Source organism: Callorhinus ursinus, unplaced genomic scaffold (assembly GCF_003265705.2).
Source record: "Callorhinus ursinus isolate GAN/ISIS: 27379988/994484 unplaced genomic scaffold, GSC_fseal_2.0 scaffold34, whole genome shotgun sequence".
Taxonomy (NCBI): domain Eukaryota; kingdom Metazoa; phylum Chordata; class Mammalia; order Carnivora; family Otariidae; genus Callorhinus; species Callorhinus ursinus.
This window is the reverse complement of record NW_027397096.1, coordinates 13963677-14103155: the sequence shown is the minus strand read 5'-3', so window position 1 is coordinate 14103155 and position 139479 is coordinate 13963677. Positions and strand designations below refer to the sequence as shown.

Here is a 139479-nt window from a genome sequence, read left to right as displayed (position 1 = left end):
TTTGAATAGCAAGGAGTTAAACCAATGTATCCTTGAAGAGGGACTATATACCATGTAGGCTCAGCAGGGAGCCTGCTTCTCCCTGTCCCTCTGCTGCTCCCCCTGCTTGTTCTCTCTCTCTCATATAAATAAATAAAATCTTTAAAAATAAATAAATAAAATTTAAAAAAAATTTTTTAAAGAAAAGAAAAGAAAAGAAGCACCCAGCAAAGAAGCAGGTGGCAGTGTAAAGCAATGAGCTCCCCAACCCAGGGGTTTTAAGCAGGGACTTGGTGGCCATCTCTCAAGGATGAGGAAGAGCGGTGTTTTTCCAGCTTTGATGTAAATAGGTATGCCCTGGTGATCTTGTGAAAAATGCAGATTCTGAATTGGCAAGTCTGGGATAGGGCTTGGGACTCTGTATTTCTAAACAGCTCCCAGAAGATTACAATGCTACTGATCCTTGGACCACACTTTGAATATACAGGATGCAGTGGGAAATCCTACAACAGGTAAAAAGTTCAACTAGGTTATTAGTTTCCAAACCTGCCTGCATGTCAGACTCACCCTGGAGGTTTATTAGAAATAAGGCTTCTTGGGGCGCCTGGGTGGCTCAGGCGTTAAGCGTCTGCCTTCGGCTTGGGTCCTGATCCCAGGGTCCTGGGATCGAGCCCCGCATCGGGAAGCCTGCTTCTCCCTCTCTCTCTCCCTCTGCTTGTGTTCCCTCTCTCGCTGTGTCTCTCTCTGTCAAATAAATAAATAAAATCTTTACCAAAAAAAAAAAAAAAAAGAAAAGAAATAAGGCTTCTTTAGCTTCAATGACAGAGATTCAAATTCTGTAGATCAGGAGCCAGGCCTGGACATGTGTATTTTTAACAAGCTTCCCACTAATTCAGACAGTGGTTGGGAACCACTGAACCAGAAGCTTCCTAAATGTATTTCAAACTCTAAGCTTCCTTTTCTCAAGAATCTGACAAACATCAATCAGGATGGGACAAAGCCAGGTTGACAGTTTTTCTCCCACTGTATTTACATGGTAAACAGCACAAGGTCAAAACATTTCCCTGTTTTAGGAGTCTACATTTACACTCACTCCTTTTCCTAGGAACTTGGCATTTTCCATCCTTTTGCAGAATGACTTCCACTGTGCTCCCAAAATAGCTACATTATTGATTTCTTGAGCTCCATCAACCCATGGTGCCACAACATAATTATGTTAAAAAAAGGAACTTCCACCATGGGTTTCTTGGAGAATTTTTCCAAAGACAAAAATAGGAAGGAAATCTAGGCCCTGTGTGACACATTGAAAATATCCCATACACCCCCAGATTGAAAGTGAGGGGGTGGAAAACCATTTACCATGCTGATGGACACCAAAAGAAAGCTGGGGTGGCAATCCTTATATCAGACAAATTAGATTTTAAAACAAAGACTGTAATAAGAGATGAAGAAGGACACTATATCCTACTTAAAGGGTCTATCCAACAAGAAGATCTAACAATTGTAAATATCTATGCCCCTAACGTGGGAGCAGCCAATTGTATAAGGCAATTAATAACAAAAGCAAAGAAACACATTGACAACAATACAATAATAGTGGGGGACTTTAACACCCCCCTAACTGAAATGGACAGATCATCTAAGCAAAAGATCAACAAGGAAATAAAGACTTTAAATGAAACACTGGACCAAATGGACTTCACAGACATATTCAGAACATTCCATCCCAAAGCAACAGAATACACATTCTTCTCTAGTGCCCATGGAACATTCTCCAGAATTGATCACATCCTAGGTCACAAATCAGGTCTCAACCGGTACCAAAAGATTGGGATTATTCCCTGCATATTTTCAGACCACAATGCTTTGAAACTAGAACTCAATCACCAGAGGAAAGTCAGAAAGAACTCAAATACATGGAGGCTAAAGAGCATCCTACTAAAGAATGAATGGGTCAACCAGGAAATTAAAGAAGAATTTAAAAAATTCATGGAAACCAATGAAAATGAAAACACAACTGTTCAAAATCTTTGGGATACAGCAAAGGCAGTCCTGAGAGGAAAGTATCTAGCAATACAAGCCTTTCTCAAGAAACAAGAAAGGTCTCAAATACACAACCTAACCCTACACCTAAAGGAGCTGGAGAAAGAACAGCAAATAAAGCCTAAACCCAGCAGGAGAAGAGAAATCATAAAGATCAGAGCAGAAATCAATGAAATAGAAACCAAAAAAACAGTAGAACAGATCAACGAAACTAGGAGCTGGTTCTTTGAAAGAATTAACAAGATTGATAAACCCCTGGCCAGACTTATCAAAAAGAAAAGAGAAATGACCCAAATCAACAAAATCACGAATGAAAGAGGAGAGATCACAACCAACACCAAAGAAATACAAACAATTATAAGAACATATTATGAGCAACTCTATGCCAGCAAATTAGATAACCTGGAAGAAATGGGTGCATTCCTAGAGATGTATCAACTACCAAAATTGAACCAAGAAGAAATAGAAAACCTGAACAGACCTATAACCACTAAGGAAATTGAAGCAGTCATCAAAAATCTCCCAACAAACAAAAGCCCAGGGCCAGATGGCTTCCCAGGGGAATTCTATCAGACATTTAAAGAAGAATACCTATTCTCCTGAAACTGTTCCAAAAAATAGAAATGGAAGGAAAACTTCCAAACTCATTTTATGAGACCACCATTACCTTGATCCCCAAACCAGACAAAGACCCCATCAAAAAGGAGAATTACAGACCAATATCCTTGATGAACATGGATGCAAAAATTCTCACCAAAATACTAGTCAATAGGATCCAACAGTACATTAAAAGGATTATTCACCATGACCAAGTGGGATCTATCCCTGGGCTGCAAGGCTGGTTCAACATCCGCAAATCAATCAACGTGATACAATACATTAACAAAAGAAAGAACAAGAATCATATGATCCTCTCCATAGATGCAGAAAAAGCATTTGACAAAGTACAGCATCCTTTCTTGATCAAAACTCTTCAGAGTAGAGGGATAGATGGCTTTCATAAAAGCCATCTATGAAAAACCTACAGCCAATATCATTCTCAATGGGGAAAAGCTGAGAGCTTTTCCCCTAAGGTCAGGAACGTGGCAGGGATGTCCACTCTCACCACTGCTATTCAACATAGTATTAGAAGTCCTAGCCACAGCAATCAGACAACAAAAAGAAATCGAAGGCATCCAAATCGGCAAAGAGGAAGTCAAACTCTCACTCTTTGCAGATGGTATGATACTGTATGTGGAAAACCCAAAAGACTCCACCCCAAAACTGCTAGAACTCATACAGGAATTCAGTCAAGTAGCAGGATAGAAAATCAATGCACAGAAATCAGTGGCATTCCTATACACCAACAACAAGACAGAAGAGAGAGAAATCAAGGAGTCGATCCCATTTACAATTGCACCCAAAACCATAAGATACCTAGGAATAAATTTAACCAAAGAGGCAAAGGATCTGTACTCAGAAAACTATAAAATACTCATGAAAGAAATTGAAGAAGACACAAAGAAATGGAAAAACGTTCCATGCTCATGGATTGGGAGAATCAACATTGTGAAGATGTCAATGCTACCTAGAGCAATCTACACATTCAATGCAATCCCCATCAAAATACCATCCACTTTTTTCAAAGAAATGGAACAAATAATCCTAAAATTTGTATGGAACCAGAAGAGACCCCGAATAGCCAGAGGAATACTGAAAAAGAAAAGCAAAGCTGGCGGCATCACAATTCCGGACTTCCAGCTCTATTACAAAGCTGTCATCATCAAGACAGTATGGTACTGGCACAAAAACAGACACATAGATCAGTGGAACAGAATAGAGAGCCCAGAAATGGACCCTCAACTCTATGGTCAACTCATCTTTGACAAAGCAGGAAAGAATGTCCACTGGAAAAAAGACAGTCTCTTCAACAAATGGTGTTGGGAAAATTGGACAGCCACATGCAGAAGAATGAAACTGGACCATTTCCTTACACCACACACAAAAATAGACTCCAAATGGTTGAAAGACCTAAATGTGAGACAGGAGTCCATCAAAATCCTAAAGGAGAACACAGGCAGCAACCTCTTCGACCTCAGCCGCAGCAACTTCTTCCTAGAAACATCGCCAAAGGCAAGGGAAGCCAGGGCAAAAATGAACTATTGGGATTTCATCAAGATAAAAAGCTTTTGCACGGCAAAAGAAACAGTCCACAAAACCAAAAGACAACCGACAGAGTGGGAGAAAATATTTGCAAATGACATATCAGATAAAGGGCTAGTATCCAAAATCTATAAAGAACTTATCAAACTCAACACCCAAAGAACAAATAATCCAATCAAGAAATGGGCAGAAGACATGAACAGACATTTTTCCAAAGAAGACATCCAAATGGCCAACAGACACATGAAAAAGTGCTCAACATCACTCGGCATCAGGGAAATCCAAATCAAAACCTCAATGAGATACCACCTCACACCCGTCAGAATGGCTAAAATTAACAAGTCAGGAAACGACAGATGTTGTTGGGGATGTGGAGAAAGGGGAACCCTCCTACACTGCTGGTGGGAATGCAAGCTGGTGAAACCACTCTGGAAAACAGTATGGAGGTTCCTCAAACAGTTGAAAATAGAGCTACCATACGATCCAGCAATTGCACTACTGGGTATTTACCACAAAGATACAAATATAGGGATCCGAAGGGGTACGTGCACCCCAATGTTTATAGCAGCAATGTCCACAATAGCCAAACTGTGGAAAGAGCCAAGATGTCCATCGACAGAAGAATGGCTAAAGAAGATGTGGTATATATACACAATGGAATATTATGCAGCCATCAAAAGGAATGAGATCTTGCCATTTGCAATGACGTGGATGGAACTGGAGGGTGTTAGGCTGAGTGAAATAAGTCAATCAGAGAAAGACATGTATCATATGACCTTACTGATAGGAGGAATTCTTAATCTCAGGAAACAAACTGAGGGTTGCTGGAGTGGTGGGGGGTGGGAGGGATGGGGTGGCTGGGTGATAGACATTGGGGAGGGTATGTGCTATGGTGAGCACTGTGAATTGTACAAGACTGATGAATCACGGATCTGTACTTCTGAAACAAATAATGCAATATATGTTAAGAAAAAAAAAGAAGAAGAAGATAGCAGGAGGGGAAGAATGAAGGGGAGTAAGTCGGAGGGGGAGATGAACCATGAGAGATGATGGACCCTGAAAAACAAACTGAGGGTTCTAGAGGGGAGGGGAGTGGGGGGATGGGTTAGCCTGGTGATGGGTATTAAAGAGGGCATGTTCTGCATGGAGCACTGGGTGTTACGCACAAACAATGAATCATGGAACACTACATCAAAAACTAATGATGTAATGTATGGTGATTAACATAACAATAAAAAATTATTAAAAAAAATATCCCATAAACATGAATAATCCAAATGGGGCTTTTTAGAGCCATGTTCTCTTGCTCCAGATGCAGCTATGAGCCAAGAGTTGCAGAGCCCTAATCTGAGGCTATAGATTTTTATTTTGTAGATTTAATAAATTCCAAGAGGACAGAATCACAGACAGTGATTCCTGTTTTTCTTACCTGCTCATCATCAGTATCCTCTCTTGTGACAGAGTCACATACGGAAGGGTTCATGGAGATGGCAAAGACCTGGTCCTAGGCCTTGGGGCTGGAGAGAGAGGCTAGACATCATTCCCTACACGGCAGGGGATCAGAGAAGGGCCAGTGAATTGGTAGGATGCAAAATCCATGGGCTACAGGGGATAGCCTGGAAAGACGCAAGCAGTAGGGAAGGCCTGTAAGATTGGCCCTGGCAGGTGCCTTGGCAGGTGGGCACAGGCCTGGAGGAAGAAAATAGGCATGTAGAGGGCTGTTTCTGGGTGATCTGCCCAGTCTCCTCAGTCAGGTTTATGTGTCTCTCCAGTGTCCCCCCAACACACAGGGTGTTCTCACTGTAGGCCCCTCTGTCTGACACTTTCCTTCTACTCCTCTACTTCCCTACTTGAGCCCACTTCCCTTCGTACCTCCCTCCAACATCACCTTGCTCAGGGTAGCCTCCATCCTCGTCTATGCCACATGCCTTCAGAGCATATGTTCCCTTATTTTCTGCCATATTCTCACAGTTGTAGTTACACAAGTAAAAGTGTGATTTTAAAAAAAATTACTCCCAACTCTAAGTTCCATGAAGGCAGAAATCATGTCGATTTTGAGTCCCAAGACATCCCCAGAACTTAAGAGCCCAGCACAGGGTAGGCACTTGTTCAATAAATGAACAATTATCTTTTTATAAGTCTTTCTGCTCCACTAACCAATGAGCTTTCTAAGAGGAAGAACCCAGACTTAATTTATCTTTGTATCCTCAGGTAATCCAAACAATTGCTCAATGCATACTTATTTGGATTATACTGAACAGAATTAAATGATCAGGAGTAGCAGTGCCCCAGGGAGTGGGCTAGAGTTCAGAGGGGGATATTCCAGGGTTTGGACAGGAGAGGTTAACAGGCCATCAGCTCAGGGTCTGTTAGCACTGCAGGCTGGTTTTAAGATGTGAGGCTAGGAAACCCTGCAAGGCTGCTTTCTGGGGGACGGGTATCACCACCACCAGACCCACAGGGACTTCTGAGAGGAAGGAGTGGCTAGCCTGGGTCGCTGGGTTCAAGAGCAGAAATCCTGTCTGGGCCAGCTGCTGCCCTTAGGCCGTGAACATCCGAAGCTCCCAAAAAGGGAAAACCAAGAGCTGGCTCCTCGGGGGACAGGGTGGTCCTCATGGTTCCCATCACCTCTCTCTTTCTCATCAGACAGCAAGCAGGTCACAGAGGGGTCCCACAGTCACCAAGACAGACAGGAAGTCCAACAGCAGAAGCCAAACAATTTTTTTTTTTTTTTTGCTATTTCCTTCTTTCACCTTGGTGACATGCAACCCGGCATTGAGGACATGGGATTTAAGCGGGTTCCTTTCTTGGTTTCAGCTTCGGACCCTGCTTGGGACTATAACTGGAGATTCCGAAGACGCCGAGGGACCACGGAATGAGATGCCTCAAGAATAAGCTCACGCTGCCATGGCTGCTCACCCCCATGGCTCAGAGTGCCTCTTGATAACCATCTCTCACATGTGAATTGTGCTTCATGTGTCTGCACACGTGATCGCAGGTGGCCCTGGCAGCACCCCATGATACAAGCTGGTGCTATCACTCCCTTTTGCTAGCAGAGGAAGCCGAGGCTCAGAGACCAAGTGACCAAGTGACAGCTACTGAGCAGGGTTGTTAGGACCCAGTGAGACCTTCTGACTCACTCCAAGCTCACTCTCTGTGACTCCAAGCTGGCTGGACGCTTCTCCAGGGGAGCAGGTGTGGCCCAGAGAACACAGAGCACAGGCGAAATGTGTCTCTTTTAGCTGGATGTTAAGTAAATTTAAAATTTTTATATAAAAACAAACACAGATAACTTCTGGAGTAGGACACGAAAGCACAACTCTTTAAAGTGAAAACGCAAGATATCAAACATCTAGTTAATAATAATGTAACAATGGGGCGCCTGGGTGGCTCAGTCGGTTAAGCGGCTGCCTTCGGCTCAGGTCATGATCCTGGAGTCCCGGGATCGAGTCCCACATCGGGCTCCCTGCTCAGCGGGGAGTCTGCTTCTCCCTCTGACCCTCTTCCCGCTCGTGCTCTCTATCTCTCATTCTCTCTCTCTCAAATAAATAAATAAAATCTTTAAAAAAAGAAAAAATAATAATAATAATGTAACAATGTTGATTGATTAATTGTGACAAATGCACCACAGTGACATGTTAATCATACTGGAAACTGGGTGTGGATATGTGGAACTTTGTACTGTCTTTGCAGTAATACCGTAAATCCAAAAGTTTTCTGAAATAAAAGTTCTATTAGAAATGTGAGATTAAAGGAATTGTAGGATCTCAGGTTCTGCCAGGGGTACCTGCTCCCAGTCCTATTTTGTTAGAGGTACACAGAGGTGATGTTTGAAAAGCATCGCCCCATGCCCAATTGTTCGCAGAGTAGAAGGACATTCTACAGCGTCCTAAAGAGTCTGGATTTCTTAAGAGAAGAACAAAAAGGCAGAACAGTAAGGATTCTCTCACAGCCCTCCCCGGGCCTCTGTCCCTTTACTAGCACAGCGAGAAGAATGACAGGCAAATAACCACTGAGCCCACCGCAGGTTCCCACCAGAGTGGAAGGGATTCTATTATAGATTTGGCTTAGGCACCTCACCCTATTCTAGCCTCTACAACACTCTTCCAGAGCACGTTATCCTTGCACACCCCCAAATCATCCAGGTGGAGCCCCAGCAAGAAGTAGTGAGAACTCATCCCCTTACAGTAAGTGTGAGAAGTACACACCTTGGACCCAGCAGGCACCACCTGCGAGTGGTGGGCTAGTCAGCAGGGGAGCAGGGTGCCTTCTCAAGGATGTCCATTCAGGACTCCAGCCTCCATCCATCACAGCGACCTATAAATGCAACTTTACAAGACTAGGGGCACATGGGTCCTGCTGCTTCTGAAAGATTCTTCAGCCATCTGGGAAATAGGCATTGAAGTTCCATCTTAAGGTTGTGAAAGGGACTCAAGCTGTTGTTTTCCCTCAACTATAAAAGGACCAAGACTCAGATGTTCCTTATGATCACTTGGCTCTATTTCTGTGCATCTTAGGATGGGCAGTGGAGCTCTAAGTTGGGGAAAATGAAGGAGAGAAGAGAAAAATCCAGAAATAATTTCCTCTAGCTACACCTTAAAGAGTCACAGTATTTTAATCAGGCTAGGAAATGGTTTCCAGAAACAGCTTTAGAACTGATAGTCAAGAACTTGAACTTGAATGACTAACTTAAGCCAAGGGTTACACCATGTCATCATCTTTATAATCAAAACAAATATTATTGATTGCCCAATATAATTTAGAGCTCTTAAGATATTGAGAATCTAGTTCTGGCAACAGAAAAATGCATAAAGAGATAGTAACTAGGAAAGGCGAAGGGGAGAGAAAGAGCCAATGGGCAGTGCTCTCAGGAGCTTGGCAGATAGGGAAGACTTCATAGAGAAGACAGGGCTTGAGCTAAACATGGGGCTTGGACAAGAAGAGAGAGAACAAGTGAGGCATGGAGGATGGCAGAAGGAAAGGCATAGGAGCAGGAATGTGCATAGCCTATTGGAGAAAAGGAGTAGGTGAGTTTGGCTGGAACGGAGAGCTTGGGTAAAGGGTTGATGTGTGATGGGCTAGGAGAGATAGGAGGAGAGGCAGGATAGAAACTTCGTTAAAACTGGAGACCTTGTCCTTTGGGTAGTGGGAGTTCTGTGGTGAAATCCCCAGCGTAGAAGAGGGCTGGGGTGGAGAGAAGTGGTGGCAGGGAGACCAGTGAGGTGTGACACTGCAGCAAAGCTGAGGTCATTCAGAGCAGAACCGGAATGTGAGGAAGGCAAAGAAATGACAGATGCAAGAGCTTTACAAAGGACAAATGGATAGGAGTTGATGACTGAGATGTGAGACAGAAGGAAGAAAGAGAGAAAGAAAAGAAGAAGGAGGAGGGGAAGAATAAAAGCATCCAGGAGGACTCTCCGGTTTCCAACTGCGGTCACTGAGAGAATGATCACCTTCCCAGCAGAATTTTTCTTCCCCTTTCTCAACAAGATTCTTCTCATTCTTTTATTTCTGTTGTCCCTTAGAACTAAAGAAAACCCCATCCCAGCTGGTCCTGAAAGTGAATAACATGGGATTCTGGTGCCCTGTTTGTGCAAAGAGAACCTGAGGATAGGTGACTTGTACAGGATTGTACAAGGGGGCAGAAGCAGATGGGTACCTACTGGATCTGATGACAGAATCTGAAACTTTAGAGCCTAAGGGAAGCACCATGGTTATTTAGTGGATCCACTTCTCTTTTCAGAGAAGGAAACTGAGGCCTGCAAATGAAGAGTGACTTCCCCAAGGTCACACAGCCAAGGAGAAGCAAGCTAAGACTAGAAGCTGGCTTGCTGAGTCTTACTCCAGCGCTCCCTGCTTTTTCGCTTGTTGCTTAGTGTTTCGTGTGTGTGTGTGTGTGTGTGTGTGTGTGTGTGTGTGTGTGTGTGTGCATGTGCACACACATGCTTGCTTGAGCTCCAGGGGTCGTTTATTGGAGTGATATTTTCTCTGTGGATTTACCATAAAGCATACCTCATCAGACTCCTCACAAAATAACGATAATAATTTAAGGTTGCTTTCGTTGAAAATCCTGAGTTTATTTGTGATGTGTATGATAGTTAGCTTATCTCCCCATCTCTACCCCAACAATCTGGATTTATTTGAGGTCAAATTGTCTTGGCTGAACAGATCTGATGCCTTTTTCATTTGAAACAAACTTACCAAATTTCATCATTTGTAAACTTAGAAGAGAGAGGATTGAGAGTAAGAGAATTAAAAAAAAAAAAACAAAAATGGGACAGACATAAGGCCAGGTGCTCAATGAATATCCAAGAGGACAGAGAGTGAGAGGAAGGAAGGAGAGACAGAACTCTGGTGGGAAATGGGAGAATGGCCTTGACTGAAAAAAAGGATTTTCATTTAATGAAGAGAAAGAAGGGACAACATTCTTCCCACTCCACCAAGATTCCCAGAGAGGCCCTGAACAAGACCCAGACCTTCAGTTCCCAGCATGCTGTGGCTAGTTGGAAAAACTCATTGATACTAAGTTTGCCACTCAGAACTCTTAGGTTATGCCAATCTCAGAAACCACCAAACATCCAATGAATCCCCCACTACAAAATACTTAGAAAAGACAATGGAGTTTCTTCTTGTCTCCTAAGGGAGGCACACAAATTATCCCAGACATTTTTATCTTCCACAAATCCCTCCTTGCTCTGAAAGGGGCTGCCTGGCAATGTGCCATCATCCCTCCCAAGGGCCTGTGCTGCCTAGAGACAGCATTCAGAGAAGACTAGTCATTTCCACCCCACTCCAGAAGCCAGGGTGGCTTAAGCCAGAGCACCTGGGTTCCTCCTTCTCTGAGATAGAACAAATGGACGAGGCACAGACAGGGTAAACACTGGCATATGGAGGGGCACCTGGGTGAGTCAGTCAGTTAAGGGTTCAACTCTTGATTTCAACTCAGGTCATGAACTCAGGGTTGTGAGACAGAGCCCTGTGTGTCGGGCTCCATGTTCAGTGAGGAGTCTACTTAAAATTCTCTCTCTCCCTCTCCTTCTGCCCCTCCTCTCTGCATGCTCTCTCTCTCTAAAATGAATGAACAAATTTAAAAAACAAAAAAACAAAAAAAATTGGCATACGGAGCCATGCTGGGGACAAGAAGTCTATTTGTTTGGTGTTCTGGGAAACAACAAAAGGAAATGCATTTTAGCCAGGAAAGAAAAAAATAAGCTGTCCAGCTCTGAATGACAGCCAAACCACTGGGAGATGGGTGCAAACAGACAGCTGAGGAAGGGACTGGCTAAGCTTCCAAGGAAGATGGCACCCAAAATGGTGGGGATATGGGGAGACCATGGGACAGGGTGAGAGCCACGATCACCTCATAGAAAGAGAGTGGCCACTTTGTCACTGACCATGAGTGTCCCTTTGATCAGCCAAAGGTTTTGTGTGCAGCATTCAGAATTCTAATTCTGGAAGGTGATAAAGGAGAGCAAACCATGTCTGAAGTCAGATGGACTCTACTCTATCTTCATCGGGTACTCCCAGCAGCTGCTGCTCTATTACTAAAATATCTTGGAATCTCTATGCTTATAAATGAGAATCTGTTGGCCTTTTTAGCTTTCTACTGGACTTTCTGTCCTCCTGTCTCCATTTCTCAGGCCAGTTTGCCATTCCCTAATAGGGAGACATCTAACTGTGCTAAACAGATTTAACTAGATTGAGATAAGTCCATGAAAACATGTCATCACATGCCAGCAAAGTTCTGAAGACACAACTTAGCCATAGGACAGTTATATGTCCACTGTGACTGCCTCCAGGTATACTTCATGCCAAGAACAAAGGAAGGACCATAGAGGTCTGGAGCTGACACTGCCCCATCCTTGCCCATTACAAAAAAAGGTTAGGTCTAGGACATATCACATCTTGTCATGAGATGATCAAGACCTAGGAACAGTCAGACCTGCCTTTTGCTGTTACCCTGACTCCAGCAGTTCACTGTATATTGCACCTAGGAAAGTGGTGTTATCCCATAGGTCTTCTAGAAGAAATGTCCATCTCGAAATCAATCAAAACCAACTAGGTCAAGGTTCATCTAAAGACACGGCTTTGTTAACCCATAAAGCATGAAACGCAGAAGCGAGAGCCTTGAGAAACACGCTCCAAAGTTTAGGGAATGGTCAGACAAAGAAAAACAATGCTTGGCTGAGGAACAGAAATGTCTTTCAAAGAAAACAAGAAGAGCCTGATGTCCCTCACTCATGTTTTCTGGACAGCTGCCTTTTTCTGAGATGCCCAGCTCATTTTTCTGGGCAAATCACAAGAAAAGCAGCTTTTAACTACATTCCAGCAGCTGGAGAAAAAGAATATCACTTTTTGGAAGGTAAACCCAGGGGTTTGATGTTTGGTTGTTGAATTTCTGACAGTCTCCCAGAGTATTTTCAACCCAAGGTAAAATTTCATAAAGAGGTTATGTTTTAAATTGTCTTTCTGTAAAGTACATTTGGATGAAATTTCATTTTCTCTGAACTTTCCTTTTTCTTTCCTGTGTGGATCTAATGAACTTGAAATTTCAAACTCATTGAGGTAGGGGTGGTATATAATATTATATTTGGGCTTTAAATCAATACATTTCCAGATATTGGTGTTTCTTAATGGGCCACCCTAGAGAAGGCATGAAGTCATAGAATCCTAATAATTATCTAAACCAACTATCAATTTTGTAACTAGAGAATGTGACATACCAGAAGGTGAATGACTCACCCAGAGCCATATAATGACAGAAGCAGGGACTTAATCTACCACTCTGGCAACAAGTCCAGAGTTCTCACTTCTGGTGGCCAAAAAGGGGACACTATTTTGAAATTTTGACAAAAAATAAAGTCAGCATTTTTTTAATTAAATTTTTAAATTTAATTTAATTCCTTAAATCCAAAAGACAAATCTATCTGCTTCTACAGAGAAGGGGGAAAGGTAAGGGAGGGATCAAAAGACAGTGAATAAATGAATGGGGAAGAGAGCCATTCAGTTGTTCCTAATTTTAACAGCTATTCAGATCCCACAAAGAGCTCAGAGTTTGGAGTTTTGCCTTCCATGACTGCAGCAGGACCATGTATTTAACCTTGAAAATGGGAAGAAGAGGTTCTGCTTTATTCAGTCAGTGATATTGCATCAACCAATCCCTGCAGTTTCCTTGTGCATCAGCCTGGAGTCACAAGGTGTTTCCTGCTGAACCTGAGTGTCTCCTCCTAGCCACATCAGCCCCTCAAAATCTTTCCTTCTGGGCCTTTCCCAGAAATAAGTTCTTGGTGGAAGCTATAAAACATCAGCTCCTCCAAACAGATCAACTCCGTGGCTGCTACCAGAGGCCAAGGCACTTGGCAGGTAAGACTCATTAACTTTAATCTTTCCTGATTTCTGCAAAGTTGATGATGAAATTTCCTAAAGCCTTCTCAGAAAGCTTGGTACTGCATTTGGACTTGTCTTCACTGGGTATTTTCTGATGCCAGATTTGGCTGCCACCATGGCAGTTCATCCTTATTTGGTATAAGGGAGAATGTGATTAAATCCACTGTGGGGCAAGCCAGCTTTTCTGAGTCTGAAAACAGTCATAGAAAAATAAACTTTTAGGTCTGGAAGGTACCATAGACCTCTCACCCACCCTCTTTAGAAACTGAAGCCTAAGAGATAACACAGAGAGTTGGGGATAAACAGTAACAGAATGATGCTCCATATGGTATTCTTGAGACTAATGTGATATCCTGTGACATTCTAAACTAGAGTGAAAATTTTGCAGTGTTTTAAGGGTTCCCTAAGTCCGGGCTCTCAGATCTTTATCTTGTTTCCAGCATTGCATGCCTGCTATTTCCAGCATATATGAACATCTAGTTATCCCCGAATGTCTAGTCCCAGGTGTCTTCAATACCCTTGTGGACACCCGAATCTCAATCAGACATATGAATGCAGCAATATTAGTTGGGCTTCACTTTGGGAGAATGGAGTGGTTGAATTATACTGTGTTTTATGTGATTGGGTGTCCCAAACCCTGTGGCTGAGGTGGGGGATTATTTCTTCTAAAGAGATCTTGATAAGAATTTTTCCTCACTATTTTCCTCTCAATCCTGGAGCTGCTCAAGGGGTGGTGCTGGTGTTTGTTGGTTTTCCTACTGGCTCATCCCACCACCCTCAACAGAGCTCTTGTCACTCATGGAAAAGAATCCCACTGATTCCTTCCCTTCTCAGTCTTTCCTGCAGCCCTTCTTGGTGACTTCTCAGCAAGTCTGAAAGCCTTTCTCTGGAAGGCCTTGGTACTCAGGGTGTGGTCTGCAGATCAGCAGCATCAGCATCACCTGGGATCCTGTTGGAAGTACAGGCTCTCAGGCCCCTTCTATGACCTTCTGAGCTAGAATTTGCATTTAATAAGGTCTCCAGGTGATTAGTAGGCACATTAAGATGTGGACTAAGGGACCATCACCACCTTCACCCTCTGCACCCTCCAGATGCTGAACTTCTTCTCTGTCCCCGGAGTTTCATTCATTCAGCATTTCCCAACACCTATTATGTACCAAGAGCAGGCTTGGGCATGGGAAAAAACAGAAGTAAATAAGACATAGCCCTTGAGGAGCTCATGGTCTAATAGGGGAGACAGACATGAAAACAGTGATACGTGATAGGCGTGGAGTACGATGGGAGGACAGGAAGATGAATGACCTACCCTTGCCTGGAGAAATCTGCTACACTTCACAGGGAAGGTGGCATCCAGCCTGACTGTTGAAGAATGAATAGTTCATTGGGCAGAGAGGGCTCTTCATAAGACAGTGTGAGTAGAGGCAAGGAATTGTGGACCAACCTGCCATTCGAGAGGCAGAGGCTGTGACTCTGTTTCCAGCTAATGCTTCATGTCACAGGGAAGGCTCCAGGCTTCCAAAGGACTTGGGAAACGATTTCTTCACTGAGCCTGATGATAAGAATGTGGATAAATATCCAAGCAGCACAGAAGCCTCTTGTTGGCCTCTTACACTCTGAAGCCCCATGTCCTCCACCCTCTGCCCTGCTTGGCTCTGGATGCAGACAGTGTCCCTCCAGGCATCCAAAGATCCTCCAGGATCTTTTAGCACACCTTTTTTTCCAGTGCAGTGGCATGAACTTGCGTTTGCCTGGCTCTGCTTTCTGTCCTACATCCTTCTTTCATGCGCACCAGGGAAGTTGGCCAAGACATGGAAAATAATTTGACTTTGGTCTTGAGGTCCCTTCTCTACTTCCCAGTGAGGGGAGTATAAAGGGGGTTCCAGGGAAAGGAGAAGAGAAATGAGCATCCAAGTTGTTTTTCCTGTTCAGATTTCTCAACTGTCATGTCTTCAGCTATGATATTTGTCTTCCTCAGTCTATCTCAGATGATGCCCTTTTTCATAGACTAACATTTTACTTTTTGTTTTTAATTTATTACTAGTCATTGAAAGAGTAGTGTAATGAATACTTGTGTGACCATTAAGCCTCTTTAAAAAATCAATGATTTGGTTGTTGCCAGCGGCTAGGGGAAGAGGGAAAAGGGAGTTGGTCTTTAGTGGGTATAGAGTTTTCAGTTTTGCAAGATGAAACAGTTCTAGAGATCTGTTTAAAACAGTGTGAGTATGGGCAGCCCTCTTGGTTCCCCTCCCTCTTGGGGAGCTTTGTACTCTAAACTTTACTATCGTTCAATAAACCTTGCCTTTGCTGCCCACACACACACACACACACAAAAAACCAGTGTGAATATACTTGCCACTACTGTACTGGATGGTTAAAAATGGTTAAGATAGTAAATTTTATGCTATGTGTTTTTACCAGAATTTTTAAAAATATATGATACTTTTTTACTCCAAATCCATCATTTTTGTGTGCCTGAAAGGGCAGATTTCTGCTGGCTCAATGGTCCTCTCGAGTCACAAAGAGGTGGACTACAGTTCTACTTGGGGTCATAGAAGTGTAAAACAGGATCCCACTGAGGGCCAAGCCATTTGAGAACTCCTTTTGGAAAAAAACAAAGGTGCCAAGGAGAATCTTGGCCAGAAAGGTATTTATTCATACCTTGCCTTTTTTCTAGAATTAGCTTACAAAAAGTATATTCAACAAGATAAAAGTTGGTAGGGGAATCATAGAAGGACCGGGAAAGATTGGGGGAGTGTCAGACCAAAATTACCTGGTCTAGATACACAGTGCTCTTCTGGGCTGGCCTAATTCAAGAGGAGAGTATCTGGAGGGTGTCCAGAAGACCACCTGGGTGGTCCCTCAGGCAAAGCTCCAGAACCACAATTTCTCTTAGGGAGCTTCAAGTAGATATGGAGGGGGCAACCAATCTGAGATGTTTTCCCTGGTGTGATTCTGGAGTCTAACCAGTGAATGCACACAGAGGGGAGAACCCCTGTCCACTTGTGAAACCTAAGAGGCCTGTCAGGAGTGTGGTCTAAACACAGAATCATTCCATCTGTATGCCATGGGCTCGTCCCTGGGCTGGAGCTAGAATGTCCTCAAAAGATATTTTGGTTCTAGTCCACCAAACCTCATGAACACTCTAAGCCCTAAAGCCCCTCATCAGCAAACAAAGTTGCATGAATTTTAGTCCGATGACTTAGGTTTAGGGTTAAAGCTCACAATGAAGGGGTTAATCTAAGAGCTAGAATCTCTCCACGTAGCTGGAGACAAGCTATGGGCTCAGGGGAGCCCTGAGCTTTGTCACAACTTCCATTCCTGTGCTCCCATCAAATTGGCTCTTTGAGGAAGGGGGAAGCCCCTGCTGATTTCTGAAGGGAGGAGCTGAGTGTCTGCTTCCCAGTCACACTCCTCTGATGCAAAATACATCCTCAAGGGAAGGACGGAGGGGAACTCCAAAGCCGTGTTCCGGGTTTGGTAATAGCATTTCTCACACCTGTGACCAGACAGGTGTGGGACCTCAGGTCACAGGCTGTCTGGGCAGAATCAGACATCCTGGGTCACTTGGTCTGACTCCCTCACTTGGCAGGTCAGGGGCCCAGAGATGTTAGGTAACCTGCCCAATGTCACAGAGCTAGTTATAGCAAATGCAGAAGTACCACTGAGGACCTCCTGACCCCAAAGCCTGAGTTCTTTCCCTTCCAGCACTGCCTCTTTCCACATCTGCCTGTCCCTGGCATGGGTCTGCACAGATGGTAGATGCTGACTTAGTTACTGTACTTTCCCCTTCTCTGCTCCAGTGTGAGGGCATCTGCTGTCCCCTGGGCCATCTCTGCTTTACCATCCCCTTTCTGTGACTCAGTCCCTCCCATGGGAGCTCGATAAGGCTCACACACGATCCTGGCTCTCGTTTCAGCAATGCGGGCCCTTCTCCACCTCCCAGCCCTTTCAGCTTCCCTGACCTTGCTCCAGGCTGCGGTGTTGGCCACAAATGGTAAGTGTCTCCCTGTATGGGTTTCCTGGGGCTGCTGTAACAAAGGACCCCAGACTGGGTGTTGTAAGACAATGGAAATTTAGGGGCGCCTGGGTGGCTCAGTTGGTTAAGTGGTCGACTCTTGATTTCAGCCCAGGTCATGATCTCGGGGTCCTGGGATCGAGCCCCACATTGGGCTCCACTCTCAATGGGGAGTCCATTTCAGGATTCTCTCTCCCTCTCTCTCTGGCCCTCCCCCTACCTCTGGAATAAATAAATCAATCTTTAAAAAAAAAAAAAAAAGACAACAGAAATTTATTTTCCCACAGTTCGGGAGGTTAGAAGTCCAAAATCAAGGTGTCAGCAGAGTCCTGTTCCTCTGAAGCCTCTAGAGGAGAATCCTTCCTTCCCTCTTCTTAGCTTCTGGTGCTCCAGCAAGTCTTGGTACTCCTTGGCTTATAGCTCTGCCCCTGTCTTAACACACTTCTCTATGTGTATCCCGTATGTCTTCTCCTCTTGCTGTAAGACCACCAGTCACTGGATTTAGAGCCCACCCTAATCCCGTGCCTTCATGACCTCATCTGAATTAATTACATCTGCAAAGACCCTATTTCCAAATAGGGTCACATTCTGAGGCTCTGGCTGGACAGGTATTTTGGGGGGATACCATTTAACCCACCAGACTTTCCTTTTTCAGAGAATGCATCTTGCCCCCCATGTTCCAGACCCCAATACAAGTGAAAACAAGAAGAAATCGTACCTCTACCCTATGCCATCCCCTTCTCTACTTCAGGGCCCTGATCAGCTAAGCCCTTTGATGGATTCCCTTAAGCATCTATCTCACCAAGAACCAGAAAAATCCCCACAGCCCAGTAACCCAAGCTAACCTGAATGGTCACCCACCTTAATCCCATCCCTGGGTATTCTAGTGGACTCCTGAAGAGCAATTTTGACATCTTAGCGAGGCTCAGAGAGTATTCTTCCCATTCTGTGCTTTTTCGCCTTGAGGATTCTTGTGAATGTTTCCTAATCTCGATCTTCTACCTGCTTAGATTTGAGGGGTGGGGGTGACGGCCGAGAAAGAGGGAGACAGAAGCAGAGGGTATCTCGAAGGAATGGTGTCAGATATTCTGCTCCTTGCCCCTCCCCCTCCAAGCACAGACCACCACGACTGCTGTCATCTCTGATGCTGTGAGGCAGGTCAAGATCCAAGTCAACAAGGCCTTCCTGGAATCCCGGACCAGGTACGTGAGATGCACACACCATGTACCTCCCCTCCTGGGCTTCCTGTTAATGACAAGCACATCTGGGCCAGCTCGGACAAGCCAGTGAGCAAAGCAGTTACACAGGCTACCACCACCCCACCTCCTTGGCTTATAGTGTGTGGCAAGTAGGAGTAATAGCCCGTAAATCCTAAAAATCCACAGCCTGTAAATCACCTTGAAGAGAATGTCTGATCTAATCCTGTAAGTACTTCCTTCCACGTGACTGAATGTTTCCTTGGGTCATGCATTCCAGAGTCTTAGAAAGCTTGTGAGTAGAATTTCTCCATTCGTTCAACTAACATTGACTGACTTAAGTCCAGTTCCCTGGAAGCAGAATCTGAGACGTGGATTCATGTGCAGGTGACTTATTAAGAAGTGTCCTCAGGAAAGCTGTGAATGAAGTGAGGGGGCGAGCTGGAGAGGTCAAAGGAAGAAGTTAAGCAAGGATTGGCTCAGTAATCACACAAGAAGGGTGCAGGTGTGAGCCTTCAGCAGCTGTACCCAGGGTGCCTAGGGGTGCAGCACCCCAACCCCATAAAAAGATCCAAGGGTGCTTGGGGACCCCACACGGTACCAGCAGAGTGAGCCACCCTCCAACCACATGTAAGGGCTGGGATCTCCGAAATAAGCGATGCACACTGGATCCTGGCCCTCAGGAAGCCCATCCAGCTAAAGGCAGACAAACAAGAATAACCACTGTGTTGAGAAAAAGCAACCTTATTCCTTCCTCTTGCCGTCCCTTTGTGCTAGAATTGGGGCTTCCTTCCTCCTTGGCCTTTGAATAAACTCGTAAGCAGTCCCGTAACTGTTCTGCTGACTTTTCGATGACAATATGTGCTCTGGTCACTTCTAGTCCCAGGAACAGTGTCCTTTCAGGAATTCAAATGTCAGCTTAAGGAGGCCAAGCCCAGAACTTCTCACCTCCCTTCAGCTCAGAGCTGTGTGAGGCTTATCGTGAGAAAGGGAGCACAGTCTGCTCATCCCTCTTTCCTGGGCTCCCCCCTCTCCCCCAGCACAGGTTTCTGACTCCTTAGGGGTTACGCTGGGAAGGAGAGGAGAGATACCAGAGGACAAGGTCTAATCACCTCACAACTTAGTGCCTTGAGGGAGTCAGAGGCTCTTCGCCACCTCGGGCATTTGTCAGCTCTCTCGGAGATTCTGCTGCCTGCTCCCTGACCCAGAGAAGTTTCTGGCCAGTAGCTTACACCCCCAACCCTCAGCCCAGAAGCATCTGGCTCACTCTCTCACCTCCCCACGCCTCTTGAGTCGGGTCCCTTTTAAGCAGGCTCCAGAAGACGAAAGGCTTTGCCCTGCTGCCTGAGGCTGTGTGGACTTTGCCCAGGGCTGCCCTGTCTGGCTCACTCTCTCTCAGCAGAGAGTCAGCCACCTTTCCTTGAGGCTCTTTGGGAGGCATCACCCACCGGCCATGACTCTAGGACACACAGTCAGGCCCCCTCTTGAGGCCCTTGCTACCCGAATTAAAGCACAGAGGAAGGCCCATGGTGGCAGCAGGGAAGTGCCTGGGACTTCAGCAGCCATCTCCAAAGGAACATTCTCTCTTCCCCCCCTTAACTTCAATCCTTGTATAGCCACAAGGTGGGGATAGGGGAAAAGCCACAAAATCAGGGTTCCTCACCTCCTTTGTGAGTTATGCACAGGGTGACAAGCCCTGCTTTGGGACTTATCCTCCCTGGTTAGTTCTTGGACTCAGGGGCCTCATGGAGACATAAAGAATCACACAGAAACATCTCCTTACATGAATACAAACAATCCAAGGAGTCATGATTTGTGAAAAGGACAATGAAGGAAATACACAGAGCTATGGTTGCTACTCGAGGTCAGGGATCAGGGAAGCCTGATGGAGGATGAGAAGCCACTAGCCAAGTAGAGAGCCAGGGGGATAGCATCCCAGGGTCTGGGAGGGGCAAAGGCAAAGGTGCTGAGGCAGGAAAGAGGCTTAGGGGGCTAAGAAGGCCAATGCTGGTGGAGGTGGTAGGCAAGGAAGAGCACACACAGGTGACATAGAGAGGTGGGTCCTGAGGGCCATAGAGTCAGAAAGCAGATTAGTGGTTGCTGGTGGGGGGGGGGGCGGGGGGAGGGAGCAGGGGAAGAATTGGAAGTGACTGCTTAATGGGTATGGCATCTCCTTTGGGGGTGATAAAGATGTTTTGGAACTAGACAGAGGCCGTGCAGGCGCAACATTAGGAGCACGTGTGCAGTAAGCAGATGAATTCATCCATGTCCTGGGGTTAGCCGATGAAGGGCTTTACCATGCAGAGTGGCATGGTCTGCCTTTCCTTCTGAAAAGGTCACTGTCGCAGCTGTATGAGGAATGGAGAGGGAGAGGGACGGGAGCCCGGTCAGGAGGCTGCTGCAGCCGTCCAGATGGGAGGTGATGGTGGCTAGGGTGAGGGTGCAGGCATGCAGATGGATAGACTTCTTCCCAAACCCTGACTGCTCCCACGGAACACTGAGCAAAGTAGGAGGTAAGTCCCGGGGGCGGGAGGGGGGCGGCGGGTCACCCTTCAGGCAGGAGAGCCACACAGAGCTCAAGGCAGAGGACTGGGGAGGGAGCGCGAAGAACCTTGCGTGGGACCTTCCAGGCGGAGCCCTACAAGGCCCAGCACCCCACCTTGTTTCTGGGGTGGGGGGCCCTTTGGGTCCTGGCTCATGAGGATGGTGGTGCTGATGCTGACACACCTGAGCATTTGCTCTATGCCCGATACAGCTCTGGGTGGTTTACACTTCCTCCTGCCCACAATCCTATGAAGGCTAACTCGCCCAATATGAAATAACGTGTTGTTGAGGTCAAAATGATCAAATAGCATGGTTCAACCTAAGGCTGCTGCCATTATCCTCATGTTATGGATAAGGAAGCTGGGTACAGAGAGGTTGAGTAACTTGCCCAGAGGCGCACAACTAGTATGTGGCAGGCATCACAACAGGAGTCAAAAGAGCCAGGGTTCAAATCTTGTTTCCTGAACTCAAACTCCAGGCCCAGTGCTGGCCGATAGAACTTTCTATGATGATGCAATGTTCTGTATCTGTGCCATCCAATACAGGAGCCACTAACTACACGTGGCCACTGAGCACTTCAAATGTGGCTAGTGCCAGTGAGGAACTGAATTTAACTTAATTTAATTTTAATGAAGTTCCATTTAAATAGCCACACGTGGCTCGCGGTTACCACACTGGACAGGGCAGCACTTTGGGCCACTGGGCCACGCTGTCTCTGCCACAGCATCCAAAAGACAGTCTGGTTTCTTTTCTTAGGTTCTTTTATACTGAGGTTGGGGAGGCTGGTCAGGGGTAGGCCTGCTGACTAGAGCCCCGTCATCACAGTTGTCCTTGCGACTGTCCCGCGTGCTCAGGAAGTCCCTCCGCTGAGACACCACACCCCTCACTCTTGAAATACTTAAGAAGCTGATCCATAGTGACAATTCAGGTATTGAAGCCAGTGAGCTGTCCCCCAAAAGCAGAGCTGTCTTTGGTGAGAATCGGAGCCACTTCCAAAACTTCGGAGTCTTCGAGCCATAGACAGCCTCTCACAGAACGCTTCCTCTCCCACCTGAGGAGACGGCTCAGGGAGGGCGTAGTGGATTCTCACGGACCGGACTTTTCTGACCCCACCTTGCGCTCAGTCACCTCTGTGTTGTCACAAACTTCTTAGGAGCAGGGATTTGGGCTTCTCATTTTACACACAGGAAACTGAGAATAAAAAGGCTGAACATCTTGCCCCCAAAATAGGTCCACAAGCGACAGGATGCTACAGCCCACATCTAAACAAACTCCATGCTACCTCTAGGGCCAGATGCAGTTGAGGATGTTTCCATGGGAAGAACTACAAGCCCATAGGCTTGTTAGTTCTAGAATTCTCAGTCCACACGGTTTGATGAGATGCCGGCTCCATGGCAGGAGTTCCTCAGTTTGAATGAGTACATCCTGGGCTTGGGTGTTTTTAAATTACCCCCATTGATTCTGACCGGGTCAGCACAGCTACAAGCCTCCGATTCTAATTCAGGAAGGGCTCACCCCATCCGTCCGCCCTTTCTCAGTACCAGACACACTCAGAGACACACTGTAGCTTTCTCCTCCCAAAAGAGATTTTCCAGCGGCATCGGGAGGGAAACGAGAAAAGCGCACAGGGAGTGCTTGTCTCCTGCGTGCTGCCCACACCCCCTGTGGCTCCTCCCCAGGCACCCCTTCTACAGGGTTGGAGCTGGAGGGGCCGGGTCATGACTCTCCCCCTGCTCTCCCGTAGGCTGAAGACAGCCATGAGCTCGGAGGAGCCCACCTCTCGGCAGCTCTCCCAGTACCTCAAGCATGCCAAAGGCCGGGCGCGCACAGCCATCCGCAACGGGCAGGTGTGGGAGGCGTCCTTAAAGAGACTGAGGCAGCAAGTGGCCGTGACCAATGCCACAGGTACAGAAAACCCACTGGCCCTCTGATGGCAGGAAGGGGCCATCTCCCTGCAGCAAGGAATAGGAGCCACCAAAAGCTGCATTCCCTATTAGGAGCACCTCCCCGCAGGGGCCCTCCCGCTGTCGCTTCTTAGAGCCACGGACCTGCAAAGCGAGGGGGGGCAGAGGGGACAGCTATGCCAGCTTGGGGTGTGTTTTGCCAAGAAAGGAACGCAGGTCCAGCATGGCCACGTTGCCAGCTCCAAACGAGGGGACATTCATGCTCTTTGTATACTGCCATCTGTAACGTCTCTATCCAGAGGAAGTGCTAAAGTCAATAAACATGGGCTCCCTGTCCCAAACCACAATGCCATCACTACCGCCTATAAAGGAGACATTTAAGCCACACGTATCAGGGGATTTAATGGGATTATGTCACAGGAGATGAGATTTCCATCCTGTTTGGGGTAACGTGGAGCTGAAACAATGAGGTAATGGATTGATCGTGACCTCCTCCAACCCCTCCACCTCCCCTCCCACCCCCACCACCAAATGTCACAGCTCCTGGGGAGGGTCATAGAGGAAGGGGTTTGGTCCCGACCAGAGGAAGAGGCTGCAGGTTCTCCCTGGGGAAACATCAAGTCCAGGAAGATGACTGGCATAGGACATGGGCAAATTCCAGAGTTCCAAAAGAAAGAAACTGGGACAAGGTGGGGAGAAGTAGGGATCACTTTGAGACTCTGAGACTCCAAAGGAGAGGAAGGTTGAATCCCGGCCCCTGCCAACCTTCACAGACGGTCCCCTGCTGAAGCCCCCACAGAACCAGGTTCCCTTGCCTCTCTTCCAGGCAGGCACCAGGATGCATCACAGGCTGCATTAGGAGGTTCGGATGCCTGAAGTCAGCCCCCACTACGTTACTCCTCCTCAGACCACAGTGCCGCTCACTTAAAAATTCCCTAGTCCTTCCCAACATCTTCCTTATTGAGCTTACTGCTTGCTTGGTACTTTAGATGTCAGTGAAGCTTTAGAAGAAAAGCAGTCTTACCAAACTAATTCATACTAACAGGTGCTCAAGCTCCCAGGGACATTTTCATTCTAAAAGAAAGATCTGTTGATTCGAATGACCTGATAAACAAAGAATCATTAACAATTCTGGGGACTTTCACAATTACTATCTGTGTGGCCTCGGGCCAGTCTCTTGAGCCCTGTGGTCTCAGTTTCTTTTCCGTAAAATGGGAATTAAAATTCTACTTCAATGACTTGTCAGGATTGAACAAGAAACCACATGAGAATTGCTTCCCTAGAACATAGACATGTACTCCAAGTAATGGAAGTTCACCTCTGGTTTCGGTGTCCTGCCTCCCCCCAGTGCCCCCAGAATGGAGAAAGAACTCAGCCGCTTTGGCGTCCCTTCTGTTTCAGACCCCAGTCTGGACTTGACTGCACTGTCTAGGGAGGTGGGCTGTGATGCCCCTGTCCCCGCGGTGAAATGTGACAAGGACAGTCCCTACCGAACCATTACAGGAGACTGTAATAACAGGTGAGTGGGCACGGGCAGGTGTGCGGGGCAGCCCCTGCCGATCGCCGCGCCCATCCCACCCGCTCCACCCCGCCCGCCGGCCCTGCCCAACCCCAGCCCAGCCCAGCCAGACCGAAGCCCCCCTGCCTCACCCTCCTGGGCTTGCGGCCCGCCGGAAGCCGTTCTATTGGAACTCTCCCCGAACTTCCCCACCTTCTAACGGGACCAGTGTACCCCAGCGGCAGCGCAGCCCCGCGCCTTCTGGGTGGACGCGGGTCAGAATCCCTGCATGTGAGAGGCGTCTCCTCCGCGCCCCCCTCTCCCGCGGGCGGAGGCTCCCGCTGCTCCCCCCACCGGTCTCCACGGGCTTTGCCGAGGAGCAGAGCCCGCAGCGGCCGGACCGAGGCTGAGCGCGGATCTTGCTCGGTTTCAGGAGGAACCCCGCGCTGGGCGCCGCCAACAGGGCGCTGGCGCGCTGGCTGCCCGCCGAGTACGAGGACGGGCTCTCCCTGCCCTTCGGGTGGACGCCTGGCAGGACGCGGAACGGCTTCCCCCTCCCGCTGGTGAGGGCGGGCCCGGGGTGGGCACGAGCCCCGAGCGGGAGGGGGCGGGAGGGCCGTCACGGGGGAGGGGATGCGACCCCAAACACACGTGGAAAGGCAGGAGAAAGAGGTGGGAGGGCAGAGGGTGCGAGGCGGGGCCGCAGCGGCGGACATGGAGATTTGGACCGGCTCCCCGGCCGTGTTCCCCAAAGTGCCACTAGAGGGCAGCAGAGCCCAGAGTCCGGCCACGCGGGCGTCGCGTACGGCGGCCCACAGGCCAGATACCCTGGGGAGTCCCGGGCAGATGGCCTCCCTGCCCCATCCTGCCAGCGCTTACCCCGCCCCCGCCCCTGGGGTGCATCAGCTGTTGTTTGCCTGGAGGTCCTATCTGTTGGCCTCACCTGAGTTGGCAGCCCCTCCCCAGAGCCCCTCTCCTATTTATTGCCAGACACCCGGCCCCTTGGTGCCGCTTACTTGGGGAAGTCTGTCTTTGTTTTCCCTTTCCGTCGTGGAAAGGGCACTGGCCTTTGCAAGCCATCAAGTCACACAGACCCGTGTTCAGTCCCATCCCTATCCCTTTGTAGCTGCAGGACTGCTGGGAATTGGCCTGGCCTCTCCAGGACTCCCGTCCTCGCCTACAGGATAAGTGTAACGCCACCCACCTCACAAAATTGTCCTGGGGATTAAATGTGCCTGTTATACCCAAGGTACACAATAAGCTGCAGTTGGATCTGACTCCTCAAAGCACTTTTTCCTCCAATCCTTCCTCCCCCTCTCTCTCGGTCTGCAGGCCCGCGAGGTATCCAACCAGATTGCAGACTACATGAATGAGGAGGGTGTTCTGGACGCAAACAGGTCCTTGCTCTTCATGCAGTGGGGTCAAATTGTGGACCATGACCTGGACTTTGCCCCCGACACCGAGCTGGGGAGCAGCGAGTACTCCAAAGCACAGTGTGACAAGTACTGTATCCAGGAAGACAACTGCTTCCCCATCATGGTAGGCCCCCACAGCTGTCCTGACAAGCCTCCCACCTCCCCGGCGGAGCAGATATTCCCAGCTGGTCAGCCAGCCGCTCAGGATAGATCTCGAATGCTGATTTGACGGCTTCCCAAACCCCACACGTCCATTCATTCACCATCCATTTATTCCATAAATAGACATTAATTATCGACTCCATGCCAGGCAGTGCACCAAGCGCTGGGGATTTAAAGGTGAATAAGACACCGTTCCTTTCCTCAAGGACTGAGAGCCTGTGTGGGAAATGGACAAGTAACCACTAATGGCAAAATTGGGGGAGCTCTGGGGAGAGTCGTCTCCGTGCCTGGCCCAGAAGCACTGGCATCACCTGGGGACTTATTGGGAATGTAACATCTCAAGCCTCATCCCAGACATGGGGAAACAAAATCTACATTATACCAGGATCCCCAGGAGATTATTTTTATGCACAGTAAAGTTTGTAGAACACTGCTGTAAGTCACCCTGGGGTCTGGGAAGGCTACTCCCAGAAAGAGGTGCAATTTGATGGATGAATCCGAGTGAGGGCCAGGATTTGTGGGGCTTTCCAGCAGGAAGAGAGAAGAACTTGCCATGGTGCCCCGTTTTCTTCTTATTCATGGGTTTTACAGTTAGAGAGTGACTTATTCATTCAAACAAATCAAGGCTATGTGCTGTGATATAAAGAACATGAGCCGTGGACTGAGGTCAATCTAGATCTAAATCCCATATATTTCCCTTCCAGTTTCTAAGTTCTTAAGCAACTTACTTAATCTTTCTGAGCCCCAATTTTCTCACCTGTAAAATGGGACTGAATTATCTGCCTTACATTCTTTGAGGACCAAAGTGAGATAAGGTATGCATAATGCATAGCACATGTTAGGTCCAAAATAACTAAATGGTAGCTGTTGTTAGTAGTAATTATTAACAGAGTCTTTCCTAGCTCATGTCCTGCTTCCCTGTCCAGGGATCTCAGGAGTCCCTCCCACCAAAAATGTGGAACCTTTGCTATGAAAGACTGAATGATTCCCCTCAGCCTTTTTGCACAGTGGGATGTAATGAACTTCAGGGCATGGTGGCCTAGGATGTACAGCGTCAGCAGGAGGCATCTGGAGTCAGTGTCTGGTCCCAGGGTCCCAGGAGGGCTCCATCAGCATCTTTGCCAGCAGCATCCAGGCCCGCCCTGGGGAGAGGTTGCCAAGTCCCAGCTGTGCCACCTCTGCCTAGTCACCTACCTGCCAATCTCTCCGCAGTTCCCTCCCAATGACCCCAAGGTGAGGACTCAAGGCAAGTGCATGCCTTTCTTCCGAGCTGGATTCGTCTGCCCCACTTCACCTTGCCAGTCCCTGGCTCGAGATCAGATCAACGCCTTGACCTCCTTCCTCGATGCCAGCTTGGTATACGGCCCCGAGCCCAGCCTGGCCAGCCGCCTTCGCAACCTCAGCAGCCCGCTGGGCCTCATGGCTGTAAACCAGGAGGCCTATGACCATGGGCTGGCTCACCTGCCCTTTGACATCAAGAAGCCAAGCCCCTGTGAGTTCATCAACACCACCGCCCGAGTGCCCTGCTTCCTGGCAGGTGAGTCTAGGCTGGGAACAGAGGGACCCAAGGACTGGCAGCAGAGGGAGACCAAAAAAGCTTCAGGAGTCTACTAGGCAGCTTCCAGGGAGGCTTTGCCACTGCCTTTCCTCTTTTGCCTTCTGGAAAAAATGCACACAAAACCCCACTGCCTCTGGCACTGGTCCAGGACTGGCAGAAGGGCCCCAATGAATACAAAATCTAAGAACATGTGTTCACTGTAACAACAACAAAAAAACTTCAGTCCAGAGAAGCACAAATAAGAAAATCCACAAAACCCCACCATTCACAGATAGTCATTGTTAACATTTTTAATGCCCATCTTTCTAGGTTTAAAAAAAAAAAGATATATTCTATACTGTTTTACATAATAAGGGTTATACTATCAGTTAAGTTCTATAACCTGGTGTCTTCACTTAATATATCGCATCATTAATCATTCTTCTACAACATGATTTTTACTGGCTGCCTGGTGTTCCATGACATATATTGTAATTTATTTTATCAACCCTACTTGGAAGCATTTAAATAATTTCTAGATTTTCTGTGATTTATTGCTGTTTTTTTTTTTTTTGGGAATAAACATCCTTTTTGATGAAACTTTGCACTCATTTTTAATAATTTTATTTTTTTAATTTTTTATTTATTTTTATGTTTTTAAAAGATTTTATTTATTTGAGAGAGACAGAGAGAGCACAAGCAGGGGAAAGGGACAGAGGGAGAAGCAGACTCCCCACTGAGCAGGGAGCCCAGTGCAGGGCTCGATCCCAGAACCCTGGGATCATGACCTGAGCTGAAGGCAGACGCTTAACCGACTGAGCCACCCAGGTGCCCCTCATTTTTAATAATTTTATTAAGATAACTTGCTAGAGGAGGAAGTTCTAGATTAAGAGGAATGCCTATTTTTAAGGCTTTTTATACACTCAGCACAAAGCCCTCACTCCATACAACCTATGCATAACCAAAGCCTCCCAATTTTGTTCATTCTGGGGGCCCTTGCCCTCCTGATCTGCCATCAGGCCCTCTGCCTTGAGCTTCTGGAGACCTCTCCTCTTCCAAAAATCCACTCTGCAGGACAAACCCCCTGCCCACCCAGACATGACAGAAAGCCAGTCCATAGGCCCAGATCTCTTGGGTAGATCTCTTGGATTCCATGTTCACACATATCTCACATCAGTCCAGATTCAAAACTGAACCCTTTCCTGTTTTCCACAAAAATACCTGCTAAGACCAAGCATTTGTAAATTTAACAGACTTTTCCTGAAGATCAGAGGACACAAAATGTCCTCTTGTGAAACACCTGCTCTTCTGCCAGTTAACTAACCCCCCCATCCTGTTCCTCCCTTCTTTCCTTTCTCCCAACGGCCCCCATCTCTAGATTCTTCTCCTGTATTGCACGGAAAAATTTTACCCTACCCACATTCCTGCCCTCAAATGTGCATTCCTAAAACTTTCGATCCGCACAAAAAGCCCCTGGTAATTTGTACTGCCCCATTTTAGAGGGCAGTTGGGATTGTAATTAGCAAAATTTTACTTTTTAATGTCATCTGTAGTTTTTAGCACAATTTTGTGCGGTCAGCCTTATTATCTCCATTCTCCCAGAGACTGAGGATTAGAAGTGCCCCATAACTTGTCCAAAGTGACTCAGCTGAAAATCGTGTGTGTGGAGCTAAGAGTCAAACCTATGAATCCCCACCCCGAATCCCTTTCCACTTAACTTCCCTTAGGTTAACTGGAAGGAGGGGCTTAGGGGAAGGTCCTTTGGGGGCACTATCATCTATTTCTTTGTGCAGGTTACTGGGTTCTGGGGCCGCTCCGGGGGAACCAACCTTCCTGTCTTCTGGGCTTTCAGGAGATTCCCGAGCCTCGGAGCAGATTTTGCTGGCCACTTCCCACACCCTCTTTCTCCGAGAGCACAACCGGCTGGCCAAAGAGCTAAAGAGACTCAACCCTCAGTGGGATGGAGAGAAGCTCTACCAGGAAGCCCGGAAGATCCTGGGAGCCTTTGTGCAGGTGCGGAAGCCCAGGAGCACTGCCTCCCACACCCACCCGGCTTCCGCCCCCGGCTCTGCCACCTTCTCTGTTTTCCTGTCTCTCCACTTCCCCTTCTCCCCCTCTGCTGCTTCTTTCCCACTGTCTCATGCTTTTCGCTCTCCCTTTTGTTTCTTTAGCTTCTTTGCCCCAAAATGAATCCCGGATTCAGAGTGTCGGGGAGTCATTTGTATGTTGGTCACTCAGGTGCCATCACGGGGACCAAAGTCTCCATCACTCCTGGGACTGTTACTCAGCAGCTAGTTGGGTTATTTCAGCTGGAGTCTCTTCTTTTTAAGTTCTCCACACCCAAGCCACAGGTCACAGGCGTTGTCCATTGCTATAGTAGATTGGCTGATTGACTAGCTAGAATTAACTGTGCACATAATGAAGCATTTTATTTTGATAAGGTACAGTTTCTTAGGAAGTTGTAAACCAGCAAACAGTGCATACACCCAGCATCCCCCAAGTGCTAATGTTTTGCATGACCACAGTACATCAAAAGCAGGACATTAACATTGACACAAGCCAAAGGTCTTATTCAGATTTCACCAGTTAGAAATTCAAGTGTGTGTGTGTGTGTGTGTGTGTGTGTGTGTGCGCGCGCGCGCGCGCGCGCGCACCAATGCAATTTTATCACATGGGTAGTTTCAAGTAATCACCTCCACAATACTTTAAATTTTTTATTGTTATGTTTATCACCATACATTACATCATTAGTTTTTGATGTAGTGTTCCATGATTCATTGTTTGTGCATAACACCCAGTGCTCCACGCAGAACGTGCCCTCTTTAATACCCATCACCAAGCTAACCCATCCCCCCACCCCCCTCCCCTCTAGAACCCTCAGTTTGTCTTTCAGAGTCCATCATCTCTCATGGTTCATCTCCCCCTCCGATTTACCCCACTTCATTCTTTCCCTCCTGCTATCTTCTTCTTCTTCTTCTTCTTCTTTTCTTAACGTATATTGCATTATTTGTTTCAGAGGTACAGATCTGTGATTCAACAGTCTTGCGCAATTCACAGCGCTCACCATAGCACATACCCTCCCCAATGTCTATCACCCAGCCACCCCATCCCTCCCACCCCCCCACCGCTCCAGCAACCCTCCGTTTGTTTCCTGAGATTAAGAATTCCTCATATCAGTGAGGTCATATGACACATGTCTTTCTCTGATTGACTTATTTCGCTCAGCGTAATACCCTCCAGTTCCATCCACGTCGTTGCAAATGGCAAGATCTCATTCCTTTTGATGGCTGCATAATATTCCATTGTGTGTGTGTGTGTGTGTGTATATATATATATATATATACCACATATTCTTTATCCATTCATCTGTCGATGGACATCTTGGCTCTTTCCACAGTTTGGCTATTGTGGACATTGCTGCTATAAACATTGGGGTGCACGTACCCCTTCAGATCCCTACATTTGTATCTTTGTAATCACCTCCACAATAAAGATACTTCACTCTACCATCACCACAAGACTCCCTCCTGCTACCCTCTGAGAGCCACACCCACCCGCCCCCTTCCAGGTCCCTATCCCCTGGCAATCACCAATCTGCTCTCCATCTGTATAGTTATGTTATTTCGTGAATGTTACATAGATGAAACCATGCAGTATGTATCCTTTTGAGATTGGCTCTTTACATTCAGCATAATTGCCCCGAGGTCCATCCCGGCTGCTGCAGGTGTAAAGCCCCTTCCTTTTTGTTGCTGAGTAGTATTCCATGGTTGACTTAACCATTCACCCCCATTGAAGGATATCTGAATCGTTTCCAGTTTGGGGCTATTATGAATGAAGCTGCTGTGGACATTCATGTATACATTTCTACACAAAAGTAAGTTGTTCTTTCTGTGGGATATATGCCTACAAGTGCAATTGCCGGGTCATATCGAGAGTCCATTTTTAGTTTTAAAAAGGAACTGCCAATCTTTTCCAGCGTAGCTGTGCCATTTTATATTCCCGCCAGCAGTGTATGAATGATCCAGTGTCTCAGCAGCCCGGTCTTTATTTGCTGTCATCATTGTTTTTTACTTTACCCTTTCTGATAGGTATGTGGGGACATTTCATTGTGGTTTTAATTTGCATTTCTCTAATGGCTAGTCCTGTTGAACATCTTTTCCTGTGCTTATTTGCCATCCATATATCCTCTTCGGTAAAATACCTGTTCATATATTTTGCCCATTTACTGTTAAGTTTTGAGGGTTCTTTATATATTCTAGATACAAATCCTCCATCAGCTATGTGACTTGTAAGTATTTTCTCCCAATCTCTCATTCTCTTAATAGGATCTATTGCAGGGTAAGAGTTTTTAATGGTGATGAGATCCAATTAATCCTTTTATTTTTCTTTTTGGTGTTCATTTATAGATAATGTGTCATTTCTCTTTGGCAGTATTTAAGATTTTTGTGTTTATTTTTCAAAAATCTAATTATAATTCATCTTGGAGTAGACTTGTTTGGGTTTATTCTGTTTGGTAGTCTTTCACGGGCTGTGCTTTGGGTGTCAAGTCTCAGAACTCTTTCTCTAGTCCTAGATTTCAAAGATTTTTCTCTGGTTTTTCCTAGAGGCTTTATAGTTTTATGTTTTCCACTTAGGTCCATGATCCATTGGGGGTTAATTTTTGTATAAAGTGTGAGGTGTAGAGTGAGGCTCATTTTCTTTGGCCTATGGATGTCCAATTGCTCCAGCACCATTTTTTGAAAAGACTATCCCTCCTCTATTGAATTGTTTTTGCTCCTTTATCAAAAAGTGTTTGGGCATTTTTATGTGAATTTATTTCTGAATTATCTATTCTGTTCCATTAATCTATGTGTCTCTTCCTATACCAGCACCACAGTGTTTACTGTGGCTATCCAATAGGACTTACCATGGGGAGCCACGATTCTTCCTACTTTATCCTTTTTCCAAACTGTTCTGACTCTTCTAGGTCTGTCCCTTTCCTATATATTTTAAAATAAGCTTATCTACATCTACAAACAAACAAACAAACAAAAACCAAACCTTCCTGAGATTTTGATAGGAATTGCATTAAAATTTAAGGAGAACTGACATCTTTACAACGTTGAGTTTTCCAATCTATAAATTCAGTATGTCTAAGTGTTCAGGTTTCCTTTGTGCTAACTTAGCATCTGGTAATTTTTATCATACAGATCCTGTACCTGCTTTGTTAGATTTATACCTGAATATTTCATTTTCTTTGGAGGAGTCATAAATGGTATTACATTTTTTTTTTTTACTTAGCTTCCACTTGTTCTTTATCAGTGCATAAAAATATAATTGATTTTTGTATATTGATCCCATATCCTGGCCTTGCTGAACTCAGACAGTTCTGGGAGTTCTTCTCTGGATTCCTTAGGATTTTCCACACAGAGAATCATGTCATCTGCAAATAAAGACAGTTGTATCTGTCCTGTTGTAATCTGTATGTTTTTAAAAATTTCTTTCTCTTGCCCTGTTTCAATGGCTATAATTTCCAGTACTGTGTTGAATAAAAGTGATGAGAACAGACATCCTCATCTTCCCAATCTTAGAGGGAAAGCATTCAGTCTTTTACCATTAAGTATAATGTTGTTTGTAAATCTTCTGCGGATGCTATTTATGAGGTTGTGGAAGTTCCAGTCAGTTCCTAGTGTATGGAGAGTTTTTATCATGAATAGATGTTGAATTCTGTAAAATGGTCTTTCTTCATTAATGCGACTTTTCTTTTTCTCTTTCTTTTTTAACTTATTTATTTGACAGAGAGAGAGAGCACAAGCAGGGGGGAGCAGCAGGCAGAGGGAGAAGCAGGCTCCCTGCTCAGCAGGGAGCCCGATGTGGGGTTAGATCTCAGGACCCTGAGGTCATGACCTGAGCCAAAGGCAGATGCTTAACTGACTGAGCCACCCAGGTGCCCCTGACTTTTTTCTTTAGCCTATTCTGCTTGCTTTGGGTTTATTTTGCTCTTCCCTCTGGTTTCTTCCAGAACTTGGAAAATGCCATGCCCCTTCCTTCTGGCCTCCATGTTTTCAGATGAGAAGCTCTCCGTTATTCACAGTGGTGTTCATTTATAGATAATGTGTCATTTCTCTTTGGTGATATTTGAGACTTTTGTGTTTAGTTTTTAGCAATTTAATTATAATGCATCTTGGAGTAGATTTCTTTGGTTTGTTATGTTTGGTATTCATTCAGCCTCTTGTATCTGTAAGTGTATGTCTTTCATCAGTTTTGGGAAGTTTCCAGGCATTATTTCTTCCAATACTTTTTCAGCCGCATCCCTTTCTCCTCGATTTCTGGGATTCCATTAATATGAATGTTAGATCTTTTGTTATTGTCCCACAGAGCCCCGAGGTTCTGGTTTGTTTGAGGTGTTTGTTTGTTTTGTTTATTTTCTTTTTTTTTTTTCCAGGTATAAGGAACTTTATTCTATCATCCCAAACCAGAAATAATTTCTCTTCTCTGATTCCAAGCACTTTCATTCCTCTCCTTGCAATACTTTTATCAGGGAAGGTTCACCTATGACACTCAAGGTGAAAAAAGGACAATCAGGAATTCACCAACTTAAAGTGTAGGTATTTCAGGCAAAGACAAGTACAACGGAACTGGGGCAAGAAAGAGCAATTCCAAGAAATACATTTTTCCTAAGAGCTAGAGCACCATACAAGAAAACCATAACAGGAAATGACAGGGAAAACAATTTAGTAGGAACCAGACGAAGTGCTTTAAACCATCTGTTTTTAAATAGTAGCCTTCAAAGGCAAGTTCTTTATCCTTAAAACACAGCTATTTAAGACAGGATACAATTACAAGAACTTGAACTTTCACTGAGCTTAAATGCAATGCGACAGATAGCCTTTCACATATTTTTTAAAATTCTTTTTTCTTAGGGATTTGGAGGGACTATTTTCCAACTATAAATATTTTTAAAGTAGTATCTGGCAGTTTCCTAACCAATTGAGTATATTGTTCTACAATAAACCACCTCACATCTTTCAACAAGAAAAAAAGCCACTAAGTTTCAATAAAGACATCACCCAATGAATTAGGACACAAAGTGTGCTTTAAATATTTTTGGGGGGGAAAGGACACCACACTTCTACTCAATTAAGAGAAATATTTTTAGTCTTGAGGTCTTTTATTTTCTTTACATTTATCATGCCATGAATTCATAGGGAATGGGTTCCAGCAGTTCAGGCTCCTTTCCGTTAGTTCTCACGAAGTGGGCTGCTCTGGGTGGGGCCGGCTGGCGCTTCAGTTGAACCCAAGTACCTTTCTCTTTGGCTTCCTTCTTTTTCTGAGCATTTTCCCTCACACGCTTCAGGAAGCTGTCTCGGCTCTTTGAGTGTTTAATATGCTCAATGCGTACATTAATTCTCTTGGCAAGAATCTTGCCCTTAACTTGTTTGTTTACAACAATGCCAGCAGCATGCTGAGTAACGTTGTAGACTCTTCCAGTTTTGCCATGGTAACATTTGTGGGGCATTCCTTTTTGAACAGTGCCCATTCCCTTGATGTCCACAATGTCACCTTTCTTATAGATTCGCATGTATGTGGCCAACGGAACAACTCCATGTTTTCTAAAAGGTCTAGAGAACATATAGCGGGTACCGCTCCTCTTTCCCTTTGTGTTGGTCATTTTGGCAAATTACTGGAAGATGGCGGTTCTGGCCGAAAGGCTGTTTTGTTTATTTTCTCTCTGTTGTTTAGGGTGAGTAAATTCTATTGATCTGTCTTCCATTCTACCCTGTCATCTCTACACTCCTGCTGGGTCTTCCTAACAAGTTTTTAATTTTAGTTTGTGTTTTTCAGTTCTATCATTTCAGTGTTTCTTTTTTATAAATTCTATTTCCTTGCTGAGATGGTCTTTTTTTGTTGTTGTTTTAAGGTAACAGAATTGGTTGTTGAAGCATTTTTATGAAACTGCTTTAAAATGTTTATCAGATAACCTCAGCATCTGATTCATGTATTTACTGGCATCGGTTGATTGTCTTTTCTCACAAACTGTGGCTTTCCTGGTTCTTGGTGTTATGAGTGATTTTCAATTATATCCGAGACATTTTACTTATTATGTTAGGAGACTCATGATCCTATAGAAGTCTATTTGGGTTCAACATGTAGGTCTGGCATACTTTTGTGGGCTTTGTTTCCAATGACAGTTTAGTTTCCCAAGCCCTTGCAATGCTATTCTGGTCTGCTTCACTCTTCTGGTACCTCTAGGGTTCCCACTCGGTGCCTACTGATGCTGTCTGCCGAAGGCACTTTCCTGGCTGCCTTCTGTTGTAGGACATCATCCAAAGAATGAAAAGTATCTACCTAAAGATGATCTGAATTAAGGTTTTATATTAGTTTGCTTGGGCTGCCACAATAAAATATCATACACTGGGTGGCTTAAACAACAGAAATTTATTTTCTCCAGTTTATTTATTTTCTCCAGTTTATTTTCTTCCAGTTCTGGAGGCTGGAAGTCCAAGACCAAGGTTTCAACAGGTTTGGTTTCTCCTGAGGCCTCTCTCCTTGGTGTGCAGACGGCTGCCTTCCCTCTGTATCCTCACATGGCCTTCCCTCTGTGTGTGTACCTCCCGGGTGTCTCTCTCTCTCTTCTTATAAGGACACCAGTCCTATTGGATGAGGGCCCCACCCTTATGACCTCATTTAACCTCAGTTATCTCTTTATAGGCCCTATGTCCAAATACAGTCACATTAGGGGTTAGGGCTTCAACATATACCTTAGCAAGGGGACACAATTCCATCCATACAAGGCTTACTGGACTCCAAGAAAAAGAAATCCACTCAGGCTAGTTCAGACATTTAGTATTGGTTCAATCCTATACCTATGTCAAATGGAAGCTGATAAAGGTTTCTCCTGGAACCCCAGGGCAGGGAGTGTAGTTGGGCCTAAGCAAGGTTAGAGCCAGAGACTGGAAACCATCTGGAGTCTCACCCTGCCTCTCTTTCTCCATGCCTTTCTCTACTTCTCTATTGTTCTCCACTCTCTCTCTCTCTCTGTCTCTCTCCTTCTCTCTGTCTCTGTCTTCAGATGGGTTTTCCTGCTTTTCTGCACATGGTAGCAAATGATCCCCCATATGGCCCCACTTGTGCCTTCAGATCAAGCGCCATCAGAAACAGTCCAGGACAGCTGCATCCAAAATCTAAATTCCTGAGAGTGAGAATCTGACTAACCAGCTTGGTCTGGTGCCACAGCTGGGCCAGTCCACTATGATCAGAGGCAAGTTTCTGTCTCTTGCCACCTCACAGAGTCTGAGAAGCAGACTGCCTGCTCCAGGGATGAAATCCCCATGGCCTTTGCTGCTGAACAAATTGGAAGCAACCTAAAAATAAAACAGTAAGAGAGGGATCCATGAATGCAATAGAATATTATGCACATTTAATTACATAATAATTGTGAGCTAGGTAGAAACATGAGAAACTTGAAGTGAAAAAGCAGAATTACAAAAGTATGTATTCTCTAGGAGTACAAGTGTGTAAAAATATGTATTGTATAGACAAAGATTAGAAAAAAGAAAAAATTCATATAGTTATTGCAATACGTGGTATCACGATTTTCTCTTTTTTCAAAATTTTCTCTATGTGTGTTAGCTCATTGCTTTGAGTAAAACAAACCCCCAAATTGCTCTCTCCATGGTGCACCATTTGTCTCAGAATTGGAGATGAGGTGAACTTACCCTGTGAGCCATTCCTGTGGTTCATCATTCCTTTTGCCCTGGCCCTATGGGGAAAAGTTGAATGTTGTGACATCATTATGTTCAAGTGACACACAAGGATTGTCACTTCAGCTTCAAGGCCATAGACCTGTAGTGGAGATGACATAGAGAGTACATGCCTAGCGCCGATTCGAAGGACTGATCGGTAAGGCCCATGTTGAAGCATATGATGAGCGACCAGCAGAAAGAATGTCATGATCAATTAGCAACTGTCTGCCATGGTCACAGGAAGGGAAGTGGGCCATGTACGCTATCCATTTGCCCTCCTAGATTTTGGGCCACTCATCCCTCTTGACTGCAGCTTCCTCCAACCTCACTCTGCAGAGGTCTCAGTGTTCTCCCACCCTTGGCTCATGACATGTTTCTCCCCGCAGATTATCACCTTTAGGGACTACCTACCCATTGTGCTCGGTGATGAGATGCAGAAGTGGATCCCTCCATACCAAGGCTACAACAAATCTGCCGACCCCCGAATTTCTAATGTCTTCACCTTTGCCTTCCGCTTTGGCCACTTGGAGGTCCCCTCCACTGTGTCCCGCCTAGACGAGAACTATCAGCCATGGGGTCCAGAGGCAGAGCTCCCCCTGCACACCCTCTTCTTCAACACCTGGAGGATAGTCAAAGACGGTATGTCCTTTTAGGGAGGCCCTGTCACCTGGCGGTCTCACGCTGCAGCCTGCTTCTAGGGAAGCCTGGCTTAGAAGTCAGACTCCAGGAACTTCCTTCCTGTGTGACCTTGGGCAAGTGAATTCACCTCACTGAGCCTCAGTTTCCTCATTTGTAAAACAGGGACAACAATGGTACCTATCCCACTAGGATATACAAAAAAGTAAGTGGCATGTATGTGGAGAGAACCCTACAATGGTTTCTGACACACAGGAGGTGGTCAATAAATATGAGTTGTTATTCTTTCTCTCGTCCTCTGGCCTCCAAGCCACCTAGGTTTTCCCTGCCTCAGGCTTCTCTGACCCCTGCAGAAAAAATTCATGAGTTTGGTAAATAAATTGCTCTTTTCTGCTCTCCTCTAGGGCTTTCCACCTCCATTAGGAGTCAAAGGTTGGGCCCAGCTCCCCTTTATCCTGGGCCGGGCTGCGTTGAAACTGGCTTTACCTAAGTCCTGACAAGTCAGGGTCATTCTTTGTAGCCTCCTGCTACCTCTCCCCATGCGTCAGAGTTCCTCAGGGGAACCTGTGGAAGGAGGAGCCGACTCTCTGAGCCAAAGCTCAAAAAACTCCTGAAGCTTATATTCCTGTCATCATCCCAGGAATGCCCCATTCCCCACCCCCATCCCCACCCCCGGCCCGCAGTCAGAGATGCCCTCAGCCCCAGCACACCCTGCAAGCTGCACCTCGCTCTTCTCTCCCGGCTGCCAGCCTGAGAGGTTCAGTTGGCCCTACTTTTTACCTGAGAGGAAACATCTGGTGGAGGGAGGGGCTAGCAGTGGAAGATGGCCTCACCCTACGCCCGTCCCCAGGATGGCCTCTGGGTCTCCCTTGCAGGTGGAATTGACCCTCTGGTCAGGGGCCTGCTGGCCAAGAAGTCCAAGCTGCTGAATCAGAATAAAATGATGACCAGAGAACTGCGCAACAAGCTTTTCCAGCCCACTCACAAGATCCACGGCTTTGACCTGGCTGCCATCAACATACAGCGCTGTCGGGACCATGGGATGCCTGGTGAGTGGGCCTGGGGTCCTGCCTGGCCCAGGGAACTTCTCGTTACTTTCTGAGGTTCCTGGGGGCTCTCTGCTATAACCCTGGGGATCTGACCAACTCTAAAACAGAAAGCAGAGATGCCAGTTTAAAACTTCATTTTGTTCGTCTGTGAAATGGAATCTTCTATTCTCCCTAATGCAGAGATAAGAAAACATGTCTAGTACCATTTTGGAGCACCTCAAATGAACAAGAGGACAACAGCCGACTTGTCAAACTGGTTTAAAAGCCCAGAAAAACGTTAAGAAATGAGAATAGAGAGAAACCAATGACTTTTGGACCTTTCTTTGGACCCATGAAAGGCAATTTAATGTAGGAATGAAGAGCTAGACGGCCCGGGTTCAAATCCCAGCCGTGCCATTTCTAGTGACATGACCTTAGGCAAGTTATACTTATCATCTCTGTTCTTCAGCTGACATATTTGTACAGTGCCTAGAATAGTGCCTGGACCCATAGTAAGCACCATATGACCTGCTAGCCCTCTCAAGCCTGAAGTACAAGTATAAAACAATGGAGCCTGGCCCACCCCGCCCCAGAGGCTATGAGGCCAGACTTTCTGGGGCCGATGGAGCTGGAGCAGGTATGTCCCCAAGGCGGGTCGTGGGTGAGAAGCCCCTGGGATGAGACAGCTTCAGCCCCTCTGCCCTAGGGTACAACTCCTGGAGAGGCTTCTGTGACCTCTCACAGCCCCAGACCCTGAAGGAGCTGAATGCTGTGCTAAAGAACAAGAGGCTGGCTGAGAAGTTACTGGATCTCTACGGGACCCCTGACAACATCGACATCTGGGTTGGGGGTGTCGCTGAGCCCCTGGTAGAGAGAGGCCGGGTGGGGTCTCTCTTGGCCTGCCTCCTGGGGAAGCAGTTCCGGCAGATTCGTGATGGAGACAGGCAAGTGAGATCTTGTGAGGAGGGCAGGGGAGAGCAGACCCTTCTCTGTGGGGGTCCCAAAGTCCTGTGTGAGGACTAGTCCAGACCTCCATGTGTTCCCAGCCACCTCCTGCCTTCCCCTTCGTCACAGTGGGGCGGGAGGGGCCGCCGGCGGGGCTGTGTGGGCAGACCCTGCTTCTGTCTCTGCAGATTCTGGTGGGAGAACCCCGGAGTCTTCACTGAGAAGCAGCGGGACTCTCTACAGAAAATGTCTGTCTCGCGCCTCGTCTGTGACAACACCCACATCACCAAGGTCCCACGGGACCCATTCCAGGCCAACAGCTACCCCCAAGGCTTTGTGGATTGCTCAGCAATTGACAGTCTAGACCTTTCACCTTGGGCCTCAGTGGAGAATTAGGGGCCCAGACTTCCCGGCCTCCCACACTGTGCAGTAGCGCTCCCTTTGGTCCTTGATGCCATTTCAAGCAAGCTCAGTGGCCCAGTCCCTTAGAGCTCCACACCCCATCCCGGCCCTACTTTCAGCCGGGTTTCTCTACACTCGCCGGACGCACACCTCGCTCAAGCCCAAGGCCAGCAGCTCAGCCTGCCCAGCTCCCCCACTGGCGTCCCGCTGCTCCCACGCCATCCCCTCTGTCTGCGGGATGTCACCCATCCTCTCCCGGCAACAGGTCTCGTCTGAGGCCGTGGTCGTTGTGCTCTGATCTTTCCACCTCTCCTTTCAAACTAGATTGTAAGGTCCTCAAGCCAGAGACGTCAGTCCGCTTCTGAGTGTCCCCCGTGCCACCCGGCATGAGGCTCAGCCCCCAACAAGGGCTCAATAAACACCTGATGATTGACTGAAGACGGTGGCAATGATACTATTCCCTTCTAGAAGGCAGACCTTGGAACCACTGCCAAATAACTAGATGTCTACCGTGCAGTCTGTCTTACCACTAAGATGTTGTGTGCACGGGTCTGTGGGACGAGAAGGTATGGTGTGGTGAGATTTCAGTTCTCAGAGAAAAAGAGGCGGCCAGGGGCTCCTGGGGAAAGAAACAATGGCCACAGAGGCAAGGGAGAAGGTTTGGGCTGCTGTCAAGGGATCAAGCAGGGAGGACGTCTGAGCCTGGATTCCCCTACACCAAGAGTTGATTTCCCTTCCAGAGACCCTTCTGGGAACAACCCTCTTCTTCGAGGCCTTGGAACCTGTGAGACCTCTGAAGGGGCATCTCCAGAATATTCCTTGCACTGCTACCTAATATATACTGTGTTCTTTTAAAATGACCCTCCGGGTAAGGTCAGCCTAGCCGGCACCTCCAGGTCCCCTGATTGGTGCAGTGGGGGTGGGAGGCACTTAGCCAGCCTGTGGGAAGAGCCTAGGAGCCTGAAGACCTGGGCGGTCATCCTAGCTCTGGCGCCTAGGTCTTCGAGCCTCAGATGAGTCTCGTCACCTCTCTGGCTACCCTGTCATCATCAGTGAAATGGAGAGTACTTATCCCGTTATGGGAGAGGTCTTAATGTGGCCTGGGGCTCCCGTGGGTCCATGAGCCTCGGCATCCTGCACACCTTCAGGTTCCCAGCTGGGGGCGGAGGGGGAAAGGGAACAAGGTGGGCAGGGAGGAATCTACCGGTCTCAGATATAGGGGTCAAGCTCCAGGCAAGATTATTTGGGAAATAGCCTCCTTCCCTTCCCTCAGCTCTGGCCCTGTCCTGGGCCCAGCCATCTGTTGTCCCTGCTCTCGGAAACTGGCTGCACGAAGCCAGGACTGAGAAGGAGTCTGCTGTCTCGAGGGCCTCCAACCCATCGCACCAGGCTGCAGGGATGCACGATCCAGAGGCGCCCCGTCAGCTGGGAAGGGCCTACTTTCCCATCACACCTCTATTCTTTCTCTCCTGCAGGACAGCGTTGTGTCCCCTCCACCCCCAGCACCTGACACGGGCCTGACACAGACTGAGCCCGCAACAGATGTTCGCCAGAGCAGTGGATGAGCGTAAGGGCTCGGTGACCACAGATTCTGTCCTCCGGGGTGGTGTGGGTGGAAGGCGAGTCAGGATGGTCTGCTCGGTGTGACCTGGCCCGGAGGCTTCTAAGAACTGCCTGCTTGGTATGTGTGCATCAAAGAATGACTCCCGGAGACCCTCACCACCATTTCCGAGGCACGGACCACACTGGTTCAAATTCAGAAGCCAGAGCAAGCCTCATGCCAAGGCTCCAGTCCCATAGCAGACATGGACAGAGCGAAGATCCCCATCGGTGGTGCTTTATTATCATAGATGTCAGGTACAAACACATGGCACAAAAGGGCCAATGGGCCCCACTTCCTCTCCAGGTGGGCTCCTGGGAACAAGCAAGAGAACAGCATAAGGAAGCAAAAGGGGTGCCACTGACCGAGCCCTGCTCCCCTGAGCCCACAACTCAACCACCACACACAGCCTAACTGCTCATGCTCGTTCCCCCCGGGGGTCACTGGGTCACCTCTGCCAACCTGGACACTGTCACTTATAAGCTCCCTGGGGGCAGACATGGTGTAAATGGAGCCTCTAAGGAGCCACGACAGCTTTTATTTGCGAAGAAGAAAACTCAAGGTATTCTCGATAAAAGGGAGGTTGAGTCATTTGTTCAAGGTCGCACGGCTGGAGAGCTGAAGAGTCAGGATTTGAACCCACCCACCTGGCTCCGGACTTGTGCTCCTCACCCATGCACTCTACGATCTTCCGTATACTTACTACTCACATAGGCAGCAAACACAGACACATACGCACGCACACAAAACACCTCCCATGGTCACAGAACACTCACACATAGGAAATGCAATTTGTATACGGTGCGCGCGCACGCGCGCACACACACACACACACACACACACACACACACACACACACGAATGAATGTCTAGTCACTCATTCTCTCAGCCAGAACAGGGATGCGCTCACCTAGGGAAGGGGCCCCCACGGGCCAGCCCAGGGACTGTCACCTCACCACCATACCCCCTTACCCAGCCTCTAGTCACTGTCCCTCCAGGAGGTCAGGTCCAGTGCGGGGAGTGTGCTACAACTGACAAAGTCCCGAGGGAATGTGTTGGACATGAAGATGTTGTTCTTGGACACGATGGTGATGCCCGTGTTGTCACAGATGATGCGGGGCAGGGAGATCCTGGTCAGCGCCTGCTGCTGTTGCCTGCTGAACACGCCCGTGTTCTGCCACCAAAACCTGCGTGGGGACACCCACGGACATTGCACCCAGGCTGTCCTCGGCCGGAAGGGCCTCCGCTGGCTCGAGCCACTCCCTGGATGTAAGAGGTCCACCACAGCCTGGGGGCTTTCACACGCGTGATGCCCTCTGCACAGCATGGAGGAGAGCGCAGCTGCCGGGGTGCCTCCGCTCTGCCCCCACTCCGGTGGCCCCCGGGGCCCCACTCACGCTGCACAGGGAGCTGGGCCCACGCTTACTCACGAAGCCCTGTGCCCTGGCCCGGGGCTGTGTCCGCGGGGGCGCAGAGAACCTTGCGGTGGGTTTATAAGGGGTCCACCCAGAGGAGGACACCTTTCTCTAGTTTTCCCAAGAGCGCAATATGGGCTAGGTAAGAACTGGGCATGACAGGTGTCAGGGACACAGTGACGTCACTCTAGGAGAGCCCTGGGGGCTGTTCAGCAGCAAGCACTCTGACACCGGAGAAGGGGTAGGTAAGAGTTGCGTTTTCTCTGTCTTCCCTCCTTCACAACCAGGGGTCCAGGTCCCTCCTGGCTGCACCACCAACAGGTTCAGAGCACATGAGGGATGACCTCAAGGCCCCGGAAACCCTGGAAATCACGGATCCCTTCCTGCCCCTCACTTCACAGGCAGAAGTGGGAGGGGCGCCCAGAGGTTGGGAAATAGGCCTGCAACCACACAGCGGGCCTGAGCAGCTCGCCACCCCTCACCGGTCACCATCGCGGAGCTTCCTGAACTGGGTCCCAATGAGGCAGGCCAGGAGGGGGCCCACGCGTCCGTAGGGCTCCAGGGGCTCGGCCACGCCGCCCATCCAGATGTCAATGTTGTCGGGTGTGCCATACTGCTGCATCAGCTTCTCCGCCAGGGCCAGGTTCTTCAGCACCGTGCCCAGCTCGCCCACTGTGCTGGGCTGGGGGAGCCCGCAGAAGCGCCTCCAGGCATTGTACCCTGTGGGGGTATGGGGGAGCGGTGGCTGTGGAAGGGTCCCACAAAGCCCACCTCCCCAACACACTGACCCTGGCTGTCTACCGAAGGACATGAGGGAGAGGAGGACACTGAGGGGCTTCTCCCAGGCTATAAGCCCCCAAGGAACCCTGAACTGAGGGGCCAAGACCCTCTCTCTTTCCTTTGCTCTCTCACTGTGAGGCAAATCCTAAACTGCCCTAACTCCTACAGCGTCCAAGAGCAGGAACATCTCACTGTCCCCCTCTGAAGATCTCAGACCCGTGAGGGGTGAGGTGTATCTAGAAGGTTCAGCCACACCAGCTGTCCCATAATGTAGGCACAGACTTTGGGGTTAGGCTGATCTGGGTTCAAATTCAAGCTCGATCACCGACTTGGCTGGAGAAGAACCTAGGCAAGTTCGGAGTCTCTTCAAGCCTCAGTTTGCTCATCTGTAAGACGGAAGTGATAATAATCCTTTCCCCCTCAAAGTTCATGTAAAACAAAGCAATATGAAATGTGATGGAGCCAGGTTTCCAGCCCACTGGGGCAGCTGGGGGCACCCCAGAGGGCAGGGCCCTAGAGTGGGGGCGGGGCACAGCCGAGCTCCTGCAGCCCCTCACCTGGGAGGCCATGGTCCCGGCTGCGCTGCATGTTTAGAGCGGGCAGGTCCAGCCCGATCCTCATGACCTGCTCAAACAACCGCTCCCGGATCTCGTCCACCACGATTTGGTTCTGGCGATTCAGCTTGGCAGGGGTGGCCATGAGGCCCCGCAGGATGGGGTCAATGCCACCTGGGACAAGAGAAACAAGACTTGGGGAAGGATCCGGCTCAGCAGCCAGAGCGCAGGCTGGAGTGAGGGAAAAGTCCCAGGTGCAGTCAGGGGATTGCAGAAGAGGGCTGGGCACAGGCAGCTCCCCGTGCCAAGGTGGCCTCAGTGGGCAGGTCTTCGCTGGGGAATTGAGGTCTCAGGGGGTGACACCATTCAGACTTGCAAGCTGGGGTGCACCCAGCCCCTGGGCTCCTGGGTCACTGAGAGTCATAACACACAGGAAGGAGCCAGCTCCCTGTGAGCCATCTCCAGCCTACCCTTTATTATTATATACAGAAGCAGTCAGGTGAACTGAGGCTGGAAAGTCAGATAAGGTCCCCAAAGGTGGAAGGAAGAGGCTTTCCCCTGCCCCGGCTCCCTGCAGCCACGGCCACCCCCACCGTGTCCTCAGCTGCCAGCCCACTGTCTCCTGGCCGAGGTCCCCTCACCTTCCAGCACTACCCTCCAGGTGGCGAAGAAGACCTTGCTGAGTGGAACGCGGGGGTTGGGCCCCATGGGCTGATACTGGTTATCCAGGCGGAACATGAAAGGTTGGATGAGGGTGTGGCCATAGCGGAAGGCATTGGTGAAGACGTTGGCGATGCGAGGGTCCACCGAGTCATTGTAGGAACGATAGCTCGGCAGGTACTTCCTCATGGCCTGTGGTCCCAGCACCAGGGGCAGGTAGTCCCGATAAGTGATGATCTAAAGAAAAGTCCCGATAAGTGATGATCTAAAGAAAAGTGCTCAGAGTGGCCTCTCCATTCACCCTCTGTGCAGTCTCTGCCTGCTCCTGGCTTGGGGGGCGGGCGGGGGGGGGTCCCTCCATTGTCCATAGCCAGGGAGCTGTCTCCCACTGCGCTGGATTTGGGTCTAACAGAGTGGCACCGAGTGGCAGACACAGAGCTCCAGGGCTTGCCTGCTGTGCGACCTTGGGCCAGTTATGAACCTCTGTGAGCCCCAGTTACTCAAATGTAAATTAAAGATAATTATGCTGCCGTCTGTCTTAAAGGATTAAATAACAAAGGGCTTTGTTCGTCAATAGCTCCTTTGCCCTTGAGTTATTCATGTCTTTTTTTTTTTTTCTCCTAACTTATAAGCTCCTGAGGACAAGGGTTGTATCTCATTTCTCTTGAAATTACTCGGTGTACAGCAAGCACTTGGCTCACGATAGCGTTCAATTTGCATTTGTGGAGGAGGGGAGGCAAAAAGGAAAAGAGCCACCCTGGATGATTTCCCCCAGGGCAAAGAGAAGATTATAGATTCTAGAGTCTGGAATTTTCTGCAAGGCTTAAATGAATCTCACTTAAGTTCTTGGTGCAAAGCCAAAACTTACCCTCCGCACCTGCAACTCTCTCCCCCTCCGGAGTCTAAGATATGAAAAAGGTGTGCACGTGTGTGTGTGTGTGTGTGTGTGTGTGTGTGTGTCTTGGGGAGAGGATGGGGGTGCTGAAGCATCAGAAGCTGGGAGCGAGAACCAGGAACAGTTCCCAGGGATAAACAAGGGTGAGGGATGGGGTGACTATGATAGAGCCAAAAGAAGAGGTGAGTGGGTAAGGGAGCGAGGAGCCACAAGGAGATAAGGAAAGGAAAGGCATTTACCGACCAGCTACTCTGCGCCAGGCACTTCAGACCCACCCCTTTAAGCCTCCCGAAACCATTCCCGATGGACAGGACAGCAGAAAGGGGAGCCAGCCTAGGAAGGAGGGGATGGAAGGCAAGTAACCTTTGTCAGGCACTTAGTATCTGCCAGGTGTTTTCACATATATCATTTAATCTTTACAGCATCATGGATGCACACACTGAGGCTCATGGGGGTTAACCTGCCCCGGGTCACACAGCTAGGATGTGGTAGAGGCATGTTTGGATCCCTAGCCTGCCCGACCCCTGGCATCACCAATGCTCAGAACTGCCCACCTGGACCATGGCTCCCACGATCTTGCGGGCTTCCTGGTAGAGCCTCTCTCCATCCCAGCGGGGGTTCAGGCGTTTGAGCTCTGTGGCCAGCCGGTTGTGCTCCCGCACAAAGAGTGTGTGCATGGAGGTGAGCTCAGGCATCTCACTTGAGCGGGTGTCCCCTTGGGGAAGCAAAAGCTGCTGTCATTCCTAAGATCCCATCAGAAAGGACTAGCTCCACCGAAACTCCCTCCCCAGCCAAGGTCTGAAACCCAGACTTCCTCTCCATCCATCTTTCCACACCGTGCTCAGTTTACACCTCCTCTAGGAGGTCCTCCCTTGATGCCCTGGTCCACCATGCTAACTTCTTCCTCGGTGTAGGGGCACTGCTAGCTGCAGATGCTCATTCAACAGGCATCAGAGCTGACACGTGACTTGCCACATTCTAGTAGCTGAGCCGGGGAGCTCTTTGAAGATGAGGACCATGGCTTGAGCCTTTTTGCATCTGACCCTCCACCCAACTCACACATAGACATATGTAGCTTAACACCATGCCTGCTACAAAGTAGGTGATCCCTACACTGCCTGGTTGACTTACTCTCTCGATGCAGGGAAGGCCAAAAAGGAGCATGTGTGTCGGCGCCCCCTACTTTCCATGCCCATGTCAGACAGCACTCTCTTCCTGCTCAAACTGGATGCAACCTCAGAATCCTTCTCAACACAGGACTCTAGAAAGCCACTACCATCTGATCAGAGTTGCCATCCCCATCCTTACTACATACTAATTTGCAGCCTGCTCAGGCTCCTGAGAGTGGGGGTGAGAGGGGGTCTAGGGCACAGGATGTTTATAGTCCACATCTGAGACTGTAAAAAAAAACAAAAACAAGTGAAATCTCTAATCCCTCTAGTCCTCCCCACCTTTTCTCTGGAAGGGCCAGAGAGTTAGGGCCAGGCCCTTTTAGCAGGACACTGAGTCTAGTCTTTATTAGCTCCTGATGCTTGTGGGAAAGAAATTCTTTGAGAGCAGATTTACTATCCCATGAGCTGCCAGAGGTCACAGTGATCCAGGCCCAGGCCATGCAGCTTGACGCCAGGATGGAGGTGGCCGTAACTGGCTGAGGAGTGCTGCTCTTTCCTCACTAGCCCAGAAAACTATGGGCTCTGGAGTGGACTGGAGCTGACCTTGATTCTCCTCGCCAGGGCCCAGCCAGGGGAGAGATCGCCGGAAGCCGTCAGGAGGAGAGGCTGGGAGGCCAGATGTGAACGGAAGGGCCTCAGGACCACTATTGGATTTACATTAAAAAATAGTGGACGGGTACCTGGCTGCTCAGTTGGTGGGACATGTGACTCTTGATTTGGGGGTTATAAGTTCCAGACCCAGAGTGGGTGTAGAGATTACTTAAAAATAAAATCTTGGGGTGCCTGGGTAGCTCAGTCGGTTGAGTGTCCAACTCTTGATTTCGGCTCAGGTTATAATCTCAGAGTCCTGAGATCAAGCCCAGTATCTGGCTCCATGCTCAGCAGAGTGCTGCTCCCTCTTCTTTTGCCCCTCCCCCTGCTCTCTCTCTCTCTCTCTCTCTCTCTCTCTCAGCCCGTCTCTCAAATAAATAAATCTTCTTTAAAAATTAAATAAAATCTTTTTTAAAAAAATTGGAAAATTTCTGGGTGTGGGCACCGTCACTGCCCCAACCATATCCCCAGGGCTGCCAGGTGTTTAAATTTAAAATCTTGCCCTCTCTTATTACAGGGACTCAAGACGACAGGAGGTGATATTCTGGAGCAGCACCGTCCCATAGAACTTTCTGAATTGATGAAAATGTTCTACATCTGTGCTGCCCTATATGGGAACCACTAGCTTATGAGGCTACCGAACACTTGAAATGTGGCTAGTGCAGCGGAGGAACTGAATTTTAAATTTAATTTAAGTTAATTTGCATTAACTTAAATTTAAATGAAAATTGCCACGTGTGACTAGTGGCTAGCACAGTGGATGATGCAGTTCTAGAGAGTGAGGATGCCACGTTGCTCTCTGTCCCCCTAGTTCCCTGTCTCTGAGGACTCAACTCTCTGCCAGAGTCCAGAGGGAAAAGGGCAGATGGACAGAGGCTCCTCAGCCATCCCTGAGTCTCCTTCTTAGGTTGGCTTTTTGGTTTTTGTTAGTTTTGGTTTGGGGTTTTTTGTTTGTTTGCCTTTCTGGCTCCATCCAACTTGTCACCAAGGCAACTGGATTAATATGAAGATGGTGAGGACAGAGTCTCTCTAAATGCAAACCCACAGGCTGCTCACCAACAGGCCCCCTGTGGCTCCAGCGCACCCACACACCCCCCGCCCCCCGGCACCACCCCAGGTTCCCACTCGGGGCTGACCTGCCAGGAAGCAGGGGATGTTCACCGAGCGGTTGGTGAGGAGGCAGGGGTCGTCATGCAGGGTGTCGAAGGGCAGCAGGGCCCGGCCGTTGTCGCTGAAGCGGGTGTTGACAGCCAGCAACCCCAGCTGATTGGAAGTGTTTCGAAGCTTAGTGGCCAGAGGGTCCTCGCTGCCATAGACCATGCTGGCGTCCACGAAGGAGGTGAGCGCGTTGATCTGATTGCGAATGGTGATGTTGCTGTCTGTGCAGGCTGGCGAGGAGCGGAAGAAGGGGATGCAGTCACGTTGGTTCTTGATGCGGGGGTCATCTGGTGGGATCTGTGACATGCAGACAAGGCCGGTTGGCTCTCCTGTCCACTCCTTACCCCAAGGTCTTGATCCCACCTCCAAAGCAGCCTGGAACCCAGGACCAGAGGGCGAGACCCAGACGCTAAAACGAGGGCTCTTCAGGACTTCTGGCCCCCTTGGCCTGGAGGGAGGCCTCTCAAGGCCCACAGAGGATCACTGCCTGATGTTGCACCAGCAGAGTTCCTCTGAGCTTCGAGCTTTGGGGGTGATGACCAGAACTCTGGAATGGGGGATGTGTGACCCCCTGGAGGAGGGCCAGCCAGTCCTCGCCTAAACTTCATTTCTCTCCCTCCTTTTCCCCACCGTGTCTGCCCCTCCCTCCCTTGTTCTCTGGATGCGGTCTCCAACTCTCAGCCTCCTTTTGCTTTTCCTTTCCTGCGCCCCCCGCCCCCTTCCCTGTACCTTTCCTGTCTTTCACTCTGGCCCCTGCCTTTCTCTCTTCTCTCTCCCTCTCTGCCATTCTCCTTCCTTTCTCTCCTCCTCTCCCTACTGTGCTCCAACCATCCAGTCCCCTCCAGCCCTCCTGCAACCGACAGCCCAGGCTCCGCGCAATGTGCGCCCAGGGGTGGGGGGCGGGAAGGTGGTGGCCCTCTGTGCGGAGGCAAGGGGACGGAGCACCGGGCACCCGCACGCGGAGGTTGGAGCGAGGCGGGAAGTTCCTCGGCCCGGAGGCGGAGGCAAGTGGGTGGGCAGGGCCAGCCTTACTCAGTTGCCGGGGAGGGAACTCTGGGCACAGAGGGAGGTGGCCGCTTCCAGGAAGGATTCCCCGTCTCCCCACCCGGCAGGCAGCGGCGGGGCGGGAAGAAGGGAGCACCTTGAGCGGGAAGCAGGGCGGCTGCTGCAGGCAGCTGGTCTCGCAGTCGACACTAGTGACGAAGGAGACCCGGGCGGCCGGCTCCGGGCTCAGGTCGAGGTCGTGGTCGATCAGCTGCCCCCACTGCATGAAGAGGAGCGAGCGCTCCTGGTCCGGGGTCAGCTGCTCCGTGGGGAAGCGCACGATGGCGTTGGAGACGGCGCGCGCCTGCGGGACACGGAGCGTCAGGGGCCGCCGGGGACCCCGCGCGCCTCCGGGCCGGGCCTCGCTCCCCCCCCCCCCCGCCAGCCCCCACTCCCCACCGCCGGCCGGCGCTCACCAGGGGCACCGGGAAGCCGCCGCGCTTGACCCCGGGCGTCCAGCCGTAGGGCAGCGAGAAGCCGTCCTCGTACTCGGCCGGCAGCCAGCGCGCGAAGGCGCGGTTGGAGGCCCCCAGCGTGGGGCTGCGTCTGCAGGGGGAGGACGCGGCGCTGACGCGAGGGGGCCCCGCCGGGAGTCGCCCGCCAGCCCAGGGGCCGCCCGCAGCCGGCCGCACCTGTTGTTGCAGTGGCCGGTGATGGTGCGGTACTTGTCGTTCTCCGGGCACGTCACCCTCACGTCCTGGTAGGCGCAGCCGCTCGACGTGGACAGCAGATTCAGCTGGGTCGGTGTCAGCACGTCTGGGGCCGGGGGGTGGGGGGCGGGGGGAGAGGGGCGTGGTTGTCGTGTCCCCCCATTTCCTATCCTAAGCTGGGGACGCTTGGTTGGGGCCCCAGTCTGAGGACACGGAGAGCAGACTCCCGTGCCCCTGAGACTTCCCGGGAGAGGAGTGGGGGGTGGGGGGTCACTGGGAGATAACCGAGGTCATTAGTGGAGCAGGAGACCGGGGTTGTAGGGCGGACGGTACCAGTGACATTGAAGGGCCCGGGCCACAAAGGCCGCAGCTTCCCCTCCAGCAGGCTTAGGGCCACGTGCAGATAATCAGCAGCCCTCACGGCTGTCCTGGTGGCTGCCACCGGCTGCTTGAAGTAGGACAGGAGTTCCATGGGGCTGGCCAGGCCACTGTGAAGCCGCCGCTTGATGCTGCTTGGAGAAGGGAGGGGTGAGGCCAGAGGCAGTGGCGGCCGGCACACTCAGCAGAGCCCTAGCCCCAGGTCAGCACGCAGGTCGGGGTAGACAGACCCACAGACAGGAAAAAGGTTCCTCTTTGTAAACAGAGTATGGACCTGGGTGCCCAAAAGAGGCAAGGCCACGGGGAGGGATGGTTTTGAAGGTGTTCTCAAACCCAAAGACACAAAGACTGATAGACAGGGGGCTCCCTCCCCGCCCACGAAGTCCCCACGTCAAGTTCCTTCTCCGAAAGACCTGGGGCAGCCTTGCCCGGAGCTGGGAAGTGCCCAGCACCCCACCTCTCCCGCCGCTCCTTGTAGGCCATGTCCACTAGTCGCTTGGCTTCCTTCATGCAGGTCAGTACCACTGAGGTCTCTATCTCCTCCAGGACAGCTGCCCAGAACAGGGGTCGCAAGGTCAGGAATGGGCCCCAGAGCCAGGGTGGCCTGCACCGAGTCCTTGGGACTCAGAACCAGCCCCAACACACCACCTTTTCCCTTCTTTGTGCACCGTTACCTGGACCGGCCCCCCCAGAGCGCTGGGGCACAGCCAGAAAGGCCAGGAGCCCTGTGAGGGCCAGCAGCAGCTTCATCTCTGCAACAAGACCCCAAGCCCAGCAAGTCTGGAGTGCGCAGTGCGTTTGGGAGGAGAGAGCTCCACCAGCCCTCTCCCCCGACCCCTCACTCCCACCTTCACACTCCAGTCCAACCTCAGTGGGTCCTACCTACCTTCTCAGGGAAGGGGTCCACAGAGCCCCTCTTTTGCTAGCTTCAGCCTCTCAGCCCCCAGGACCTTACCTCCGAAGCTCACCTGGTATTGGCCGCATGGCTCACCTGAATCTAGGCCTTTATGTCCTCCGGGCTCAGGGAGGGGGCGGGGCAGCTGAAACCCCGCCCCTCTCTCCTCCCCCACAGGGGTTGGGGTGCCCAAAAGTTGATCCCTCATATGGGAGAGAGGGACAGGAAAGGAGAGACCAGAGCTGTGCCCAGCCTTTGAACTTAGCATCCCACCCCGGAGCGTCTTAGTTCCGTGTGCCTAGGCCAGTGCTGTCCCCAGGGGGGACAGACAATAACCCTCTCCAAAATTCTGGTTAAACTGAGTCTCTGGGGATCCTTCGAAAGGGATAAAAGTCAGGAACCAACAGCCTAAGGAACTATGGGACATGGAGTGACCCCAGAGAAGGAGGGGAGTTGTAGGGGACACCTGGAGTAATGATCCATCAGCCTCGGTGGGGGGGGGGGCTGTCCCCCACCCCCAACAGTATTCTGGCCCCTGGCAGCCCTCCCCCCCATTCTTGGCAAAAGCTAAAGGGACAGGAAACCTGGCTGGAGACCGTTGGGTTTCATAGGAAAGCCTGGGGGCTACAGGCTCGGACCAAGGTAACTTCCTCTCTCCCTCCCCTCCTCCCCTTTCTTCTGGGCTTTGGGTAGCAGGTTGTCTTCAGCACGCCTGCCATCTGCTGCTGGATTTCAGAAACCGGGAAAGAGCAGAGCTGGATGTGGTTAGTGTCAGTTAGGTGACATAGCCCAGGGCCTCTCTGGGACAAGATCAGAGCAGTTAAGAGGACTGGCGTTAACTTTTAGGATGGATCTGAAATGGAAGAGGGGGAGGTGTCTCCCCTAAAGAACTCTGGCAAAGCCGCTGCCATTCTCAGGCAGGACAGGTACCCTATGACTAATGACTGTGCTTGTCCACCTCCCTGGGCCCTTGTCGGGCTCCCGTGACATTTGGTCTAGCCACGTCTCCCGCTCCAACCACCTTCCTGCCCTCACTCTTGTCTTTTATGCCCAGACCACATCTTGACTGAAGAACAAGGGATGGCAACACATCCAGAACACCTTCCGGGTGTGCCCGCAGATCCTGTCACCGGTGGAGCCCATGAGAGGGGAAGCCATCCTTCCAGGCTTGCTCTCTCAGTGACTTGCTGTGTGAACTTGGACAAGTGGCTCCTTGTGAATCAGGTTCTAGAATTTTATACTTTTGAAAATACTTCTTTAAGGGCACCTGGATGGTTCACTCGGTTAAGTGTCTGCCTTCAGCTCAGGTCATGATCTTGGGGTCCTGGGATCGAGCCCTATGTCAGGCTCCCAGCTCAGCAAGGGGTCTGCTTGTCCCTCTGACCCCACCCCCAGCTTGTGCTCTCTCTCTCTCTCAAATAATTTTTTAAAAAAGAAAATACTTTTTTAATCCTACAAGTAATATACTTCTGTTCATGAAAAGTTAGAGAACACAAGAAAAACTAAAAATAAACCAAAATTACTTATAATCAAGTGAGTTATAGGTAAATTTTTTCTTTCCAGGCTTGTCATTTTTCATACAAATAAGAAGCAGGAAGAAAATAATTTCTCATAAACCCACTACTCATAAATAACCCCATTTAATCATTTAATACCCTATATGTAGATAAAATATGTATTTTAAATGGTGATAAAAAACATACTTCAAATATTGCTTTACAACCTAGTTTTAGTACTTAACAATTTAGCCTGGGTTCTCTCTATGTCAATAAATAGACTTAGTTCGGGCGCCTGGGTGGCTCAGTTGGTTAAGCGACTGCCTTCGGCTCAGGTCATGATCCCAGGGTCCTGGGATTGAGTCCCACATTGGGCTCCCCCTGCTCTGCGGGGAGCCTGCTTCTCCCTCTGCCTCTGCCTGCCACTCCCCCTGCTTGTGCTCTCTCTCTCTCTCTGTCAAATAAATAAATAAAATCTTTAAAAATAAATAAATATATATATCTGCATAATATTTTGCATTAAGTACTAGGAATTATTCACTAATCCCCCTCTTGTTAGTTACTTGGGTTGTTTCCTATTTTCAGTGTTATAAGCAGTACTAGGGTCAACGTCCGTGGGGTTAGATCTCTTGTCACATCTTCAATTATTTCCTTAGGCCTAGAAGTAAAATTGCTGCATATTTAGGTATCAATATTTTTAAAGCTTTAAAAAATTTGTCGGGCACCTGGGTGGCTCAGTCGGTTAAGCATCTGCCTTCAGCTCAGGTCATGATCCTGGAGTCCGGGGATGGAGTCCGGGGATCGAGTCCCACATCGGGCTCCCTGCTCAGCAGGGAGTCTGCTTCTCTCTCTGCCCCTCCCCCCTCTCATGCTTTCTCTCTCTCCCAAATAAATAAATAAAATCTTAAAAAAATAAAAAATAAAAATAAATAAATAAATTGTCAACTATCCAACTTTAATATTTCAGTTAAACATATGTTAAGTATTTATAAAATATTTGGAGAACTATATCTTTTGTAATCCATATAGGACCTACTATTTTTCTAACAGCTTGATTTTATTTTTTTTAAATTTCAGTATAATTAATTTACAGAGTTATAGTAGTTTCAGAGGTACAATAGAGTGACTCAGCAATTCTGTACATTACTCAGTGCCCATCACCATATGTGGACCTTTAATCCCCTTCCCTTACCTAACCCAACCTCCCTCCCACCTCCCCTCTGGTAACTATCAGTTTGTTCTCTGTATTTAAGAGTTTGGGTTTTTGTTTGTCTCTTTTTTTCTTTGTTCATTTGTTTTGTTTGTTCAAGTCCCCATATGAGTGAAATCATTTGTTTTCCTCTGACTTAATCATTGGGATTTTACCCTCTGGGTCCATCAGTGTTGTTGCAAATGGCAAGATTTTATTTTAGGGGGCTGCCTAGTGTTCCATTGTGTATATGTATTTATCCATCTATTGCATATCTTCATTGTCCATTCATTTATTGATGGACACTATGATTGCTTCCATAGTTTGGTTATTGTAAGTAATGTTGCAATAAAACATAGAGGTACATTAAAAAAAATCATCAAATGGCCTTATGAAGATTGCATCTCACCCTCCCATTAACCATGCATGGGAGCACCTGTTTCCCATCGCCCTCATCAACTCTGACAATTAGCATCCTTTTACTCTTTTAGGGGGATTGTCAGGGCTCAAGAGGAAAGAGACATTTAATACAAGCCCCTCGCAGCACAGATGAGAAAGACAGAGTCCAGGGAAGGAAGCGTCTGTGCCAAAGGTAACAGTGTGGCACAGTTCAGAATAATCTGGCTGTTAGGTCTCCTGACTTCCACACCAGCACCCTTTAAAAAATTATTTATTTAAATTCAATTTAGTTATCATACAGTGTATTATTTGTTTCAGGGGTAGTACTTAGTGATTCATCAGTTGCATAGAACACCCAGTGCTCATCAATCACGTGCCCTCCTTCATGTCCATCACCCAGTGATCCCAATCCCCACCCGCCTCCGCTCCAGCAGACCTCAGTTTGTTTCCTAGAGTTCAGCATCTCTTACGGTTCGCCTGCCTCTCACACCAGCACTCTTCACCCAATGGCCTCTGCATACTTATTTGTGACCTTTCTTTCGGGCACTTATTCAACAAGTATTTACTGAGCCCTTGCATGCGCTGCCTGCACTGTGCTGGCCACTGGGTATACCGGGCCGAGCGAAGGCCTTGTCCTCAACGAGCGCACAGGAGAATACAGAGAAGCAAGGTAATGAACGTGAGAGCCTCGTGTAGGGTTCTTTGGGGGCATCAAAGAGCAGCACTTGGACCAACTGGCACCTAGGAAGGTTTTCTTGAGGAGTTGGTGCTTGAGACGATCTTGAAGAATGTTTAGAAGTTGACCAAGGAGGGGCGCCTGGGTGGCTCAGTTGCTAAGCGTCTGCCTTCGGCTCAGGTCATGATCCCAGGATCCTGGGATGGAGTCCCGCATCAGGCTCCCTGCTCCGTGGGGAGTCTGTTTCTCCCTCTGCCTGCAGCTCCCCCAGCTTGTTACTCTCTCTCTCTCTCTCTGTCAAATAAATAAATAAAATCTTAAAAGAAGAAGAAGAAGAAGTTGACCAAGTAGACACACTGAGGAAGAGCATTCGGGGCCCAGAGAACGACTAGCAAAGGCCTTGACACAAGTGGGCTCATTTAGACCGTTCTAGCTTGGGGGCAAAGATGAGGCAGGGTGAGGTTGGCAAGGCAGTTAGGGCCTAGAACCTAACACTTTTGCTGACCTGTTGAGAAGTTCTTGTCCTGAAGGCTCCAGGGAGCCGTAAAGGCTGTGAAGGGCACAGAGGTAAATTCTAGAAAGCTGATTCAGCAGAGTGGAGGGTGCCCCGGGCTGGCAGGCCCAGAGGCTAAAAGCTGGGCAGGAGGCACGGCAGGGATTTGGGGACAGGGGGTGACAGCCCTGCCCTGCTTTCTCACAGGGGGCAATGAGGCAACGAATGTTTGAAAAGCTAAAAGCCTTTTCAAAAAAATGATGTTAAAATGCCGTTCACTCTCTACCCATGTGGAGGTGGGAGAATTCTCAAGAATTCTCAACAATCCCCAAACCACCTGCCTTTGGCTTAGGGTGGGGCTGTGGGCTTGCTGTTAGGTGCAGAGGCTTGAGAGGCTCCGGGACTTTACGAGGTTTCCAACCAATTAATAATGACACAACCGGGATTGCGGCAAGGCTGCCCATGTGGGCTCCCTCACGTAGGCCTTGTTGGTGCGGCCCAGGTGTATGTAAGGCTCAGAGGGCTTCTCGGCATGCAGAGTAACCAGAAGGAGAACAGGTCTGCGGGAGGAGATAGGCCCGACAAGTCTCGACCCATCAGTTACCCGCCCCAGTCGCCATCCTGGGAGTGGCCTCTGGAGGGCGCTGTTGCCACTGCTACGTCCCGAGACTACGGTCCTTTGAGGGAGCCCCCCCCCCGCCGCCCCTCATACGGCCCTCCCGTCTCCCCACTTACCTTCCCCAAACATCGCCACCCTTAGGGTGAAGTCCAACTGCCTGTGGGATAACGGGTCCTCTGCCACTGCTTGCAAAACAGCTTGCTCTTTCTTCCTGCTGTTTGGGCAACGGTTCAGTTGGGATTGCCGCCAGATTTCCTGTGTGTCTGTGGTTGGAGGGAAGGAGGCTTTGGGAGCTTGGGGAGGCAGCGGGGGCCATGACTCCCCAGGGGCATCAATGGCACCTGGCCCAGAGACCCTCTTTCCTTGCTCTTTACATTTTTAAGAATTAGTTTTGAATGACGCAGGTAATGCTTGGATATATTTTGAATAAAATTAAAATAACGCAAATCCTGCGAAGGCTCCCTGTGGATTAGGTTCCGGCACCATGCCAGACTCCAGTCTTGTTCCTCTGCGCCTCACACAAGCTCACCACTGTCATTCTTGTGTTTGTCCTTCCAGACCTTTTACTTTCCATTCATTTCTATGTATGTATCTGTGGGAAACATTCTTCTGCCTTTATTTTTCCATAAATGATATCGCATGGAACATTTTGCTGGGCAATGTACTTTTCTCCCTCAACGACATCTTGCAGACCTATCCCGTGCTACCTAGAAAGCAGTCGACTTTTTTAAACTTTTACGCATATTCTTTAGTTGAGCTATACCTCCATTATGCGACCATTTCTCTCTTGATGGAAGCGGACATTTTCCCATTTTTTCACTACTAAGAACAAGCAGCAAGAGGCCTCTGTACACACGGACGCACAGGCACCTTGTTCTCCAGGGTACAGACCAAGAAGTGAGCCATAGGTTTTGTGCATTTAGAATTTTTAATAAATAGCTATTACCAAACTGTCCTCCAGACTTATCAGAATTCTTAAGAGCAAAGATTGGAATCATACTGTTGGTTCAATTTTTATTTCTTTAATTAATAGCCAGCATCTTTTTATTTGTATTAGCTCTCCTGTAAATTTCCTGTGTTTGGTGGTGTCCATTTTTCTATTGAATTGTCATTCTTTTTATTGATTTGTGAAAGTTACCATATATTCTGAATAATACTAATCTGTCAGCTGTTATACATATTGTTAATATTTTTCCAGTCTGTCATTTTTCATTTATGTTTTTTATAGGGTCTTAATTTTTTTTTTTTAGAGAGGGAGGGGGGAGGGGCAGAGGGAGAGCAGGCTCCACTCCCAATGTGGAGCCCGACACAGGGCTCCATCTCACACCCCTGAGATCATGACCTGAGCCAAAATCAAGAGTTGGACACTTAACTGACTGAGCCACCCAGGCTCCCCCAATATAGGATCTTAATTTTGAAGTGGTCAAATTTATCTGCCTTTTCCTTTATGGATTTTTCTTTTTCAGACTTGTTTATAAAGATCTTCCCATTTTCAAGATCATAAACATATTCTCTTGTATATTCTTCTAATATCTTAATATTTTGATTCTTCACATTTAGTTCACTAAAGCATCTGGAATTTTTGTGTGTGAATAGTGTACATGTACAGTGTAATAGTGAGCTACTTTCATTATTTCCAAATGGATAACCGATTGTCCCAATGCCTTTAGTTGAATAATCTGTTGTTTCTCTACTGAAATGAGATACTACCTTTTCTCACTTACCATAAATGTGTGTTTTTTCTAGAGTATTCTATTCTACCGATCTACTCGTCTATTGATTCCTGTGTCAGTGCCTTAACATTGCAATTACCATAACTTTTAAATATGTTTTGATTTCCATTAAGATAAATTCTCCTTCCTCATTCTTCTTTTTCAAAAGAATCTTCAATATTCTAACATAGTTACTCTTTCTTGTGAATTTTTGAATGTCTAGTTCCATGAGAGATCATATTGAGATTTTTATTGATATTATACTTAATTTACACATAAATCTGGTGACAATTGAAATCTTTTTTTTTTAAAGATTTTATTTATTCATTTGAGACACAGATACAGAGAGAGAGAGAGAGAGAGAGAGCATGAGCCGGGAGAGGGGCAGAGGGAGAGGGAGAAGCAGGCTCCTCGCTGAGCCAGGAGCCTGATGTGGGGCTTGATCCCAGGACCCTGGGATCATCACCTGAGCCAAAGGTAGACGCTTAACAATCTGAGCCACCCAGGCGCCCCAACAATTGACATCTTTAAGACTTTATCATCCGGGGTTGCCTGGGTGGCTCAGTCAGTTAAACATCAGACTCTTGGTTCTGGCTCAGGTCATGATCTCAGGGTTGGGAGATCGAGCCCCATGTAGGTCTCTACGCTCAGCGCAGAGCCAGCTTGAGATTCTCTCTCCCTCTGCCCCTCCTCCACCTGTGCTCACTCTCACGCTTTCTCTCTCATTAAAATAAATAAATAAATAAATAAATCTTTTTTAAAAAGCATCTTGTCGGGGCACCTGGGTGGCTCAGTTGGTTAAGCGACTGCCTCCGGCTCAGGTCATGATCCTGGAGTCCCGGGATCGAGTCCCACATCGGGCTCCCTGCTCGGCAGGGAGTCTGCTTCTCCCTCTGACCCTCTTCCCTCTCATGCTCTCTGTCTCTCATTCTCTCTCTCTCAAAATAAATAAATAAAATCTTTTAAAAAAAAGCATCGTCTTCCTGTTCATGTACATTCATTCATTCAACATATGTTTACGGAGCACCTATGTGTCAGCACTGTTCTGGGTTTACTGGGGATACAGCAATTCCCAAATGACTCTTAGACAGTTTATGTTCTTGAGTAATACAGTATGTCATTTTATTTGTCTACTTTTATATTCTTCATTGAAATGTTGTTTTACCTTTTTGTTAGGTTTGTTCCTAAGTACCTCCTTTTTGAAATAGGTATATTTATTTTGTCATTAAGTTTCTCCACAGAACTTGTAATATCTTGTAAGTATTCTCTCACCTTAGGACAACAATTTTAGTAGGCTCCCTTTAGTTCTCCTTAGAAGGCAGATTCGTAGATCTGAAAAACCTTGGACATTTTTAACCTACCATTCTAGAAAGGTGGCACTCTCTAATGAACAATATTTTTTAAAAAAATTTAAGTCAATATTCAAGTTTTTGTTAGTTTCAAATAATAGTTCCCAAACGTGTTTCAGGTAGTATTGTAAAGGTAAAGACAAGTCAAATTATATGATTAGACAAATGTTTAATGGCTATTCAATTAACCCCCTTTATACCTGTGGTTATTGGTGTTAGGAGTGGGATAAGTGTCCAGGAGACAAAGTTTTACAAAAAACACTAAAAATATGAAGCACTAAATTCAAAGTAAAAGAATTCAACTGCATCTTTACCAATCGGATTAGTTAAAATTTAAAAAGGCTGATAAAGCCAGCACCAGTCAGCATGGGAAAAAATAAGTGCCAATTGGCCCCACGCCATGGGATGGCAATTTGGAAATGTCAGTCAAAATTCAAAATATACATTTGCTCTGACTCAGCAATTCTACTTCCGAGAAGAAATGTATCCTTCAGATGCATTCTTAGGAAAGCATAAAGATACTTGCCCAAGAGTGTTCATATCAGCCTCATTTGCAACAACCAAAAGACTAGAAACAAGCCAAATGTCTATCAAAAAAAAATTTGCCACACTGTGGTACTCGCACATAATGGTGTTTCTTGCAGCCTTTAAAACTAATGAGGGAGGGCGCCTGTGTGGCTCAGTTGGTTAAGTGACTGCTTTTGACTCAGGTCATGATCCAGGAGTCCTGGGATCGAGTCCCGCATCGGGCTCCCTGCTCACTGGGGAGTCCACTTCTCCCTCTGCCTGCCTCTCCCCCTGCTTGTGCTCTCTGTCTCACTTTCTCTCTCTCAAATAAACAAAATAAAATCTTAAAAAAAAAAACTAATGAGGGAGGTTTATATGTAGCAATATAGAAAGATATGTTGCCAAAAGAAAAGAGCTGGTTCCAAAACACATACTACATGATACAATTCATGCAAAACAGACACACATATGAGCCTCGGGCATGTACATACACATTTAAATACCCATGGAAATCGTGGAAGCAGGCACAGAAGCCTATTAACAGTGGTTACCTTTGAGGAATGTAACTGAAGAGGCTTGGAGCGGGTCTGGAGTTTTACTTAAAACCAATGCTCCTCCCCAGTCATCTCTCCCTCCACCTTAACTTCCCAAAATAGCAAATTTTGATTTGTTTTCCATAATCAGGGGTTTTGGATTACTTTTGCTTTGATTTCTTAGTATGAAGTCAAACATACCAAGGATTGAAATGATAGCATCGACACAGGAGACATCCGGGGGTTAAGCGTTCCCCCGGTGGGAGGCTTCAGGACCGGTAATTTGGCTCAGTATAGAATTCAAGTTCAAATTCCTTTCTCTTCAGCACTTGGAAGATACTGCTTCATTATCTTAATGCATCTAAGACTGCGCAGTTAAGTTCTCTGTTACTAGTAGGCCCAGGTCCTGAAATACGCATATCAACCCTTATTTCATTCAAAGCAGAATTAATATGCGCTGCAGGATCCATCGGCCACACCTGACCGTGGAGATGTCACAGAAATGAGACACAAGGGGCGACTGGGTGGCTCAGTTGGTTAAGCGACTGCCTTCGGCTCAGGTCATGATCCTGGAGTCCCAGGATCGAGCCCCACATCGGGCTCCCTGCTCAGCAGGGAGTCTGCTTCTCCCTCTGACACTCCCCCCTCTCGCGTTCTCTCTCTCATTCTCTCTCTCTCAAATAAATAAAATCTTTAAAAAAAAAAAAAAAAAAGAAACAAGACACAAAAGTGAAATTGTTGGAGAGCAGAAAAATGGCAAGAGCTGGTGAGGGGAGCACACACTGAGAGGGGAAAGGGGCGGGGCCAGGCGTCCCCAGCAGAGGATGGGCTGAGGGGAGCTCTCTAGTCGGCCTCCCCCGCCCTCCTAGCCCTCATCGGCTCTGTGCCCAGCCTGTAGTGACAGCAAGGCAGGGAAACAGCCCCTCGAGGCCAGCAGGTCTGTGAAAGGGGACGTTACATGGTGATGCTGGACGCTGGCCAGGTTAGGGGGTGGAAACTATAGCCCCATCCCTCTGCCCTAAGGACTAGACTATTATGACCTAAGGGGACGTTCTTGCTTTGGCAGAAGTACATGGAGATTCCCTAATGAGTAAGGTCCTCGGGGTGAAGACAGAGAAGAAACAGAGTGGGTGAGCCCAAATTATAATCCTGCAGTCTCTCTACTCTAGGCTGTGAGCCTCCCATCATACCCCCCACCCCAAAGCCCTTATCTGTGCCTTGTACACACTCCTCAAACTCAACAAGAGGGGCACAAACTAGTGTGCAGGCTTTCATCCTCCAACCTCTTCCCAGGTCATGACCAAGTGGAATTTAGCCCAGGAAAGTAAGGCTTAACACTGAAAAATCAACAAAATTTGCCATAACTAAGAAAGAAAAACCATACGATCTCCCATCAGATGCGGAAAGATCATTTGACAAAATCAAACACCTATTACTGATTATTTAAAAAAAAACAAAAACCCCAACTTTCTGCAAACAAGGAGTAGAGGAGAACTTCCTCAAGCCTGATAAAGGGTATTTACAAAAAAAAAAAAAAAAGATACGTCATTAACATCATTCTTCATGGTGAAAGACTGAATGTTCCTCCCTAAAACCAGGAACAAGGCAAGTGTGTCCACTCCTGCAAATTCTATTTAGCAGTGTACTGGAGGTTCTATCCAATGTAGTGGGGCAAAAAAAAAAAAAAAATGTGGGACACCTGGGTGGCTCAGTTGGTTAAGCGTCTGCCTTCAGCTCAGGTCATGATCCCAGGGTCCTGGGATCAAGTCCCACTTGGGGCTCCCTGCTCAGCAGGAAGCCTGCTCCCTCTGCCTGTGCTCTCTCTCTCTCTGACAAATAAATAAAATATTTTTTAAAAAAGAAATTAAAGGCATCAAAATTTGAAAGGACAAAGTAAAACTGTCTTTGTTTATATACGGTATGATCACATATGTAGAAAATTCTAAAGAACCTATAAAAAAAAGAACCAAGAAGTGAGTTTGGTGAGGTTGCAGCAGACAAGGCCAAAATATAAAAATCAGTTGTGTTTCTATATACTAACAACAAAGAATCTGAAATTAACATCTTCAATAACAATACCATTTATAATAACATCAAAAATATGAAATGATTAGGGATAAATCAGACAGAAGATGTGCGAGATATACAAACAAAACATTACTGAGAGAAATCGAAGGCCTAAAGAAATGGAGAGATGTACTTTGTTCATAGGTCAGAAGACTCAACGTTGTTCACATTGTCCCAGTTGAATCTGTTTGTTGAGTCTCAATGGTGTCCCGGCCTTAGTAGTTGAGAGTCCCTCGAAGACAGGGTGGGTGAGGCTGCTGGTGAGCGGGAGGGCTTGGGCAAGAGAGGGAGGGGGCACGAAGTGCCACATTTTGGTGGCTCCTCACCTGGGCAGTGATCCTTCTTGTTGCCAACCACCCAGAGGACCACCTGGTCTCTGACCCACGCTGCCCCTCCCAATTTTCTATCTAAAGGCAGACACCCTCACCTTTGCCCCTGGCCCCTGGGGGAGAACGTGCAACAGTCCATCGGACCTGGTTGCTCCCCACCCGGAATCTGGATTCTTCAAGCTGTCGGCAGCACCTGGGTTTCTGCGGCTCGGTCTGCACCGCCTCTAGGCATGGAGCAACGTGCAGGACTCCCATGCACACCCTGCTTTGAAGTTCCTGTTTTCTGTCCTCTCTGGACTCCTGTTGTTCTATTCTACTAAGAGTCCCCCCCTCTTGCTTTCAAGCAGACCTACATGGTTTGCTCGCTTATCCCGCTGGTTTTCCTTAACATCTGTTGTTGCTATGAATTTGGCACAGGAAAGTCAACATGGCAGGATCTGGTCAGCGCACCGCCCTGAAACCGGAGCCTTCTCTTGGGTTTCCCCAACCCCTGGCCAGGTCTCTATCTCCCACCAACTCCAAACACCTGGCCCTGCCACCAGGTAGCTGCCAAACCGTCTTCTTCAGAAAAGAAACTCAAGAGCTGCTTCGTCTTCTTGGTGTTCGTTGGTTTTTCCCCAGTTGCCCTCAGATGTAACTGCTGGGTTCTAAGGTCAAGTCCAAAGCTCAGCATGACCCACCCCTCCAGCTGTCCTTTGCCCCAGATAGAGCCCAGCATGGGTTTTGTGAAAATAGACTTTATTATAATAAAATGTCTTTTTAAACAAATGCCCCCACCATTCCACACCCCTGAAGACCAAGGCGGGGAGGGGGGGTGGTGGAGGTTCAGTCAAACGATCTCCCACCACAGCGAAGGAAACATGCAGAGACACTCAGCCGGCCGCAGGGTTAGGGGGTGGTGAGGGTCAGGGTGGAGAGCTGTCTACCCCACTCGGAACAGGGGATGTATGAAAATAGCTGCACAAATCTGTCGTCTTCCCCAGCCCCCAGACTCCGACAGGGACCAGAGGAAAATGATGCAAAAGAGAAGTTGAATCCGATGAGCAAAATAAGGCAAACCCAACTCCTGCTATCCGCCCACTGGCTCCCAGGTCTTTGGGGGGGTGGGACACGCAGGGGCCAGGAGGCCAGGCTGGCAGGGACGGGTGGAGCACTATGGAGCGGGGTTAGGCCCGCTTTGGCATGGCCTTTCTCTTTCCTGGGCCTGTGCGGTGGAAGCAACATAGACGAGGCTGGGCCGAGGCACTGAGTATATACATATATACAGGGTTCTGCCCCGCCTGCCCCCCAGGGAGGTGGGGCTCCAGGGAATCCAGTGCAAACTCGCCTTCAGGGGAAGGAAGACAGGTCAGGAGGATAGCCAGGGCCATCAAGAGGGGGGAGGGCCAAAGAAGGGCCTAGCGGAGTGTGGCGGGAAACTAGGCTGAGGTGGGTGGCCTAGGAGCCACGCGTCCTGGATGTGACTGAGGTGCTCGGCCGCCTTGACCAAGTTACTTCCTCATTCTGCGGCTCAGTTTCCCCTCCTACATCCAGAGGATGCAGCCTTGAGAACTAGCTCTGACCTTCACCGAGTCTCTGATTCTGGGCTCAGAGACACAGTGTTAACTTGGAAGAACGGGCGTCTGGGGCCTTCCCCACCCAGTGATCTGGGGGCCTCAGGGTGCTGCTTCTGCCTGCAGGATGGGCCACAGCATCACTCTTTCTTCCCAGAGCCCAGTTTCCTCAGGAGCTGCTTTCCCTTGGAGAGGAGACCCCACACCTTCTCGCTCGTGCCCTGTGCCCCCCCCAGTTCAATTGTGGGGAAGTTGCCAAGGCCAGGGGCCCACGGCCAGCCTCTGGGCACTGGGGGCCCTTGTGTTGAGCTGGCCCAGTCCTGGAATATGAGAGAAAAGGCGCGAAGTCAGGGCCTGACCCCCTGCCCCAACCTGACTCTTTCACCCTGCAGCCTTGGGTGCTTGCAGCCCTCCATGTCACAGACCATGGTCAAGAACCAGAGCCCTAGCGCCCCACTCCTGCCCCCACCAACCAGAGCTCAGAGAGGCGAATGTGTGTGATGATGCTGAGGGAGCGCTGAGCTGGGAGTCAGAAGGGACAGATGCAAAGTCCAATTCTGCTTCCAAAACCTGGGCAAGCCCCTCCCCTTCTCTGGGTCATCTCTGTAGGGCACTACTGGGCTGACAGAGCTCCGGAGTCCTTGGACCTGCCCCTTGGGATGGGTGCCCCCATCGCAGCAAAGGAAGAGCAAGCACCAGGACCACTTAGAGGCAGCCTCCCACACCCCCCCCAACCCCCCGGGGAAGGCAGCCTTTGTACCGCCTCACAGACAGAGGAAGCATGCTCATCCAGCCCAGCTGATGCGGTGCCCCAGCCCCTTCAGGGAGTGGAGGCTGTGCCCACTCCATGAGGAAGAGATTGGGACTCTTCCTTAAATGGCCTCTGAGAGGGCTGCAGGGGGCCTGGGCCAGAGGGGCATCACTCAGGCCCCCCAACAAGCTCGGGATAGGGCTGCCCTGTTAGCATTTCTCCCTTGTAAAGCTCCTCCTAGCTCCCCTGGCGACCGTGAGTGGCTCCCCTTGCCCCCGGCCCACCCAGATGGTGTTGTTAGGGGCCTAAAGGACAGAGGTGAGTAAACAGGAGAGCCACCAGGAAGCCTCCCTGTCTCTACTCCCCATTCCCACATCCCTGCCCTGACCTCCTGTGCCTGGCACAGCCCAGTCGGGTCTTGGCCGGCCCCGCCGTGTTCCCCACCCCTGCCCCCCACTCCCTTCTCAAACCCCTCCCCCTACTCGCCACCAGAGCCTGGCAGTCTCCTGGCCAGAGCCAGCCATGGAGCCCAGGCCAGAGGCAGGGGAACCGGGTGCCCAGCCTGGGGCCACCCCACCGCAGGCTCTGATGATGTGGCAAGGGCCTGCCGACAGAGAGGTCTGTCAGCACCTAGAGGCCTAAGCATCTACTGCTAACCAGCCAGGGCTGGTGGCCAACCAGGGAGCCCCGGGTTCTTCCCACTCCTTCCCAGGGCTCCTTCCGTAACATCCCAGGAGGGAGGGGTTGCTGGGGAAACAACTGAAGGGAGTCTCTGGACCCCAGAGATGAACGGTTTGGGGTTATCTACGGATTTTGTTTAAGGCCCCCCCCCTTTAATTCTCTCCAACAGAGAAAACTGAGAATTAGAAGTAAAATCATGCATTTGATGCCCTAACAGGTCATGATGCAGAGAACAAGGGCGGGGAGACTATTATTACTGGTGGCTGTGTCATCCTTCGGTCACCAGTAATAATCACAATATTATGATACCATAGTCATATGGTGTCATAATACACTGATGAATCATGATAGGGATATCACACAATATTCTATAAGCTGCAGAGCTATAGAATATGAGAGGTCCGCTAATATGGGGCATTATATACTAAAATGACATGTATTCCTATAATAGCTGGCATTGCCTGGAGTAAAGGCAAGGGGAGGGGATGATCCTACACCCAGATCTGGCTCGCAGCAAGCTCTCCCTCCCCCATTCCCCGGGAGAAAGAAAAGCCAGGTTGGTTCCAGTATGCAAGACAAAGGAGCGCTATCTGATTATGGTGGTGTAGGGAGCGGTGAGTCACATGAACAGAGGGGGCCAGTCCCCCACTTACATGTTGCTCTCTCTCTATATATATCTATCTCCATCTAGCACTGGACTCGTCTCCTTCTCGTTCTCTGAAGAACAGGGAACAAAGAGAGGAGATGGGTTATGGATAGACTCACATGCTTCCTGCCCAGTCACCAGATCACCCAGCTCACGGGAACTGAAACGCTGCCTAGCTTTTGCCTTTGGAAATACTGCAGATGGGCACGCAGGGTTCCCCACCGGGGCCTGCCCTCCTCGCCCTCTCCCTACCCTGTGAGGCTGGAACGTAGCTGTATCCCACCCACCCCAGGGAGAAGCAGGCTCTAAGAACAAGGCTCTAAGAACAAGGACCGGGGAAGCTAGGCCTTGCTGGGCAACTGGCTTTAAAAGGCCCTGGGGGCAGGGAGACCCAACAGGGTGGGAGGTTCCCTGAAAGCCGGGCTATGACTGGCTAGTGGTGTGGGGGGCCCGGGGGTCCTTTACCACAAGATCTCCTCACCTACATCAGCCCGGGGGTGTGGGCAGCTGGGTCAGAGGGGCCTGGGACCAGGGTCAGAGCCGTCATTCCTCTGCAGAAAGCGGCACATACTGGGAGGGAGCTGGCCCTGGCTGGGCTCTCCCTGGCAGTTCCAGGCTGGGCAGAGTGCTCACACGGTTCACAGCCCAGCTGCTCCCTTCCCATGACACTGTCCTGGTCCCCCCACCCCACCACTCTGGCGGGGTACTCAGCCCCAACTGCTGAGCTGGAAGCCCAGCTCCTCACTGACCTGGCTCTCAGCCTGGCGTGTCCCGGGCTCCCTGTCGCTCGCCTCAGGCCCAGGGCCCTCCAGGAAGTTGGATGGAACCAGGCCCCTCTGTCCATTGAGCTCCCCCTGAGGAGGAGATGCTGGTGAGACTGACACCAGGAAAGAGGCCTCAGCCCCACCCCCGCTTGGCCCTGGAGCCCCTGCGGGAACAGCCTGAGATCAGTATCACTGTCACGGGCAGGGACTCAGCCCATTGCTCTGGGCTTCCTTCGGGAACCCTTGCTCCTCCCCCTCCCTGGCTCTAGGAACGCCCTCCCTGAAAGGGCTGGTGAGGGCGGTATGGCACACCCCCATCCCAATGTTCTCACATAGTAGAAACCATCATCGTCCATGTCCCCGAGCACAGTGATGACGTCCCCTGCCCGGAAGGGCAGCTCCGCCTGTGGAGAGTCCAGGAGGCAGGTGTCAGCCCCGGGGAGGAGCCGTCACCACCCCCCTGGGCTGGGCTCTATCTGTGGGTCCTCACCTCCACGTCCATGTTGGGGGAGCTCTCCTGGGGGTTGTAGTCAAATGCAGCCACCATGGTTCGGGGAGATTTTAGGCTGGCAGAGGAGACGTGCTGGGTGTGGCCTGCAGGGCAAGGAGGAGAGGACTAGGGACTCTCTCTGGACCACCCCCCATGCCATACTGTCCCCACGGGAGGCCTGCTGATCCCCTATTCACCACCTCTCCACTAGCTGCAGCCCCTGGCGGGAGCCCAGACAGCCCACCCAGCCCCACCTCTTTCCCAGTATCCCCAGCACAGGTCCGGTCCCTTACCTGCACAGGGTCTGGCAGGGCTTTCCGCCTCAGCTGTGGAGAGAACGTGCGAGTGAGCCCTGCCCCTCACACAGCCCCTCCTCATCCCAGGCTGGGGCTGGAGCAGGGCAGGCAGGATGCCCAAGTCTCACACAAGGGATGCAGGAGAAAGATGTTCCGGAGCAGAGCCCAGCCCTTTGAGTTTGGTAGTGAGCTAAGACCCAGAAAAGGTAAATGACTTGCTCTAGGCCGCGCAGAATTCAGAGTCAGGTGCGTTTTGGATCAGAGGTCCCGGCAAACCCCTCCCCGTCCCCATTAAAAGGAGTCTCCCCAGTGGAGGGAATGGATGTGGATGAAGGTCTGCCCTAATTCCCTTTAACTGCTCAAAACCTCGCTTGTGTCTCCCCAGAGAGCCGAGCAGGGCCCCCCACTCCCACTCATCCCCACAGGCCCCAAGGGAGAAGGGGGTCTCTCACCCACCTTTCTTGGAGCGGCGGGGCTTGGGGGGAGGCCCAGCTGTGCGGGCTGTAGAGTACACATTCCCTGATCCAGAGAAGCAAGTATATGTAAGAGAGAAACTGAGGCAGGGGAGGGGGGGATAGGGTAGTGACTCTGGAGTCTCCTCTCTGGGCTGTGACTGGGTTCTTGTGCTCAAGTTTCTAAAGGGCATTCCTCTCCCATCCCCAAGCTCCAGCATCTAAACTCCATGGCCCATCCCCTCTGCAGCAGATCCCCGGTCCACGTGGCAAGCCCCATGCCGGGGCCACACTGGCCTCAGTCTCTGCAAGGCCGCTGGCTCTGCTGGACTCTGCATGAATGAGGCTCCCCGGCCACCCCGGACATACAAATTGCTCAGGAGGGGCTCAGTTGGACGCGGAGCGGTGGGAGGTAGGTAAGGGACGGCAGCGAGTCACACCTGAGCCTTCAGTGAGAGCATCCGTGGACAGACAGCCGTGCTGGAGGAGCTGCTGTCTCTCCGTGGGGCTGTCCACGGCCACCTCGACCACCATGTTGCAGGGGATGTAGCCCATGCGGCCACCACCTTCGCCCCGGTAGAAGCCGTCGGCATCCTTGTCCCCAAACACCTGAAGGCAAAAACCAGTTGTCTCAGGAGGCCAGTGCAGCTCGCTCCCTGGGGCCCAGGTCCTGAGCCCCACAGCACCCCACTCAGGTTTGCAGAAGAACGCTCTCCCTTTTGTGGGCAGGGAAACGGGGAACGGGGCAAGAATCTAGAATAAGGATCGGAGGGATGAGAGAAGATGGCCCTTTTCATATGCTCATCACTCGCTGTCTGCACGTCCGGTCCCCCAGCCCACCCCGGACTAGATCTCTGTAACCTCAGAGCAGCGGCAAAAAGCCTTCAACGAATATCTGGAGACTCAGAAGAAATTGTAAAGTTAAGAGCAGCGGTTATTAGCCCGTGCTGAGTGCTGGGCAGCTGACGTCCTCCGTGCGTACCGAACCTCCTCCTCAACCGCCTCTGTGAGGCAGACATGACCCTTATCCCCATTTTACCAATGAGAAAACCGAGGCCCAGAGCAGTCAGTTCATCTACCCAAGGCTGCACAGCCGCAAGGGGCAGAGTCAGGATTCAGCGCCACATCCTTTGGCTCTGGAGGTTGTGTTCTCACCCACGCAGCCTAGGGTGCCTCCAGGACAGGAAAGGAGAGAGGATGCCCCCACCCTCCGCCCCAGTAAGTCAGTCACCTTCAGGATTTGGCCCTCCCGGAAGGGGAGCTCCTCTTCCCCAGCATCAGGGTTGGGCGACATCGACACAGGGTCATAGTCAAACAGAGCCACGAAGACCCTGACAGGCAGGTCCTGGTAAAGCAGCGCTCCTTCCAGGGGGCTCCTCAAAGGGGCTGCAGAGAGAACAGTGACCATAAGCTCTGGCCAAAGGGTCAGGTTAGGAAAGACCCCCTCAGCCCAGCCCCGCTCCCGTCAGGGGCTCACCCAACTCAGTGGCGCACACCCTGGAGGCCTGGGCCCCTCTCCGCGGGGGGCCCCTCCGCCCAGAGCTGTCCTGCCCTCTGGGCTCCCCAGTCTCTGCTGCCTGCAAAGAGAGGGCAACAGACAGCTGAAGTGACCCACCGTCCCACAGTGGGCAGCTCGGCAGGAGCAGACCCCCCGCGGGCGCTCCCCAGCTCTGCCCCGTTAGCATAAGCAGCGCAGCAGAGCAGGGGCCCAACATTCCTCTCCTGGAGCCTTGGCCCAGTCTCAGGGAGACATCAGATACCCCCGTGGCAGAAGGAAGGCGGGAGGGGAGACCCCCCCCCCGGCTCCAGCCACCCTAGCGGATGAGTGCAATAGAGGGGACTAAGGTTAGCTCTTAGAGCTGGCCGAGGAGCGTGGGAGAGGAGAGCCTCTTCTCGGCGTCAGTGTCCCGAAGATGTAACGAGCTAAGTAGAGGAAAGGCCCACAGGCAGGGGGCCGGCTGGCAGCAATTGATGACTAGCGATCACAGAATATTGTACATCCCAGTTCCGATCAGCAGAAGCAGCAAAGCAGTGGAATGCGGGTGGGAGGCGGCAGGGGAGGGAGCCCAGAGGCCCAGCCCCACCTCAGCGGATGGAGGCGGCAGCGTGGAATGGGAGCGGCTGGTGGGCAGCAAAGCAGAGCCACCAGGCGGCAGCAGGCAGGGGGCTGCCGGGGTGGGGCGGGGGGTGGGCACGGACCCGGGAGGGTGGCTCCTTGGCTCTGCCAGTCGCACTGCGGCCTCTCCGCTCTGGCTCCCCCTTCTCCCAGACCGAAAGGCGCGGGTAGGGGTTGGGGCCTGAATTAGCCTTCAGAGGCCCCCTGGACCTTCTTACGGGGGCTGTGCCCCAGGCCTCCCCATCTCCAAGGTAGCAGGAGCTGGTGATGCTGATGCCCCCACTGCCTGCCTCCTGCTCGTCCTCAGAATCATATTCGATGCTGATTTCCAAGCACTTGGGGGAGAGGCAGCTGGCCAGGCTAGATTCTGGGGCTCGGCCCCGGGAGCACCTCCGGGAAGGGGGCGGCCGCCCTCTCCCACCAGCCTCTGGCACACTCTTGGTCCCCTCGCCCACAGTGGGGCTGCCCCTCTCCCGTGAGGGGCTCGGTCGTCCGGGCGCCTGGGGCCCGCCGTTGCTGAGAAGGCGGCTGCAATGTTCACGGGGGTCTGGGGACCGCCTGCGGTTTGGGGGCTTCTCGGGGGAGCCACCTGCTCGCCTCCGGCTGCTTCCACCCACTAGTCCAGGCATGTCTTCCGGGCGGTCCCCAGCCCTGCAGGGCTCTGGAGACAAGGGGCCCGAGCCAGGTCCTCGAGGCTGACCACTGTCACAGCCCAGCCCCAGTGCTGCCGGCTCAGGTGGGCCGGGGTCTCGGGAAGGACAGCCTGCCCCTGGCTTCTCCTCGTCTTCCTCCTCCTCGTCTTCCTCCTCCTCCTCCTCCTCCTCCTCCTCCTCCTCCTCCTCGGGGATGCTAAAAAGCTTCTTGCTGCAGAACTGCTGGAGGGGCAGCTCCAGGATCTGCTCCAAGATCTCCTCGTCGCTGTCAGCCTCACAGAAGGGGTCGGGCTGGGGCTGGGGCTGGGGTGGGGGTGGGGTGGGGGAAGGGCAGCATGGAAGACAGGTCCATGGGACGAGGACAGAGCTGTGACCTTTGTCCTCAAATGAGGGCAGGGGTTGCAGGCAATCCCCCAGCCCTCCCTCAGCTTCCTCCGAGAGGAAAGACCAGAGGGGGGCTGGCCCAAAGTCCCACAATGCGTCCAGGGCGCAGCCGGAGGAGCAATTGGGGAACACACCCAAGGAACAGGCTGCACGGCCGTTGGGGCCCTGAGGGATGGGAGCGACCCGGAGCCCACCGCGCCTGTAACGGCAGCGAGGCCTCCCCCGCCCTCCCTAGAAGCTCCCAGCAGGGATCTCGGATGGCGGGGTTCCAACTGCGGCAGGCGGGCAGGCGGGCGGGAGCAGGAGAAGGGGCAGAAGAGAGCTCTTCACCCTCTCCTCTCCTCCCAGGAGGGCAGAGGCCAATCCTGAGCAACTTCCTATCGACTGCGTGGGACAGGGCCCAGGCCACGCACCTAGAAGGCTGCTGGCACTCGGTGGCGGCTGGAGCGGCTGCTGGCTGGGGGGGTGGTAAGAGGCCCCTGGAACCCGAGGTCTAGGGCCCACCAGCCCCTCCTCCCCCCATTACCTTGGCCCCATTCTCCCTGATGCTGTGGCCAACAACCTGCTTCTGGAAAGAACAAGTCCTGGAACCCAGCTCTTCCTCCTCCTCCTCCTCCTCCTCCTGAATGTCTGAGAGATCTGAGTTGCGCCCATGGTCCACAAGGGAGTTCGCCAGACGGCCCCCGAGCTCGGCTGCATCCTCCCTCTGCAAGAGGTAAGACAAAGGAGGAGACAGACAGGGGGCTCTGCAGGGTCAGCGCCAGCCGGAGTGACGGGGGTCCCTCGGCAGAGGGCGACAGGCTCATGTCCCAGATGGGAGGTGTGCACGGGGCGGGGGACAGGGGGTGTGGGGGGAAGACGGACAGTAGCCAAAACAAACAGAGACAACTGGGAAGACAAAGCAACAGACTCAAAGCACAGACCAGGGCAGGAAATAAATGGAAAGGACCCCCAGATTTGGGCTGGCAGAGGCAGGGAGGCAGGCCCCAATTCTGTGAGATGGCCCAGTGTGTCCCCAACCCCATACCTCAGCCCTGGGCCTCAGCCCAGGCCCTGAGTCTCCTCCGCGGCAGGCCTCAGCCCGGGGCACCTGCTGGGCCAGTGCTCCCTGGGTGCAGCAGGGTGCTGGGAGAGCCTCTTCCTTGGCCAGTGGTGAGGCTGCAGGGTCGGGAGCTCTCTCGCCCACGGTGGGCTCGCTGGCCCTCCCATCCTCTGAGGCACCCAGCACAGCTGCCCCAGCCTCCTCCTGGAATGGCAGGCACTGAGGAAGGGCCCAAGTCCCCGGCCTCTGTCCCAGCCTCCACCTGTTCCCCCTCTCCCCCAGCAGGGTACCTGCAAGCAAGGTGCCGGGGGATCCTCATGGGATCCTTTTGGTGTCTCTCTGGCAGGGGGACCCCCGGGGGGCTCTCGAGTTCCACGGGGGTCAGGGCGCCGGAGAGGAGAGCTGGGGTCTCCAGGCCCGGGGGAGGCCGGAGCAAGGGGTGGTCTGGCCTCGGAGCCTGGCCGTGGTGAGGGGCAGGAGACCGTGGCTGGCAGGCAGGCTGCCACCAGGGCCGGGGGGACAGGAGCTGGAATGGAGTCGGCCGACTCGCCATGGGGTGACATGGTGCGCACGGCCACCTGGCGACACACTTGCAGCAGCTGCAGCTGGGACAGCTCCACCAGCACGCTGCCTGCTGTGGGCGAGGCCACCTCCATGATCTGCAGGGCAGAGGGAACGCAGCTGGGGAAGGGAGGCCGAGAGGGCCACGTGTCAGGACGCGCAGGAAACAGTGGCGGTTAGCATTCTGCCAGGCATCGCGCTGCGGCCTTGGAGTGTCTCGTCTCACTTAACGCCCCCGGCCGCATGGCCCCAGTTGGTGGCGTGCTTTTTTGAATTGCAGTCGTCTGCTGCCAAAGCCCACGCCCTCAACCAATCTGCGGGCTCCATGGGGCCCCCATGCCGGGCGCGGGGCACCTCTGTGCCAGGCTGGGGAGACTCGGCCTCTGAGCACAGCAAGGAGAGACCCCCATCCTGTTCCCGGGGCACGGGGAGGCAGAGGCCCCAGGCCATACCTTCTGCCCATCAGCGTAGATGGCATAGCCTGTGACCCGGACGCCGTTGGAGCTGCCAGCAGCGTCGATTGTTACTGGAAGCCAGCTGATGATCAGGACTCCGGGGGAGGGTCCCAGCTCAATCTGCACGTCCAGGGGGGCATCAGGCGGGCCTGGGAGGAGGAGGGCACAGGACCCAGGGATGCGGGACGCTCACCTCGAGGGAGCAGCCTAGTTCGCGGCTCCCCGGGAACCCCCGCGGCCCGGCCTTCTGGGTGTAGGGGCAGCCCAAGGCCAAGCCTGCGTACCTGCCGGGAGTGTGGTGAACTGCAGGGTGGCGGCCCGCTGCTCCGGCCTCTCCCAGCCTGGTTCCCAGGACTCTCGAGGTGGGAGCTGAGCCTCTACTCGGGCCTGATAGAGGGTACCAGGCCGCAGGTGGCAGAAGGTGGCCCAGTAGGTGCTGGGGCGGGCAGGGGGGCACTCTTCCCCATTGAGGTAGACGGCATGGGCCAAGTTGCTATTGCCGGGCACCCAGGTGATCTCAGCAGACGTGGCCGTCAGTCGACGGACGCGAAGTTGGCTAGGTCCCACCCCGGCTCGGGTACCCACCGCCAAGCAACAACGCAGAGGGTCGGAGCTGCCCTGGCTGGTCAGGGCCTGCACAGAAACACGGACGGGCCCGGTCCGCAGGTCCAGGTTCTCAAGCACAGCCTTGGGGGGCACCCCTGGCCCCAGGGCCTGACGCAGCTCCCCATTCACGCCGATGTGGTAGCCACGTAGCTCCACTCGCTCAGGAGGTGGCTCCCAGGCCAGCACCACACTGTGGGCCAGCTGCCTGAGGACCACCAGACTGCGGGGGTAAGGCACAGCCAGGGGCCCGCCCAGGCCCTCAGGCTGGGGGCTCAGACTGAGCTCGTCCCCTGCAGCCTCGTCCTCCGGTCTGGGCCGGCTGCGGCCCCCGCTGCTCTGGCCCCCGCTGCTGCTGCCGCCCCCACCTCCACTCAGGAAACTGAGTTCAGGGCCCGAGCTGTGGGACAGATCGGCCAGCTCTGGAGGGAGGGAGGTCAGGAGGTCATCGTCGGACACACGCTCTACAAAATTGGAAGGGACCAGGCCCCTTCGGCCATCCATGAGCTCCCCTGGCAGAGGGAGGGCAGGGAAGGGGAAGACAGGGAGGAAGTAGAGAAAAACCAGTCCAATAAATGCATTTTAGCCATGGTTAGTGCATGATCTTAAGCATTTGATTCAAATCAACATCTATCCGTGAGCACTTTTAACAGCAGGGAGTTACTGCTAATATTCACAGGTGTGGTAACAGCACTGTGGTGATAGAGGACAGAGCTTCTTAAATTTTAATGTGCATCTGAATTGCCTGGAGACTTGTTAAAATGCAGATTCTAACTTAGTTAGGTCTGGGTGGGGCTGCAAGTCTGCATTTCTAACAAGCGCCTGGGCTCTGCCAGTGTCACAGAGTGTCCGCGTTCTGAGGAGACGCGCGCCGAAGCATGGCTAGGCAAAATGCCATGGTGGCTACAACTCACTTTTACCTCATTTTTCTTTTTTAACCTACAGACAGAAAAAGCAAATATGACAGAATGTTAACAACTGTTGAGTCGAGGTGGTGAGGATATAGGTGGTTCGCCGTACGATTCTTTCATTTTTCTGTGCGTTCGAAAACTCTCGCACTACAAAGGCCTGAGGAGTGGGGACAGGGGCACCCTTCAACTTCCCTTAGAGGAAAACAAGCCTCCTCAGTGGGAGAGGAAGCACCACATGGTCAGGGTGAGAGAAGGAGTCTCTAGGGACAAAAGACGTAAGTGCCAGAGAAGATTCCCCTCTGGGTTCTAGAAGGGATGAGGACCCACCGCGGGCCGGGGTCTAGGAACAAGACTGGCGGCCAGTCCAGGCAGTGACCAGAGGTCAGTTCTGGTACCTTGTGCAGGTTCTCCTGAACACGGGACAACAGAGGGATGTCCAGAAGGAAGAAACTGGGCACAGAGCATGTCCTGTCACAGCTAATTTGGGAGAAGGGAGAGGGTTCCCAGGGAACAGACAAGCGGGTGGCTACTGTGCCTTATTAGGAGGAAGTGGGAGCAGGGCCCGGGGCTTAAGGAAGGGGTGTGGAGGAGGGAGACGGGTCTGAGCAGCAGGAGGGCCAGCAAGTTTCCCCAGCACCCTCGCTCTCCGCTTACGCCAGGACGGGGAGAAAGTAAGGAAACTTGAAGAAACAAGAGCGACTTCCAGTAACTTCGAAACGATAAGTGCTTGGAGTGGGTCGACTGGTGACCTCCCCAAACCATGTCCACATCCTAATCCCTGGCTCCTGTGGCTGTGGCCTTACTTGGAAAACGCATCTTTGCAGATGTAATTAAGTTCAGGAGCTTGAGATGAGATCGTTCTGGATTGTATGGATGGGTCCTAAATCAAATGACAAGTGGCCTTACAGGAGTGGCACAGAAGCAAGACACTGAGAGAAGAGGCGGCGGCAACGGAACCACAGAGGCAGAGACTAGAGTGACGTGGGCACAAGCCACGGGGCACCTGGAACCACCCGAAGCTGGAAGGGACAGAGGATGGAGTCTCCCAGAGGGCCTCCAGAGGGAGCGTGGCCCTGCCAACTCTTTGATTTCAAACGTTTGGCCTCCAGGGGTGTGAGAGATTGCATTTCCGTTGTTTTAAGCCAGCCAGTCAGTAATTTGGTCGGGCAGCCTGAGGACATCAGTGTGAGCACGACGCTAAGGAATGGGACAGGGAAGGTAGGAGCCTTCCAACCAAGCGCATCTACTGCCCAGAGAGGTTGGCGCTGGAGCCCCCACCAGAGCCAGGTCCACGTTCCCGAAGCTGGAACCGCGGACAGTGGTCCAGGCGGCACCAGACATAGACGAAGCCGTCACGTAGCTAAAGGTCTGACGGGGGGTGGGGGGTATCCTGGGCTCAGTTGTCTCCAGGCCTTTAAGTCTATCCCAGATCAGACAGTTCAAATTCTAATAATTTGTGGTTAGTTACTATTTGTGTTTTGGCTGCCCCCCTCCAAGAAAAGGTGTGGCCTCTGGGGTTTTTTACATTTAAAAAGTCGTTTTTCTGGAAAATATTTAATCCCACTTCTGTTATGCACATCTCTGGGGAGTTTAGCTGTTCACCATCACTCACGGCAGCTACTCAAAGACCAGCCGCCGGGCCCGGGGAAGGCATGCTGAGCGGACTCGAAGACCCAGCCTTCCAAACCCCAAGCTTTGGGCCTTATGGATTCAGACCTGACTTCTTTGCTAAATCTCCATCCGTGGTTATGGTCCTCACCCTGCCCTGCCTGCACCACAAGCCAGTGTCGGCACAGCGTCATTCTCCCAGCCCAGGTACCAGGGCTACCTGGGGAGTCTCCCGAGACCGTTTCTTGGGCAGGCCCTGCCCTGTTGCCTGGTCTCAGTCACGGGGCAGCCGCTCTGTTGCCTGAGCTCCCCACGGACCCTGGAGAGCTGCCCTGAAGCCCACGCCCTGCCCGGGCCCAGACACCTGCTGACTACTTCCTAACCCCCTTTCCCGGGCTCTGGACCCTGATTCCTCCTCCCTGCGCCCGACTGGAGTCCAGCGTCAGATCTCCGCCACGCGCCCGACTCTGATGTCACTAGAGTTAAGCACCGTCCTGCCCTGTCTGGCAGCACAAAAGCAAAGTTAGCCCAGATTCCCTACGACGCCATCCATCATCCGGATGTGGCAGGCCCTGCTCTGCCCTGCTTGGGGCAGATCTGTGGTCAGACCAGCTGCCCCCTTTCCTAGGTCCCTTCCCCACGCGTTGCTTTTTAGCGGAGTCGGAGAAGTTCTAGTGGGCTGAGCCGGCTGGGGGGAGGGTCGGGGGGGGAGGTCTTTGGGAGAGGAACTTAGAGGCAGGGGACGGACAGAACAGCGCCGCCACCTCCCTACCTTCAAAAAAGCCATCCTCATCCATGTCGCCATAGATGTAGATGTACTCGCCGGCGGTGAGAGGAAGCTCCGCTTCTGGGTTCTCATTGGGGCCCTCGAACGGGTTGTAGCTGTTGAAGGAGGTGCGGAGGAGGAAGACGACGGTGACCTACATCCCCTGCCTCCATGCCCCGTCTCCTCTCCCCCACTGTACTAGGCCTTTGTGGACACTTGGTGGTCCACCCTTAGCCAAGGAGAGCGCTCACTGCGCCCGCCCGGCCCAAACAGGCCGAGAGGACATGTCCAACCAGGATCCCCGTACCGCTGCCGCCCCCTCCAGAGGCCTCTGTCTTCTTCACCTGGTCCTTGCCTCCCACACACCCGAAACCCTAGGGAAACGGGGAGCAGGGGCAGGTGCCCACCTATAGCGCGCTAGGAAGACCTGGATCCTGGCTCCTCCCCGGCTGCCCTCGGGTGCCGCTGGGAGCAGGGAGACACTGTCTGCCTCCAGCTCTTCCACCTCACTGGCCGTGTCCACCTGTGGGCAAACAGAAGGGGCCAATGGCAAAGCAGGCAGGTTTCCAGGATGAGTCAGAGGGCCCTGCGCTGCTTTGAGGAGAGAGAGCACCTGCCGGACAAGGCCAGCAGCAATGATCCCCGATGTTTCCTAAATCAGCACCCGAGCCCGCAGGTCCTGGCAGAGCCCCGCTGCCCTAGCAAAGGGGAGTGAGAACAACCTGGATCCCTCCTGAGCCAGGGCCTCTGCTGCACCCGCCCAGTAAGTAAGACCGCTTTCCCCATCGGAGAAGAAGCCAGCCACACCAGTGTGTGGGGGGCGACCAATGGCAGTTTGTCTCCTTAAGGGAAAAATACGGCAAAGCACTCCAACTGGGAAGAGCTGGAGGCAAGGAGGCAGAGACATGAGAAGTCCCTGCAAGGAGGGTCCAGAGCGGGGAGACCCGGCGGCCCCTCCGATCACTGCGCCAAAGCCTGCACCGTCGTTCTAGCCCACAAGGGGGCAGTAGAGGCCGGGGCTGGGTTCTACCGCTTTCCACAACCTTGGACAGCAGGGCTGCTTCCGACCTGCCGTGCCCCCCATTTCTGGGGTTTGGGGTTTGCCCCTCCTAGAGAGGAGAGACAAGGTGATCAAGCACTTGGTAATGAAAATAGCTGCCGCACGTTAAGCATCTATTCTGTGCCCTGCAGTGCTCTTCCTTCTATTTTTTCATGTAATCCTCAGGACAACATTACAAGGCAGGTTTTATTAGCTCCAAAATCCAGACAACGAAACCAAAGCCCAGAAAAGGTCAGAGGCTCGCCTAAGACAGAGCTGGGATGTGAACCCCAGAACCTGCGTCCTTTCCCACACAACCATCTGCTTCTGCTACAGACACTCGCATGAACAGTTTCATTATACGGATCCTGGCGCCAATGCGTCTCCTTCCATCCAGCTGGGGACTCTGGGGCCTCTGTGAGCTCTAGACGGGTGGGACTGGGCAGCCCCAAAGCAGAGCGCTGGAGCCCTGGGGGGCAGGGCAGGCTCCACCTGAGCTCCTTGCCCATCAAGGAATCCACAGGTCCTTCTCTCCCAGGGCCTGGCTCCACTTCCCAACTTGCGACCCCCACATGGCCAGCAGCCACCCAACTCCTGGGGACCCCAGAGGAGGACAGGGCCACCCCCCCATTCCCCAGACCCCTCCCCAGCACTGACCTCGGGCGTGGGGCATGACTTGGGGCTGTTGTGGATGGATTCAGAGCGAGAGGAGTTGGAGAGGGACTCTGCCTTCTTGGCCGTCCTTCGAGGGACCCCGGTAACAGTGGCAGGGGCAGGCTCAGAAGACTTTGGGGTGCAGCGCCCAGGGGAGCCCGGAGGGAGATCAAGGTCTAAAGAGAAGATGGCATGTGGGGTCTGTGGCCTGAGGAGGGACTAGGGAGCAAGGATGGGGCCGCTCGATAGGGGGGTCAGGCCCTCCATAGCCACGGTTCCTTCTCAGAGGAAGACATTTGAGGGAAACTTACTACATAGAGGTGGAGATGATTTACATATATTATTTCACATGATCCTCAGAGCAGCTTGATGAGGTGCACTGAATTTTTCCCGTCTTAGAGCTTAGGAAAACAAAGCCCACAGAGGTTTAGCAGCATGCTCAAAATCATGTGGGCTGGTAAGTGAGAGGGGGCTGGGGCCCCCAGATCTGACTGATGCCTGGCCCAGCTCTTCACAAGCCCATCCTGTCAGCTGCTGGGTCCTAGGGCCCAGCGCTTAGCCATGACCACACAGTCTTGCTGGAGGAGAGGAGCAGTGGCCGAGACGCCTCGCCAGACTCCAGGAGAGCCACTCCTGTGAGCTCATTTCTCCCCCGTCAGAGCCTTGCTCCAGCCAGGCCTGGCTCTAATTTGCTGTGTGACTTTGGGTGAGTTGCTAGCCTTCTCTGACTCAGAACGCTCTGCTCTATACAAAAGCTCCAGGCCTGGGGATTCCAGACTAATGTCACTAGGGTCCACCTTACCTTTGGGGCCGGATCCCCGGCAGGGCTGGGGAGTAGAGCAGCAGCAGGGGGGTGGGGGGTGGTCCCCAAGGGTACTGTAGCCCAGGGCAGAGGTGAGTAGATCCAAGGGGCCGGGGTGCAGGCGGAAGGCCTGGAGCTCCTGTGCCAGGAGGCTGAAGCGCTCTGTTTGGGTGCGGCACTGCTCCTCCAGCTCTCGAACCCGGACCTGGGCCAAGACCTCCCCTAAGCTACCAGGCCCAGCAAAGCTGCCTGGTCCCATCCTGTGCCATGTCCACACAGGAGGAGCCCAGAGCAGGCCTCAGCTCATATCCGCCCAGCCCTAGGCCGGGGCACCAGCCCTCAGCCTTGCTGTCCCACTGCCTTAGTATTGTCTGAGCCGGGGGGGGGGGGGGGGGGGGAGGTACCAGGCCTGTGGGGGGCCCGCCTCCCACTCAGCACACCCTCACACCCCAGGCAGTGGCACTTCCTGCTTCTAGTTGCTTCTAGGCCAAAAGGAATGGCGCCCACTCCCAGCTCCACTTCTGGTCCCTCCTCAGGAGTCTCCTCGGCTCTGCTGCTTGTCACCCTCCCACAGTCAGTGACCCAAATCCCTACCCTCAAGAGAGATCCCACACAGGAACTAGGGACATCTTTGTGGCAGGAAGGAGCCAATGCTCAAAAGAATTTTTTTCTCAGGTTTCAGGAGAGTCCCAACATTTGGGGCCTCTAGTCCCAACATTTGGGGCCTCTCCCCTGGCCAAGATCAAGAGGATCCTGGGTTAGACTGGTGATGAACTTCCTCATGGTCTGAGTGGCTAGGTTTTAGAGGAAGGACGGCCCCATGTCTGCCAGGCACTGCGGCAGGTCTGGGTCGAGGAGGTGGCCCACATGTCCTGCAGGAATCCCAGCCCATCTACACAGTCTTGGGTCTCTGCTACCAGTCACACCCTCCTCTGTTGGACATGAGAGCTGGGGCCACTTGGACCTGAGGAAGGAGACGCAGCTCAGCCAGCCTGGAGAGGCGTAGGGGAGAGGACAGCCCAGGGAGGTGGGGGGTGGGGGCGGGGGGCTGTACCTGCATGGAATCCAGGGTCGACTGTGGCAGGAAAGGAAAGCACAGAGGACAGGTTAGAACTGCTCACCCTGCGGGTCATTGCACAGAGAGGGAGGGAGGGAGAAAGGGCCCAAGTGGACACTACCTGGTCGGCTCCCTGGACTGACTGGGCAGTTCCTAAACGGAAGGATATTTCAGGGTGAAGGGGGCCTCTGGGGGTGGGTGGCAGTGGGGAAGACCGCTGCCACCAGACCCAGGAGCCCCTGCCCAGGGGTGCCCTTGCCTGACAAGTAGGCCAATGGTGGAGGGAATTCCCTAGGCTCTGGAGCATTTAAGGGCCCCTCCTGCAACCCCACACCCCCCACAGCCACAGAGTCCATTCCAGCTCTCTCTGAACTTCCCCGCCTTCCCCCCCCCAGACTGGTGCTGCCACTGGTCACCTGCAGGGACCCTACCTCCAGCAGCTGCACGGCCCCTTCATGTTCCCTCTTGGCTTCTACCTGGGCCTACAGGGAAGAGGAAGCAAAATGTTGGAGGGGAGGGATGAGGGCCAGGGGAGGGGCTAAAGGGGGACAGACAGAGGAGGGGCAGCAGGGGCAAAGGGAGGGAAGAAAGAGGGGAAGGGGGGGAGAAGAGGAAAGGGGAGCTGGGAAGGGGGAGGGGGAGGGTTCTCCTCCCTGCCCCCCCAAATTCCCAGCCCGGAACCATACCTCAGGTCAGAAGGTAACGGTGTCAAGGCGAGGCAAGGCTGACACTGCTTCTCTTTCTGGGACATCCACCCTCTGGGTTTCCCTCCTACCTCTTGGGACGCTCCTTCTCAGCCTCCTGCACCTGCTCCCTGCCTTTTGTCTTTTTTAAATGTTAGGGAGCCGCAGGGCACAGGGCTGGGCCCACTTTACACCCTTCACTCTCTCCCAAGGGTCCCATCTAGTCACACGGATGACTCCGAAACCTCCGTGACCAACTTCCCCATGATTCCAGACCCGCAGATCCAACTGTCTATGGACACGTCCACGTGTATGTTTCACACACACCCCAAACTTAGCCAAAATCGAACTCAGGACTCGGGACTCCCTAACTCTCACACCTGTTGCCCCTTCATCCTTCACCTCCTCAGGGCTGTCCCTCAGGGTAGACTGAAAGGAGCAGAAGCTCTACTAGAATCCTATGGAGCCTTGTCAATTCTCTCTCCAAAATATATTTCAAATCTTCCCCCTTTCCACCTGCCCTGCCTGCACCCTAGCTCAGACGGACATCATCTCCGGCAGGAGCCTCGACACCAGCCCGACCGCCTGCCCCCTCGCCCACTCCCCCAACCCCTCCTCCGTAGGGCTGCTCAAGTGATCTTCTAAAATGACGAATCAGATCATGCTATCTCCCCGCTTGGGACCTTCCAACAGCTCAGAGAACAAAATATCCAAACTCTTCTTTAAGGCCTGACAAGACCTGGCTCTTGCCTAATTCCTGTGCTTGTATTCTAGCCACATTGGTCTGGACCCCACACTCCTTCCTGCCACAGGGCATTTGCACTTAGATTTTCCCACCTGGAGCGCTCCTCAGCGGGCTCCTTCTCACCCTTAAGGTATTAGAGGCCTTCCCTACCGGCCTCTCTAAAGTGGCCCCTGGCCCCATCCCTGTCACGCTGTCATATCACCCTGTTCACGTCCCCCGCTGGGCCCATCAGTGACTAGGGTCGTCTCACTCAAGCATCTGCTTATTTGCTGATTGGTCTAGGACCAGTGCCTAGCACAGAACCTGGTACTCAGCGGGTGCTCAGGAAAAGCTCATTGGGCCAGTGGATGACCCAGGGCTCCGGCGGCCTACCACCCTTCCCTCCCCCGGGCCCCCACCTGCTGCAGCCTCCGGACCTCCTCCTGCTTCTCCTGCAGGCTGAGCCGGGCCTGCTCATGCTCCACCTCCAGCTGCTGCCTCCGCTGGGCCACCTCCCGCATGTGCTAAAACACAAGACCCTGGGTCAAGGCCAGGGCCTCCCCCCCCCCCGCCCACCGTTTCTGTAGCTCTAAGGTGAGTGAGCCTCAGACCCTATGGCTTCCAGATACCCTCTGTTAAAAAGGAAACCGAGGCCAGAGAAGCGCAGGGGTTGGCGGCGCCAGGACTGGACCTCAGACCCCATTGCCCCACATAGGGCACATTCTACCACTTTCTCCTTGTCCCACTTTCTCCTTGTGCCAGGGACCAAGACCCTCCCCCCACGTCCATAGTCTCCTCACCTTCAGCACCTGCTCCAGGCTCTCCAGCTTGCTCTGCAGGCCCTGGCTCTTGCGAAGGGCCGAGTCCCTCTCCTGCGTCACCCCCAGGAGCTGGCCCCTCAGCTCTGCATTCTCCCACTCCACCTGGAGAGGGGGGAGGGGCAGGGAGCTAGGTGTGTCCACCTTGTCCCAGCAGCTTCCTCGCCAGAGAAGCAGTACCCTTCATACTCTAGCCCAGTGCAGGGGGCAGAGAAGACAGCCCCGTGCCCACGGACCAGGGCTCCAGCAGAAGCCCAGGCCCCACAGCACATGCGCAGAGTGGCTACCTGCTCCTTTTCCGTGGCTCTCCCACTGAGCCGAGAGTTCTCCTCCACGAGGCGGGCATTCTCATTCTGGGCTTCTCTCAGCTGCAGTTCCTGAGAAACCAGGGGAGCTCTGGGGAGGGAGCCCAGCACCCACACGCCTCCTCTCCCCACACAGAGGACCTGGCCCTCCCAGACAAGGCCTTCCTCCCCCCCCCCCCCGGACCCTGTGCCAGGCAGGGCAGGAGAGCCCCGAAGGATAGGAGGGGGTGAGAGCAGAGCTGAGAGGGAGCCCACCACCTGGCTGGCCTTGGGGAGGCCCTGGGGAGCTCACCAGCTCCTCACATCGCCTCTGCTTTTTCCGGGCTTCCTGTTCCAGGCTCTGGCATTTCTTTCGCTTCTTGCTGAGCTCTGACTCCTGTGGGGTCAGAACCAAGGGCTCCTCATGTGGGAAGGCAGACCTGGCCACAGCTGGTCGCCTCCAGCCCTTGACCTGGGACTTACCAGCTGCTGCACCCTCTGCTGTCTCTCAGGCTCCCCTAGGAGCGCGGGTGGGTTCTCCACATCCTCCTGGGCCGTGGCCTGGAAATGCCCAGGGATGGGGGCTGGCACCTGAGAATAGGGCCCCCCGGGGCAGCCTGCCCCCCCCACCCGGCCTGTGTGTGGCAGCTTCCCACCCCATCTCACAGTCAGCAAAGCCATCCCTGCCCAAGAGGGGAGGGAGGGGGCCGGCTGCCTGCACACATCTCCAGCTGATGTGGAAGTGCAGAGGCAGCACCCCTGTGTCCTCCAGACATACTGCTTTGAGATCCTGAGACCCATGAGTGCCCTGGGAGATGTGTCCCTTATCCAGGCCAAAGCTTTCCCTTTTTAGCTTCCAACAGCAGCCCTGCTCTGCACTCAATAACCGTCCTGGGTGTCCTTCGCTGACTGGCAGAGAGCTGGGAGACTGCCTGGGCCCCCCCCCCCCGGGATGTGGTGCTCCCAGAGCTGGAATTCTGGATCATCCACGCTGGGGCTTTGCCTAGAGCACTGCAAGCCTGGCCAGAACCTCGTCCTAGCTTCCCCCAAGCCCACCCTGTCGCACTTGAGATTTATCTATGCAAACTCCAGGGGAGGGCAGCTCTTGATGGGAGGTGCATCTCCCTCCCTGGGCCAGGCAGAGGGGCAAAATCTGAGCGAGGAGCACCCCCCGCCCGGAGGCCTTGGTCGCTATGGAGCCCCTTCTGCCACCCCTCTTCCCAGAAGGAGGTGAACCTGGGGCCGCCCAAGTAGAGAGAATGGAGCCAGACCTCTAAGCTCTGGGAGTCCGGGGTAGGGTCCCAAGCTCTCGCGACAGCGGCTGCCTAAGCCCAGCGCCCAGCGAGGGTCGCCCGTACCTGGAGCCGAGGCGGACGCACCGCCACCCCCGGGGGGCCGGGGCCGGGCCTGGCGGACCAAGCGGGCGCTAAAGGGGGCGTCCCCGCGCTGCGGCGGCGGCGGGAGGCGGCGGCGCGGGCTGGGCCCCGGGCGGCTGCCAGGGCAACCGGGGATTTGCGGCCGGGCCGTACCACTGCGGCGCGGCAGGGGCGGCGGGGCGCAGGCCTGCGGAGGGCGGACCCCGAATGGCCGGGGTCGGCGCGGCGCAGGTACGGCCGACCCTCTCCTCCGGGATCGGGGAAGCTCCCGGGCCCTCGGAGAGCGCACCTCACCGGCGGGTCCTCAGGACTCTGAGTGTCGTGTAGGGGGAAGATCCTGGAGCCGCCCCAGCCCCGCCCCCACCCCAGACGCCCCCACGCCTGCCCCTGCGCCGGAGCTCACCTCTCCCGGGGCCCCGGGGGCGGGCGCCCCTACTCTGGCCGGGGCCGTGGGGCCCGGGGGCCGGGGCGGCGCGGGCGGCTCCTGCTGGTTGCGCAGGGCGATCTGCCTCTGCAGCCGCAGCACCTCCCGCTGGGACTCGCGCAGCAGCCGGTCGAAGTCCCGCACGTGGAGCCACTGGGGACCCTCCTGGGGTTGGGGGGACAAGAAGAAGGGGAGTCAGGCGTAGCCCCGGCCCGCCCCACGCCATCCCCGGCAGAGCCCGCCCTTCCCCTTGCTGGAGGAGCTCCGACGCGCGGGAACGTGCAGACCCTCCCCTGCGTACAGGCCTGGTCAGAGGTGCACGCGTATGTGGCCACATGCTTCCGCGAGCCCGTGTGCGGTCACAGTGACTTATTTACTGGGCACTCACGGTGTGCCCGGCACTGTGCTAAGTGCCTTGTGAACATCGCCTCACACAAGTGTGAGGTATGTGTGGATTCATCCAGCCAGACCCGCTGGCATACAGCCCGAAGCCTGGAGAACAGAAATTCCCAGGTCTGGGACTCGTGGCTCCACCCCCTTCAGTTCAGGCTCCTTCTCCCAGCTCCCACCTGGGCCGTTGCCAGGGGAACCTACTCCCCAGCAGCTTCCACCTTCCCGCTTCATTTGCATCTCATCAACATCTCGTCCACATCCCACAAGCCAGGCAGGCGGCCCCCGTGTAGGGCTGATCAGGAAGGGGTGACCAGGGCCTCGCACCTTGCCAGCCAGGGTGAGCCTGGCCTGCAGCTCCCTGCACTCCCGCTGCAAGGCAGCGATCTGCTTGTCCTTAGCCAGCAGGGCGCTGGCTGTCTCACTGAGGTCCCGGGCTCGCTGATGGGCCAGGGCCTTCCGGCACAGCTCCAAGCTGGCCCCAGGTCGCGGCACAGGGGCGCTCACCTGGCCAGAGGAGGGGTAAGGCCAACGATCATCTGAGGGCTGGGGCACTTCTCCCACTCCTCAGCTCCTCTCAACGGAGGGGTAAGGATGAAAACCTGGAAGTTTTGCCTCCTGCTTCCACCCTGTATTGGGGGCTTTAGGGGACCGCTAGCCTCACTTGACTCCATCCCCGCAAATCCTCAGACAGGACTGAGGGGGTTACCTCCACATCCTAGTTCAGGCCCAAAGGATGCTGCTAATTCAGGGCTGCCTCTGTCATGGGTCTTCATCCCTGCCCCCACCAGCTCTGCACCCGGAGATGAGCTCAGCGGGAGGTGGCAGCCAGCACCAGCACGTGGTAATCCAGAAACCTGCTCCCTGCCTGTTCAGGAACTCCCTGCCCAGCTCTGCCCTCCCTCCGGTAATTCCAGAAACCCTTGGCCTCCTAGCCCAGCCGGCATTTGCCCTGCCTAGCCCTTGGCCCCTGGCTTCCTGCTCCCCTGGGAGCTAGGAGTCCACGCCTCCTCAGCCCCACCCCCTCGGACCCGGCCTGGCTCCCCTCTCTCCCTGGTCACCCCGCCTCCATCCGGCAGCCTCCCATCCTCACCACCTTCAGGTTAGTCTCCTGCAGCTTCCGGGCCCTCTCCTCCAGGCGCTTGGCAATGACCGCCAGCTGGGCATTCTTCCGCTTCAGCCTCCGCACCTTCTCCTCTGTCTCAGGGAAGCTGCTCTTCCTCTGACAAGGGGTCAGCCAGAATTGGGGCATGTGGGGACTGCCCCACGGACCCAATCCTAACCATCCAGGACGTGGGTTAGAGCCCTGGGCTCACAGTGGGGTCCTTGGCAACTCAAGATAGGGGTTCACCCTCTCTGGGTCTTGGGGTCATATCACCTCCATGTAGCCCCCACTTGGAGGCATAGTTTATGGGATGAGGAGGACGCTGAGGCAGAGGGCTGGGGTGTCTGAGTCTGCCTTCCCCCAGCTCCAACCAGGACTCGGGACTTGCTTTCCAAGCCTCACCAGCATCTGATTTTCCTCCTTAAGCATGGCACAGCGCTGCTGCAGCTCCCCCAGGGCCCTCAGCAGCTCCGGATTGGGCCTGTCCCCGCAGCCCACGTTCAGCTTGCCCTGGCATGGCAAAGGACAGGGTACAGCACCCCAGGAACACACCCTCCCCAGTCAAAGCCCCCCTTATGGAAGCATCCTGCCCGCCAACGGTCTAGGGAGACATGGAGATGAGAAGGTTCTCCCCCATGTCCCAGGCCTTCCGAGATGAGCATAGGAGGCCAAGAAGGGACCCACGCTGGCCTCCCCGAGTCCTGGGACCCTCTCTGCTAGTCCCCAGTTCTGTCTGTCTCTGCCCATCTCTTCCTGGGAAATGCCAGCCAGAGCTCCCAGCCCCACCCCTCCAGGCTCGTTATGGGCCCTGTGTCCCCTTTCCTTCCCGCAAAGCCCTGGTCCTTCCATCTTCTATAGGAAGCTGCTCACATCTACCCCAAACCTTGTCCTACATGGCTCAGCCCAGTACTGAGCCCCCTCCCCTCAACTCTGATTCCATCATACACCTCCACAACCCCCACCACCCCCACCCCCCGGATCCTCCAGCCCCCAAGGACAGAGACTCTCGGAGGAGGAGACACAGACAGACAGACCATCAGAGAGAGACACACAGAGGGAAGGGGTAGGGGCAGGGCCAGATGTAGCGGACAGGCTGAGAGTCAGAAGGACAGACATACAGCAAAAATGGAGCCCCTGAGATTCCTGCCCAGAGAGGGCATGGCACACAGTCACAGAGAAGGACCCCCAGACAGAGACAGGCCAGGAAAAGAGACACGGGCCGTGGGGTTGCATATCACGCCCAGGCTGGAGGGCATCATGAGAGCCCCCCCAACCCCCACGTAGACCCCAGCTCCCTTACCTTAGGGAGAGCCTCCACCTCCTCATCCTCCAGCCTCGGGCAGCTGGGTCTGGAGCCGGCTGCTTGGTGCCTCAGGCCGGGCAGCCCAGTTTTGGTTCCTTCGGCGTCAATGCCCCCCATAGCCCCAGGGCTCTGGGCTCCCTCAGGCTCAGAGCTCTCCTCGGGCCTCAGCCCTCCACCCTGCAGAGCTTCCGGAGTATCAGCAATGCTTGGGCTCGCACCTCCAGGTTCGTGCCCCTGGCCCGGAGTCCAGCTCTGCCAGGCGGGCAGGGCCCATGGCTCCATGGCTCTGGGGTCCCCCAGCCGTGGGAGGGGTGTCAGTTGCTCCATGATACTGCCAAGAGGCCCCAGGACCCGGGCCGGGGGACATGACCCAGCCAAGCGGAGGGACTGGCGAGGGTCATGCCGGGCCAGACCCTGTCCTCTCTGAGCTCTTGGCTTCACCGAGGCTCCATCCGAGGTTGGCCGTTCTTCCTCACCCACAAAGGAGGCTGCAGGAGTCGGAGCTGCCAGAGCCGAAGCTGGGGGTATGCGAGCTATGTTTGCTCGTGGCTGTGTGTGTGCGCGGGTGTGTGGACGCGCGAGGGTGTCCCCGCGGGGGCAGGGCGGATGGCAGAGGCCACCACCAGTAGCGCCCGGGTGAGGGTCGGCGTGTGTCTCCAGCTCCGTGCGTCCCGAGCAGCGCTGCCTTGTGTGTGTTTGGAGGACCGATGCCCCCACTCGTGTGTGTTGGGGGTAGTGGTTCTGCGTGTCACTGTGCCTGTTTCGTAGTTACCGGTTGTTTCTCTGTGTGTGGGGGTGTCCGTGTTGCAGGGCTGTGGCAGCGTGTGATGCTGTCACTGGTTGTATCCAAGCCGCTCAGCGTCGTGCAGCTGTGTGCAACGGTGTCATTGTATGTCCGTCAGCGTCTGCGAGTCTGGCCATCCATCACGACCCTCAGCCTGGCTGGGGTGTGCAGGAGCTGCTGGGGTGATCCTCAACCGTCCGCTGGGGTCCTTTATCTCCTGCCCCCTCTCTGCTGCTGCTTGCTGCTTTCCCGCTCGCTGGGCGGTCGGCTGGTCCTAAGGAGGCCTGGGTCGGTGGGCCGCTTGCCTCATAGTCTCTGTCCCTGCTGACCTCAGCTCTGGGGACTGCAGGGGTCCCCTACGGTCCGGGAGCCCCGAGATGGTGGGTGCAGAGGAGGGCTGAGACTCGGAATGGGGGGGGGGCGCGAACAGGGGAGAGCCAGCCCTCCCCTCCCCCTCTTCTCCCGCCCACCAATAGGAAGTCGGCTGCTGGTTTCCATGGTGATGGCGCTGGACTGGTGGGCTGGACCAGCAGGCAGGGTCGGGACAGAAGGAAGAGCTGCTTCCTCACGGGATCCCAGCCCAGTGCCCCCGACATGTAGCCTCCCACCCCTCGTCCCCACACGCCCCTGCACCTTCCTTGTACAGAAGCGAGGGGACTGCAGATGGTCCTCCCCACATCGGCCCCAGCCCGAGACCAGTAGAGACAGAGACAGGAGGCGGTAAGACAGAGCCAGCCGTGGAGAAGGATAGGTATAGAAAAGATGGGATTTGAGATGAAACAAAGAGAGAGAGAGAGAGAGAAATCAAAAGAATGAGAACAGGAAGACAGGAACAGGGACAGAGGTAGAAATTGGAATTGCTTTGGCTTCCTCCTGGCAGACTTCGTTCTGGGGGCAACCTGGCCCTCTTGGGCCAGCCGGGGAGACCACATGGCCTGCCTGTTGGGCTGGCTTTGCCCTGAACTGCAAGGAAGTTCATCTTCTGTCTAGCCTCAGGCCTTTGTGCTATGGGAAGATGGCTTTTGGGGACAAGGACATGGGAACTCCCCTACCCACGAGTCGACCTGTATGTGGGGGCAGGGGCCTAGATGGAGTCCCAGAAACAGGGGTGTTGGGAGGGGCCTCGGGGAGGCAGCCCCTGTCCCCTCCGAACCCGGGACTAAGTCCATCTGCACACAAGCCAGTCTCCGCCGAGGTTGGGGGCCCTCGTGTGGCGCCCTGGAGAACAGCAACCGCGGCTCTGCGCCCCAGAGCCCCCGACTGTGGGCTCCACCCAGGCGGAGCGGATGAAACTGCGGGGGCGGGGGGGTACATGGGGAGGGGGTGGTATCCTCACTTCCTTAAAGTAGTATGTACATCAGTATGTGCACCACGACGTGTATGCTGCTGATGTTTATGAGCGGGCACGTAGGCATGCCGTTATTTGCACGCGTGTGTTTAGTACGCATGTATGGAATAGGCATGTATTTATCTCTGTATACACGGGAGGGGGCCGTTGTATTAGTCTACGTATGTACACAGAAACATGCATGCATATATGTGTGCTATTATGTGTTTGTGAGGTTATGACTGTGAGTATAGGGTTATGACATGTATGTCAGTACATGTAGACGCATGCCGTCCTTGGACACTTCGCAATATATGACACACTCTCGTGCAGTCATGTACACATGTGTAATGACAATGACATGATTTTATTTAGATCTATGTATGTAGATATATATGCCACCATGTATCTACTGTATATGGATAACCATGTGGGAATGTGTAGACACATATGTGTGTGGAACCAATGTGCTTATGACGTGACTCCCACCGTGTGTGTATTTGTATGCTCCTCTATGTGTAGCACACCCCGTGTGTGTTTATGGTGTTGCATCTGTGTATACTATTGCATATGTATGTGTCCTGAGGGTGTGTATATCTCTGTCATTGATTGACATGCCAAGCACGTCCCATGCATATGTCGCTGTCCATGTGTGTTGCTGGCAAGGGTGAGGGGGTCCTTGTGTGGAAATGCACATGCATGATGGTGTGTATATATATTGTGTGTTAGTATCTGTGCCCTCGTTTATGTACAAGATGCTTTGTGTGTGTGCCACAGTTACCCAATTCTTAGACTACCAAGGACCCAGGGGACTTCCTTAGATTAGAACTGGAGGTAGGCCACTTTCAGTTTAGGGGTGTGGAAAGTGAGTGGAGGGCAGGGCAGGGCCAGAGCAGGGAACAAAGTCGGAGGGCCCCTCCTAGCCCTGCCGCTCCCTGTCCTGCCCCCTTTCCTAGCTTTGCAGGGAGGTCTCACCGCTCCACCGCCCCCCGCCAACCCGCACCCCATCCCCTCCTTCCTTCCCAGGCCCAGAGCTCTCTTCTGGTCTCACAGGCAGGGCCAAACCCCTATCTCTCAAGAGAGTGAGTGAGTCTCCCTCCCAGCCCCTCTGTGTGCCCACCCCATCCAGGTGCCCGCTAAGCCCATTCAGCGCCCCCAACCCCAACAACAAAGTCTCAGACAAAACAGAAGCAGAGTCCATTCTTTATTAGTGTTGGGACCCCTGGCACTCCCCCCCCCACCCCCGCCATTCCCCTCCATCTACCCTCCTTTCCAGCCTCTTCCTCGTCCTGGCATCTGTGGGCTTGCGGCTGGGCCCCCACGCCGGGGCTGCTCCATGGCGGGGCCAGTCCAGATGGGCAGCCCTGCCAGACCTCTGCGCGGCAGAGAAGCTCACGTGGGCTTTTCCTGGTTGGCCGCAACCAGGAGGGCCAGCGCCATGGGGGACGCTGGAGGCCTTTCAGGGGTCTGGGCTGGGGGGGGGGAGGGGAGGGTACCTGAGGGGCTCACCTGTGGCACACGGTCCCGAGCGTGGAGGACGACGGCGGCGGGCGGCGGCGGCGTGGTCTCCGAAGCCCACAGTACACTCATCCATAAAGTAGGAAACACTACACCCTCCAGTGCTGTTAGTAGTGCTTTCTACTTTATGGGTGACTGCACTGTCTGTCTGTCCGTCTGCGAGGACTCTTCAGGCCGCCCGCTCCTCCTGACTCCTGCTTCGAGAGCCCCCAGCCCTCCCTGTGGCTCCCTAAGACCCTACCACCCGACCCCACGGCCCCCAGAGGGTCTGCTCTGGGCCTTGTGGGCGGTGACTCAGCATGGCGCCAGTCCTTGCCTCCCCTCCCTCCCTCCCCCCACTTCCTCTTTGGTTCCCTCTTCCCTTCCCCCTGCGGCTCCACCCCATCCCCCCACTTCTGGAAACACTCAGGTAGAGACCATAGCTCCTCTGGTTCTGACCCCAGTTCTGACCCCCTCCCCGGGTGACCCCTTCCAGCCACACTATCTGCCCTCCAGAGTCCAACTGAGGCAGCCACAGCTTCCTCCCACCAAGGCCTCTGTCCCCAGCGTCCTCACCAGCCCAGGGCCCTGAGTCCCTCACCACCCAGCAGCTGCCCAGACAGAAGCCCAAGGCTAACACAACAGAGATGGTGGCCATGTTGGGTGGAGGGAGACATTTTAGTGCTCCTCGATGAGCCGGAGTCCCACTTTTCAGCCTCCACCCACCCCCTGCTGTCCTCACCCTGCTCCCTGGCCCTTGTCGCTTGAAACCCAGGACCCCTCCTTTCTTCATCTGGGGCCAGGAGTCATTTCACGTTCCTTGTCTAGCGGGAAGTCGAGGCCCAGGATTTTGATTTCCCGCCACGAAAAGCCGAAAGCCGATAGATCTGAGGGTTATTGCACCTCTTTGCCTAGAGCTTTGCTAGTAAGCCTTGGCACCCAAGCTCTCAAAGTCCCTCCCCAGAGGATCTCCACCCAGGGCCTGCAACCCAAACCCCTCATCACGCCTCGAAGCTAAGAGTTGAGGAGCCCCGGTTGGGGCTGAAGTGAAGGTTCAGAACCTTACCTGGTGCTGCAAGGCCCAGGGGAGCAAGCCTTGTGCTCCAGGCTCCTAAGTGGGGTTCCCTTCAGGGCGGGCAGGGCTTATAACCCCGAGGCCACGTGGGCCAGATCTCAGGGCGCCCAACGGTCTTGGAGCCCGCCCCCACACCGCAGCGGAGATTAGCGCGCCCCTCCCCTCCCTGGGGAGGACAGACTGACAGGAAACCAGCGACGAGGCTGGGTATTGGCGGGAGGGGGGCTGAAGAGACCATCTCACATGCCTTGGGCAGGTGGCTTCCCGGACCCCGGGGCCTGCCCTTCCCCCAGGGCACCAAGTCCAGCGGATGGTTCAAGAGCCTGGGACTGACACAAGGTACTGGGTTAGTGACTCTAGGAGATAAGGTCTCCCTGTCAGGGCCTTCGGTGAGTGCCCAGAACACAGGGTTCCGAATGCAGCACAAGAAAAGGACCTTTTCTCTGAGTCCCAGCCCCCTGACCCTAGCCCAGAAAACTCCGTTCCCTTCGGGACAGCAGTGACATTCAAACCAAGCCATGGCTCCTCTCTAAGTGTTGCCTAGAGAGGCCACAACGGTGCAGATGCGTGAAGGGAGGTCCAGGCCAGCACATCACAATATCCTTCACATAGTCAGAGGCCTCGGCACCCCACAAAGCCGTCCCTCCCCCAGGCCCAGCCTGTGGAAGCCCAGGCCTGTGCCCTCAGCACAGTACGGAGGCCCCATTGGGCCAGGTGGGCCTGCTGGCGCTAGACTGGGTGTTTATGCTTCCTTTGGGGCCTGTAGGGATCGGAGGGCAGGGCAGAGCAGTGATGAGGACGAGGGTCTAGGGCAGGGCATACGTGCCATTGGGCTTGGAGGAGTGGAGGGAAAGAAACTCCAAGGGGAGGTTCTGGCAGCCACCGGATGTGGGCACGGGGCCCGCCCACCTGCATGCCACCCCCGCTTTCCCCATGGGGAAGGCAGGAAGCTGCCCATCCCAGGGCCCCTGGCTGGGGGAGGGGAACAGGGTGTGGGGCTGGGTGGGGGCTGGGTTGGACTAGGTCTAGGCCACACATTTTCCCCAAAGTTCTCTGAGCCTCTCAGTGGGTTTGTTTCTGGAATCAAGAGGAATAGTTTGGGGGGGGGGGCAGGATGGAAGGGTGGCATGCATGGCCAAGAATCACCCAGTGACTCCTTCCCAGAAGGCCGTGGGCCTCTTCTCTGGGTCCCCCATTCAGGGTCAGGCCCACACACACTTCAGGGAACTCTCAGATTCAAGGGCCAAGAGAGGATTGGCATGGACTAGGGGTCAGTGGGGAGGGAGATTGCCATGCATTTTTTTCGTTCGGGAAAGAGGATCCTCAACCTGAGAATTGTGATCCAGCCCAGGCCCCTAAATGGGATGGAGAAAAAGAGAACAGGGCCCTTCACCCACTGGGTCTGAAGAGACAGCAGTGAGGAGGGCAAGATGGCCAGAAACAAGACGGTGCTCCTTTAACAGACCACTGCTGCTCCAGACCCTGGGTGGAGGGGAAATGGCTGCCCTCCACGATAAGAGGATAAGAATATCAAAGTTGTGCAGTGACCTGAGTTCCTGGACCCCCACCCTTCGGGGCCCCTCCTCCTGGAGCATCTTGCCCTCCCACCACCACCCTCGGCCTAAGAGTGCTCTCATAGCTATCACCTCAGAGGTATTTTGTCCCAGCAAACAAGAGGCACCGACTGGGAGCCAGGGGCCTGACTTCAGGGCCCAGCTCTGCTACAGACTGCCACCACACGTGACCTGCAGCAAGTCAGACGCCAGGTTCCTTCCCAGGGACCCCCATGTCCCTCAACAGTCTCCAACCCAGCCCCTCTCCTGTCCTGAGCAAGGTGAAGATGTCCCTGATGTCTGCTCCCCTGCTTTTCTTTCATATAGGTCCTCAATGCCCAAGGCCAAAGACCACCACTGATTTTTGTGTTTGTGGGTTTTGTTTGTTTGTTTGTTTGGTTGGTTGGTTGGTTGGTTGGTTGGTTTAGGAGAGAGACTAAGGTCCAGTGTCTCCACCCCAGAGTTTCTGGAGTCAGGAGGTTTCTGGAGGGGCTGGGGCTTCTGCTGGCTCCCACCCCCAGGCTGGGGTTGAAGAGGATGGAGCAGAAGTGGGGCTCAGTGTCTCTGTACCCCAAACTTCTCCCCGCCACCGGGCCTGGCAATGGCGCCTAGTTCTGATGGGCCTCAAACCAGGAGGAACAGGACAGTGCCAAAGACAAAATCAAGGACAAGGAAGGGGCTTGGTCTGAAATAAGGACACAGAGACAGTAAGAACCCCCCGGGTGAATGGAACAGGAACACTGGGCCGGAAGCCCCACTCCAGGCTGGCACAACCCGTGTGTGTGTCCCGCGTAACTGACCAGCAGGTGCCTGAGGGACGAGCAGCGGGTGCCTACGCAGACACACACACACACAAGGACACACAAGGCCCCAAAGACTCACAGTCTCCTTTCCAGAGAGACACAGCCGACAGGGCCCAGAACCACACAGACATGCTGTGGGTCATGGCTCAGCTCAGGCCTCCAGACACACCTCGAGGAAGACCCCGCCGCACGTCCTGGACACCCCTGCCTCTTTCCCGGAAACACCCGGGAAGGTTCGCTTGGGAATCTGAGGTCAGCCCTTCGAGGGTGACTGGAGGGAGCTGGGGACGGCTTCAGAACACGAGCCCATCTGCGTGAGAGGAGTGGCTCCCTCTCCTGCCCCCAAAGTTGTCTGTTGCCTCAGTTCCCCAGGATGAGAAGTGAGGGCCGGTGGCTGAGAGAGGAGGTGGCTGAGAAAGGATGCCTCTCTTCGTGGAGGAGAGAGGAGTTCAAGTTGACTCCGCAAACTCCGCCCCTTGGCAACAGGTCAGGGCTCCACCAGACACTCACTGGGCAGCCTCGCTCGCCTGGACTCTGCTAGGAAGTGTCCCCCACAGTCCTTTCTAGTTCTGACACTCTTAGTCCCAAGATCATAGTCCTGCTCAGAGGTAGCGAAAGGGGAGGAGGAGGGACCAGGATTAGGAGTAGAGGCAGGGCCTCTGGCATCAGAAAAAAAAGTGGGAACAGCCCTTCACCACGTGAGAGGGCTGAGGCCACTGGGGGCTGGGATCCTGGAGGGCTCCAGGCTCTCAATCCCTCATGTCTACCCCACTCTCACTGAGCCAGGGGACAGCCATCTTTGTGTGCCAGGCTGAGACTGGGGGTCGGTAAAAGTGGGCCTGAGGAGAAAAGGACACAAGACCCGTCTTCAGGGACTCCCACTCTGATAGACAAGACACAGATAGGTACACAGGGTATGAGAGTTTTGGGTGTGGGTGTGAGAGCACTTCGTACCAAAGCAGGCGCAGGGCTTCAGGTCTGATGCGGACTCTTGGCTCCTACTTGAGCAAACGCTGAATCTGAGAGGTAAAGTGGAGCACACGCACGTAAACCTCCACGTGTACCTACATCTTACAGAATTACAGCAACGAGGGCAAATCAGTCCTGGCTGGGGTGGAGGGGCCCACAGGGCTGGACTGACAGATGTTACGGTAGCGACCTCAGGGTCACGGAGGCCCATCAGATAAGGCTTCCTGGAGAAAGCGAGTGTGGATGGAAGAGGGTTTGGGAGGAGAGGGGAGAGGGGAGAAGCTGGCTGGGCAAGGGGGAGAAACAGGGAGAAAATGGCCCTTCAAAGGCTTAACACTTGCAAGGGAGAGCAGGCCCAGAAGGTGGGAGAAAGGGCAAGGCACAAGGCAGCTGCACGGGTCTGGGGCCTTGGCTCGGCAGGCAGGCAGAGATGGCGGCCCAGATAACCCGCCTTGTGAGGAGACAACACAACAGAAGCCACAGGACCTAACCACTCACAAACAGGAAGTCAGAAGGCAGAGCAGGCCCGCCCTCAGGGGAGCAAGGGCTGGGGGGCATGCCTGGCTACAAAGGAGGGAAACTGAGCCCCCAGCATGGCAGAATGGGGCTCAAGACAAGTGGGGTCAAGAGTCCCAAATGCTAGGACCTTTCACCACTCTCCCTGGAAGGGCCGCTAAGGAAGCGGGGTCTGAGAAAAGAAAGTGCCTCAAGAACCCAAGACGGTTCACGTCCCTTGCAGAGGTCAACTCTGCACTGAAGCAGGTCCCCTGACTCATCTCAGAGCCTTGGGGACCACCCGTCGTGCCGAGAGGCCTCCAGACAAGGAGGGTGGGCACGTTCTCCCCTCGCCCTGTCTGCACTGCCCAGGCATCCTGCAGGTTTAAGGCCATGCTCTCCCGCTCTGCTGGGATGAGAGGCAGCTGCAGTGCACCCCGGGAGGCCGGCCCTGCCCTAGGACAGGGTTCGGGCTCAGCTCTCCAGACCACAGTCCTAAAGGCCTTTTAAGCAGCAAGCTCAAGGGGTAGTAACCTGGCCTGAGCCAGGAAGCTGATCTGCAAGCCCAGAGAGAGGCAGAAGGCAGCCTGAGGTCACAATGCAAGTGAATGCCAAGTTCAGGGTTTTGTCCATAGCATCTGGGAAGAGGCAGGATGGGCTGGGTAGGAAAGGGGGTGTGGGTGTGAGGAAGAGAGTCACCCTGACAACTGCTGTGGGAGTGGCCACGAAACCAGATGGCCACTGGGATCTCCCAGGGACACAAGCGGGAAAAGCGCCCTCCCGGCTCTCTCCAGCAGAGGTGCTTGGTTTAACCTGCTGCGTCTGCTCCAGCTTTAACTGCTGTGAATGAACTCTGTTTATTGTATGTGTGTGTCCCAAGAGCTGGGGCCTGGTCCCTGCCTGGAAACCACCATGATCTCTCATCAGCTTAACTCCCTACCGCACCATCAGGACCACCCAACAGAAGGCAAAACCAGGTGGCAGGAGATGAGGGGCCCAGACCCCCCCCTCTGTGGCTGTTTACAGTACGACTTTGGACCATTCACACAATCTGACCCCCAACCTGCAGGCTTTGCCTTTTTCACCTATAAAACTGAGGAGGAGGTTGACCAAGGACCTGGGAAGTTCCCAAGAGCGAGGGGCCCTAGGAACCTTGGAAGAGGAAGCAGAAAAGGTCTGTGTTCCAAGACCTGCCCAGCCCCTGGGTAGCTGACAGATTTCCCCAGCCGGCTCAAGGGCACAGCTCCCGTTCCTCAGAGTAGGCAGGTGGCTAGGAAAGGATCGAGAGCAGAATCCTCCCCTTATTTTGACTGGGAACAAGGGACACAGGCTGGGGGCACTGCTTGGTCTATCTCTCCCCTCCTGCCAGCATTCTGCACCCCCAACAGGATCCCTCACATGCCAGGGACAGCTGGGGAGGCAGAGGGTGAAGGCTGCCCCGTGAACTGCTCTGGGCTCGGTTGCTTCATTCACCCCCCTGTGTTGCACACACCGAGCTGGGGGAAGGGCAACAGCTGAGGCCTCTAGAGAACTTAATAAAACATTCAATCTGAATCTCATTTGATCAGCACGCTGAGCCCATGATGTAAATGATGGTATCCCCGTCTCAGAGATGAAGAACCGGAAACTCACACAGCGTTAAGTTTCACCTTCCTGAAAACCAGCCAACAGTCTGCTTCCCGGTTCTGTCCCCCCTAAGGAACTCAATTCAAAGTGCCCCCGAAAAGAAGCAGACCTCAGAGAGGTTACCCAACAGAGAGGGGAGCTGTGGCCTGCATCTGCTCACGGACCCAGCCGGAAAAGGGGGTTGGAAAGGGCCGTGGGAGGAACTCGGGTGCACCCTGCTCCCCGGGGTTGCGGGCGAGGCAGAGGGCTCCAAGTGGGTAACCAAGAGGTCTGCAGGATCTCTCCAACAGCAAATGCCATCCCGGCCCCCGCCCCCAGCCCCTTCCCTCAGAGCCCATTAGGCAGTCAGATGAGGGAGAGCTGGCCACGAAGTCTGGGGGCCCCCAGCAGCCACAGCAGCAGCTCACAGCCCTGGAGCCGTTAAAAAATGACTCAACCAGAAAGTGCGTTTGAAGCACCGCCTGCCAGGGCCCCAGAGCCAAACCTCAAAAAGACGAAGTGAGAGAGAAGAGCCTGCGGGGCCGGGCCGGGGGGTGGAGGAGGCCCAGCCACGAGCCGGCCTGGCCAAATAAGGGCAAATGCTCCCAGGCTGACCAATGGGGCGCAGGCAGCCACGTCATGGGGCTGCGGCTGGAGGGGCAGGGTGAGAGGCCTGGGGCAAAATGGGAGCTGGGGACGGGGGCAGGGGGCCCAGGCCCTCCACGAAGGGTCCAAGAATGAGTGAGCACCGCGAGGTGTCGAGGCCCTCATCCCCAAAGACCTTGGTCCCGAGGTCAGTAGACCCGCACCCCCGAAAGCCCCACCTACAGGCTGGGGCTCAAGGGGGTGAAGGGAAGACAAGGAGGACTCCCTCACCCCTGCCCCAGTTATGGGCCCTAGATCCCCGTCTGCCACAGCAGAAATCAAGGGAGGCCATAAGGACTGCTGGGCTGACACACCAGTGCAGTTTTGTCTGGCCACTGACCTTGGGCAAGGGATAGAACTGAAACTCAGTTTTCTCATCCATGAAAGGGGACTAGTACCTCACAGATGGTGCCAAGGAGCGGATGAATCATGAAAGTGGCCGGTTTTGAACCTGGTAATTGCCATAGTGACGCAGTAAATTATTAGAAGCCCAGGAACAGCTTCTCCTATTCTTGCCTCCCAATTGCCCTTTGTGAATGAGCCCCTTGCAAGGACACCATGTGGTTCTCAGTCGTGGCCCCTGGTGTCTACAGCAGGGGAGGGGAGATGTGGACGTCAGAGGGGTCCTTCTAATCTGAGTCCAGCCCCTCCTGCTGCAGAAGCCGAAGAGACACTTTGCACAGTCTCAGTCACCGGAGACGCCACGTGCCCACCTTGACCACCTTGGCCAGGCGCCTCTGAGCTCCACACCCTGCCCCCACCTCCCGGCTCCCCTGGGATGCAGGGCAGAAGAAGTGAGTCTATTCAGCTGCCCAGAGAAAGGGCCAGCATCCCAGAGGCCAGCACAGGCTTCTCCAGGACCTGTGTCAGCCCCTTGCCTCAGGCCTTCCCAGCCTTGGCTGGGACCCCCCCTACCCAGGAGGAGAGCTGAGCAATGGCTGCCAGATTCTTCCCCTGGGGGGGGGGGCACTTCTCTGTTCCCAGCACCGATTTGCATTCCCCCCTCTGCCCTCTGCTCCTCAAGCCCTCAGGGACCAGGTGACAGTTAAACCCCTTCCTCAGGCTGGTGGCCCCAGAGCACTCACTTCCTTCCAAGTATTTTCCAGCATGGAGGGAGGGGTTGAAAGGGTGGCAATGGCTGGTGGTAGGGAAGAATAAGGAATCCATTTGGGAGAGACACTGGGGTCCCTCCACCCTGGTGTCTGAAGCTGTTGCTTACCTTCCCTCAAGTTCTCTCTTTGGCACAAGAGCTCAGGGTGGAGGAAGGAGAGTGTGCACAGGCTGGAAGCCGTACATAGGAGCTCTCAAAATGGGCCTGCCAGGCCCCTGGCTTCTTACAGGCCCAGGCCTCCATCTGTGGGATGGACCCCCAAGTCCTCTGTCCATGACCCCGTAATGCCTGCCCTCCACTCTGGGGGTAGCGTTGAGAATAGGAGTGCCAGAGGTCTGCCGGAGAGAGGTTTTCTGTCACATTTCTCAGAGGATCAGGCATCTTGGTGCTAGAAGCCCTGTTTTCTCTGCCCTCAGTTCCTGCTCTCTGGGATCTTAAAGCAAAGAGAAATACAAGCATCTCTAGGCAGAAAGCACCAGGCCGGGTAGTGTAGGACATATAAAGTAGCAGTGACCCCTTTGGGATCAGGTTGACCACTGCCTCTGGTGCTCAGTCTTCTCACCCATAAGGAAGGGGGCGCTGGCCTAAGTCATGACTCTCCCAGCCCTCACATTCTCTGTATGATCTGCTGTCACTCTACAGCCCCAACACTCTGGTGAAGGCCTCTGTGCCCCAAAGGCCCAGGCAGGCAGCCATGTGCTTTCTTCCTCAGTCTACGCCTTACTGGCTCACCCTAGAGCAATTTACCAAGTGTAGCTATCTGTTCTCCTAGCTCAAACGAGACTGGCGGGGGGACAGCCACACATGGGCAGCAGAAGTGACAGGCTCACATGAATCCAAGAGGTAGAAAAACAATCAGTTCCAGAACCACTTCACCACATGATACAAAAATGGAGGTTTCTAACAATGACATTGAGCCAAGTAGAGGTTAAATCACATCTAGAACCTTGTATCCAAATAACAAGGAAGTACATATTTTAAAAAAACAACAACGTATGTCATAAAAAAACAAGAGAACAGAGCGATTAAAATTAAAAGCCATGGTACTTAAAGGAAAATGTGTCCGTTGTGATATATTTCTGTATGATAGATGTATTGGAACATCCATTGTCCAACAATACTACAGGGATGCCATTCTTGCCACACTTACCTAGAACTTACCTAGAGGTGGACAACTTTGGATAAATGTGATTCCGTAGATACACGTAATAGTGTACAACTCTCAGATTGCTTTTACATAAATTAATGTCTTTCTCACAACAATCCCAAGATAGGACTGCTGTGTCTTTAAGTGAACTTTCTATTTGAGGTTAGCATACAAATAGAAAAGTGAGCAAATCGTGAGTGTATAACTCCATAAATCTTCAGAAAGTGAACTAACTTATGTAGCTGGCATCCAGAGCAAGAAACAGACTATAACCTCAGGATCCCCTCATATCTCCTTTTCCACCCCCACCTGTCACGGGTAACCACTATCCTGCTGCCTAAAGCAGTTTTGTCAGCTGCATTTTATAGAGAGGAAACTTTTAGAGCAGCGAAGTGACTGGGAGGCAGGGGCAATGCCCCTAATTAGATACGTCTGTATATTTTCATCACAAGTCTGTGTTCCAGTGGAGTGTGAAGGTATAATTGGGCTGCAAAAGGTGGTGAGTAGGAAAAAACAGAAAAGGTTGGGGAGTACGGGGCACAGGTCAGCAGATACCGAAGAACTGCTAGAGTAGAAAAGAAGACGCTGCCAGGTGGGAACTGGAGGAGGGCTGGACCGGTTTCCAAATGTGCTGCATGGGGATCCTTGAGCAAATCCCAAGGATCACCTCCCTGGACCCTTTCCCCACACTGCCTACCTCTCTTTGGGTAATTGTGACTTGGGGACTAGAGATGTAAGTGGTAGGCATAGGGTGTTCGGGGGACTCAGTGTATAGGGACATGTAACTCTCACTCAGTGATAAACTAACGCCTCATGCTGGTTCTGTGGAATCCTCACAAAGGGAGGAAGCCCACTGCATCTGGGGATAACTATGTTGGAAGGAGTTAGCAGCCCCAGATTGGGTGTGAGCAACGTATTTCTTGACTTCAGGCTCTACTTCTTGATCATGGCCAAGTCACTTTAACTTTGACCCTCAGTCTCTTCACTCCGTAAGGATGTTAACTATGACGTAGGGGTTTTGTGAGGATCAAATAAGATAATGGACATGAAAGCCTTTTTGTCAACTGTAAAATGCCATTTAAATGAAAGGTTTTACTGATAAACATGAAACAGACTTCCAAAGATACTAGTCTGGTCTTCAACATTACCTACCTGTCTCTTACACACGCTCACAGAATCAGGTGTCAGGAGGAGACATGAGGATTGAATGGCAGGTTACAGACAGGCTTGGAGTGAGAAGGTAGTGGCCATGCCCAGAGGAAATGAGGCCAAACCTAAAGAGCCCAGCCTGAGCTTACTCCTCCCCAGCTCATCCCCGTTACTCTTCGGAAACAGCTTCCCTCCAAGACCAGAAACGTTCCGATCCTTGTTCCATCAGCCATCAATCACTGCCGAGGAATGGAGGCTGCATTCAGCAATGAACTGCCATGGAGTGTGTTTTTTAACCCCACGGGCAGTGGTGGCTAAGAAGAAGAGAATGAGGAATAAGCAGACGAGGGGAAGGCAGCTCGGTCACTAGCCTGACTCGCATCTGTCGTTGTGGAACTAGGGAAGAGGAGCCTTGCCTTTCTGAGGTAGAGAAGCTTAAATGACTGAGCAGGAGACCAAGACCCTGGGTAGATGTGGGACCTCCGTGGTCAGAACGGGCCTGAAACTCTGACAGGCACAAGGAGCAGGGCATGGGCCTCAGGGACGTGCCGCGCAGGGCAGCGGCAGCGGAGACCTCCTCGTCCACATCACACCGCTCCCTCACGGGAGCCGTGAAGAACCAGCAGTCCCTCTTTCAGGCTCTTCGGGCTCCCCGCACTGGGTGGACTCTAGCACCCCATGGCCTGTCTGGGCTGCCGAGCAGCACCATAAGCAGCTTCCAGGACCAGAAAAAGCAAGAAAGCAAATCGAGAAGGAGCTTCCAGGCAGAGCCCACTTGGCACTGAGTCTGTGAAATCCGGTCCCGCCGACTGGGCCCCCCTCCCCCACAACCATCGGGCCCGTGTCTTTCGCTTCCTGCGAGGCTAACAGTTAGGGCCTCAGCCCGGCGCGGTGCTGAGGCAGCCCGAGTGTGGTTACTTGCGCACAGCTCCTCTTGCCTCCCCTCCCCACAACTGTTTCCATTCTCACTGAGCGGCCACGTCCGGGTCAGACACGCAGGACAGCAGCTGGGGATTTCCAAGGGACTTTTTGAGAAAAGCCAGTGAAAGTGGGGTGTTGGCTGCATGGCCTAGGCACTCTTGCCGAAACCCACTTCTTCCCTCCAGAACGTAAGGCTGGCCTGCTGGGGCTACTTCCCAAGGATCCTTTCAGATTGAAATTGAACAGAAACCACCACCCCTTGAGCTCTTTCAGTTTGCCGGGCTGAGGAAAGCCTTTAAAAACTCAGCTGAAACTGGGGCTAATGGACTATTCCCTCAGAGCTTGAAGGCATCAACAAAAATGGTTCTGGTTTGAGGAGGATCTGTGAGCGACATGAGCATCCTGGGCCACTCCCAGCTTCCTTCCCATGGGCCTATGAGCTGACAGGACAGGGGTGGGAGGGGGTCACTGGAGAATCAGCATCTCTCCCTCCTTCCCACACACTCCAGGCCACAGGTAACAAGGGACACTGACTCACTAGCAACACCAGGTGGCTAAGAGACACAAAGCCCTAGTACAGACACCTCTGCTGAGTCATGAGCTCATTCTGCAGTGGTGATTCTGAGCATTTCTCCCACTATTTGGTTAAACTGTGCACATACTGTATGTATTATAGAACAGCTAATAAAAAAGAGTAAATGAATTTTACTTTTCATAAAACCTAAGTTCTAGAATTTTCACATTGCTTCGTTTTTATCAATACTAAAGTAAACAAGCAGTGTTATCATTGTTTTACAGATGGAGAACAAGAAACCTAGGAAATCAATATAGGGATATTAATAGGATTCTTTGTGGAGATTTAAGTAAGAAAGAATTTCTGGTAAATTTTTCATTCTAAAACAAATAACTCACCTTGACCAATAACCTGATATCAAAACCCCCTACTAGGCCAGAGGGGGAAAGGAGGAGCCCAACTCCTACAAAGGCATTCACTAACCAGACGATGGCCCAGCAGCCACCTGAGGGTCTCCAGTTAGAGGAAATGCAGCATAATGTGTGTAGGTGGGTGAACGAGGGTCATAGATACCACTGACTGGCCTAAGATAGAGGAAGAGCAGTAAAAAGAAGAAAAAAAAGGGGGGGGGAGAGTATTAAATATGGTCAACAGGCAAAGAATACTGAGAAGCCTCAGGCTTTCTTTCAAAAGACACTTGCTGTGCCAGGTCTAGAGGAAGTCTGCAAGCCCCAGACACCAAGACTACCAGCTTGATGGGCCTGCCTAGACTCAGGACAGCAGACCTTCCAACAAGACCCAAGGAAGCACACTGGAAAGGCTGCAACCCCGGAAGGCTGAAAGATGGGTAACGGGGAGCAGGAGGGCCTCTACTGCTCTGGGAAAGTGCTTACAGGGTTAAGTGAGTTCTTCCTGCGCCCAGGTAGAAAGGAGTCAAGGCATCTGTCATGGGCTTAAGAACTTTCCTAGGGGTTCATGTTTATTTGGCATTTGACCCAGAGTCCTACCCATGGGCAAGGGCACAGACTGGGTCTCCTACCCCCCATTCAATTCAGTCTCTGTTAATGCACCAGCCCAAACCAGCCCAAACCGCCCCACCCCTGCCCCCAGCAGCAGTCCAAAGGTAAAATGGCTCAGGGACACGCTGTGGTCTCTCAATAGTCCGCTGAGTCTCAGAGTTGGAGGGTGGGGAGTATCTTAGGTTCTGTCCATTTAGTTCCGTAACAAAAAATAAGCAGATGCAGGAGGTGGGGAGGAGAGACAATGGCAGCCATGCATCTTGCTAGGTCTTTATAGCCGTGTCTCTGGATTTGTAGGCCACTCCTCGACTTTTCAGCTCTCGCACAATTCCTGCAGAAGGACAAGAAACAGCTCTGTAAGGGAGGAAGATCCCAGAAGTTAAGAAAGGTCTCTCTACTACCACTTTGGTGGGGACGGGAAAGGGAGGGAGGGAGGAAGGTGTTCCTGAGCAAACTGGAGTTCCTACACAGCTCATCTACAGTCCTGCTTGGTTGGCTTGTTACCGCTGAAGATCCAGGCACACATCTGCTAACGACTTGGTAAGAACAAGAAGGAAAAGACTACGTGTCGTAGTCGCTAAAACCAAGGGTTCTGGGGTCAAAATGCCTGGGTTCAAATTCTAGCTCCTCTGGAGTGCAGGTCAGTTACCGTCCCCGAAGGATGACCTTGGGCAAGTTACTGAACCTCTCTATGCCTCAGTTCCCCCAGAGCTGTGAAGACCGGCGTGCGGTCCCACAGAGGACTTCCGGGGAGCTTGGCGCACTTAAGTGAACACCAGCCACTACTACGACGATTATTACCTTGGGGAAGGCGACCGGTGACGGACACTGCATACACACCCGGCTTAAAGTTACCTACGAGAGAAGAGAGACGGCAGTGAGAGTAAGTTAGGCGTAAAGACCAAAGGGAGGTTTAAGCTAAAAATGAAAGGAATGCTGTAACTCCAAGACAAGAACAGTCACTTCTTTGGCTCTGGTGTCAAACGACAGGGCACAGGATACTTTCCTCGTGTTTCCTACAACCCCATCTGTTTCACTCTGCGGCCACTTACCCTCTGATCTAAGGTGCCCCCACGAGACCTGAGGAGCAGCAACAACACAACTCAGCCAGGACAAAGAGAAAGGGAGATACTTACTGACTCGCTGCCACTTGGAGACCCAGCTGTCCTCTGGACTCATCATCGCAATGATTCTGGGAAGGGAAAAGAAACAGAGAGTCAACCTGAGCCTCCCCTACTAGAGAAGAGAGAGATGGAGGAAAATGCCCACTTTACTCTGCTTTCAGCCAGCAAAATAGTTCTGGGAGAGGAAACACAGGAAAAAGCCAAGTATTGAGTCTCTACTAGAAAGCAGGGGAAACGGACTACTAATGCTGAGAAGGGGCTGACCCAAACTTAGTCCCGACAAAGGTTCTTTGCCCGCCAAACACAGGTCAGTTACCATTCCCAAAGGACTAGCTCATCTGGCTCAAAAAACATCCTTAGCCCAGATTCTCTGGGAAACAAGACAGCTTTAAAAGTAGATGGCCAGTGTTACTAATTACAAGCAACACGACCACTAGGGGGCTGGGCCCTAGTGCAAAGGGGGAGGAGGAGGGTGAAGGAAAACCACGGGTCCTCCTACCAGAAGTAAGTTAGACTTGGCCAAGGTCTGCCTCTGATGGGCTGTACAGCCTAACACACGTATGGACATCTCCCTCAGAATTGTGTGGAATGAAACTCAAATACGGAGCTAATACATGCCAAACACCTGGCGCAGGGTAAGTGCTAGCTACATAAGCATTAGCTGTCCTTACTTATATCTTAATAGTTGTTCCCAAGAGAGCTCTGATCCCAGAGCACGGGCAACAGAAAGGCCGCATGAGGGCTAGAAGGCTGCCCCTCAAGCTTGACAGGTCAACGTCAGGAACTTTCAGAAGCGACAGAGGTCATTTCTATCATTCATTCAATCAAATGCTTGCCTGCCTGCCGTGACAGGTCTGTCCCAGACACCAACTTTTGTCAGTAACCACTCCCTCTTCTCTTGGCAACAATCTGGGATTCTTACTTGGGGAGCCTCCCTCCCCATCCAAATCCTACATTCTCAGCCATCTGCTGGGAGTGGAACTGCCCCCACCCTCCCTGGTGGTTAAGCAGGGGAACCCCTGCCCTGGCCTGGCAGACTGACTGGGGGCAGGCATACACACACAGGCTGTTGTCTGGACCAACAGTATGGTCTCTTCTGTTCTTCACAAGCAATCTTTCTAGCCTTACAGTGCCTGTCACCCAACCTTATGATTTAACCTCAACAGAATCCCTACCATTCTCCAGACATCGCCTGGTCTTCCCACCCCATGACTCTGCTCAAGTCATTTCCTTGTTTAGAATGTTTTTTCTAAAATGCTCTCTCAACCGCCTCAAAAATCCTGTACTTCTTTCGTTCAGAGCCTGATTCACATGGTATCTCCTCTGCTTCTAGCTGAGTTCATCTGGCCCTCCTCTGGTCTCCTTTAGCCCTTGATATACCCATTCTCCCAAATCTAATATCCACCAGAATACACAAATAACTCTTAGAACTCAACAACAGAAAGTCAAATAACCCACTTCGAAAGTGGGCAAAGGATTTAAAAACAGACATTTTCCCGAAGAAGATACACAAATGGCCAATAAACACATAAAAAGATGCTTAACATCACTAATCATTAGGGAAAGGTGATCAAAACCAAAACAATGCCACCTCATGTCCAATAGCGTAGCTACTATCAAAACCAAAACAAAACATAAAACAAAAAATAACAAGCGCTGGCAGGGGTGTGGAGAAACTGGAACCCCTGTATACTGCTGGTGGGAACAGAAAACAGTGCCGCCGCTACGAAAAAACAGTATGGCAGTTCCCCTAAATATTAAACAGAATGACTCAGCAATTCCACTTCTGGATATATACCCTGAAGAAGTGAAATCAGGGACTTGATCAGATATTGGTAAACCTGTGTTCATAGCAGCATTATTCCTAACAGCCAAAAGATAGAAGCAACCCAAGAGTCTATCGACAGATGAGTGGATAAATGATTATTCAGCTTAAAAGAAAAATCTGGACGCATGCGACAATATGGATAAACCTTGAAGACATGATGGTAAATTAAATGACCCAGGCACAAAACGACAAATATTGTTTGATTCCACTTATATGAAGCACTTATAGTACACTTCAAATTCATACAGCAAGAGGGGCGCCTGGGTGCCGGGTGGCTCAGTCGGTTAAGCATCTGCCTTTGACTCAGGTCATGATCCCAAGGTCCTAGGATCCAGCCCCATGTTGGGCTCCCTCCTCAGCTTCTCCCTCTCCCTCTGCCACTCCTGCCGCTTGTGCTCTCTTGCTCTCTCTCTGTCAAATAAATAAATAAAATCTTAAACGAAACAAAACAAAAACCACAAGAAATTCATACAGAAAGAAAGTAGAATGGTAGTTGCCAGGGCAGTGGGGAGGGGAAAATAAGATGAAAAGAGTCCTGGAGATGGACTGTAGTGACGGCTGCACAATGTGAATATACTAAATACCACTGATTTCTACACTTAAAAATGGTAAATTTTCAGGGGAGCCTGAGTGGCTCAGTTAAGTGTCTGCCTTTGGCTAAGGTCATGATCCCAGGGTCCTGGGATCGAGCCCCATGTCAGGCTCCCTGCTCAGTGGAGAGTGTGCTTCTCCCTCTCCCTCTGCCCTGCTTGTGCTCTGTCTCTCAAATAAATAAAAATTTTTTTAAAAAGTTAATTTTCTGTCACACATATTTTGCCACAATTTTTTTTAAAACTCTAATATGCAAAACTTTATACTGTGTCTCTTACTAGTAAGTACATCACTGTGTAACTCTTGACATCCCTGACAGCAGCCAACACAGTCGTTTACCATAGATGGGAGTCCCTTTATTCGTCAGCCATTTTGTTACCATGCTAACAAATCAACAAAGGGACTGGAGTATCTGTGCACATGCATGTGTAGGAAGTAAGGTTCCATGGCAACATCTTTTTTGCCCAAGCCTTCATTCTTCCTTAAAGGAAGTCAAAGAAGGAATGGATGGAGGTGGCCTCACCTTGAAGGAAGCTTACTAAGTACTGGGTTTGAGCCCAGTTTGTGTGTAAATCTTTTTAAAAAAAGATTTATTTATTTGAGAGAGAGAAAGAGCGTGCAGGGGAGGGGGGAGAGGGAGAGGGAGAGAATCTCAAGGAGACTTCCTGCTGAGCGTCGAGCCCAACGTGGGGCTCAGTCTCACTACACTGAGATCATGACCTGAACTGAAATCAAGAATTGGACACTTAACTGACTAAGCCACCCAGGCACCTCTGTGTGTAAATCCTTAACTGGCCTAGAGGCCAAAAGACACAGTATCTCCTTAACCCCCAAAGAATACTACCCTCTGGCTCCTACGTTGGGGAAAAAAAACTGAGACCTGGGCACTTATGTTACTCTCATTTCTCCTTCTCCCCACTGGACAATCTCACCAAGGGAAAACTTTTCTTATGGGGTCTCTCAGACATATCTAACAGCATCAGCTTTCAGGTAATAATTTACCATTACTGTACCTTACCTTACCTTCACTTTCAGAAAGGATCTTCATGCATTTAACAAACATTTCTTAGCCCTCTGCCACCTTCCAGGCCCTGTGCCAAACCAGTGTGCACAAGATAAACACAGTCCCTACCGTTAATGAGCTGACAGTCTAATGAAAAACTGTCCAGCAGAAATAAAATAAATAAAAACCACACAAGTCATTTAAAATTTTCTAGTAGCCATGTTTATGAGTAAAGACAAAAGGGTGAAATTAATTTCAATAACATATTCATTTAACTCAGTCTACCCAAAGAATTATCATCTAGGTATAATTAATATTTAAAAAATTAGAATATTTTACATTCTTTTTCCTGTTCTAAATCTTGTCAATCTAGTGTATATTTTATAGTTAGAGTATAACTCTGTTTGGACTAGCCACATTTCAAGTGCTCAATGCCAGGCATGGCCAGTGGCTACTGTACTAGACAGCACAGGACTAGTGTGTCTCAAAATAACCGAGAACAACCAGGATCATGGTCTGCCTCACATTTACTAGGTGGGGTGGGGTGGGAGTAACGGGAAAGTGAATGAAGGAATCTAAAGGGGCTTACCCGTCAAAGGAAGAGCTGGTGCAGTCATATACCATCTCCCGGTTACCCTTCATCTGAAGGTATGCATCACAATTGTCACAACCATCATATTCAAACTGGTCTATAGTCTGGGAGGGGGGACAAAGGGGGGGGGTAGGGGTGAGTGTAAACAAGGCCAAAAGAAAAACTAGCTCTCTCCATACTTCTACCTAGTCAAGTAGAAGGCTCCCCCCCCATGCTGGCTCTGTCTCATCAGGTTCCCCACGCCCCACTCCCACAGCTCCATTCCTAAAGTTCCACCCACCCTCACAGTCCTCCCTCTCTTGTTCCTAACTGCGTTTTACCTAGTCCTCTCCCTGGTCTCCTCGGGGCCAGGCATCCTCTCCGACTACTCCCCCTCAGCTGCAGATCACCACCCTCATCTGACTCCCAGTGGCCTTCAGCTTCAACAGAAGTTCGCTGAACGTCTGTTAAGGATCAGACCTGTGCTAGCTGAGGATTCAAAGGCATGTAAAGACTGCCTGCGTTCCTACAGACTTAAACAATGGCCCCCAGCAGCTTCCCACACCCCTCGCCAAACCCGGGGTCCTGGACCTTAATTTTCTCTTCGCTATCTCCCAGCCCCGTTCCACCTTTTCCCCCATCTGGATTCCCCCATCGCCCCTACAACCAGCCCCCCGAAGGACACCTTGACCAACGAACACAGCAAACAAGCCCGCAGATGCCGCAGGTCCTTCGGCACCGTCTCCAGGGCCATCCTCTCCGACAAAAGAACAGCAAAGGACTGGGCCACAGATTCCTCAGCCGCAGGAAGTAAACAGCGAATTACCCAGAACGCCTTCCACTTCCGGTGTCTAGGACTTCCTCTTCCGGTGTGGGAAGCCGCAGGGCCCAGCCCTCCCCCCCCCCCCCGCCTAAGGAGATGGTTTCTCCCGCCTGGAGGCGGGGCCGGCCGGGAGTCACCTGGGCCGGCGCGCGCACCCGCCACCTGGGCCGGCGCGAGGGCGAGGCCGTGGCGGCCGTTGGGCCTGTGGGCAGGGCCCGTGGGGGAGGGGCGGTGCGGCTGGCGCCTGCGCGAGAACGCGCCGCGGCCGGAGCCGGAAGCCCGGCGGGGCGGGCCGTTTGATGTAGGCGGCTGGCCGCTGGTCGCCGGTCCCCTTAGGAGGATCCCACATGCCAGCCGAGATTCTTTTTTGTCTTGCCGTTTTAAAAGCGCAGGGCCAGAGGGTCCACTGTCTCCCTCTGGGTTATCTCTGCCGAGAGGGAAAGAAATCACGGACAGCCCCTTTCTTCCTGAGAGCAGGATAGGGTTTCCATTTGCCGTCCGCCGGAATGCGGGCTTGTGGGCCGGTGGCGCGTAACAGGCATATTTAATTATTTTTTAAAACTCTTTACGTACTTTCCTTGTTCCAGCTGATTATTTAGGCTTTGTGCAGCGTTTAGCATTTAGACAGTTCCTTTACTTGAGAACATCTGTAGGGGATAGGAGAGTGTGTCTTTTTTTTTTTTTTTTAATTTCACCTTATAGAAAACTAGATGCTCCTTTGCTCTGTGGTTCAAAACTGGGCAACGGACAATGACCAGCCCTACGAAATCTTTCGTGGAGAAGCAGAAGGGAAAATGTGCTTTGTGAGGATGGGAGCAAAGACTGCCCCAGGCTCTGTGGAATTCATACCAACTTAGCACCAGCTCTTGATCCTCACAGTAGTCGCACGAGTAGGCAGAGCACAGTCATTTGTGTTTATCAGAACTGGAGCTCTGGGATATAAATAGTTTCAGGCCCTGCTGTTCTATCCTCCCAACCAGGCCTCCCAACTGACACAGAGCTTCTTCAAGGGGGGGCCTGCTTCTTGTGCCCATGCCATGCTGTGTTCAGATGGGCTCTGTGACTGGGGTTAGAATGTTCTCCAGCACTGGATACTTTCCACCACCAAACATGCTTTCACTCTTATCTCAGGGGAGCCCTGCAACAACTCTGTGAAATAGGCCTATTTTATGGGTGGAAAAAGTGAGGCATAGAGTATTTACCAAAGGTCAAAAAGTCACCGAAGCATCACAAATAAGAGTGTGAAGTAAAAGGTAGAATAATACAGATAACGACTGGACCACAGAATCCAGTCATGCTTTCCCCCTTCCCTGATCTCACTAAACCATGCTTTTAGGGGCTTACAAACCAATTCTTGTTGCCTAGCCCACCACTCTGTCCTATCCTTTCATAAATCAGAGCCTAACTTCTGATATCAGAAATAATTTACTTCTGTCAACGTAGAAGATGAAACTGTTACCCTGAGTAACCGTCATAACAGAACAAAACCACGAGACCAGACTGCATTTATGGATAAATATATTAGCAAATAAATACATTTCTCAACATAGTGCCTGATTCAAGCGTCTTTCTGTCTGGTTCAGATATAAATACCCATGTGGGTGCCTAGGTGCTAGTTCCCCACTGACTTTAAGGGAAGAAGTTTCCCAGGTAGGGTCCTGTGCCCACTTAGCTCCCACATTCACATTCCAAATGGGATAATGCCTGAGGAGCCGGCAATAGTCCAGCTGCCCTGGGGTGAATGTTACCCTCAGGAGGCTCCTCGGCCCTTGCCCACTCGGGTACCAGCTACCCGGGCCAGATGTCCTGCATGCACAACCTCTTGCATGCACACCTTCCTGGGTGTCCCTGGCCTGTATGGCTTATCATGGGAAGCTGGGCCTTGGAGCCATCTAAACCCAATTGTCCCACTTTGCTTTTCCTTTGTTTTCCCCTGTTCCTCATCCCTGCTCTGGGAAAACTCCCAGAGAAGAATTCGTTGTTGTCCTTGGTCAGCTGTAATTCTGTCTTTTCTACCTTCGTTCCATCCTCCCTCTTCTAGATGCAGTCCAGCAGAAATCCTCTTCTTTCCACCTACTTTGGGGCTTTGAGATAGGTAATCTCCAGGAAAGAATTTATTCCCTCCCCACTACCCCCCAGCCCCCAGAGGAATTGGGGCTGCTGGAGTGACGAGGGAGTTTGAAAGTCAGAGGCTTCATCCCAGGTTCTTCAGGGTGCAGTACCACTTTAGGGACAGAACTCCACACCCTGGCTTCCCAGAGCCTCCCCTCTGACTTAATATAGTGGATCTGACAATTAAGGACAAGAAGGGAAAAACATTCTCCCTTATGCACCAGGGCAGGTACTGCCTGGAGAAGCTGCGGAGCCTCCCTTTTTAGGGTTCAGGGCTCACCTATGTTCCTGATCCTTTTGCAAAGAAGGGAAATGATAAAAGCTGGGGTTGCTGCTGATGCAGCAGCTTTACCGAGGAGTCAAAGCTGGTGTGCAGGACTCACCCAAGAAAGGAGGTAAGAAGGACCCACTGGCAGGTATGTACATGAGACTTGGGATGAGGAAGACCTGCCGGGCCTGGGGAAAGGAGCAGCACCTTTATAACACTTATCTACCCATATCTAGCTTCCTGTTCTCAAAAAACAGCCTTTAAGGGAGCCAGCCCACATAGGTAGTAGCTGGTTGCCTGGCTGGACACAGACTTTGCCGCACTGCAGATGCATTCTGCACACAAGGTCCAGAGCTGGGAGCAGGGAACACCTGCCACCCACCGTCACCACTCCTCTTCTGGAGGTTCCAGGAAGTCTGGCAAAAAAAGAGGGCTGTTTTCTGAGGTCCTTTCTTCTCTCAGGAGCAGGACTCTGTGCCAGGTAGGGCCCGAATCATCCGGAGCACGCTCTTGGTTGGAGCTAGGTCTGAGCATCTCACACAGCCTGTTCACACAGCTCCTCAATCTCCTCCTCTGAGCCTGCATTTAGAGAAGGGAGGAAAGAGGTCACTGAGGGTCAGGCCAGCCGCCTTCCTGTCCCACCTGCAAAACAGTATGGCTGGGAGAGAACCACAGAGAGGGAGGAGCAGGGAATGTGTCCAGAAGGGGCAATTAGACTGAAAGCTGGGAGGGGCCCCAGGTGGGACACAGGGGAGAGAAAAACAAAAAAGCTAAAGAAAGAGAAACATATATAGCAACCAGTGTTACAAATACTTACTATTCGCTCATTAACCCAATAAATACTTATTAAGCACTTGTGAATCCGGCCTGTTATCATGTGCCAAATAGAAGAATAAGCAGAGACCTGATAATCTTGCAGGAAAGAAGGTGTGCATACAAAGGGAAATTATGCAGTGGGACAGGACTGGATCATAAGACCTTTCCCGGAAAGGGGACAGATCATGTTCAAGTGGAGCAATCAGGAAGGGCTTCCTGAAAGTGAAGATAAATGAGCTGGTCCTGCAGAAATAGATAAGAACTGGATTTATGGGAATAGGAAGACAGCAGAATAGTCTGGGTTATAAGGACTGCAAGAAGTGTTTACTAGGTTTGGCTAAAGCATGGGGCAGGGGAAGGGAAGGGAAGAGTGAAAAATAAAGTGGGGACGGCAGATGGGGGCTAGCTGGTGCTAGAGCCTTGAAGGCCAAACCAGGCTCAGTTTTTCTTTACTGTGGAGAAAACAGAACATGTGGAAATTTCTGGGCAGCTTATTTGAGCAAAATGAGCCTGGCAGCAGCAGGCGAGCAGGGTCACTGTATGTGCAGGGCCCCCCCTTCATAGCCCTGTAAGAGGGGAGGGAAGAGCTAGGAGGCTCCTGCCTTGATCTTTAGGCTGCATCTAAGACGTGGGCAGGGGCCATCAGTTCTGAAGGAGAAGGTAAAAAAGCTCTCAGGGACAGAGTTAACAGAAACTGGCACTGACTGGATTTGAGGAGCAGGGAAGAGGGAGCTGTCGAAACCAGTTCTAAGTACGGGAGAGGTGGGGGTCTGCCTCCAGCAGCCCTGAAAGCACACATGTGACAGGGTCCGAATGGATCGTCAAACACATGGCCAAAGCTTGCTTTGCATGGCTCCATGGAAGCCATGATTTTCTCTACTGTAACTGTGTACATGCCTGTGACCCCATAGACCTGGATCTCCTGGTTGACAAGTTCCATGTCCTCAGAGGCTAGCCTGGAACCTAGCCCATAGTAAGCATCCAATGCAGGAAGAAAAAAGGAGGGAAGGAGTGAATGAATGAATGATAACAGCTCTAGGTCTTGACTGTAGGGTTCCTAGACCGTGAGGTCTTATATTTCAGGACATTTGGGCTCCCTTTTGGGGTGCCTAGTGATAGCTTTAGGCAAAGAGCTTTGTCATCCACACCATGGGAGAAGATGGGGAAAATGGGGAGGGGTGCTCTGGAGGAGGAAGAGGAGCATTTGAGCAAAGAAACACCCAGTTAAAATTGAGGGTTTACATTATCACAATTGGTTGTAGTACAATTATCAGGGATGCACTGAGGCCCCAGGAAAATGAGGCTGGTCTTATTAATATCGGTGCTTAGAAGGAAAGTCTTAGTTGTTCTTTTACCTCAGAGGAAGAGGGGAAACCCTAAAGACCCACAGGGATGCTGGGAACCACCCATGATCTTTTTTTTCTTTTCTTTTCTTTTTTTTTTCTCTTTCTTTCTAATCATTTACATAGCTCTTCTCATATGGCCTAGTGTTATGGATATCTGCAATTATTTCTCCTACAAGACCTCATATTGCCCAGAATTATAGCTATCAGTAATTACTTCTCCGTGCTCTCCTCAAGAGCAAGGAACACTTGTTGGCCTTCTTTGTATTTAAAGCTGATAATTGGGGACACCTGGGTGGCTCAGTCAGTGAAGCACCTGACTCTTGGCTTTGGCTCAGGTCATGATCTTGGGGTCGTGGGACTGAGCCCCACGTCAGACTCTGCGCTCAGCAGGGAGTCTGCTTGAAGATTCTCTCCCTCTGCCCCTCCCCACTCTCTCTCTCTCTCTCTCTCTCTCTCAAATAAATAAATAAATAAATCTCTAGAGCTGATAACTGTGTGCACAGCTTTACTAATTATTACAATACCGAAACACTTACATTGGAGCTGCTGCCTCAAACCACCTAGGTGCTTTCTGATGTTTCGTCCACACGGGCGCTTCCCCTGAGAGCTCCCTCTGGTCTGGCAACTAAAGGACTATCAGCGGGCAGAGTCACAGCACTTCAAGCAGCATCCTATGCTATGCCCGTTGTTCAATATTTTGAATGCTACCCCACTGCCCCACTGCCCCCTTCACAGCTTCTGTCAACCCCTTGTTGGCTGACTTCCCCCAGGCTGCAATTACCTCTGGTATCCTCTCCTCATCACACCCTCTCCCCCTGAAAACTCACCAGGCTGCGCTGGTGGCACCTGGCAGTGTGGGTAAGGGCATGGCCTGCCCTCTGGGGTGCCAGATCTCCGTTCGGAAGGCCCCTCTCCAGGTGGGTGTGGTCCGAGGGACTGGCGTGGTGTCAGACACAGCCACACCGGCTGTGAACTTGAGTAACAAGGGCCTGGGCTTTCTGGTAGCAGCCTCCTGTCCAGGCCTGGAGGTCCAAAGATCAATGGGTGGGCCTCCGGGGACCAAGGGTATGCCAAGCTGGTACTGTAGTGGGGAAAAATCTGGCAAGCTGGGTGTGCAGTCAAGTCCTGGGGCCGAGAGGCTGGGGTGAGCTCTGAGAGGCCCCCCCGCCTTTTCCTTTGTGGGTGTCGAACAGGGAGGCTGGATTTCTGCAAATGGAAGAGGCTGCTGGGACTGGGGTTGGTGGCATCAGCTGGACCTAGGGCTGCCTCCACGAGGGCCCTGGGCCATTGTGGGTTGGGGAGCTGCCCTGAAGGGGCAGTTGGGTTGGATCTGGCAGCTTGCTGATCAGGGGAAGGCGGCTCTGGCTGGGGCTGTGTCCGAGGAATGGCAGGCCTGGCCTGGGAGACCCCAGTTTCTGGGCCAGGCTTCCGGCCATGCCACTGGAAGCGTTTTTTGTAGTGGTGGTGCCGGTGGCGGTGGTAGTGGATGTGGCTGGAAACCTGGGTTTCCCCTGTGGGCACTACTGAGTCCAAAGACCGGGGCCGAGAGGTCACACTAGGCTGAGTCTCCTCCCCCCGGGGCTCCCCTTCCGGGCTGCAGTATACCAAGGGGTCAAAGTCACTGCTCAGGGAGCTGCGGAAGGTAGAGCTGCTGCCGTGGATGCCCTGCAGACTGATGTCCGTGCAGTTGATCACTGAGTCACTTGAGGAGCCGTGACAGGGCCCCGAACTGGAGTCACTGGCGGGCCCATCTGCCATGTAGCCACTGCGTTCTGTGCGATAGCTTTCTCCAGAACCGCTGCTGTCGTGAGGCCTGGCCCGGCGTGGGGGTGCTGGGCAAGCAGAGGGGTGCTGCGAGGTGCCTCGGAGGTGGCTCAGCCCCCAGCCGTGCGCATAGGGGTGCTGGGCCACTGCCAGGTGCTGCTGCTCGCCCGGAGCCCTGGGATGTGCAGCTCTGGGGAGGCGGTGGTGCCGGGGGGCCGCGCCTGGCTCCTGGGACGTTAGGAAGGGACCGGGTCGTGGGGGCCGGGCCACTGCACTCCGGGAAGGGCCCAACAGGTAGGCAGCAGGTAGGTGGTAGTGGGCATGGCCAGGATGCTGGCGAATGAGGTGGAGTCTCCGACCTGGTTCCTGGTAAGATCGAGAGGGTCCCAGGGATTGAGAAAACGAATCTCCCTCTGGAAGAAAGAACCAAAAGCATAGGTGTTTGAGTCCACAAACCTGTGGAAGGTGGCAGCACTACACCTATTTGAGCCCACATAGCCTGCGTGTTCAGTCAGAGTTGGGGGACCAAGTTACACTCCTAATCTGCCTCTGCCCTGGGATGCCCGGTTCCTTCCAGTCAGTCTCTCTCCCTGGGAGTCCACTATGCATGTCCAACCCTGCTCCTCCCACCAGCCCATGTGGGGCTCTTTCACTCAGGGCCACCACCGGCCCGTAGCACACCTCTGGGTGAATTAGAAAAAGGCTCTCTTTCCTCAAGATACTTCACTTTCATCTTTTAGGAAATTCTCCTACTATCCTGGTTTTGTTAGAACAAGATACTTTATTGCCAGAAAACCAGAATTATAAATACACAAACTATCTAGGTTTAGGATCAACAAAGTTGTCATGAAAATACAATTTTTAAAGTAATAAAGAAGTCTACGATGTGAATGGTGCCCCCCTTCACATGAGGCTCTCTTGAACAGTGCACAGCCTAAAGAACTGTTAAGGCAGACCTGCTTTCTCCTCAGCTTCAAGGCAACACCCTCCGTCAGAGGGCAGCCTTGTCCTAGACCCCTCTGGCTGCACACAGGGGACTGCTTGGCCCACCTCCTACCTACGATGTTGAACATGCAGAGAGGGCAAGTCCGATGCTGATGTAGCCAGGGGTCCACACACACGCGATGGAACTCATGGAGGCAGGAAATGACCCGTAGCTCCTGCAGAACACAGGGGGATCCAAACCAAAGTTATCTGTAGCTACAGCCGTAGAACCAGACCTCTCCTTCTTGCCATGACCTTCTTGTAAAATACCACATAGTAGAATAGAAACGGTAAGAGCTTTGGTGTCAGGTAAGCATGGATTTTTGCCACCTAGCTGCACGACCTTGAGCAAGTTCCTTAACAGATAGTTTTCTGCTCTAATATGAGGATAAAAACTGAATCTACCCCCACCGTGCATTGTCATGAGGCTAAAATGAGATCATGCCTCTACGGCACCCACTGCAGAGCCTGGCACGCGGTATACACTCAACAAGGACTAGTTCTCTTTCCCTGGAAGACCAGGAAAAGAGCCAGACCTCAGGGCTGTCCCCTCCCTCTGCCTCACGCAAGATACACAGGACACAGATGCAACCAGAGCACGTGCAGCGGCCTTCAGTGCCTCACCTGGCCTCCCACGCTCCAGCTTTCCTCCCCAGCCCGGTCACGGAGGGCAAGCACGAGGCCTGCCTTACCTGGCCCTCAGAGAACTCCTCCAGGCAAATGGCACACACGGGGGCTGAGCTACAGCTGCTACTCGAGTCTGGCCATTCAGCCCGAGCCCTCCTGCAGCTGGCCTGGTACCTCCTGGTGGCCAGCTGGCTGATGGCCCAGGCTGTTCGCTGCTGAAGGGGATCCTGGGAAGAGGGGTGGGGCTCAGGATAGGGCAAGGACTCCTCTCCCCTCACCCCTGGACCTCGGTCTGTACTCGGTTCCCAGTCACCCAGTGAGATCACATGGCTGATTGACTACCCCTAGGAGTCTGTCCCCTTGCAGCTCATACGTGGCTCAGCCAAGCCAGCCAAGTCCTCCCACCCCACCACCCCCCATCCATACCATCAAGCTTTCCTTTCCTTGATGGCCCAGGAGAGGTTTTTCATCCAACTGCCTGCTTGACATCTTAACTTGGATATCCAATAGGCCCATCAAACTGAATTTCTAATCCCATTAACCACCCAACAACACACCCATCCTCCCCCCTTAAAATTTAAGTCAGATCATGGTACTACTTCTGCTCAAAATCCTTCTAGTAGCTCCCACTTCACCAGAGTGAAAAAACACAGTCCTGCCAATGGACTCAGCAGTCCAGCAAACTCCTGTCCTCACCTCCTGCTCTGCCCTTTCACTCGCTCTGGGCACACGGCCCCCTAGCTGTTCCGCAGACATACTGGGCACACTTGTGCCTCAAGGCCTTTGCCTCTTCTGTGCTCTCTGTCCGATCACACTCTCCCCAAATATCTGCACATCCGACCCCCTCACCCACTTAGGGTCTCTCCTGTAAATGCCACCCTCACAATGAAGCCTTCTCTGGCTCTGTTTTTACAAATTAACCCTGTCCCTTTACATTCCCTCTTCCTTCTTCTATTTTATTTTTCTCTCTGGCACGTACCACCATCCAAAATACTACATAGTTTATTTATTTTGTTTATTGTCTATCTCTTCCTATTAGAATGAAAGCTCCCTGAGGGATGGGATCTTCTTTTTGTTCACCGGGCTATCGCCAACGCCTGGAACCGTGCCTGGTCCATACTAGGAGCTCTCGCTATTTGCTGAATAAATAAATGACTGGGCAAGCCTATGTGGAGGGGCTGCTGGAGATCAACAAGTCAGATGCCAGGGTACTTAGATGTAAGTGATTTCAAGAGCATAAGGGCACCTTCTTTCCTCCCTTTTCCCTTCCTGCTCTTTACCGCCCCACACCCAGGAACATGCCCACTTCCACCAGGGAGCCCACCCTGCTCACCGGCCTGCTGTGGTGGGGGCGGCACCGGAGACGCAGCACTGAAGCCAGGATGACCACAAAGATGGTGCCCACCACTGTCAGGAGGATCCACACATCGTAATCTGGCTGCGGGGGTGAGCGGAGATGCAAAGAGTCATACTTCTGGAAGGAGCTGGGCCACTCTGGGAGAAACTCAGGTGCCGAGGAGACAGAGAGCTGGAGGTCCCCTTGAGTCTTCCAGCAGAGGGGACGAGGTGGGTTGGAACATGCAGGTGGGGCTAGGTGGTCCCTCTCTGCCCACAGGCACTCACAAGAGAGGGTCCTCCAGAGGTCAGCTGCCAGAGGTACTATCTGAAGACCCGCGTGCTTGGGGGAAGAGGAAAGGGACTCCCCTGCAGGGTGGGAGCCTCCCGGGACCAGCTGGGTGAGACTTCTAGCTGGTGGAGAGACAGCAGCCAGGGCATCAGGGGCTGGGGGCCAGGGTTTCATTCTGGCTCTGCTACTCTGTGCCATGAAACCACAGAGCTGAAAACAACTTTACAACTCAGCTGGCCCAATCTATTCATTCTGCAGATGAAGCCTGGAGGGGGAAGAAACTTGTCCAGAAGCACACAGCTGGTGGATGAAGTTGAACTGTAGGATTTCTAAATTCTCTTTGGTTCCAGGAGTCCAGGGGCTTTTGATGGGAGTCGCCACAGGACGAAGTGGCGGTGAGGATGCGTGCCAGGGCAGGGTCTGGAGATCTGGCGTGCTTACCCAGGTTGGGGGCTCCTTCAGCTCAATCCTGACGTGGGCCTTGCGGTTCTTGTACACAAACTCCATCAGCTTCTCGGCATCCTTACCCCAGATCAACACCACCGGCCAAGTCAGCCCCAGGGGCTGCTGCAGCTGCAGGAGAGAAAGTGCCCGCAAGGGCTGCTGTGTCCTGACTTGTCTTTCCACAGGTGACTTTATCTCCCTCCATCCAGCTCCCTCCTCAAACACCCCAATGTCCCGGGGTACCTGCTCAGCAGCAGCTCGATCCTCCGTGATGTCAAAAAGGACGGCGCTGGCTCCTCGCTCCCCCGCCATCCGGGCCTGCAGAGACACACAGCAGAGGTCCCGCTGGGGTCAGGGGAGGACACAGCCCACCCATGCCCTGATCCAACCCTCACACGTCTATCCCTTCCTAGGACATTGCACACACCGCATCTCTGCACACTCCTCTATGACACATGCCAGAAGGCAGTGGGACGAGGATCCCTGTCCTGCCCTGAGCTCACCCAGCTCCCACTGCCTTCAACAACATTCAATTCTTCCTTTTGTAATCAAATAAACCCTTAACAAGGATTTAGTAGGTGTCAGGTAGTGGACTAGACTCTAGAGCTAAGGACAAATAAGACATCTCCCTGCCCTCAAAGTACCACAGGTCTGCCTTCACCAAGAGCTGTGAGAACAGAAAGCAGGGAATGACCAGCACCCCCAGTGGTGGGGAAGGGTGACCAGTCCCCAGTACAGAGAGGGAGAAGGGGAGAAAAGACAGATGGAGAGCTCCTTCAGAATAGAGCTGGGCTTTCCAAGGTCCAACCCTGCCTGACGAGAGGAGCCTGCAGGGCATCCCCCAGAGGCCTGGGACCCTGCTGCCACCCAAGGTCTCCGTGGCAGAGCCCCAGGCTCAGCCTGTTCCTTGGTGTATCTCTCCCTGCCACACTCTAGTTTGTCAACACGTTTCCTGGCTCCAATTCAAGGACTTAATGGGGTCCCTGTCCAGTGTTCTGTCCCTGCGCCCCCTCCCTGAGGTGGCACTGGAGACTCAGTGGGGAGGAACCTGAGGGGCTGTTCCCACAAGGGCACGACTGTGCATGCGTGCTCGCCAAGGCTCCAAGAGTAGGCGCGGGGCAGCAGAATCTAGCCAGGCAGGCAGAGCAGAGCAGAGCCAAAAAGAGAAAAAAGGCAGGAATCTAGCAGCTCTGGGTGTGGGGTAAGAGACAGGAGATAAGAGCAAGGGCTGGGTGGAAGCATAAGGGCAAAGGAGCAAGACAGATGCTACCTTGCCTCGGCGTCGGGCCGCCCTGCCCAGCACCGCCACTCGCCAGCCTTTCTCCCCAAAGCCCAGGCTCATCCTGTAAGGGTATCAGGCTGGGACCTCGTGACCCTGGGGGCCTGCTGAGTCTTTGGGGCTGGGCTGCAGCACCGAAGGAGTTAATCCCTCTGCCAGCAGCGGTGGCAGCAGAGGAGCCTACTTACACGCTCAGGCCTTTGATCTCTGCTTTCCTTCCCTGGGGAGAGCCTGTCTGGGCAGGTCTCCTGCCTGGCAGGCCCAGGGAGCGGCTCCTGGCTCCTGCTCCTCACTCCCCAGGAGGCAGCAGGGACCAGGGGGCCCCTCAGAACAGCCTACAGGCAGGGGAGCCCTGGAAGGTGGTGGAGACACTCTAGTGAGGCCCTGTTTGGGGTCAGGAGGGTGACTTTCCCCCTTCCTCCCTCCCTGAGTTGCTGAGGAGCCTGGCTGGACCCCTGAGCAGCACCCAGGCCCAGCCCAGGCCCAGGCTCGCCAACCTAACTGACTGGAAGCTCACAGGACTCCAGAATGGGGTCGCTGAAGAAATTAAGAGGTCTCGGCCCTCGGTGTCCTCCTGCCTGCTTACTCCCAGGAAGTCCAGCCCAACTGGGGGACCCCAGACAAAGAGAAGCTCTCCAGGCTTCAGAAACCCCCAAGCCAGGGTACAGGAGCAGCCCCAGAGGACAAGGAGAGGGGCTCCCACTGCTAAGGTCACAGTCTAGGACTTGGCCAAGGCACGGGGAGGTCACCCCAGTAGTGAAAGATTTGACTCCTGGATCTTGCACGCTGCCAAGGCCTCATGTTTCTCATGCCCAGATTGAGACCCTACACCCAACCCAGCCTGGAAGAGCATGAGGGAAGGGCACAGTCTTCCTTCTCCAGAGATTTTCTTACTTTCCCCAGCCCCCCTCTCTTTGAAGGATTGGGGTAGGAACAGTGGAAAGTAATTACCCTGATGTTCAAACACCCCAGCCCATTACAGCCCATAATTACAAAGTTGTAAAAGAGATCAAAGAGAGCATACTGGCCAACAGGGGAAACAAACAGGACTTTCAGGCAGTGGGTACCTGTGTCCAGAGTTCTAGGAATCAAACAGCAAGACTTGGGGCCAGATGGCAGCCCACACTCCAGTCTATCTGCACCCAAGGAAATGGGAGAGAGGGAAAGAAGCACTTCTTCGGAGACTGGAATCTGGAAGGTAGAGAGGGTGGGTGGGCCCTCTGCATGGGAAGACTGGGCTCTAGAAAAACAATGCAGAGATCTCTTTGGGAGCTGCAAAGAATCAGCCAGCCCCTTTCTGGCTGCCCATGGCTTCTAGCCACCGGAATCAGTACACTGCGGGAACTGTACATGACCCTCTTCTCCTCTGTGGGCTCTAGGTTTCCTCTCTGGACACAGTGGCAGTCTCTGTCCTCTTCTCCTCATCAAAGACTGACCGAGTACCTACTGTGCCCAGGGCACCACGCCAGGGAAGGCCAGGCCCTCTAGAACAACTCATCATCTAGTTGTAGAGACAAGGCATATACATAACATAATGTTGATAACGTTCTAGAGTATAAATGAATGAAATAGGCCAATAGTTCCCAAATCTTTCTTCACTGCAGAAAGCCCTTCCCTCCACTCCCCCTACCACACACACACACACACACACACACACACACACACACACACACGATCTGACACAAATCTTCAATACACAATAAAAGTGAGCTGAGTTTGAGGATGGGGGTGGAGTGAAGAAAGAGCCTTGGTTTCCCCCTCCCCTAAAACCTGGTGAGTAAAGCAGACAGAGACCCTGGCAGTGTGCCAGAAGAGAGGGAGTTCTGCCCCTAATGGGCTAGCTGGGCTGGGCCAGGCAGGAAAGATTCAGTAGTAGAGGTGGAATTCACCTGGGCTCGAAAGCAAGGGTAGGAGGAAGGAGAAGGGATATAACCTATATTGAGACCCACTCTGCCCAGACTGCTCAGGTGTGAGTCCTGAATTTGCTACCAACTATTAGCTGTGAGACTTTGAGCGTGTCACTTAACTGCTGTATGCCTCAGTTTTCCTTTCTGTAAACTGGGGATAATAATGGGACCTACTTCACGGGGTTGTTTTGCAGACTATATAAATTAAACCACATAAAGCCTTATCATAGTACCTGGTACATAATTAGTGTCCCTTAAGTATTAGTTATTGTCATATCAGCTATTACTACAGGCTTTGGGTACATGAGTTCATTTACTCCTCACAACTCTGTAAGACAGTCCATCCAGTTTTGAGTTGAGAAAACCGAGGCTCAGAGAGACTGAACAACTTGCCCAGCAACACACAGCTGATAAGCAATGGAGGCAGGATTCCCACTCAGGACTTCAGTCTTCCAAGTGCCTGATTACCAGGTAGTGGTCTCTATGGTAAGAGAGGCAGGGCCTTGCCTCCAGAGCCAGCTCCTTCCACCAGGTAGAAGGCCATCGCTCTAGTCCAGGCATGAGGTGTTTAGGGCCTGGGTAATCACAAGGATGGCTGTGGAGTTGCTAATAGAGAAACAGAAACCAATTTGGATGACTAGATAGGCAGGGGTCGGGGGATGGGGGGCAGTGACAGGAATGGAAGAGTCCAGAAAAATTATGGTGAGGGTTTCAGAGAAGATCAAGAGAGGTGCCAATGAGAGAAAATACCCAATCTTGTTAACTATAAAAGCATGGGATGATGATGAGAATAGTAATAATTGTGATCATTTATTGAGTGATTCCTATGTGCTTGGCATGGGGCTAAGAGCTTCTATCTGCACTGTCTTATTAAATCCTCATAACTATTTTATGATGTAAGTCCCATTATTATTCCGCTTTTACAGATGAGGAAACAAGAGGCCCAGAGAGGTGAGCTAAAATGTCCAGGTCACACTGAGGGGCAGTGGAGATGCCAGGCTTCAGGCCCAGGGCTGACCAGCTCAAGAACCCAAGCTCTGTTGATGGTGATGACACCACTAATACTAATAGATATTCCTGAGCAGAGCTGATTGAAGTCAGCAGTTTTCAAGCTTTTATCGCTAAAACCCACCTTTCCCCTATGCCTCCCATAAGCCATATATTTTTTATCTTTTAATTATCTTTAAAGATTTTATTTATTTATTTATTTGAGATAGAGAGCGAGAGAGAGCATGAGCAGGGAAGGGGCAGAGAGAGAGGGAGAAGCAGACTCCCCGCTGAGCAGGGAGCCTGATGCGGGACTGGATCCAAGGACCCTGGATCATGACCTGAGCCAAAGGCAGACATTTAACCGACTGAACCACCCAGGCACCCCAGCCATATATTTCTTTTTAATGTTTTACCAAACTAACTGCATTTATTATGTACAATTTATTTTCCTATGAGATAACTTGTAACCAAAAGCAACAAATATTTTAGTTAAACTTGTGAGACTTATGAAATCTTGGAAGTAGCTCAGAGACCTCCATTACTACCTTCACAAACCTCCTTTGGGCCAGGAGACCCCAGGTAGGAGCTGCTCGGTGAGGTCAAAGGATGAGGCCTGAGGGAAGCCTTGCACCTGACCCGCTGTAGAACTCCCAGGGCGAGCTCGCCCCCAGAGACGAGGAGAAGCCCTGCCCCCAGAGGCGAGGAGGCCCCGCCCACAGAGGCGAGGAGAGGCCCCGCCCACAGAGGCGAGGGAGAAGCCCCATATGAAGAAGCCGAGGAGCGCGTGCGGGGGCAGGAAGCATGAGTGGCGACCGCAAAGGCTGTGGAAGAAAAACAAGTCCCAGAGCAGCAGCCAAGGCACTTCTTCTGAACCCCTAATGGTTTTTTGCTTCTGTGTTTGTTTTAGCTCAGGCACTATCTGGTACTTGACATACATCATTTTTATCCTCACAATGATCACTGGGGTAGAAAATAAAAGCCCCATTTTATGGCGGAGGAAACAAAGGCGCAATATGGTAAAGTGCCTCAAAGAGCACCGACCATCTGCTCCTTGACTTGCGAGCCTCTGGGCACGTGCCTTATTTCTCCCCCCGAAGTGTGCTCCTCCAAGGGCCAGAAGGAAACCTCCCGCGTGGAGGGCATCCTGCCGTGGCCCGGTGTTCCCAGGTATGGGGAATCATACACTGCTCTAGAAGAACAGCAGAGCTTTTCTGAGCCCTTCTTCCTCCATCTCTCTCCCCGCCCCCACCTCGGCATCTCACACACAGGCACGCACGCACACTCTCTGCCCTCACACTCATACTACCAAACACTAGGCACTCATCTACCAAATGAATAAATGAATGACATCTGCCCATATCCTGTAAAGCAAGGGAAGTGAAATAGCCAAAAGCAGGGTAACTTCAAAATTCTGCCATTAAGGACCCACACAGTCTTTTTTTTTTTTTTTAAGATTTATTTTTTGGGGGGGGCAGAGGGAGAGAGAATCCTGAAGCAGACTCCTCACTGAGCACGGAGCCCAATGAAGGGGGGGCTCCACGTGGGGCTTGATCTCACCACCCCAAGAACATGACCTGCGCTGAAACCAAGAATCGGCCACTTAACGAGTCACCCTGGTGCCCCAAGACCCACACAGTCTTGCATAGAAACCATGCTCTTCCCTCTTCCAGGTGGGTCCTGGCCCCCATTTCCCACATCCCCACGTGGCCCCCTTCTGCATCAGCACGGCCAGCCTAGCAGAGTATCTTCACCCACAGGGCACCTGGGTGGCTCAGTCCGTAAGAGTCTGCCTTCGGCTCAGGTCATGATCCTGGAGTCCTGGGATCAAACCCCACATGGGGCTCCCTGCTCGGCAGGAAGCCTGCTTCTCCCTCTCCCACTCCCCCTGCTTGTATTCCCTCTCTCGCTGTGTCTGTCTCTGTCAAATAAGTAAATAAAATCTTTAAACGAAAAAAATAAAAGGGGGCGCCTGGATGGCTCAGTCGTTAAGCGTCTGCCTTCAGCTCGGGTCATGATCCCAGGGTCCTGGGATCGAGCCCCCCATCAGGCTCCCTGCTCCGCGGGAAGCCTGCTTCTCCCTCTCCCACTCCCCCTGCTTGTGTTCCTGATCTCGCTCTCTCTCTCTGTCGAATAAATAAATAACATCTTTAAAAAAAAAAAAAGAATTTCTTCACCCACGTGTGGGGCCACATCCAGAATCCCGTCCACAACCCTGCCCCCCTTGGTGGGCTCGCAGAAGAATGCAGGCTGTTTTCTTGGGACTCCTGGCTCAGGAAGCAGACCTCAGGAGGATCAGGAAACCCCCAGGGGGATCTGGGCCTGAGCACAATGAGCAGGTGCACCGGCTAGGGCTGGGGACCATCAGCTTCCTCTTTTACCACACTGGGGAGCTGGACCCCTTGCCCCACGTCGACCTGAGTCTGCCGCACAGAATCTAACTACACTCTGGCTTAGGTCACCATGAGAATCTTCTCATATACATTCAGTGTTCCCAGCCCGAATGGGAGGCAACAGGGCAGGGAGATTAAAAGCCCAGGTTTGGGAACTAGACAAGGCTTAGGTCAAATCCCAGCTCCACCCCTTCCTAGCTATGTAACTCTTGCAAGTTACTTAGTTTTTTCTTTCTTTCTTTCTTTCTTTTTTTTAAGTTTCCTTATTCTTTTAGTCATCTCTACACCCAAGGTGGGGCTCGAACTCACAACCCTGAGATCAAGAGTTGCATGCTCCACTGACTGAGCCAGCCAGGCGCCCCAGTTACTTCAGTTTTCTGACCCTCACTTGTCTCACATGTCAAATAGAGAATAAAAATGTCTAGCTTTCCTGATTGTTGCGCAAAGTAAACGAGAGTATCTGTCCCACCTGGCCCACAGTCAGAGCACAGAGAACAGTAAGTAACGTTAGAGCAGGGATCACAAATGCACATGTTCACAGGGCCTCTGAGGTAGCAGGCCAGGGAGGAGCACGGCAAAGGGGAGAGCCCAGGTGCGGGGCGGGGGGGGGGGGAGGGCAGCTGCTGCCAGCCCCAGCCAGCTGTGCCCCATGGAAATGCAGAGCCCCCCATTTGCCATCTTGGAGGAAGAATGTGAACTGTTTACAGATAGGGCAACAGCTTCTGTTTCTGCTATTCTTGCATATGTTCAGTTAATATTTCTGAGAGGTGGAAAAGCCCTTCAGCTGACCCCTTTTTGCTCTGATGCTGGGCAGGAGAAGGGGTCTAGGAACTTCCAGGTGATGGGGAAGGTTATGGGGCGGGGAGCATGCCCTAGATGACAGTCAGAGGTTCTGCTGGTAGATAGTGGTTGGTGGGGAAAGGACGGGGGCCTGAATTTCCACCCCTCTCAGACCCATCATGAGTTAGGAAAACCTGAGTGAACTGGGCACATCACTGCTAGGCGACAAGGGGACAGAGAACAAAGGGGCCTCTCGTGGCCTGGATCTGGGTGAAGTTCAGAGTGTGTGTGGGGGTCAGGTGTGAACCCACCTTGCTGGCCAGGGACAGGCAGGGGCGGGGGGCCCGTTGGGGACTCTCCAGCTTGACGATGCTGATGAATCCAGGCTCCAGATTGTCGTCATCACTGGCATTGCACAGGTACAGGGGGTGGGACTGCAGAGAGAGGGAGAGAGAAAGAGAGGTTAGGGAGGCTCTAGGGGGTAGCAGGAAGTGGTGGGAGCCAAGCACTTGCCCACTGTTCCAGGCAAGGACCAAGCAGGTCTCATAGTGCTATGAAGGAGTGGGTCTTCTTATCTGATGGCCTCACAGGAAGCTAGTAACCATCAGGTGTCGTTTCAGGGGTGCCAGGGCCAAGAATACGTGGAGGTGGGGGGCAGGAGGGGTGCCCAAAAGGGGGACCTCCATGAAGAGTCTGCTGCAAAGCTCCTCCAACAACCCTCACACTGGCCCAGCCTCTCTCACCTCCTACTTCTTCCACATGCTCCAAAGCCCCAGGCTAAGAGCCCACGTCAGTACCTTCAGAATCTTGCCTTCCCTCCATGCCCTCCCAGGGCAGTTCTGGGTGCTACCAGTGCCTCCTGCCTTCTCGGGGTGCCCCTGAGATCCTCATCTCTCACGTGGCTTGGGTCTTCTCACTTGGTGCTGCCCCTTTCCTCTCAATATCTCCCTTTGCCCCTGCCGTGGGCCCAACCTGAGATGAAGCAGGGCACGGGAAGGGAGAAGACCCTACTTGCGGATGAGGCTTGGCCAACAGCCTTAAACGTCACACTTACTGGGAGCTTGTCCTGTCCTCAGGAATGATGCAGTGGCGAGGAGCCAGCCCAGCACCTCTGCTCTGAGGGTGTGGCAGGGCCAGTCCAGGACCCTGTGCCCCTAGCCCAGTCGGTGTGGAGAAATGACTCAGGGGCGAGGGGGCCCGATGTGTGCTGACAGACCAGAGGATCCCCTCTGCAGAGGGACAGGAGTGCCTTTCTGTATACTCGCTTGTCATTCAAGGTGACTCAAACGCCCACTTGAATCTAATTTTCCCAGGGTGCTGTGAGAACAAAGTATGATTTATTTGGCCCTAGATAATGCTATGGGCTAGAGGTTCCTACGTGGTGGAAACCCAGTGTATGCTGCAAGAAAGGGGATTTTGTATGAGGGAGGTGCCCATACTTCCCTCTCTCCTGCTGCTGCAGTCTAAAGGACTTCCAGAAAGAACCATCAGAGGAACCAGACAGCATTTTGAATTTATGAGGATGTTCTGAAGATGCCAATGCCGATGATGGATTTAAGAGCGCGGTGACTTTTTGAGGACACTTTCATGCTATTTATTCTCACTGTGTTCCTGCAGTCCCCTGAACATAGTGGGTTCTCAAACACACACACCACCTTGCTTTGAAGTCTAGCCTTGTGAATACACATCTTCCGCCAGGCGGTGTTGAGATGAGAGTGCCATTCTTGCTCCTAGAATTTAAGGAGTACTAGTCTTGTGGTGACCGAAGTTTAGTGTGGGAGAAAAATTACACACATCCCCCCACCAGCCCCCAAAAAAGTCCAGGGCCCAGGTTGTTCTCACTTCAGTGAGTCTGTACCCCTGTCTCAGCAAGTCCCATGAGTCTGTCTGTCTGCCCATTTGCCCAACCAGGCATCCCTTCATCTCTTCATTCTACCAACACTGAAGGCCTCCTTGGTGCCAGGCACTGTACGATCCATGGGGGAGTCAACAATAAGTAAGATAGAATCTTTGCCTTAGAGAAGCCCAGAAGACAAGTGTACAAACACATTGTATTGTGATGTTATGACGCAGGTTCATTCAAGGGTCTGTGGGAGGGCAGAGTGACTTCAGTGCTCCCTTGGGTACTGAATAGGTATGTGCTCACCCGCTGGATCCCCAGGAAGGGGGAAGGTACATTCCTGGCAGAGGAAGCAGCCTGTGCCCAGGCACGGAGGCACCGGCAGGGGGCTGGGAGGGACAGCAGGCAGTTAGGTCTGGTGGGGAAGGGAAGGCAGGAGATGAGGCTGGAAAGGTCAGCAAGCACCAGACCAAGGAGCAGAAACTGCAGATTTGCATTTGAGAAGGAGCTCCCAGGTGCTGATAGAAGACTGTCTGGTGTGGTGAGCGGGCAGAAGTCAGTTATCCCAACAGAACAAAAGGTGGCGGATCCTCCTTCAGGAATGACAAATTGCAGCCATGGGCGTCTACTGCTTTGCTTGCTCCCCTACCACGACCCATGGTCAGCTTTCTTCAGATAATTCCAACACGCCTCTCACTGGCCAGGGAGTCAACTGAGGGGGACAGTCACCTCAGAGAAGAGTTGTTTTTAGAGAAAGATGTGCAAATATTTAACCACCACTCTGCCCCCAGACCTCCGCAGAGGGAACCAGCATATACAAAGCAGTGCTATATTGTAGGAAGCCTCTGATGAGATGCAGGAGAAAAAACCTAGTGTCAGAGTCACCAGACTTGTCTGGTCCTGAACGAAAAGCTATGGAAGAGGGAAGGGGAGGAAATTAGCCATTATGCCTCTTGCATACCAGGCCCTCTAGATGTTATCTCACTATGAGGTAGCTGTGATCATCCCCATCTAAAGAAGAGAATGAAGCTTGAGGCACAGGGAAGTGAAGGTCACACAAGATTAGAACCCAGCTCTATCTGACTCCAGCCTCTGGAGTCATGTTAACTCCAAATGAACACAGAGTCAGCCCTCCACTGTCCATGCTAATGATGATGATGATAATGCTAGAAACAACTGTCTCCATTTTAAAGATGAGGAAGGGCGCCTGGGTGGCTCAGATGGTTAAGCGTCTGCCTTCGGCTCAGGTCATGGTCCCAGGGTCCTGGGATCGAGTCCCGCATCGGGCTCCCTGCTCCTTGGGAGCCTGCTTCTCCCTCTGCCTCTCTCTCTCTCTCTCTCTCTCTCTCTGTGTCTCTCATGAATAAATAAAATCTTTAAAAAAAAAAAAACTTTCTTTAAAAAAATAAAAAATAAAAAAAAATAAAGATGAGGAAACTGAGGTATTAAGTGGTTAAGTAACCAGCAAGGAAGAAATCAAACTTTCACTATTTGCAGATGACATGATACTATATATAGAAAACCCAAAAGACTCCTCCAAAAATCTGCTAGAACTGATACACGAATTCAATGAAGTCACAGGATACAAAATCAACGTACAGAAATCTGTTGCATTTCTATACACCAATAATGAAGCAGCAGAAAGAAAAATTAAGAAATCAATCCCATTTGGGGCAACTGGGTGGCTCAGTCAGTTGGGCGTCTGCCTTAGGCTCAGGTCATGATCCCAGGGTCCTGGGATCCTGTTTCTCCTCTGCCCCTGCTTGTGCTCTTTCTCTCAAATAAATAAAGTCTTTAAAAATAAAAAAAGAAATCAATCCCATTTACAACTGCACCAAAACGAACAAGATACCTAAGAATAAACCTAACCAAAGAAGTGAAAAAGACCTGTACTCTGAAAACTATAAAATGCTGGTGAAAGAAACTGAAGATGACACAAAGAAATGGAAAGACATTTGTTCATGGATTGAAAGGACAAGTATTGTTAAGATGTCTATACTACCCAAAGCAATCTACAGATTCATTTATTCTTTTTTAAAGATTTATTTATTTGACAGAGAGAAAAAGTGCACAAGCAGGGGGGAGGGGCAGAGGGAGAGGGAGAAGCAGGCTCCCCACTGAGCAGGGAGCTCAATGTGGGACTGGATCCCAGGACCCTGAGATCATGACCCAAGCCAAAGGCAGACACTTAACGGACTGACCCACCCAGGTGCCCCAGCAATCTATAGATTTAATGCAATCCATATCAAAATACCACCAGCATTTTTCACAGAGCTAAACAAACAATCCTAAAATTTGTATGGAACCACAGAAGACCCCAAATAGCCAAAGCAATCTTGAAAAAGAAAAACAAAGCTGGAGGCATCACAATTTTGGACTTCAAGTTATATTACAAAGCTGTAGTCACCAAAACAGTATGGTACTGGCACAAAAAACAGGCTCATAGATCAATGGATCAGAATAGAAAACCCAGAAATGAACCCACAACTATATGGCCAATTAATCTTCAACAAAGCAGGAAAGAATATCCAATGGGGGAAAGGAATGTTTCTTCAACAAATGGTGTTGGGAAAACTGGACAGCAACATGCAGAAGAATGAAACTGGACCACTTTCTTACACCATACACAAAAGTAAATTCAAAATGGTTTACAGACCTAAATGTGAGACCTGAAATTATAAGAATCCTAGAAGAGAGCACAGACAGTAACTTCTTTGACATCGGGCACAGCAACTTCTTTCTAGATATGTCTCCTGAGGCAAGGGAAACAAAATAAAAAATAAACTGTTGGGACTACATCAAAATAAAAACTTCTGCACAGTGAAGGAAACAATCAACAAAACTAAAAGGCAACCTACAGAATGGGAGAAGATACTTGCAAATGACATATCTGATAAAGGGTTGGTATCCAAAATATATAAAGAATTTCTAAGAGAAAGAGAGAGAGAAACAAACCATAAGAGACTCTTAGAGAACAAACTGCGGGCTGATGGAGGGAGGTGGGTGGGGATGGGCTAGATGGGGGATGGGCATTAAGGAGGGCACTTGTTGTGATGAGCACTGGGTGTTGTATATAAGTGATGAATCACTGAATTCTACTCCTGAAACCAATATTGCACTGTGTGTGGATTAACTAGAATTTAAATAAAAATTTGAAGGAAAAAAAATTTATACAACTCCACATCCAAAAAAATGAATAATCCAATTAAAAAATAGAAGACATAAATAGATATTTTTCCAAAGAAGATATACAGATGGCCAACAGACACATGAAATGATGCTCGTCATCACTCATCAGGGAAATGTAAACCAAAACTACAATGAGATATCACCTCACACCTGTGAGAATGGCTAAAATCAAGAACACAAGAAACAACAGGTGTTGGCAAGGATGTGGAGAAGGGAAGCCTCTTATACTGTTGGTGGGAATGCAAACTGTGCAGACACTGTGGAAAACAGTATGAAGGCTCCTCAAAAAATTAAAAATAGAATTACCCCACAATCAGCAATTGCACTACTAGGTATTTACCCAAAGAATACAAAAATACTAATTCAAAGGGATACATGCACCCTGATGTTTACAGCAGCATGATCTACAATAGCTAAATTATAGAAACAGCCCAAGTGTCCACTGACTGATGAATGGGTAAAGAAGATGTGGTATATGAATACAATGGACTATTATTCATAAAAAAGGATGAAATCTTGCCATTTGCAATGATGTGGATGGAGCTAGAGAGTATTATGCTAAGCGAAATAACTCAGAGAAAGACAAATACCATATGATTTCACCCATATATGGAATTTAAGAAACAAAACAAATGAGCAAAGGGGCGCCTGGGTAGCTCAGTTGTTAAGCATCTGCCTTCGGCTCCCTCTCCCACTCCCCCTGCTTGTGTAACCTCTCGCTGTCTCTGTCAAATTAAAAAAAAAAAAAAAAAAGATGAGCAAAGGGGGAAAAAAGAGAGAGAGGCAAACCAAGGAACAGACTCTTCACTGTAGAGACGTGATGGTACCCAGGGGGGAGGGAGGTGGGGGGATGAACTGAAGAGGTGATGGGGATAAAGGCGGGCACTTGTGATGGACACCAGGTGTTGTATGGAAGTGCTGAATCACTAAATTCTACACCTGGAATTAATAACACACTTTATGTTACCTAACTAGAATTTTTAAAAAACTTAAAAAAAAAAAACCCAAGGTTAAGTAACATGCCCAGAATTACATAGCTGAGATCAGAAGAAATGAAAAGTAGGATAATATAAAAAATATCATAATAAATTAAGAATAATTTCCATTAAACTTTGAAAACACGATGCCTTCCCCCAGCTCATGGCCATCCTAATTTTACATTCCTAAACGAGTCCCTGAAATATTGGTGGCAACCTCCAGGATTCTGTCCTCGGCCCTCCTCTCTTTCTACTCCCCATGCACCCCCTGGGGGACCCCAGCCAGTGCATGCCTTTGGTTTCCACACAGAGATCGCTGATCACATATATGCAGCCCAGACCTGTCGAGTTCCAGGCCAAATGTCCAACACGTAGGGCCTGGACGTGTCTGCCTGAAGACCCTTAAGTGAGACATCTCAAACTCAGCATGTTCAAAATGGAACTAATCATTTTATCCCTCAACACTGCTTCTCCTGTGTTCCCTATTTTAGGGATCGGAAGCGCCATCCGCCTGCTACGCAAGCCAGAGGTTGTCCTCCTAGCCTCCGCTCGCTCCTTCACCCGTACCCCCACTAGCAACAGCCACCAATCACCGGATCCTAACAATCGTATCTCCCAAACATGTCCCCTCTGTGTCCTCTTTCTTCCGATCCTGCTCTGGTTACCCTAATACAGGCTGTTCCAGTCTACTGAAATAACCTCTTAACTGGGGTCATCTCCCCCCACAGTTCTATACACTGAAGCCAGAGTGATCTAAAATGCTAACCTGAGTGTGTCACTCTTCCACTTTAAGCTCTTCAAAAGGCTTCTCATAGCTCTTGGAACAAAGTCTGTATTTATAAGCACAGCGTAGAAGGCTCTGCCTGCTCTGGGCTTACCATTCCCTTCCCATACTTCTTCCCCCCTTGCAACCCATGGTCCAGAAATAACGTGTTTCATGTCTCTGAACACTTCTGGCTTTTGCAGCTCTGCCAGGATAGGTCAGAGGCCTCTCCTCTGGGCCCCGTCAGCACGCGGGATTGCGCCCATCACAGCTCTGCGCGGTGGTATCGCAGATGTCTGCTTACTTCCCTCTCCCCCAGGCTATAACTGGCCCCCGCTGCCCCTTCAGTGCCTGCCACACAGTAGGTACTCGGTCAATATTTTAATACTTAAGTACTAAAGGTCTACAACCAGACAGCTGACAGTTAACTATAAAGGCAACACACTGCACACCAAAATTCTGGCAATGTGGCTTTGGGAGAGGATATAGAGAGAAGACAGTGAAGACAGACTTCCGCGTTTTGCTTTGAACATTTCAATCACAGGATGATATACCAAGATATCAATTTGAGTTTGGTTTTAGCTGGAAGAACAGAAAAGAATGAGAGCTATTTATAATTTGTTCTCTTTTTCTCTCCTGCCAGTCCAAGAAGAGAGCCTCTCCGTCTATTTCCCTGCCTCACGGGAACTTGCCCAAAGCAAGTATTGCTAAAGACCTAGCTTCCTGGCTTTTGTGAAAGACTGAACTCCTTGAGGAAAATGTGAGTGTCCTGGAGGCAGAAAGGAGTGTGTATGGGGGTGATGTGGGGGCCATTAGAGTCCCTGGAATCCTACAGGATGGGGGGCAGAGTCTGGGGATATGCCAAGTTGTGGGAATCTGCAGACTGGGCCCCAGGAGCGGTAGATTCCGGAAGGCTGGACCCAGGCAAAGATGATGCACCTCCATGGATTCCAAGGGAACACTTGTGCTTGAACAATGGGCACATTTGTGGTGACCAGCATGGGACAAATGTCAGAGGGGTATTTTAGATATTTCTGTTTCAGCTGCTCTGTGAGGGGAAGCTCTCAAGAAGACATATTTCTTGGGCGCCTGTGTGGCTCAGTCATTGAGCGTCTGTCTGCCTTAGGCTCAGGTCATGATCTCAGGTCCTGGGATCGAGCCCCGCATTGGGCCCCTGCTCAGCGGGAAGCCTGCTTCTCCCTCTCCCGCTCCCCCTGCTTGTGTTCCCTTTCTCACTGTGTCTCTCTCTGTCAAATAAATAAATAAAATCTTTAAAAAAAGAAAACATATTTCTTGTATAGTTATATTTGTGGCATGAAAACCACACTCACTACACTTTTGTATGGTTTGACTCTTTTACAGTAAGACTTTTTCAAATATTCTCAGATTAAAAACAAAACCAAAAGAAAAAAGAAAAAAGGAAAGAAAAAGAAAGATCATTCAAGCAGGATACTGTTCATTACCTAGCAAAGCAGTTTCAGTCTTCCTTGGGTGTAACACAGGCTGTCTTTGCTCCCTCCTCCAGGGGATTTCAGCTGGAAAGAGGGCCCCTGAGAAGAAAATAGATCCAAATGCACCTGCCTCCTTAGGATGCAAGGTCTCCTAATGAGGAGGAGGCCCCTGTCCTGTCAGTGACACCAGGAAGAGCCAAGAGAAAGAGGCTGGTAGCATTCAGGGAGGTGTGGCTGGGGAGGGCCCCCTAACACTTGATGGGCTTAAGGACTGGCTATCTGTGTCTTCCCGAAAGGCCAGGCGTTAGGACGCCCTGTCCCAGATGCTGCCATGAGGGGCAAATGCATAAGAGCCTGAGCTGGCTCTCAGGGTCCAGGCCACTCAGGCTGAGAAGTCAGCTTTGCGCACGTATTTTACACACCTATGTAAAGACATGAATACTGTCCTTCAGCAGTATGTTCAGCAGTGTGCGTTGTACTTCCTGTTCTTGGATCTGTTCTCCATGTCTCTGTGTTTCTCCTTTAACTTCTTTGTTCTGGTGTTCTCCCTCCCTTCCAAAACAGACCTAAGGCTCCAATTCTGACTCCATCATTTGCCTGTGTGACCTTGGGCGGGTTATTTAGCCATTCTGAGCCTCACATTCTTTGCCTGCAGAATGGGATGATTATCATGAAGACGGGAGATAATGGATATAAGTGCCTAGCACCGAGCCCAAAACTCAGTAAATGCTCATTAAATGGTAGTTGTCTTATTGTTGCATTTGCAACAGTAAAATCTCTCCTTGTCGCTGGAAGGGACAAAGACCTTTCTGAGTGCTACTCCCCTGGTGATTGTCAACAGTGCCTCTGAATGCCAGTGTTCTACAAGGTGCAGCTCATTATCCACGGTCACTTCCCTCCTGTGCTCAGCCCTCCAAACCCCACTGAACAAGCTCTTCCAGTTCTCAGCCCGCCTCCTTCCCATGAAGGAGGCCATGTGATCTCATTACCTCCTCACAAAGGGCATTCCAGGGCTCAACAGAGCCCCAAACTTAATGCTGGTCTTTCTTTATCTGCGGCATCTCCTCATCTTAGGGTGTGTGCTTTTGCAAGCAATTCTTACCGTCTCTTGTTTCCAGCCACCCGCCTGCCCCCACCTCTGCTGCAATAACCTCTTAGTTCTGATTCCACATACGGACCTTCACCCAGGCCTTGGACAGGTAACTTTACTGCCTGCTACAATTTTGCCTTTGTAATCAGGAACATTGGCCAGGCATCAAAGGCACCTTTCTCCCCATTTCCTCTTTTCAGATTTTATAATCAATCTCTCCTGTGCAACCTCCATTACCTGCACTTAGAACTACCTGACTCTTATCTCTAGCAGTAGGACACACCAGTACCATAAAGTCAAGCTCCTGCAGCTCGGGCATTGGGAAACAGATGGGCCTGAAGCAGCGGCTTCCTGCACGCAGCTCCAGAGTAGCCAGGGAGGCCCAGTTTGGTCACCTTATCCTTTATCGAAAGAGGTCAATGTTCACAACCACAGGTTAGAGCCTAAGGGTGATTGATCAGGCTTGGATTTGGAAACCTCTAGACCTTATTATCTTCCTTACCTTAGCCTGTCACTACTATCTTTGAGATGGCTGAGTTCCCTACTGAATTAACCTGGGAGGCTGGGAGATTGTCAAAAGGAGTTTCCCTTTATTATGTTAATTTTTTAACAAGAAAAGGTATTCCTGCCTAATTGTGTAATTTTTTAAAGTACAAAAGAAAATAGTATCGGTGGGCTGGACAAGCCTTGGGCTCCCTGACGAGAGTAGACTGGCAGAGAGAGGACGGGTGACCGAGGCCTCCCGTGTTTCTCACTTGATCCAGAAAAACTCCCGGCAGACAGGTCAGCAAGAGTGCTGACAAGAGAACGGAAATGATGTGCCAGCTTCCAAGAGGAAGCAAGGGGACAAAGTCTGAGAGGGAAAATGAGCTCATCAGAAGTCCAGTGTGTGGGGGGGGGGGCGGGGTGCCTGAGTGGCTCAGTAGGTTAGGCGTCTGCCTTGAGCTACGGTCAGGATCCCAGGATCAAGCCTCTTATTGGCTCTCCGCTTCTCCCTCTCCTTCTCTGATCTTGCTCACTTTTGCTCGCTCTCTCTCAAATAAATAAAATCTTAAAAAAAAAAAAAAAGTCCAGCCTGGGGCTTTGCATTTTGGAGGTCCTTAGTATTTGCTGAAAGAATTAATAAAATTTCATTTGAATCCAGCTGCCATACAGTTTATAAAGAGATATA

At 51.9% G+C, this 139479-nt stretch overlaps 6 protein-coding genes across 9 annotated transcripts in view; 1 reads left to right on the top strand and 5 right to left on the bottom strand.

The window, feature by feature from the left end:
• Positions 1-24948: 24948 nt before the first annotated feature.
• Positions 24949-40971, top strand: LPO (lactoperoxidase). The gene is made up of 8 exons (XM_025851525.2): positions 24949-25271; positions 26041-26247; positions 27498-27822; positions 29675-29835; positions 37934-38186; positions 39059-39232; positions 39918-40155; positions 40345-40971. The coding sequence occupies exons 2-8, from the start codon at positions 26074-26076 to the stop codon at positions 40550-40552; spliced, it is 1533 nt and encodes a 510-aa protein (XP_025707310.2). The 5' UTR covers positions 24949-25271; positions 26041-26073; the 3' UTR covers positions 40553-40971.
• Positions 34390-35495, bottom strand: LOC112808410 (large ribosomal subunit protein eL21-like). Its single transcript, XM_073879559.1, has one exon. It carries the CDS (start codon positions 35471-35473, stop codon positions 34991-34993), a length of 483 nt encoding a protein of 160 aa, XP_073735660.1. The 5' UTR covers positions 35474-35495; the 3' UTR covers positions 34390-34990.
• A 1411-nt stretch (positions 40972-42382) lies between the features above and the next one.
• MPO (myeloperoxidase) lies at positions 42383-52424 on the bottom strand. The gene is made up of 14 exons (XM_025851311.2): positions 52342-52424; positions 52130-52207; positions 51913-52006; positions 51411-51586; positions 51060-51183; positions 50844-50973; positions 50525-50731; positions 49362-49680; positions 47017-47177; positions 45549-45804; positions 44911-45081; positions 44056-44293; positions 43131-43345; positions 42383-42472 (listed from the first exon to the last, which is right to left on the bottom strand). The coding sequence occupies exons 2-13, from the start codon at positions 52203-52205 to the stop codon at positions 43138-43140; spliced, it is 2160 nt and encodes a 719-aa protein (XP_025707096.1). The 5' UTR covers positions 52206-52207; positions 52342-52424; the 3' UTR covers positions 42383-42472; positions 43131-43137.
• A 12012-nt stretch (positions 52425-64436) lies between these two features.
• On the bottom strand, positions 64437-90288 carry TSPOAP1 (TSPO associated protein 1). Of its 2 annotated transcripts, XM_073879558.1 has the most exons (32): positions 89108-90288; positions 88210-88317; positions 87796-87924; positions 87030-87209; positions 86292-86477; positions 84996-85073; positions 84826-84909; positions 84516-84605; positions 84211-84333; positions 83830-83934; positions 82435-82485; positions 82001-82021; positions 80947-81151; positions 80148-80320; positions 78859-78974; positions 78458-78567; positions 74848-75678; positions 74561-74712; positions 73838-74206; positions 73533-73751; positions 73032-73211; positions 71552-72424; positions 70830-70929; positions 70584-70738; positions 69793-69961; positions 69357-69419; positions 68898-68930; positions 68605-68708; positions 68447-68518; positions 68100-68204; positions 67354-67421; positions 65474-65592 (listed from the first exon to the last, which is right to left on the bottom strand). In XM_073879558.1, exons 1-31 carry the CDS (start codon positions 89435-89437, stop codon positions 67392-67394), a joined length of 5544 nt encoding a protein of 1847 aa, XP_073735659.1. In that variant the 5' UTR covers positions 89438-90288; the 3' UTR covers positions 65474-65592; positions 67354-67391. The 2 variants fall into 2 exon arrangements, with proteins under 2 accessions (XP_025706810.2, XP_073735659.1); XM_025851025.2 differs by lacking the exon at positions 67354-67421 and having other exon boundaries at positions 64437-65592.
• Positions 90289-105650: 15362 nt separating this feature from the next.
• On the bottom strand, positions 105651-111683 carry SUPT4H1 (SPT4 homolog, DSIF elongation factor subunit). Its single transcript, XM_025851354.2, has 5 exons — positions 111527-111683; positions 110860-110966; positions 106861-106916; positions 106526-106579; positions 105651-106055 (listed from the first exon to the last, which is right to left on the bottom strand). The coding sequence occupies exons 1-5, from the start codon at positions 111593-111595 to the stop codon at positions 105988-105990; spliced, it is 354 nt and encodes a 117-aa protein (XP_025707139.1). The 5' UTR covers positions 111596-111683; the 3' UTR covers positions 105651-105987.
• A 1482-nt stretch (positions 111684-113165) lies between these two features.
• The window catches only part of RNF43 (ring finger protein 43), a 64714-nt gene continuing 38400 nt past the window's right edge, over positions 113166-139479 (bottom strand). For all 3 annotated transcript variants that reach the window (XM_025851029.2, XM_073879555.1, XM_073879556.1), the window contains 8 exons: positions 129310-129432; positions 121896-121970; positions 121650-121781; positions 120915-121019; positions 119647-119808; positions 119028-119130; positions 117034-118383; positions 113166-114623 (listed from right to left, as the gene is read on the bottom strand). In XM_025851029.2, the coding sequence (XP_025706814.1) occupies positions 114580-114623; positions 117034-118383; positions 119028-119130; positions 119647-119808; positions 120915-121019; positions 121650-121781; positions 121896-121970; positions 129310-129432 (2094 nt within the window). In that variant the 3' untranslated portion in view covers positions 113166-114579. The remainder of the gene's footprint in view (positions 114624-117033; positions 118384-119027; positions 119131-119646; positions 119809-120914; positions 121020-121649; positions 121782-121895; positions 121971-129309; positions 129433-139479) is intronic.

Coding starts and splice junctions, on each gene's coding strand:
- MPO (XM_025851311.2), bottom strand. CDS start 52,205: ATGAAGCTGCTGCTGGCCCTCACAGGGCTCCTGGCCTTTCTGGCTGTG. Junction 52,007..52,129: donor CTCTGGGGGGGCCGGTCCAG/GTAACGGTGCAC, acceptor TGTTCTGGGCAG/CTGTCCTGGAGGAGATAGAG. Junction 43,346..44,055: donor AAGCTCCGCGATGGTGACCG/GTGAGGGGTGGC, acceptor GTCCCCACGCAG/GTTTTGGTGGCAGAACACGG.
- SUPT4H1 (XM_025851354.2), bottom strand. CDS start 111,595: ATGGCCCTGGAGACGGTGCCGAAGGACCTGCGGCATCTGCGGGCTTGT. Junction 110,967..111,526: donor TGCTGTGTTCGTTGGTCAAG/GTGTCCTTCGGG, acceptor CCCCCCTCCCAG/ACTATAGACCAGTTTGAATA. Junction 106,917..110,859: donor ACCAGCTCTTCCTTTGACGG/GTAAGCCCCTTT, acceptor TTCCCTTCCCAG/AATCATTGCGATGATGAGTC.
- LPO (XM_025851525.2), top strand. CDS start 26,074: ATGAATGAGGAGGGTGTTCTGGACGCAAACAGGTCCTTGCTCTTCATG. Junction 27,823..29,674: donor AGTGCCCTGCTTCCTGGCAG/GTGAGTCTAGGC, acceptor CTGGGCTTTCAG/GAGATTCCCGAGCCTCGGAG. Junction 38,187..39,058: donor CTGGAGGATAGTCAAAGACG/GTATGTCCTTTT, acceptor TCTCCCTTGCAG/GTGGAATTGACCCTCTGGTC.
- LOC112808410 (XM_073879559.1), bottom strand. CDS start 35,473: ATGACCAACACAAAGGGAAAGAGGAGCGGTACCCGCTATATGTTCTCT.
- TSPOAP1 (XM_025851025.2), bottom strand. CDS start 89,437: ATGGAGCAACTGACACCCCTCCCACGGCTGGGGGACCCCAGAGCCATG. Junction 85,074..86,291: donor CCCCCGGGGCCCCGGGAGAG/GTGAGCTCCGGC, acceptor GGGCATTTCCAG/GCCACGGCCCAGGAGGATGT. Junction 84,910..84,995: donor AGCAGAGGGTGCAGCAGCTG/GTAAGTCCCAGG, acceptor CTGACCCCACAG/GAGTCAGAGCTCAGCAAGAA.